This window comes from Hoplias malabaricus, chromosome 2 (assembly GCF_029633855.1).
Source record: "Hoplias malabaricus isolate fHopMal1 chromosome 2, fHopMal1.hap1, whole genome shotgun sequence".
NCBI lineage: Eukaryota > Metazoa > Chordata > Actinopteri > Characiformes > Erythrinidae > Hoplias > Hoplias malabaricus.
This window is the reverse complement of record NC_089801.1, coordinates 73,063,479-73,185,379: the sequence shown is the minus strand read 5'-3', so window position 1 is coordinate 73,185,379 and position 121,901 is coordinate 73,063,479. Positions and strand designations below refer to the sequence as shown.

At 41.9% G+C, this 121,901-nt stretch overlaps 7 protein-coding genes across 11 annotated transcripts; 2 read left to right on the top strand and 5 right to left on the bottom strand.

Annotated features, from left to right (window-relative positions):
* Positions 1-2,694: 2,694 nt before the first annotated feature.
* cryaa (crystallin, alpha A) lies at positions 2,695-6,431 on the bottom strand. The gene is made up of 3 exons (XM_066662093.1): positions 6,240-6,431; positions 5,665-5,787; positions 2,695-2,901 (listed from the first exon to the last, which is right to left on the bottom strand). Exons 1-3 carry the CDS (start codon positions 6,429-6,431, stop codon positions 2,695-2,697), a joined length of 522 nt encoding a protein of 173 aa, XP_066518190.1.
* A 4,095-nt stretch (positions 6,432-10,526) lies between these two features.
* cbsa (cystathionine beta-synthase a) lies at positions 10,527-23,889 on the bottom strand. Its single transcript, XM_066661437.1, has 15 exons — positions 23,745-23,889; positions 20,526-20,803; positions 19,069-19,175; positions 18,845-18,979; positions 18,429-18,508; positions 18,148-18,352; positions 17,937-18,028; positions 16,943-17,068; positions 16,506-16,590; positions 14,943-15,048; positions 14,783-14,860; positions 14,443-14,577; positions 13,318-13,426; positions 12,124-12,208; positions 10,527-10,732 (listed from the first exon to the last, which is right to left on the bottom strand). Exons 2-15 carry the CDS (start codon positions 20,795-20,797, stop codon positions 10,602-10,604), a joined length of 1,746 nt encoding a protein of 581 aa, XP_066517534.1. The 5' UTR covers positions 20,798-20,803; positions 23,745-23,889; the 3' UTR covers positions 10,527-10,601.
* A 2,628-nt stretch (positions 23,890-26,517) lies between these two features.
* Positions 26,518-35,940, bottom strand: LOC136685116 (splicing factor U2AF 35 kDa subunit-like). Its single transcript, XM_066659297.1, has 8 exons — positions 35,868-35,940; positions 34,375-34,462; positions 32,171-32,237; positions 30,263-30,312; positions 29,315-29,413; positions 28,192-28,325; positions 26,920-27,012; positions 26,518-26,788 (listed from the first exon to the last, which is right to left on the bottom strand). The coding sequence occupies exons 1-8, from the start codon at positions 35,909-35,911 to the stop codon at positions 26,677-26,679; spliced, it is 687 nt and encodes a 228-aa protein (XP_066515394.1). The 5' UTR covers positions 35,912-35,940; the 3' UTR covers positions 26,518-26,676.
* A 521-nt stretch (positions 35,941-36,461) lies between these two features.
* On the top strand, positions 36,462-43,791 carry gemin8 (gem (nuclear organelle) associated protein 8). Of its 2 annotated transcripts, XM_066661311.1 has the most exons (5): positions 36,462-36,633; positions 39,592-39,832; positions 41,141-41,290; positions 41,394-41,473; positions 42,965-43,791. In XM_066661311.1, exons 1-5 carry the CDS (start codon positions 36,631-36,633, stop codon positions 43,094-43,096), a joined length of 606 nt encoding a protein of 201 aa, XP_066517408.1. In that variant the 5' UTR covers positions 36,462-36,630; the 3' UTR covers positions 43,097-43,791. The 2 variants fall into 2 exon arrangements, with proteins under 2 accessions (XP_066517408.1, XP_066517407.1); XM_066661310.1 differs by lacking the exon at positions 41,394-41,473 and having other exon boundaries at positions 42,965-43,785.
* Positions 43,792-46,068: 2,277 nt separating this feature from the next.
* Positions 46,069-105,739, top strand: gpm6ba (glycoprotein M6Ba). Of its 3 annotated transcripts, none has more exons than XM_066661434.1 (7): positions 46,069-46,225; positions 94,478-94,664; positions 95,805-95,961; positions 97,151-97,319; positions 97,822-97,895; positions 99,631-99,696; positions 101,629-105,739. In XM_066661434.1, the coding sequence occupies exons 1-7, from the start codon at positions 46,222-46,224 to the stop codon at positions 101,779-101,781; spliced, it is 810 nt and encodes a 269-aa protein (XP_066517531.1). In that variant the 5' UTR covers positions 46,069-46,221; the 3' UTR covers positions 101,782-105,739. The 3 variants fall into 3 exon arrangements, with proteins under 3 accessions (XP_066517531.1, XP_066517530.1, XP_066517532.1); XM_066661433.1 differs by lacking the exon at positions 46,069-46,225 and adding an exon at positions 66,677-66,830; XM_066661435.1 differs by lacking the exons at positions 46,069-46,225; positions 101,629-105,739 and adding exons at positions 66,681-66,830; positions 100,266-101,453.
* A 4,536-nt stretch (positions 105,740-110,275) lies between these two features.
* LOC136687657 (ras-related protein Rab-9A-like) lies at positions 110,276-116,333 on the bottom strand. Of its 2 annotated transcripts, none has more exons than XM_066662171.1 (3): positions 116,203-116,333; positions 115,523-115,686; positions 110,276-113,383 (listed from the first exon to the last, which is right to left on the bottom strand). In XM_066662171.1, the coding sequence occupies exon 3, from the start codon at positions 113,350-113,352 to the stop codon at positions 112,747-112,749; it is 606 nt and encodes a 201-aa protein (XP_066518268.1). In that variant the 5' UTR covers positions 113,353-113,383; positions 115,523-115,686; positions 116,203-116,333; the 3' UTR covers positions 110,276-112,746. The 2 variants fall into 2 exon arrangements, with proteins under 2 accessions (XP_066518268.1, XP_066518269.1); XM_066662172.1 differs by lacking the exon at positions 116,203-116,333 and adding an exon at positions 115,818-115,843.
* A 1,735-nt stretch (positions 116,334-118,068) lies between these two features.
* LOC136687494 (transcription elongation factor A N-terminal and central domain-containing protein) lies at positions 118,069-119,610 on the bottom strand. Its single transcript, XM_066661942.1, has one exon. It carries the CDS (start codon positions 119,378-119,380, stop codon positions 118,256-118,258), a length of 1,125 nt encoding a protein of 374 aa, XP_066518039.1. The 5' UTR covers positions 119,381-119,610; the 3' UTR covers positions 118,069-118,255.
* Positions 119,611-121,901: the final 2,291 nt, after the last annotated feature.

The window sequence follows — 121,901 nt, the reverse complement described above, 5'->3', positions numbered from 1 at the left end:
AACGTGGACCAATAGAAATGCTTAAATTACTCGGAATGAATCCTTTTTGTAAAGTTTTTTGGAGATACATGCTTTTCATTGGACAGTGAAGATATATTTATGATTCAAAAATGACATCCTTTACTTTTTACAATACGAGACTTTCCTAAATTCACTAATTTAACGTAAAACCTTTCTATGAGGAACTTAGACATTTCATCCACTTTGAAGGTGACATAAATGTCACCATTGATGGGCTGCATGACATTTATGTACCTTTTCTCTTTCAGTTTAGTGGCATCATAAGCTTCTTAAGCAGTTGTACATCAGCGGACATTTTAACCCACATCAGCTGACCTTCAAAGATCTCTTCATGCTTTTTAGTGTAAATCCCCCTTTTGTTGATTTGGTCATTCATTTCGCTTCAGGCCAACAACCCATGTCTTTTAGAGTCTAGAACACCACTGCAAGCCTTCTCCGCTTCCTGGCATTGTTCAGTGACATTACATATAACTTAGGTGCAAGTTAAATGGATGTACATTGGTTGTTGTTGTCTATTCTTATTTTAGATGACTTTCAATCATTTAAGCATAAATAGTAAAACCTTTCGTAATTTTAGTCAAACATTTTTAAGGAGAACAACTTTTGAACTGTGTTGCCTCCCACATGCAGCCCCTAGGGTGTTAAACTTTTTCATTTTTCCCTCGTTTGATCTTTTATGGATGTGTATTTGTTTAACACTTTCTCCTTCTGGTCACTGAATGTGGTGGTTCTCTGTGGGCTAATTTCACAGTGAGCTATTGAGGGACAGGGTACATAATGTTTCATTGTTTAACGTGCATGACTTCCTGATCTTTTCAAACACACATCTCAGGCAGGTGTTATGGATATTTTAAAGCATCAACCGAACTGCACTGGGAACATGTTCATTTGACAATCTTTACATTCATTCATTATCTGTAAGTGCATATCCAGTTCTGGGTCGTGCTGGAATCATTGGGTGCAAGGCGGCAACACACCCTGGAGGGGGCGCCAGTCCTTCACAGGGCAATTCAGACAGTCACCCGGAGGAAACCCACGCAGACACAGGGAGAACACACCACACTCCTCACAGACAGTCACCCGGAGGAAACCCACGCAGACACAGGGAGAACACACCACACTCCTCACAGACAGTCACCCGGAGAAAACCCACGCAGACACAGAGAGAACACACCACACTCCTCTCAGACAGTCACCCGGAGGAAACCCACGCAGACACAGGGAGAACACACCACACTCCTCACAGACAGTCACCCGGAGAAAACCCACGCAGACACGGGGAGAACACACCACACTCCTCACAGACAGTCACCCGGAGGAAACCCACGCAGACACAGGGAGAACACACCACACTCCTCACAGACAGTCACCCGGAGAAAACCCACGCAGACACAGGGAGAACACACCACACTCCTCACAGACAGTCACCCGGAGGAAACCCACGCAGACACAGGGAGAACACACCACACTCTTCACAGACAGTCACCCGGAGGAAACCCACACGGACACAGGGAGAACACACCACACTCCTCACAGACAGTCACCCGGAGGAAACCCACGCAGACACAGGGAGAACACACCACACTCTTCACAGACAGTCACCCGGAGGAAACCCACGCAGACACAGGGAGAACACACCACACTCTTCACAGACAGTCACCCGGAGGAAACCCACGCAGACACAGGGAGAACACACCACACTCCTCACAGACAGTCACCCGAAGGAAACCCACACGGACACAGGGAGAACACACCACACTCTTCACAGACAGTCACCCGAAGGAAACCCTCACGGACACAGGGAGAACACACCACACTCTTCACAGTCACCTGGAGGAAACCCACGTGATGTTGATGTTGAGAAACTCATATGTGCTGTAGAAGGATTAGTGTATGGTTATAGCAGTATAAAAAAGACGAGAGTTTTTGCCTCTTGGTTAATGATACAACTTTATTGTGATCACTTTTTTTTAGTAGTCCCCTCAGGAAAGGGGCTGTTATGAGTAGAACTAGAGGCTACAGTACAGGGAGAAGTCAGCGGGACATAAGAGATAGAGCGAGAAGAGAGCGGACACAGGTGAGGAAGATTAGCCGGGGTGGCTGGATGGTCCCAGTGTTGGTTGGAGCTTCTTATGGATCAAAATAAGGAGAATAAAACTCCTAGTCTTAACCAAAGCCTCTAACCTCTTTTGGCTTATTCTCTCAGAGCAGGGGAGCATTCCTCTCTGGCCAATAATCACAATAAGGCCTTTAAGCAATGATATGATCTGAAAAGACTGAGGACTAGGCCTAAGAAGATTTGAATATATGATTCTTGAGAGTTGAGATTATTTGGATTCAAACGTTTTTTTAAACTGGTCACCTCAAAAATGTTTCCAGATCCCAACCATTCCTCTTCTTCTGTTCCTCACATTAGTATAATAATCAAAATAATGTTGACAATCATAGGTTTGTTTTAAAGCTAAGATCTAGAAGAGTGAATTAGGCTAGATGTACATCGACAGCTTTAGGGGCAGAGTGAGGGGAAGGCTAGGTTTAGCGATAGCTGAGGGGGGGTTGGGTCTTGTTTAGCTAAAAAGCTAACCTCCTGGAGAGGTACCCCCTTGCTTAAAGCCAAGACCCCCAGCTAAGCCCCCACTTGCTTCCCCTTTTCCATTTGCCATTCGAGTTGGTCTAAGAGGAGGGGGCAGAGTTGGTCTTGTCGTCACGAGTGACGGGAATGTTGCGGTCTCCGCGGCCACTCTCTGAGCCCCCTGTCTTGGGCCCGCAGACGGTCAGCAGGCCTTCGGCGGACAGGGTGCAGGTGATTGCTGACTGGTCCACGTTGGAGGGCAGGCGGTAGCGGCGGTGGAACTCACGGGCGATGTAGCCGTGGTCGTCCTGTGGAAAGGAGAACAGACGGTGTTTTGAACGTTATATGGACATTTAAAAGTCACAAATGTGAAATACCACAAGGTTAGCGTTCAGGCATTAACCTTACATCTCAACAGACGACATGGAAAACTGAATTTTCCTCACTTTTCTTGAAATAGTGGTGAACGTCTCTAGGCCAAATGTTAAAGCTACTAAGGCTTTCGGAGTTTGCTGTTTCTTTAGCGTCACTAAGACACATACGAATAAAATAACAACACCAGATTAGCCTCACCCATGAATGCTAAAGTATGCCAATTTCGACTGCTTTTTAAAGAAAGTACTTCAGTCTTATTGGTCCAAATATCTCATAATGAGACCCACTTTTACCACTTTTGGTGTTTGACTGATGGAAAATTCAGCGTTAACAAGGGTCCATGAGCCTCATAAATTACGTTCCAACTTAAAACATTGTAGGATTGATTATAAATTTCACACACACCCCACATGTAGTCCAAAATAGTTTATGGTTATGATACTATCCCAGACAGCAAGCATATACCGGTCCACTGGCATAAAAAGGCTGGCACACCACTGACTGTAGACCACTGCTGGTCCTCCATCGGACCCCTCAGATTACTGTCCTGTACAGGATACAACTCATTTTTAATCTCCTCAAACTGATTTTACATTCACAGAGACCTTTATTCTGGAAAACACACTAATACTTTACCTTCAGTGGTTGTTGTAGAAAGCTGCCCTTCACTATGAGGTCACTATGAAGTGTCCATGAAAACTCAATCAATTAATGCTTTTTTTGTAAAGAGAAACAAAACCTATTATTAATACCAGTTTAATAACTATCAAAAGACACAGTCTTTGATTCACTTTCCAGAGTAAAATCCATTTATCTTAAAGGTATTCATTCATTAAGTTATCAGACAATCTTAGAAAAATCCAGACTGGACGATGGAGGCCAACTGGCAAGATTTAGGTAATTATCTGAGAAGCAGCACACATCTGCAATGGAGTGGGTCACTCTTGGAGACAGATTTAGGTTAAAGGCAGTTAAGCCTGTAAAGATTATTCACAAGAGTGCACAGAGTCCCATAGGGACGACCGCCCGTGACGCAGTGATTACGTCAATTGAGTAAAAACATTCCAATAGATTTTCCCTCATCTGCATTCTCCCTGAAGACTACAGCATGTGCATAACCCAGTGGTGGGGGGATGAGAAAGCAATTTAGAGAAGGGTTGAAGTAGAAAAGAGACCGGGGTTTGAGCAGCAGGGAAGAGTTAGCTGTGGAGGGAACGCATACATCGGAACCAAAAGTTCTGGATTTGTAAGAACGGGTCAGAATTCATGCTCTAGAGAAGACCTTGAAAAATCAAATGGCCATGTACATTAATGTATACAACCATAGGATATACAACCAGGATAGTAATAAATAGAGTACATTTCTGGAAAGGATTAACCCCATGTGCGGAAACATTGCTATAAATAGATGTGGCATTCTGTCAAGTCTTGACACAAAATCCACTCCAACTCATACCAAATACACGGAATGGTGCTCCAATCAAGTTCCACTGTTCCGCAGCCCAATGCTGGTGCACTATTATATACAGCCAATGTACCCAGTGTACATACAATACATCCCTCATCACAAAGAGAGTCTACAGACGTTTGGACATGTAGCGTGTCTTAGAATCATATCAAAAGGCAGAAACGTCCATCACAGCAGCTCTTTAGTTTAGTTTCATTACGTCAACACGTTATCTGACCCCTCGCACGACCAAGGTTCAGGCTACGCTACACATCAGCAGGAACTCGCACGATGTTAAATGAGTGCAGTGAAGCACTATGAGGGTGATTTCAGATCCAGAGCCATGACATACTGTCATGACAATGTCATCTTTCACTCTGTCTGATTCGATTCATTTTGACTGAGCAAAAAGCCCTGAAGAATGTGGAGCTATTGGTCATGGTGAAGACTGTGATTTCGGGAGACTCATCCGCCCTTGGGAGGTTGTATGTAGACGTCTGCACGTCTCGTAAAAAGCTGGTCCTCTGACCTGAGTGAATTATGGACCAGGCTGCAGCATTTGTTATGTCACTCGGCCCCTGTAGGCTTTTCTGTCAAGCTGATAGTCGCCTGTCTTTCCAAAGGCTGCACACAACCAACTATATAAGTCCACAAACCCACTACTTTTTGGACTCCACTTGTCCATAACCTGTCTGAGAGCCATATCTGATATAAGGACTGTTATATAAGTAAGTGATTGATATACTCTAAGTATATGATCAGATTATTAGTCGTGTGACATTATTTCAAAACAAGACAGTTGCACAATACATTGTGTGGCAATTTAAAGACAAAGGGGCCATGCGAAACAATGGAAGAAAACATCTTCTTACGTTAACTCTGCTTCTCCTGTGAAGTGGCCATTTTGGAGATACAAGGTTGTATTCCAACAGTGAAAATGTTGTGTCAATTATCATGTAATTACCTGCTATATATTTAGACACCAGGCCTCTCCAGTTTGAAATGGTCTCGTCCATGAACATTCTCTTATTGTTCAACCTTCACTGTGATAAATAAAAGCTCTGATGCACCATTGATGAAGAGGCTAATAAATGCATATGCAGTGACACGAGCTGCCTGGCTTCTCCTGTCTGTTATAAAAGGATGCGCATGTTCCTGAATCCAGTGTCTAGCTGTGTGTACTGCCTTGAGCGGAGGCTTGTCTTATCAATGTGTAAAATTAGGCTTAATGAAAGCATTAGATGCTCACCTGTCTCTCTCCATGCTTGCCCTGGATCTCCACATAATCTTCTGCCACCTTTACGTTGAGATCCTCAGGGGAGAAGTGCTTCACATCCAGGTAAACTGTGAACTTGTCTCTGTCAGATCTCACCTACAGAAGAACCAAAGGAAGCTATGGGTTGATGACGATCAGATGCAGAGATGCAATGACTTTGGTATAAACATCTAACTGCTCCAATGAGACACAAGGACTTTTTTTGGTCAGGCCAAATGCTAGGAAAAATACTTGTATTCCCCTTTGTTGGGTTTATAGAGAAGGATTATTGGATGTCATGGGATGCTTCAGTGGTACATGATGCTAATGCTACACTATGATTCTGCTTTGTACTAATATCGTCACTGTTCTACACTGTTCCTCACATTCCAGTGCAATTTGTGTTGGGTGTCAAGCTTCATTTTCTGGTCTGAATACAAAATTCATTGAATATTTCACATGTGGCATCAAAACCTTGCAAAGGTTTGAGTATTCCAAGTATGGTCAACTTTGGAAAACCACTACAACCAACCAGGTCCCCAGTTGTTCAAAACTACCCAGCTGCTTACCTCAGAGATGCCCGAGTTGGAGGACTCCAGGAAGTTGCGGAAGAGTGAGTATCGGTAGTAAGGGCTGATGGTGGAGGTGGTGGAGGGGAAGAGGTCATAGTCGAACAGGCCCTCCCCGAAGAACTGGTCAAAAAGTCGGGAAGGGTAGCCCAGGGCACGTCGGAACCAGGGGTGTTGGATGGCAATATCCATAACGACTTGGCTTGGCTTGACTTGGACTGGCGTTGCTTGGCAGTTCTTGGCACTTCTTGGGCTTTGTTTCTGCTCAGGACACCCTGGGTGTAGTCTTGGAACAGGGGTTTGTTTGAGGAGAACAAGAGCTGTGGAAGGAGGTGTGAGGAGGCCGTGGAAGGCTGTGTGTGTGTACGGGAAATCCTCGAACGGTAAGTGCTACCTTCTGTCGTGGCCGCCCCCAGCCTTTATATAGGTGAGTGGCAGAAAGAGGGGCTTACAAGGGGATCTCTCTGGAATGGCATTAGCTCATGGTGGGAACGCCAGCGTCAGCAGAATCACTGACCTGCGGACGACAGTCTGGCCCTGGACGCCTCCAGGCAGTGGCACGGATGACAGCCACCACAGATGCCGGAAAGTCAGAGGCTGCCAAAACAAACCAGACCTTAGGTTTGGAGGAGAGGAAGGGGGCATTTTAGACTGATCTGGCAACCTGCTATATCTTGGGGTACCATGGCTATCTGCACTTACGGGTCACTTCCAGTGTGTAACGTGTCCTTTGGCATAATAAAGACTAACGTAATTTAAATTTCAAATAATTATGGACTAAATGGATCAGACAATACGTAAGCCAACACAATCACAAGGGGCTGCTGATGATAAAGAGCAGGGATTAGGAGGAGAATGGTACTGAAAGTCATATTGTCATATAGAAGGGCCCCCCACCATCAGTGAGCTTTGTGTATGTATTCATTGCTACATAATAGACAGGTATGCCACACACGTCCAGACTTGAACATACGCACCTCAAAGCAATGTAGCAAAACACGGACAACAGAGATGACGCTTCGCGGCGGTCACGTGACCGTGATATGGTTTTCATTTTAGATTTTTAAGAACATTGTCCACACATGAATCATAATGCATTAATGACAGGATTCTATTCCATCAATCATCCTGCTTCAGCTCGACCTTAAAAGGAACATGAGGTGGGAGTTTTTGCTCCTGGGGCTTCCCGTAGTGTAATTAATAATTACAGCACTGTACTGAGACCAGAGCCAAGGGGGATGGGTGTTTTGGGTGGATGTGTCCTTCCCTTCCCTCTTCCAAAAGTTACATAGTGCACTTTCTGCAGCACTGGGCCTGGAGGAGCAATAACAGAGGCTCTGTACTCGTGTTACTGGTCAGTGAAGCCTCACAATTGATTTAGAAGCTGTAATTCCAAGGTAAAAATACTACCTAACGTTCCTTTAAGTTTCCTAAAGAACTACCTTTTTCAAAAAAGTGCTTGGGGCTACAGCATTTTGGAACAAAGCAATGTACACACACACTATGCTTTAACCAGATCATCCCTTAGAATTACACAATAAATTGCATTTATATTCAACTTGTATTTTATATTGAGGTTTTTTTATTATTAATTTTGAAATCAAGAAATTGGGGCGGCACGGTGGCGCAGCAGGTAGGTGTCGCAATCACACAGCTCCAGGGACCTGGAGGTTGTGGGATCGATTCCCGCTCTGAGTGAAGTTGGTGTGTTCTCCCTGTGTCCGCGTGGGTTTCCTCCGGGTGCTCCGGTTTTCTCCCACAGTCCAAAAACACACGTTGGTAGGTGGATTGGCGACTCCAAAGTGTCCGTAGGTGTGAGTGAATGTGTGGGTGTGTTGCCCTGTGAAGAACTGGCGCCCCCTCCAGGGTGTATTCCCGCCTTGCGCCCAATGATTCCAGGAAGGCTCTGGACCCACCGTGACCCTGAACTGGGTAAGGGTTACAGATAATGAATGAATGAAATCAAGAAATTGGCAACTTCCTGTAACAACTTGACCAATGTGAGACTTTGTTTGTCGGGCCCTCCACCAAAACATTGCATCACAGCACAATCTGCTTACTGTACTCAGATCTTACACATATCCTACGTGTGTGTGTGTGTTTGTGTCCTGGGTGACTCTCTAGCTATTGATCCATACGGTCTGCCCAGGACTCTTCCATCACTCTGATCCCACAATTGATGACTTCCACCCTGGGCCATGTGGGGCAGCATTAAAGTAATCCCCAGGGGCTTTTGCCTGACCCGCTGGAGAGGCTTAACGGAAAAGCACCAGCGAGGCCCTTTTTCCAGCCCAGAGAGCCCAGGGCCATGGCAAACAGAAGACAGTTGAGGGTGGGGCACATGGGTCGAGAGGACCCAGACCTGGCTCTGCTGGTTTGGGGTGTTTTCCACAGGGGTGCTCTGGGGCCAGGCGCTATGGGCGGTTAAGCCCTGGACGTGTTTTAGCTCACTCAGCAGCTTTCTGATTGGTTGTGGCTTTTCTCAATGGGCTGCCAGAGTAGAAAAATGAACCACAACAAGAGAGAGGGAGTTGATAAGGAGAAGCTGCATGTTAACGCTCTGACGGCGGGAGGCAGGAAGGCTTGTCCAACTGTAACAGGCGTTAGAGCATGTTCCATTTTATTTCTGAACAGTGTTAATGAGGAATTGTCCACCTTTGCTGCAGTCACAGCCTCTGTGCTCCTGGAAAGGCTTTAGAACACTATTTGTTTGGCATTGAGTCTTGGATTTTGAACAAAAATATACACATAACGACACTAATCTGCAAAATGTAGAAGAAATGCATTAAATGCAAAGAAATGAAAGGCAAACAAATCCCTTTATTTACTCTTTATTTTTATTTATTGGCTCTGTACAAGGGTTTTCCTTACAATTGCCACATAATAAAGTACTTATTGCGCTGCCCCTGTCCTCCACAGAAATGAGTGTAAACCACAGCAGAAGTGAGAGTCTACAGTCATTTCCTTAAAAGGAAAAGAAATGTGGGCAATAACTATTCAGCAAAACTGTGCCATTCCAGAGCAATTAAAAAAGGAAGATTTAGAGCTTGATAAATGTATAAAACTTTACCTGCGTCTTATAAATTTAACAGATATTTAATGTAACATTAGAACAAAAGTAAACAGCAGCAGACAGAGACTTAAGATTCCTGGCCAAATGACTGTGCATCAGCTGAGATTAAATTTGCAGCCTCACAATGACGGAGCAGACTCTTTTCCAACCCTGAATTGCGAGGAATTCCCAGGTAATTACAGCTTTCAGGGATCTGAATAAAGCCAGAAGTGTTTGACCTGAACTCTCCAGGACCAGGATTAAGGCCCCTGGGCTGAAACATATCATTCATTGCTGTTCAAAGAAAAACATTTTTGTTTGCTACATGTTTAAAATACAGCTGCTGTGCTTCACACTGTGAAAAATATCATGATAAAACCGACCAATAGAAATGCTCCAGAATTACATGGAATCAACGACTGGAGCTTGGTCCCCCCCTCCACCGTTCTCCTATAAAGATACTATTTTGGTGATACATATTTGTTTTCTTCAAACAGCTATGATATTGTGACTCGTATTTACTTTAAATAACCAATAAACCACTAGCAGTAGTTTAAAAAAAAGTTCGCCTTTGATCAGGGAAATGTAGCTTCAGCTTCTTTAAGCTGGACACTCCTCTGATAGATAGAACGTTTATAGCTTATACATCCTTATATTTCAAAGCAATGCATTACAAAATACCTGCACTGCAGCATGTTGTAGATGTCTGATGTGATACTTTAAGGCACATGACCCATAACTCAGAGAGGAACCAGTGTGGTGCATTATCATACACCCCCCCACACACATTCTATATATTTTTATATTCTTCTTAATCTTACTGAATTAACCAGGGAAACACTGCCTTTAAACAATGGCAATCAAGTAAAGATCTACCTAAATATTGTATGTTCAGTTAAATCTATTGCCTTTGTAAACAGTGCTAAGTTGCATAGTTAGCATGCTAAGTATCGCACATTCGTGTGCTAGCTAACAATGCTACCAGTCCATGTCTAACGTAGCAAATGCAGCAGTGTATTTAAAAAAATGAAATATGTACATCTCCTAGATTTGTTCTTTGAATATAAACAAGAGCTCAATCACTGATAAGAACTGCTGCTCTTATGAAGAAACTAATGCTAAAGCTGCCCTCTTGTGGAGAATTTTCCACCTTTTCCATACGAACGAGTGACTGAATAAGAAAGGAGTTTCATGAAGTACTTTACATTTAAAATTCTGCTTTTTGGGGGTTTGGGGGGGGGGGGGGGGGGCATGATAAAGCACCACACCAGATATAGTGGAAAGAGATAAGTATTAAGACAGAGGGCTAATCACAGCTCATCGGTGCATTCAGACACTGATCTTTCTCGTTTCTCGCGGGCAGTGACAAAGTTGAGCAGGTCGATGGCTGTCACTACTCCAAACACCATCTGCTTCAGACTACTGGACCCATTCGTCAAATCTGTGAAGGAACAGATCACAAACACGGTCAAAGAGAAAAGTCCATAGTTCAGGTGCAAATCAATAAACTTTCAATGTATGTTAATTCAGTGGTAAGTATTCCTAAAAAGGACAAGTAATTTTATCCTGAATACTGTTGTTATAAAGATATTAAGTTTGTTTTTTGTAAAGAACTATTCTGAGTATCTGCTGGTTATATGAAGGAAGGCAGACAGTGAGCTCTATTAAAAACTAGGTTTGACCTGTACCTCGAGGAAAACCTTTAGTTATTCGTTGGAATAAGGGGTGTTTGTTTAAAAGGGTAAGAAGCCTTCCTCACTTATGCAATACTGACGTATGAGCAGAGCGACTTGCACAACAACCTGGCAGCCCAACAGAAGCAGCAGCAGATTCCGAAAAAGAAAGGTTTTGGAAAGTCCATGAGAAACAGTAGGCTTTTGTAGAACTTCAAAGCCAAATCGACATGAAGTCCAGCCAGTGTTACACTTAGAGGACAGACATATCCCAACTTAAACAAACATGATTTTTTGGGGAAAAGTCTTTAGCAAGAAATAAACACTTTATTTTTATCCAGGTTATTTACTCCTGTTAGATTACGATATTTATTTTACTCGGTAAAACACCCAGAGACAAATCATGATTTTGCTCTGACGTGCAATCAGAGCTCCAGATGAGTGTGTGTGAAGAGTCATTTGCATATTACAGTCTTCAGAAATACACTATACAGTGGAACCTCGAGTTACGAAGTGTTCCGAATACGTATAAATCGAGTAACGAGATGCGAGCAAAATTCCTGATCCAGTTACGAATGTTTGCCCGAGTTACGAAGAGCTGAATCCAATTTCCATTATTTTAAAAATGGGGAAAATTCATGCCAATTACAAGCAGTTCCAGTTAAGAACTCGGTTCTGGAACAAATTAAATTCGTAACTCGAGGTCCCACTGTATGACCAAGTGTTCAACATTGTGTGTAAACCAGAATAGGGAGACTTTACCATTCAGGAATATCTTTAGATTGTATTCGGCCACGTAAACATTAGTGAGTTCAGCTGCTGATGTTAAGATCATTTGCTTTGGAGTGGTGTTGGTGTCCCAACATCCCCAAGAAGTGTATGAAGGACCATCACACCAAAGAACACAGTTCCACTGCTCTATAGCCTACAGTCTTCATAAACCACTAGCTGGCACTGGGCATGGTGACTTCAGGCTCATTTGTAGGGAGTCCAGCACTTCCCACAGAAAAGTGTTTATTAATACTGGATTAAATAAACTGAGTGCACATTAGAATAAAAAGTGTGTCAGACTTGTGTGGACATGGTAAAAATTCAATATATGATTCCATAACTACTGACACTGAGGTGCCCTTGTATTGGTGTTTGAATGAAGACTCACATTGGATCTGCTCATGCACTACCAGGGCAAAGTGATCCGTCTCCAGTATCCGAGAGAGCTTCCCCAGGTTATCCGTCAAGCGAATCTGTGGGAAAGAATTTGTTGGCTATCATTTCAAACCTTGATGCCTTGATTTTCCACAGTACATTTGTAAGTAAACAAGCAATTCTTAAAAAGCAAGGTGCCAAAATGGAAATTTCTGAAAGAGCTCAAAGATAAGTCCAAGATAACGGGGCAGTTATTACTCCTGACCAAGTGTGTGCAGCTGTTCAACAACTGCCACGCTGAAAAACAAGCTGTGTTTATTTCATCACTATCCACTGAAAAGGTGTGTTGTTTTTGGCTGCAATCATTCAATGTACAGTGGGACATCTGTGCACAAATGGCCCAAAGATCCCAAAATATCCAGAAAATGGACTAAATTTGTCCACTTTAAACAGGCACTTTGGAAAGGACCATCCGCTCACTCCGTTATCTGTAGCTCATTTCACTGGCGCTGTTCCAACAATATGGGCATGTAAGGACACCAACGAAAGGTGTTCAAGAGCCTCTGTAACATGGAGGTAAACACTTCGCCTGTTTTAGTTGGTGTTAGTTAACGTTAGCTTGACTCGCTAAGCTCGGTGGCTCAGATTATACTCGGCTACGTAGCTGCATTACGGAGGTTTATAGTGTTATAGTGAATTCGAGTTTGACTTCGATCACATTTACAAGAATAACGGTACCTCTACATTTGAGTTTAGCTTATTGCTAGGCTATTGTCATGAATAATGTTGGTTATTTAGCTAGATACTGTCATAACAGTCGGTCATAACGGTGTTTTACCGCGGCGTTGTTCAGCTGTTGTCCACCAGTGACGTCACAGTTGCGTTCAAGATTTTCCGCAGCGAGCTCGGGTTTTCCGTCAATTTAATAAAATTGTCAGTTTTAAAGCACATTAAGCAGCTATTTTCATTTTAATTCATACTTCATAATTCATATCTGTCAGTAACTACAATAATGTGGAATATTAATGGAGGTCCATTAAGTGGTGCTTAGCCTTTAATTTGGTTTATTAATGGTTTATCTGGAACAGCACAAAAAATGCTTAGTGATGTTTTATATTTTAGACTGCAATGGTGCCTGCCAGCCACAGCTGTGTGTGTGTGTGTGTGTGCGTGTGTGTGTGTGTGTGAGTGAGAGAGAGAGACCAACCTGTTTGAACTGCTTATAGAGCACTTTGCTGACAGGGTCAGAGGGCCTGACTTTTCCAGCTAACACCGAAGCCAACATGTTGCCCAGGGTCACCATCCCCAGGATTACCCTAAACACAGAGTAGACAAAACCACAGGAATGAATGGGTACTCAGTTGTACCTGTGTTTGATCCATAAACTGCAGATTTCTTGTTAAGTGGGTTTAACAATTCATAAACTACTGGATTATTTTTTCCAATGGGGAACTGGGGTAATTTCATTTTACCACATGACCCCAGTAGTATTTATGATGGATTCACACTGGATAAAAAAAATCTTGGTGTAAATAGAGATTAGCATGGCTACCTTATTCACTCACTGCTGTCGCACCATTTTCAGCGCTGCAGTGACATGACAGTGGAGTGTTTGTACGCATGTTTTTCACACCACGGATCAGACACAGCAGTGCTACTGGAGTTCTAAGAGACTCACTACTTTTCTGAGAACAGCCCCAACAACAAAATCCATAATGGGTGAGATGATGAGAAGCTAATCCTTCACACAATTGTTATAACTACAATTATAAAACGTTTAATGATGTTGTGGATTTCAGTGTTGACTCGTTGCGCCATGAATTTGAAGAACTCCTTTGATTTGTGCCATACGTTACATCACTTAATGCTTCCCCTAACATCTCCGTTCTTGAGAAAGAACTCTCCCACATGTCAATTCACATGGGATTAATATAAACTGGGGTTATTTTTACTGGTCATTTTAGAGGAGGTAAAGGGCTCTAGAACTTTCCTGAAAGGAAAACAAGCGATGAAGAAATACCACACGTCTAAAACCACTGAGATACTCTGGTAATAAATATATTATTCCATTCCCTCTGGTAAAACTAATCCCAGCTTTAAAATAAAAGGACTTCATTTTATGAAACTAAGTGTGTGTGTATATATATATATATATATATATATATATATATATATATATATATGGTATAGCCCTACGTATAGATTTCTGAAGGTCTAGGTTTTTAGCAGCAAAACAAATGTGTGTGTAAAATCAGTATTCAACTAATTTTGGTGTTAAATAACTAGTGGAATTTTAAGAGTTCAGGACACTATCACAGAGTGTGACACCCACCCAGACTCATCAACGACTGGAGCTTGGTCAAATCCCTTTTCTTTCAGGATTTTGATGGTTTTCTGGCAAGTCACCGTAGGCAAAACAGTTAGAGGAGCCGAGAGGTTCAAACTCTGCAACCGAAGATTCCACCACCTTAAAGAAATAAAATGATTAAAATTAATTGAGAGTGTAAGTGGACAGAGAACATTTTCAGGAGACCAAAGTAATTGGACAGTGAAGTCCCAGATGAAGTCCACTTTTATATCACTGGTGCAGTATGTTAGAGGAAGAGGATGTTGTAAAAACACTACTGTCCATTTACTTACAGACCACCGCATTCAAAGAAATCAGCCCTCACCATGGCTTGGTGACCATGATGTCTTCTTCTGTGAGGAAGCCTTTCTGGAACATCCACTTATCACTCAGGAATTTGGACCTGGAATCAAAATAAATAATTAAAAATAATCAGACAATCTTCCACACTTGATCACGGTGTCTAAATCCCAGCTAAAACTCACATGTAGTTGCGGATAGAGTCTGGGAGGATGACCACACAGCGCTGGCCTTCCTTTAGCTCCTTGGCCATCTTCACAGCCGCTGCCATAGCAGTTCCTGAGCTACCGCCTAAAAACAACAAGGTTGAGTGTGTTACGAGTTTACATGATGCTAGTCTTCAGCCTATGGTCAGACTCTGGTGCATTTTGTTGATAAACATGTCACATCTGACTACGATGCAAAACATCCAAACAAACTATTGACTTCTAGTGGCTCATCTTCTATAGTTTATATAGAAGATGAGAAAACTGTTTATAGTTTTCTGTACTGCACTTTAATTAAACAACATTCAATTATTCATTCATTATCTGTAACCGCTTATCCAGTTCAGGGTCGCGGTGGGTCCAGAGCCTACCGGGGAACATTAGGCGCAAGGCAGGAATACACCCTGGAGGGGGCGCCAGTCCTTCACAGGGCAACACAGACACATACATTCACTCACACTTGAGTCGCCAATCCACCTACCAACATGTGTTTATGGAGCGTGGGAGGAAACCGGAGCACCCGGAGGAAACCCACGCAGACACAGGGAGAACACACCACACTCCTCACAGACAGTCACCCGGAGGAAAACCACGCAGACACAGGGAGAACACACCACACTCCTCACAGACAGTCACCCGGAGGAAAACCACGCAGACACAGGGAAAACACACCACACTCCTCACAGACAGTCACCCGGAGGAAAACCACGCAGACACAGGGAGAACACACCACACTCCTCACAGACAGTCACCCGGAGGAAAACCACGCAGACACAGGGAGAACACACCACACTCCTCACAGACAGTCACCCGGAGGAAAACCACGCAGACACAGGGAGAACACACCACACTCCTCACAGACAGTCACCCGGAGGAAAACTACGCAGACACAGGGAGAACACACCACACTCCTCACAGACAGTCACCCGGAGGAAACCCACGCAGACACAGGGAGAACACACCACACTCCTCACAGACAGTCACCCGGAGCGGGTATCGAACCCACAACCTCCAGGCCCCTAGAGCTGTGTAACTGCGACACTACCTGCTACACTGCCGCCCAACTAAACAACAACAAAACTATTTTGTCCAAATCATAGCCTGAGTAAGTTAAATTACAATAAATGCAAATGAAAACAGTGGCACTTAGAAGACTAATATTAATTCTTAAATTCACTGTAAAATTTAATTTGACCTTACACTACAGGACACAAGACTTAGTTTAGTGCAGAAGAATTGCTTTGGATTTGCATTGCATACCATTTTATAGATGCTTCTTTTGAAGTTTAGTGTGTTTTAGTGTATTATACAGTGCTGGAGTTCAGTTTTTCTTTCTTTTATCTTCCATCACTGTGTACTTTATCAGTGCAGCTCTGTTGTATCTGTGCGTGTTGTATAGTGTGCCTAGTGCTTCACATTTTTTGTATTGTGTTCTAATCCTGTGTTTGCATATTTGCACTTCATGTAGGCTTTGTAGTGTAATGCTTGAGTAACGTTAAATCACACTGTTTTAAAAGGAACAAATAGCAGTGTGTAACATACCGCACAGCAGCCCCTCATCTCTGATGAGCAGACGAGACATAGAAAAGGATTCCTCATCATTGGACTTGTACCAACGGTCCACAACCTGTACAGGACACACACACGAGAATCTTAGCTTTGATTTCAGACATCTCAAAGATATAACAACATTTCTAAGAACATTTATACCACGTAAACTTAAGGATACCAGTCAAATAACTTCTTAACACAACCTTATTTGTACTTGCACTGACATCTAGTGGTGACTCAAAGCACAACACATTTAAACCTGGGGCTCATTAACAGAAACCAAGACAAAACACTGGATCATCACCGGATTTATCGTCTACTCAGGCTTTAGCAGGAACTTCGGTGTTTAAAAAGGTGTTGGCTGAAGTCTCCTTTGGAGTGTATTTAGTTTGTTTCATGGGGTGAAATGTGGTTATACATTTACTCACAGATCTGTCCAGTACAGTAGGGATGAAATCGTAGCCGATGCCTTCCACCTCATACTGCGTCTTATCCGTCTGATTCAACTCCTCCGGCTCAGCAAGGATTGAGCCCTCTGGATCCACACCGATAATCTGACACAAAGCACACGATTTATTAGAATTTTTAGTTGATTAAAAGGATTTTGTTTACATTCTGAAGGTGAAATTGATATACACACATACACAGAGGGTGGGTCATTTATATGGATACACCTTAATAAAATGAGAATGGTTGGTAATATTAACTTCCTGTTTGTGGCACATTAGTATATGGGAGGGGGGAAACTTTTCAAGATGGTGGTGACCATGGCAGCCATTTTGAAGTCGGCCATTTTGGATCCAACTTTTGTTTTTTCCAATGGGAAGAGGGTCATGTGACACAAACTTATTGGGAATTTCACAAGAAAAACAATGGTGTGTAGTTGGTATGTAGTTTCAGGTGCTGCACATCTTGATGGTATAGTGTGGTATTTGGGGTACAAAGATAGTGAGGCGGTTCTTCATCAATGGAAACCTCATCTGAAGGCAATTGTCTATGCTGTGAAGATACGAGATGTGCAGCACCTGAAACTACGGATACTGGAAGCCTGTGCTAGCATTTCTCCTATGGTGTTTCTATCAGTGTGTGAAGAGTGGGAGAAGAGGGTTGCATTGACAATCCAACACAATGAGCAGCACTTTGAACACATTTTATAAGTGGTCAGAAACTTGTAAATAACTCATGAAAGAATAAAGTTACGTTAAAACCAAGCACACCATTGTTTTTCTTGTGAAATTCCCCATGAGTCTGATGTGCCACCCTCTTCCCATTGAAAAAACAAAAGCTGGATCCAAAATGGCCGACTTCAAAATGGCCACCATGGTCACCACCCATCTTGAAAAGTCCCCCCCCCCCATATACTAATGTGCCATATTTGCGCATATATATATATATATATATATTCCGAGTTGAGTCACTCACCTTAATGTTGGGGCATTTCTCTTTCAGTTTGCGGGCAATGCCTGTGATAGTGCCCCCTGTGCCAGCTCCTGCCACCAGCATGTCCACCTTTCCTGTAAAATGAATATTAATTACTTTTACAATGTTTTGTTCTAGGAAATGCAACACACATTTGATGATAGACCAAAAGACAGGGAGACAGACAGACAGACGGAGTGGAGAAACTCCTGACCATCGCACTGCTCCAGTATCTCCTCTGCAGTTGTGTCGTAGTGAGCCAGGGGGTTGCTGGGATTGCGGTACTGATCCAAGATGTGAGAGTTGGGGATTTCGTTTTTCAGGCGCCAGGCTACACCCACATGTGACTCAGGAGAATCGAAACGGGCACTGGTGGGGGTCCGGACAATCTCTGCCCCCAGAGCTCTTAAGACATCCACCTGGAAACAAACCGCTTTAGATTTTTAATGTTTTGGTGTTGTGTTTAAATTGTGGATCAGGTTTTAATGCTTTTACCTTTTCCAAACTCATCTTCTCGGGCATGACGATGATGCAGCGGTAGCCTTTCACTGCAGCAGCCAGAGCAAGACCAATACCTGACATACAGAGGTGAATATTACATCAACACAAACAGTAACACTTTGCATCACTGCAATATACACATGTCCTATGGTGTGTACACAGAGCGAGCATGTTGCTAATAAAGGTATTTACAGTTTTATAGAACAGCATTTCACTCTGGGGCAGCCACACCTGATCCTAAAGCCACCATGCAAGTGTCAGTAAATAAAGTTATAAATCTCTCCAGCTTCAGAGCAATGGAACTGTGTTCTCTGTCGAGAGGGAGCATAATCATCATCCGTTAACTTTAGTACAAAAATGCGCACGTGCACACACAAAAATAATAATTAAAAATATATATATGTATTTACCAGTGTTTCCAGAGGTAGGTTCTATAATAGTGTCTCCAGGTTTGAGGATCCCATCTCTTTCTGCATCCTCCACCATCCGCAAACTGATTCTGTCTTTAACACTGCCCCCAGCATTGAAGAACTCACACTTAGCCACTACACACACAAGCACAGTTTTACTGTATATTCAAATAACTCAAATGTTTGATAGTTTGTGTGACTGGTAGTTTTGACTGCATACTCACACAGCTCACACTTGAGTCCGAACGTCTTGGTGATTTTGTTGATTCGAACCAGTGGCGTGTCCCCGATTTGTTGGAGAATGTTTGGCAAGATTTTTGTGGCATTTGTCCTTTAGAGAGAAACGATGTATGAAACATGGCTGACCGGTCCATCAGCAGGTGTACAGTAGCTTTACTTAAACTAATCTAGTATCAGCTGCAACATGCAGAAAAACAAGTTCTTACAGAAAGCCATAAAAAGTAGTGCATGTCTGGATCTAGTTCCACCGTTATTAAGCCAACATGTTGGAACAGGCTTGCAGAACAATGCAGAACTTTTTTTTCGCCCCCAATACAGATGCTCAACTATGCACAGTCACACAGCCTGTAATAGAAAAGCACTGACAAATAGATTTAGACGTCATGGAGAAGCCAGCGGCCTGATGTTACCATGCTCATGCTTTGTACTTTGGAGAGGAAGAACTCATCTATTCATTGTCTGTAACCCTTATCCAGTTCAGGGTTGCGGTAGGTCCAGAGCCCACCTGGAATCATTGAGCGCAAGGCGGGAATACACCCTGGAGAGGGCGCCAGTCCTTCACAGGGCAACACACACTCACACCTCTGGACACTTGAGTCGCCAATCCACCTACCAACGTGTGTTTTTGGATCGTGGGAGGAAACCGGAGCACCCGGAGGAAACCCATGCAGACACAGGGAGAACACACCGCACTCCTCACAGGCAGTCACCCGGAGGAAACCCACACAGACACAGGGAGAACACACCACACTCCTCACAGGCAGTCACCCGGAGGAAACCCACACAGACACAGGGAGAACACACCACACTCCTCACAGGCAGTCACCCGGAGGAAACCCACACAGACACAGGGAGAACACACCACACTCCTCACAGGCAGTCACCCGGAGGAAACCCACACAGACACAGGGAGAACACACCACACTCCTCACAGGCAGTCACCCGGAGGAAACCCACACAGACACAGGGAGAACACACCACACTCCTCACAGGCAGTCACCCGGAGGAAACCCACACAGACACAGGGAGAACACACCACACTCCTCACAGTCACCCGGAGGAAACCCACGCAGACACAGGGAGAACACACCACACTCCTCACAGACAGTCACCCGGAGGAAACCCACACAGACACAGAGAGAACACACCACACTCCTCACAGGCAGTCACCCAGAGGAAACCCACACAGACACAGGGAGAACACACCACACTCCTCACAGACAGTCACCCGGAGGAAACCCACGCAGACACAGAGAGAACACACCACACTCTTCACAGACAGTCACCCGGAGCAGGAATCGAACCCACAACCTCCAGGTCCCTGGAGCTGTGTGACTGCGACACTACCTCCTGCAACACCGTGCCACCCTATAAGTAGAACTACTTTTATTTTGCAATAATGTATTGACTGGTTAAATACAGGGCATGAACATCCTCTAACCTGAGTGGGTGTGTATGGGGTGAATCCGTGTGTGCGGCTCCAAGGCTCCATGTACACTTGCTGCTCAGATCAGGACGGATCCACGTCCTCTCGATGGCTCCCTTCTCCCTGTTCAACGGGATGGCTCCGTCCACTTTGTCAGTGAAACTCGCTTTGTCTTTGTCACAGCTCTCTGCTCTGTTTATCTGGAAGGATCCGTCACTGACCTTTTTGCCAGCGAAGGGGCAGAGGTCAGAGGGTCTGTTCTCTTTTGGGGATGGCACTGAAGGCATGATTCACTGGAAAGAGGAAAAGAGTGAGGACATTTTACCATTAAGATCACACTGGAAAAGACCCATCTAACTGAATATGAAAAAAATCTATTTTGATTTGAGGAATAATGAAAAGATATGAAAGTTATATTGTTGGCTCTTTCTCTTATTTTGTATAACACAAGAAAAAGTAATGAGTGAATATGATTTCTATGATACTCAAGGTTTCAGGAAAAAAAGGGGAATGCTAAAGTACCACGTATCCTGAGGACGTAACCTGGCAGTGTTCTACCATTCGAAAATTAATCAGTCACCAATTCCTGGTATCCTCCTCACGTCTGGATGCCAGCATTGGCTGGAATGCATACAGCATGTCCAGATGGAAATGACATCTGCCTAACATTGTTAGAACTACATAGCAGCTGTTCAAACTTAACCTTCCTCAGGCTACTCTGAAAACACAAGTCTCGCCTGGCTGCTTTAATGTGAAAATACGAGGGGCCAACCCTGGTCCAGTGCACAGTTGTTTCTTTAGTGATTACACAGAGGTTTAGAATTGTTTTACTATGGTAAAGCACACTATAGATTTATATGCCATTTTCTTAAAGAGCTGTGACAAATGCTGATCAATAAAGATGTGATTATTATAGAGGCACATGTAATAAACAGGGAAGCCCAATGATATCATAAAGCCACCAGTATCATAGATTACTTTAAGCGTAAAGTGCTAATCGCTGTTCATTGTCCTCAATGATTTAGGTTTGTAGACAAAGCTATTCCAGACGCTAATTAGTCACACCTGAAATAAGCAGACGTTTAGTCTTAAGATCAAAGCAGCACTCGTCCTCCTGGTCAAACAGGGACAGTGAGTGCTCTTCCTTTTTAAATGTTTTCACGAGTTTCATGTGCACACACATCCAAGTCAATACTATTTAACACAGTACTTGTGTAGGCACCAAGTCAGAAACGTAACTCAATACACACTGAAACCGTCCAGCTCTGGAACATTATGCAATTCAAGTCCACTGGCACTTGCACCCTATTTAGTGCCCTAAAGTATCTGCGCCAGCCGTGGCATATGAGGGAGGAGCCGTGAAGGCCTTTAAAAGGTTTAAATGTGTAGAGGGACACATGCGTCAAGGCTGACCTTGGACAAGACCCAAAACAAGTGTACTGTAACATGTGCCATCACGCCGTAGGATTGCGTAGGTCCTGTTAGAGCAAGCCATGAGGCCTGGGCAAATTTACTGGACAACTAAAATGCTAGAGAAACTACAGAGCGCAACCCCGTCTGCAAACTTCCACAAGCACTGGAAAAGCAAAGAGCTGTCACAATAACCATCAGATATTTTGTCTAGGTTTTTCCTCAGTGTCTAGATTTAAATGTATCCAAATACTTAAATGTTTATGGATTATTTTTAATGTATATTTTGAATTATACAAAAATCAGACACATTATTAAGTACACAATTTATTTCTTTTAATTTTCTTAATTGCTTATTTTTCCATGACCATTCTTTCTATACAGTGTATCATTCCACACCTGTACAGCGCTTAAATAATCGCTGTATTTGGGCAAATAAGGTTAAAAAGGCCAGAGAAAAAAACGTTTAAATTCACTACACCTTTTTTAACTTGCTTAATTTTACCAAAAACAGTGCACTTCCTTTTGAAGGTGGGAGTAGCTTTTTTATTTCTTTATTTAAAAAAAATCCGTACAGGGTCTTTTAAAATATACAACGAATTTGTTTATTTCAATAAAGATAAACTCCACCAACTGAAATGACTAGGAGGACAGTACACTAACAAGGTTGGCAGCTAGCACACAAGCTAACAATCTGGATTTACTTCAGTTTTGTGTTCTCTCTTTGTGATAGGTAATAGTAGGGTGACCAGACGTTCTCTTTTACCCGGACATGTCCTCATTTTTAGACTTTAAAAAATGTCCGGGCGGAATTTCACAAACATCCGGGATTTTGTTTTTTCTAGAGCTTACATAGAACTTCGAGAAACGTTTCGTTCACAAACTAGTCCCGCCCTCCCATACTCCGATTGGTTCGCTTGAGTGAGAAGGGGGCGTGGTGAAGTAGCCTAAAATCTTCTGATAGGACGGTCTGACTGTAGAGCTACCGTTATTGGTCGATAACCTTGTCTGTAAATCAGTAGTCGTCCACCGCCCCCCACCACTCAGGCTTAGTGGTCCTCACAGGGACATTTATTATATTCGCCTGTATGTACGTACGTATATTTACAGTTGAAATTTATACTGATAAATAAAAGCATGAATAAAACACAAACTTTTAACATAAAGACCGCCTCCTCAATTACAACAGACTCTAGGACCCAGGTGAAAAAGAGCAATGTAAGTCCATGCGCTTCCCAATGGGGAGAAAAAGAGGAATTCCTCCTGTTGAAACTTTCTGTTCCAAAATAAAAACACCTACGTTTGTATCAAAAAGAGTCCTGAACGTTGAGACTGAGATAAATAAAGACAGACTGGGTGTAATATGATGGCAACCGCTTTCTGAGCGCAGACACGTGTTTAACAGCGCGTTTATTTCAATGTAAATCACCGCTTACTCTCAGAGATGATGTAACTCCACGGAGCTATACTCATGCAGCTCTCCGAATAGAAGGCTATAGTACTCTCAATGCTATTTAATTTACACGTTGATATGCATGTTATATTGTATTTTTACTCAGTGTCTCAGATTATATCGATAACGTGTAATATATTTAAATTACATATAAAAACCGTATTTCATTCAACCTAACACAAAATGCTTTTGTTGCAAACACCAAGAAAAATGCAGAGATAAAATAGTTTAGTCCAAGAACTGAATTTAAAACTTTTACAGCTGTAAATTGTTTGTTTATTTATTTATTTTTTTTCCTCGTCTGAAAAACACAGCTCCTCAGTCTTTCTTTAAACGAATCCCTATTAAATTAAAAAAAAAAACGGACTCACCTTTGTGTGTGGACGACGGTTCCGATGTTTAATCAGAGTGAACTTGCCGAACTCTCTTCGGGTCTGAGCGGAGTGAACGGAGTGCGCAGAGTCCCGACTTTAAAGAAGAAGGTCGCCATTCGGGACGAGGCCGCGCTTGAGTGCGCACTGTGATTGGCTGGAGCCGGGGCGTTTATTTACATATTGCGGCCCGCCCGCACGTGCAACCAAGGTAACGCCAGAGCCGGTGTTCCCCAGGTCATAGGCTGTGGGTAAACCTGATTAATCAAAATATAGTAGAGTTTCGGTTATCAAGACGCAAAATACAAAAGTTGGGTTCCCATCTCGTAGGCAGTTCAGTTAAAAATAAAAAAAGCCAAAACATTTATTTGGAATTATCTTAAATTATTTTGTTTACACACTCACAGTGCTCTACTTACCATTGTTACTCCACATACTTTTAGCACCCTTTACCCTGCTCTTCAAGTCAAGACCCCACACAGTACCAGGAGGATTGTAGACATTGAGCACAAATTGTGCAGCAACCAATGAGCTGCAGGTTCTGACTGCAAGGTGGACCAATGAGGTTGTTGCGTCTAATAGTGTGGACACTGAGTGGACGGTGTTTAAAACTCCAGCAACACTGCTGTGTCTGAACCACTCCTACCAACACAACACACCACCACGTCAGTGTCACGACAGCACTGAGAGTGATTCGCCACCCAAAAGGTGGATGTGAGCCCTGAACAGGGTGAAAGCGCGTTGAAGTATCCAGAGCAACAGAGACTACACTATAACCTGTTATTGTAGAAGTGCTGATAAAAGGGACAATAAGTGTAGAAACAAGGATCTTATTTTATTTGTATGGCTCATCGGTGTATAGCATTATATTAAATGAGGTGTAACTACGCACACAAATATTCAAATATTCAGTATTCAAATATTAGTATACAGGAGCTAGTCATAAAATAAGAATATCATTAAAAGATTGATTTATCTCCATTCAAAAAGTTACATATATTAAACTCATTCATTACACACAGATCGATGTATTTCAAGTGTTTATTTCTTTTAATTTGATGATTATAACTGACAACTAATGAAAACCCCATATTCAGTATCTCAGAAAATTAGAATATTACTTAAGACCAATAAAAAAAAAGGATTTTTAGAAACGCTGGCCAAGTGAAAAGTACGAACATGTACAGCACTCAGTATTGGGGCTCCTTTTGCCTGAATTGCTGCAGCAATGCTGCGTGGCATGGAGTCGATCAGTCTGTGGCACTGTTCAGGTGTTATATGAGAGCCCAGGTTGCTCTGATAGTGGCCATGAGCTTCTGCACTGTTGGGTCTGGTGTATAGCACCTTCCTCTTTGTAATACGCCATAGATTTTCTATGGGGTTAAGGTCAGGCGAGTTTGCTGGCCAATTAAGAACAGGGAGACCATGGTCCTTAAACCACGTACTGGTGGCTTTAGCACTGTGTGCAGGTGCCAAGTCCTGTTGGAAAACGAAATCCACATCTTCATGAAGTTAGTCAGCAGGAGGAAGCATGAAGTGCTCTAAAACTTCCTGGTAGACGGCCGCGTTGACCTTGGACCTCAGAAAACACATTGGACCAACACCAGTAGATGACATGGCACCCCAAACCCTCACTGACTGTGGAAACTTTACATTGGACCTCAAGCAACATGGAGTCTGTGCCTCTCCTCTCTTCCTCCAGACTCTGGGACCTTTATTTCCAAAGGAAATGCAACATTTACTTTCATCAGCGAATATAACTGTGGACCACTCAGCAGCAGTGCAGTCCTTTTTGTCTTTAGCACAGGTGAGACTCTTCTGACACTGTCTTTTGTTCAAGAGTGGCTTCACACAAGGAATGCGACGCTGAAACCCATGCCTTACATACGTCTGTGTGGTGGTGGTTCTTGAAGCACTGATTCCAGCTGCAGTCCAGACTTTGTGAATCTTCTTCACATTTTGAATGGGTTTTGTTTCACAGTCCTCACCAGGGTGCGGTTATCACTTGTACATTTTTTCTACCACATCTTTTCCTTCCTTTCGACTCTCTATTAATGAGCTTAGACACAGAGCTCAGTGAACAGCAGTCTCTTTATCAATGACCTTTTGTGTCTTGCCCTGCTTGTGTAAGGTGTCAGTGGTCTTCTATTGGACAGCAGTCTTCCCCATGATCGTGGAGCCTACAGAACTAGACTGAGAGAACGTTTAAAGGCCTTTGCAGGTGTTTTGAGTTAATTCACTGATTAGAGTGTGGCACCAGGTGTCTTCAATATTCAACCTTTTCACAATATTCTAATTTTCTGAGAATCTGAATTTGGGGTTTTCATTAGTTGTCAGTTATTATCCCTTAAATTAAAAGAAACAAACACCTGAAGTATATCAGTCTGTGTGTAATGAATGAGTATAATATACAAGTTTCACATTTTTAATGAGATTAGCGAACTAAATCAACTTTTCTAAATCACCTGTATCTGCCTATATTTTGATAGACACAAAAATATGAATTGAGAAGGAATTAAATGTGTTGCATGTTTGTTCCCTCATTGAAAAAGACAGGACTGCATGGGAAACTCATTCCAAAGCCAAATCAAATATCTTCAAATCTGTTGTTGTGTTTTATTGCAGCTTATAACAAGTTATAAGACTGACTAGTTACAGTCTAAAGAAACCCTCAGCCTCATTATACTCATTGACCCTCAGCCACAAACTTAAAACACAAATCCTTTGAAATACAGACACAGAGGGATTAATAACAATGTACTTTTATTGCGAAACCAAGCTTCCAAGAAAATCAACAGAAAAGAATTGAGAGGAAAAAAAAGGTGAGTGACAGAACAAAGTCCAGAGTCTTGAACAAATGTTGGGCATTTAGCATGTGGAAGGAGGGCTGAGACACTGAGGAATAAAGAGCAAAAATGGCTCAGGTTTTGGTTCAAAACCGTCCAGAACATTCACGCTCTTTCGATCTCCTTCTCTCCCGATCACGACGGCCACGGTCTTGTGAACGAGAGCGGCGATCACGAGACCTCGAACAGGAGCGGTGTCTGAAAGGACAACAAAGAAGATGCAAAGTTTAAGAACGCAGAACCTCAGTATCAGGATACAAAAGATATTTTTAAAATGCCTTAATTTATCAAAGTAATTGATCATGAGATAAATGATGACACTTTCATACATTTTCCTTCGTCGTCCGTACAGTTCCCTCCTCAGCTCTCGAGAGATGGGCTTTAGATGCATGAAGTTACAGAAGCCACCTCTAGTGCACTCCCTGTGGTGAGAAAACATACAGGGGTTGGACAATGAAAGTGAAACACGTGGTTTTAGACTACAATAATTTATCAGTATGGTGTAGGGCCTCCTTTTGCGGCCAATACAGCATCAATTCGTCCTGGGAATGACATATACAAGTCCTGCACAGTGGTCAGAGGGATTGTAAGCCATTCTTCTTGCAGGATAGTGGCCAGGTCACTACGTGATGCTGGTGGAGGAAAACGTTTCCTGACTCTCTCCTCCCAAACACCCCAAAGTGGCTCAATAATATTTAGATCTGGTGACTGTGCAGGCCATGGGAGATGTTCAACTTCACTTTCATGTTCATCAAACCAATCTTTCACCAGTCTTGCTGTGTGTATTGGTGCATTGTCGTCCTGATACACGGCACCGCCTTCAGGACACAATGTTTGAACCATTGGATGCACATGGTCTTACTGGTGCAATGTGCAGTTAATGAAGATTGGCCACCAGGCTGCTCCCTGAAACCTCCCACACTACAATGACAGGTGTTTCAGTTTCATTGTCTAACCCCTGTACTTGTGTGATGATTACAGGGCGAGTGCAGATTAATGAACATTTCCTTGAGCTGTAGTCCATGAGAAGCACTGCAGTCACATATTACAACAGTAACAGTACTAAAGGATACCTGTTCATGATCATCCCACTTTCCAAACACAAACTGCTCCAATCCATCATTTATTATATATTGCTTTATTGGCTTGTGTAGGACTAGTTTTATAGAATTGAGAGTAATTTAACAAATGACACAAAATGCAGTTTACAGGGCTGGTACCTAAATATAGGCTGTGAGAAAAACAACCCGCCCAGCATCTGGGCCCACTGTTATACATTAAACTTAACCTGCCTCAATGTACCTTTCCTGGCAGCATGGAGGTTAAGGGATAAGTAAACATCAGACACAGTGGAAAATTCTGAAGGAAAAGATAGGCCCATAATCGCTTAAAGGTTGCAAAAGTGATCAATTAAATCTTTACGGCGTCAGTTTCCATGCCACGATACCACAGATATATAAATCACGATGTTTAATAACTGTACTGAACATGCATTTTATGTCTATAACTTGGAGTGGTATAATCCTACACAGATGATGCTTTAAAATGCCGTATACTGCAATAGAAAGGGTGATTGAAGGGGAGAGAAACATAAGACTGACCCCATTTCATACTGCCTGCAGCAGGCTTCTCTGAAGTCAGTCACCGGAGACAGCTCAGCATGGATGGGCTGACTGTTGAACCAGCGGTTATTTAGATCCATGACAGCCTTCTCTGCATCCTCCTCACGCCGAAACTGTTTCAACATCAACACAGTGTCGTTGAAATAGGAAATGTGCATCTTTTACAGCAATTGTTACACCAGTTACAACATGTTTGGTGTCTGAAGTTATGATTTAAGTTCAAGCAGCACAGCTGAGGGGCTATGTTAGACACTATAAAGGGTAGCAATAATGTAACTTATCATTCACAACATATAAATTATTTTGTTGCTGTACTAGCGGCACGGTGGAGCAGCAGGTATGAGTCGCAGTCACACAGCTCCAGGGACCTGGGGGTTGTGGGTTCGAGTCTCACTCCGGGTGACTGTCTGTGAGGAGTGTGGCGTGTTCTCCCTGTGTCTGCGTGGGTTTCCTCCGGGTGACTGCCTGTGAGGAGTGTGGTGTGTTCTCTCTGTGTCTGCATGGGTTTCCTCTGGGTGACTGTCTGTGAGGAGTGTGGTGTGTTCTCTCTGTGTCTGCGTGGGTTTACTCCGGGTGACTGTCTGTGAGGAGTGTGGCGTGTTCTCCCTGTGTCTGCGTGGGTTTCCTCCTACGCTCCAAAAACACACGTTGGTAGGTGGATTGGAGACTCAAAAGTGTTCGTAGGTGTGTGTGTGTGAGTGAGTGAATGTGAGAGTGTGTGTGTTGCCCTGTGAAGGACTGGCGCCCCCTCCAGGGTGTGTTCCCCCCTTGCGCCCAATGATTCCAGGTAGGCTCTGGACCCACCGCGACCCTGAACTGGATAAGGGTTACAGATAATGAATGAATGTTGCTGTACTCATTTGTTAATTTGGTGCTCTGTATTAACCACTGTGGTTTATATGATGATACATATAAATAATGGAGTTGAAAACCCTAGCTGTAAACACTTAGTGCTAGAAAATCTGTTGCCATAAATTATCATCAATTTGAATTTCCACACAAATTCTGCAGGTAGACGGCATGATTCCGGCTGTACAGTAGAGCTCTACACAAGCTACTCATCAGGTTTGCAAGATCTGTGGTGCAACTGTTACAAACTTGCCTTCACGTAAACATTTCCAACCAGGTGATCACCCAGGTTGTCACACACATTCATCTCCTCCACCTCTCCATACTTCTCTTCCATTTCAGTGAAGACTTCCTAACCACATAAAGCCTCAGTGTTACTAGGAAGGTTTCCCCACAACTATCTACGCAACGACAGCATCTAAAGAACACTCGGTAATTCACAAGGAAAAATATAAGAGATAGACATCTTTTTCTGGACCATCAACACTTGGAACTTTGTTTTTCTTAGGCAAACTGAACTTTTGGTAGGTTAAACAGGAATTGTGTTAAGTACAGTGATCCCTCGTTTTTCACGGTGGATGCATTCCAAGACCACCGCGACAAACGAATTTCCGCGAAGTAGAGGAAAGATATTTATGTATTTAACGAGTATTTGGACTTTTAAAACCCTCCCTGTTACTGTTAACAACCCACCCTCTGCATTAAACAGTCATTCTATAATGTTTTTCAGCTGGAACTACATGTGATATCCCACCAGTTTCTTTAATAGAGTCATTCCTAAGCTGTGATTTAGCGTCAGTAAATTTCACTCGGATGTGGACATGATCACCACATGTACTGTACGTAAGAAATACTTGTAAATGATATATTTAGTCACCTACAGGCCCAGTCTAATACATGTAAATAATAAAAAAGCTCCCTTGAAAAAACCCGCAAAGTAGTGAATCCGTGAAAGATGAACCGCGAAGTAGCGAGGGATTACTGTAATCCATTTTTCTACTCTTCAAAACAATGAGATGTTTTTGTTACAAGGTGATTAATAGGAATCGGCCAGGATCTACTTAAATTGGTTGTGGCACAGCACAAACATAAATGTCCATGAACTCAAGGAACACCTGGTGTCTTTTTCCTAGACCAGCAGTGAGTCTCAAACGGTGATGTTCATTAAATGCAGCGTAGAATGCCAGTACATTAAACTTGCCTCAAAAAATTCATCATAATGTTCCTGCATTTCTACATCGCTGACAGCACCTATGAACAGAAAACGTGGGAAAAGGGTAAACATCCAAAAAAAATAATAACCATAGTGAATGGCAAACTATTTATGATGTTTTTTTGTATCTTTACCAATATTATCACAGCAGGTTGCACAGAATTTAACCACCACCAGAAGATTATTAAAACAAATCTCAAACAGCTAAGGAAAAGCTGGCTATAGGAATAACCACTCTAAAGCAAACCAAGTGACCAACACATCCAGCAGCTGCTTTTAACAGACGTGTATGTTGAGGAAACCCAATAAAAATAATGGCCTCCAAATACAATAGTGTACAATACTGCTCGTGTGGTTTAGAAATGTGATCAAACAAAAACACAAGACATTAGCCCAGTAAGTCTACGTCTAGAATCAAAGAAAGTCAAATCAGTTGGAATTAAAAGAAGTCCCTTAGAGACGATGCCACTGAAAGGCTCTGATGTAACACTACTGTGGAATATTGTGACATGATTTTTTTTATTTCCTGAGTTGTGAAGGCTTTCTGATTCCTTATGTTTGGGTCAATGTTGCAGGGGTCCTGAAAGCAAGTGTAGGGGCAACTTACAGCATCAGCAGACTGGGCAGAGTTTTGAGGGTTATGGTATATGTTCAAGAGGGCAATGGTCTGAAATACAAAATGTACATTTTTGTAAAATAAACTCTACGAATGGCACAAAAGCTTAGTATCACTGCAGTATAAACAGTTAAGCTAAACTAGGATAAGAAGTTGGGCTTGGAACAAATGATAAAAATAAACCATATGCCCAGTTCGACTCCAAAAAGTTTAATCAACTGTCAGCTTATTATTTAAAAGTAAATTAAAAAAAGAAAAGAAGAAAAACCTAAACAGAAAAAACAAAACAAAAACTTGTCAACATTTATTAACACACTGAGGTGAAAAACAAATGCAGTCAACACTACAATGTCTTAATCGTGAGTAGTAGCTGAACACATTCATATCAACCAGCTTCTAATACTTACCTTGGCTCTAAGCAAGACTCAGTCAGTAGCCCACACAAGGCTTGTGAGATACTGATCTGTCCTTGATTGTGATTAACAATTAAAAACCCAAAGCACACACAAAAAATGAAACCAAAAATGACACTGAATGTCAGAAATCAGCACGGCAAGGATGTCTCTCTACCCCCGGTCCTCCAGCTGTGCTGGTATTCATATTTTCTATTCATGCTTTGTGTGGATGGAGTGACGTTGTTTAAAAAATGCTGTTTGTGAGAATGTTTTTCTTCTTCCCGCCCCCAATATTCTAACGCATTCTGTAGCAGATCGAGGCAGAACATGTAATTATCTTACAGAAATGTTCATACTTTTTTTAACCATGACCCCATGCTTCCAAGCACTGAACATATTAAAGTGCAAATGATTATAAATTTAAATATCAATGTATTGTACTAACTACAACAAATTGTTTGTGAGGGGCCACATATAAAGCAGTCAGAGGTCCCCAGTTTGAAGTTCATCAGAGACTGCCACTCTACTCTCTCTATTTTTTGAAAGTGGCTACAACCCTTGGCCATTTGAGGCATGGTATTCCACAGGAAAGGCTGGAGGTATGAAACTACACTGCAGTGCCTCCTGTTGATTATTATAATCAATCACAAACAACCTTCACAAATTACTGCTATTATCAGCAGGGGCCAAAACATAAATAGGTGCTTTTAACTGAAATCAAGATTAAGATTTCATGCATTAACTTTGCGAGTCGTGCAAAAGCGAGATCAACCAGATGCATCTGCTTCTCATTAACCACACAGCTGCCGATGGACCATAGTTCTGGGCTGAAATAAACATGAAGAAACTCCAGACTGGCAGTACATATAAGATAAAGAGACTTACAGCGAGAAGCATCTGCCGTCTGAGCACTGTTCTGAGGGGTCCTGTAAATGTTCTGAATCAAGATGGTCTGAAAACAGAAATAAATAAAATAAAACAATCAGTTTAGATCAAGTTATAACAAGACTAACAGAAATTCAAAATCAAGGTTTCCCCTGGATGGTGCTGGCATCTCCATAAATAAAATCAGTTGGAAATCAAACTGAGACCTTGTTTACGCATGCAGATAAACATCCAGATGCAGGGGCATGTGCACCCAAGATGCATCTGAAACATATTCACACAAACAACTTCAGGAGGTGGTCTGAGACACATTCTAGCCAGATGTCAAGTAGTGTAAATGCAGCCATCACCCCAAGCCATACCTGATGACCCAGACCTGCCGTTAACATCCCAATGAACACGACATAAGACTGAGAGGAGGCTTTTCACGGAGTTGGTGCCTGGATGAAACTAAGAGCTGATTTGTGCATTACATGCCACATAATATCATAGTGAGTAACCAGAGACCCTAAATACATGCACTTAAATTCTTATCAGGAAATAATACACATATTATTCATTCATTCATTCATTCATTATCTGTAACCTTTATCCAATTCAGGGTCGCGGTGGGTCCAGAGCCTACCTGGAATCATTTGGCGCAAGGCGGGAATACACCATGGAAGGGGCACCAGTCCTTCACAGGGCAACACACACTCACACATTCACTCACACACTCACACCTACGGACACTTTTGAGTCGCCAATCCACCTACCAACGTGTGTTTTTGGACTGTGGGAGGAAACCGAGCACCTGGAGGAACAATGCACATATTAGTCTCATGAAATAACCTCATGTAAACAGGGTCAGAGCTTTTGTTTATTCTGGAGTTACCCTACACAATGTCACTGTTTGGCAATCTCTGTGAGAAGCAAAACATTTATCACAAGACATTCTGCTTCTTCATTTTTTTTGTTGTGGTCTGAAAAACAGTGTTTCCTCCAAAAATGCATCTCACCTTCTTTAGAACACTTGGCATGTAAAGGAGTTGGGCCAATCAGAAGTAACTAAACACTGTGTAAAGAACAGTTTAGTGTACAGTAATCCCTCACATCTTTCGCAGGTTTCACGGGTTTTTTCAAGGGGGCTTATGGCCGCTATATCACGGATATTGAGGGAAAATCTAGGAAAACCGTGAAAGATGAATAGCCAAAATATTTCATTAAATCCATTAAAATCTCATAAAATTCTTAGTTTTTGCTGTTATTAGCTTGTTGTCAGCAAAGAAGAATGCACAAATCTTTATGATTTTGTTTTACTTTTTAGTTCATTTATTATTCTATATGTTATTGATCTGAATAATGGAGTAGACCCTGTGCGTCCTCTTGGTAGCAGACGACATGCATTTTACTGCACAGTAACTTCTTGCTGACACAGTGTGCAGTAAGACGACATGTGATTGGGGCAATTGGAGAGATTCAATTGTGATTGGTGCATAGATTAATGTTTTCATCTGCCCCTTTTTGCCTCTCTCTCTTGATAATGAACACCCAAAATGTTTCATGAAATCCTATAAAATATTAATAATAAACACTTTCCTAGCCTTGAAAAAACAAAACTAGTGTTATTTCATTAACAACAAACAAAAATAAATTCAGCACCATCGGATGCGATGCCGTAGTGTAAACACGGGTGTAAGCTACCCACGCACATATCCTTTGTCAAGAGAATGCCAGCCACCCGCCTCAGTGGCGAAGTGCGTTGTAAGAGGGGCTGTGATTGATGCAAAAGTTAGTGATGACGAATCACAGACTTCCATTTTGTATTCTGGCCTGTGATTGGTATTTTGAAATGTATGTATGTTAACAGTAACAGGGAGGGATTTAAAAATCCAAAAACTCGTTAAATACATAACTTTCCTTTACTTTGCGGAAATTCGTTTTCCGTGGGTGGTCTTGGAACGCATCTCCTGCGAAAAATGAGGGATCACTGTACAACAATAAGTGTTCAAGCCTCTAGTCAAGAGAAGGACATGGGCTCTAACAATCAAAGTCTTGGGATTCATTTTGCTGAAAGAAAAATAGTGGGATAAGGGTGAAGAGTGCAAGTTGTTTTCCCCCTAGTTGTGTTTACATATAATACATATGATGCATTGTGTTGTTTACAGGCATCACTGACTGACTGATGCCTGATGAGCATGAAGTTCAGCAAAGGAAACACATACCTGACTGAAGGTTGGTTTGTTGTGTAGTCTGGAGCAGCGGTCTCCATGGCGACATGCTCCAATTTTAAAATAGAAGGAGCAGTTAACCCTGGGTGAGGACAAGACACAAACAAGACACAGACAAGCATTATTTTTGCTCTTTGCTCATAAAAAAATATCTGGTATTATAAAGAGAAAAAAATTGGCAAGATATTTTATATTCATTCATTCATTCATTATCTGTAACCCTTATCCAATTCAGGGTCGCAGTGTGTCCAGAGCCTACCTGGAATCAATGGGCACAAGGTGGGAATACACCCTGGAGGGGGCGCCAGTCCTTCACAGGGCAAAAGATATTTTATAGTGCTTCAGTAATAATCTGTAGCATATTTGTCTTTGTTTAATAGTCACATGGTACTGTCAAATAGTGATTAAAATAAAGAAGTAGAGGAGTTGGTGTGTTCTCCTTGTGTCCACGTGGGTTTCCTCCGGGTGCTCCGGTTTCCTCCCACAGTCCAAAAACACATGTTGGTAGGTGGACTGGCGACTCAAAATTGTCCGTAGGTGTGAATGTGTGTGGCCCTGTGAAGGACTGGCGCCCCCTCCAGGGTGTATTCCCGCCTTGCACCCAATGATTCCAGGTAGGCTCTGGACCCACCGCGACCCTGAACAGGATAAGGGTTACAGATAATGAATAAAAGAATGAATGAATAAAGAAGTATATGCATTAAAGCAAAACGTGAACATTAAGGCATCATACAGTTATGAGCAGATGAGCAACACTCAGTGGTAAAAAAAAAACAACGCATTAATAACATATAAAAATGCCACTTAAATATTTAGAATAAAATAAGGCATGGAGCACACTTGAGGGCTCTTTGTATGTTTTCATAGCATTTCCTTTAGGGAGATACTTTACTAGAATAACTATCTTCATTAGACAGACCGCTGCTGAACTGATGTTGACGTTTTAAAACAGAAACTGAGCAGCAAATATCTTTTAACCTTAGTTTTTCTGAATGCGATCCACGTGATTCTACAGATCTTTTTCTGAAGGGAAATAAATGTACTGAGTAAGTGGACCACGTAAGGTTTTGCTTCCTTTACAATGTGCTGAAGCTTAGAAGATGAGGCTGTAATGAGACACGATGTACATTAATGCAATGTTGATCATTAGTGTGTGAGGCAGTAATGAACATTTAGCTGGAGCTGTGAGAGCAGGAAATCAAGAAAAATAAATAAATAAAACACACCGGCGAGCTACAGTTACCGTTACAAAAAGAAAAAAAGAAGATAATTAAGCAGGTAGCTTGCTGTTTAAAGTCTGTGTGTTAAAGATGAACAGCAGCCTATTCCTCGGGCTGAGCGCTGCACTGCACTTTATATAAGTGGTAAAGTTCTGGTGTGTGGGTTCTGGTCTGAACTCTACAACGCACCCGGTCCGCTCCCGCAGCACTCACACGTTCCCCCAGAGTCAGTGAAAACCGGGACCCGGTTCTGAGAGTTTTACTTACTTATCTTTCTCTGTGCCGAAAATCGACGCCAGATACTCCGCCATTTTCCGCCTATCAATGCGCCTGCGCACTTCATCACCAAGAAACCGAATACACATCTAAAAGACCCGCGTTCGACTAAAGTCCCCTAAAATCTACAGGTGAATTTAGTTTCAGCTTTTACACGTCATCATACTTTAGGTAAATAAACAAGTAGCATTTAATAAATTAAATAAAAATTTAATAAAAACAAGACCAATATAATAATACTAACAATAAGAAGAAGAAAATGAAGATTAAGAAGAAAAACAATAACAACAACAACAACAATAATAATAATAATAATAAATTGAATGTGAATTCTATTTTCTGATAAAATTATTTGCAGCATTTTTTGTGTTTAGTTAGTAGTAATATATTATTATAAAAATTATATTTTTTTATCGTTGTTGTGTTTTTGTTATTATTATTATTATCATTATTATTATTATCATTATTATTATTATTATTATTATTATTATTATTAGTAGTAGTAGTAGTAGTAGTAGTAGTAGTTTAAGCACAAACATGAACATATTACAGCGCAGCGCCTTTTTATTTGTCGGTTAAATTACCCACAATCCCCCGCACAAGGGACACTCTCGTGGTACTGAAGCTATGACCGTTTCTTCTTTATTTTTAACAGAAAACTCTCCGTTTTCACATGTTACACCACACAGTGGAAGTAAGATAACTCCTCATCTGTCTTATCCAAGCCTCACCTTGTAAAGACCACGTTGTGGCCATGGTAAGGGTCATGTTCTCTTTCGTAAGTGAGAATTGTTTAGTTCACTACATCGATTGAGGACAGCCTTAACCTCTTCAGAAGAGGAGAACCGGAGGGGAATTTATACCACTCTAATAACTTAAGACTAAAGTCTGGGCAGTGACTTCATGAGAAACAAATGCTCTGAATATCCCCGCTTAAAATAGTCAAACGAGCTCGAATTTGATGAAGGATGTGCTTGAAATTGTGCTTGAAATTGAAGATATTATTTAAAACCCATTTTCAGTGCTTAGGAAAATAATGAGCTGTTACGGTGTTGTTCCGCGTTCAACGTCAAGTGCAGGTTTATTCGAATTATGTACCTTGTTCCTCATAGATGCTTCCTTGGTGGTGAGCTGTATGTGGTCAATTATAATGTAAAATGCAGGTTCATGAAAAAAAATCAGTGGGTTTCCCATCTGTGAGGAGTGTGGTGTGTTCTCCCTGTGTCTGTGTGGGTTTCCTTCGGGTGACTGTCTGTGAGGAGTGTGGTGTGTTCTCTCTGTATCTGTGTGTGTTTCCTCCGGGTGACTGTCTGTGAGGAGTGTGGTGTGTTCTCCCTGTGTCTGTGTGTGTTTCCTCCGGGTGACTGTCTGTGAGGAGTGTGGTGTGTTCTCCCTGTGTCTGTGTGGGTTTCCTCCAGGTGACTGTCTGTGAGGAGTGTGGTGTGTTCTCCCTGTGTCTGTGTGTGTTTCCTCCGGGTGAATGTCTGTGAGGAATGTGGTGTGTTCTCCCTGTGTCTGTGTGGGTTTCCTCCAGGTGACTGTCTGTGAGGAGTGTGGTGTGTTCTCCCTGTGTCTGCGTGGGTTTCCTCCGGGTGACTGTCTGTGAGGAGTGTGGTGTGTTCTCCCTGTGTCTGCGTGAGTTTCCTCCGGGTGACTGCCTGTGAGGAGTGTGGTGTGTTCTCCCTGTGTCTGTGTGTGTTTCCTCCGGGTGACTCTCTGTGAGGAGTGTGGTGTGTTCTCCCTGTGTCTGTGTGTGTTTCCTCCGGGTGACTGTCTGTGAGGAGTGTGGTGTGTTCTCTCTGTATCTGTGTGTGTTTCCTCCGGGTGACTGTCTGTGAGGAGTGTGGTGTGTTCTCCCTGTGTCTGTGTGGGTTTCCTTCGGGTGACTGTCTGTGAGGAGTGTGGTGTGTTCTCTCTGTATCTGTGTGTGTTTCCTCCGGGTGACTGTCTGTGAGGAGTGTGGTGTGTTCTCCCTGTGTCTGTGTGTGTTTCCTCCGGGTGACTGTCTGTGAGGAGTGTGGTGTGTTCTCCCTGTGTCTGTGTGGGTTTCCTCCAGGTGACTGTCTGTGAGGAGTGTGGTGTGTTCTCCCTGTGTCTGTGTGTGTTTCCTCCGGGTGAATGTCTGTGAGGAATGTGGTGTGTTCTCCCTGTGTCTGTGTGGGTTTCCTCCAGGTGACTGTCTGTGAGGAGTGTGGTGTGTTCTCCCTGTGTCTGCGTGGGTTTCCTCCGGGTGACTGTCTGTGAGGAGTGTGGTGTGTTCTCCCTGTGTCTGCGTGAGTTTCCTCCGGGTGACTGCCTGTGAGGAGTGTGGTGTGTTCTCCCTGTGTCTGTGTGTGTTTCCTCCGGGTGACTCTCTGTGAGGAGTGTGGTGTGTTCTCCCTGTGTCTGTGTGTGTTTCCTCCGGGTGACTGTCTGTGAGGAGTGTGGTGTGTTCTCTCTGTATCTGTGTGTGTTTCCTCCGGGTGACTGTCTGTGAGGAGTGTGGTGTGTTCTCCCTGTGTCTGTGTGGGTTTCCTTCGGGTGACTGTCTGTGAGGAGTGTGGTGTGTTCTCTCTGTATCTGTGTGTGTTTCCTCCGGGTGACTGTCTGTGAGGAGTGTGGTGTGTTCTCCCTGTGTCTGTGTGTGTTTCCTCCGGGTGACTGTCTGTGAGGAGTGTGGTGTGTTCTCCCTGTGTCTGTGTGGGTTTCCTCCAGGTGACTGTCTGTGAGGAGTGTGGTGTGTTCTCCCTGTGTCTGTGTGTGTTTCCTCCGGGTGAATGTCTGTGAGGAATGTGGTGTGTTCTCCCTGTGTCTGTGTGGGTTTCCTCCAGGTGACTGTCTGTGAGGAGTGTGGTGTGTTCTCCCTGTGTCTGCGTGGGTTTCCTCCGGGTGACTGTCTGTGAGGAGTGTGGTGTGTTCTCCCTGTGTCTGCGTGAGTTTCCTCCGGGTGACTGCCTGTGAGGAGTGTGGTGTGTTCTCCCTGTGTCTGTGTGTGTTTCCTCCGGGTGACTCTCTGTGAGGAGTGTGGTGTGTTCTCCCTGTGTCTGTGTGTGTTTCCTCCGGGTGACTCTCTGTGAGGAGTGTCTGTGTAGGCTCCAGACACAAAACTGGATAACCCAAGAAATGCGAAACAACATCCCAATCTTGTTTTTGGTTGTTTTTTCTGTGATTTTTTTCCCTGCTTTATCTGACAAGAGCTGAGACTTTAAAAATGTCCCGCCCCCTCATCTGTGTTTCTGCAATTACTGCACCCTACCCCAACTTTGTGTCCTCTTACCCCAGCTTGAAAGCACTGGCCTGCAGGTCCGTGAGACAGGCTGTCTGAATCTTCCTGTGTGAGACTGTTTTTGGAACAATGCAGTTGGGAGTAAAAATGACTGACTGCTCCTTTTTAACAGTGCTGTATATGATTGTGGAGAAAAATGACTGATGTTTAAACTTGGCAATAAGGCTAACACACCTCTCCCTTCAGTGCTCCCTCAGAGGCACCATTCTGTGTTGTTTCTCAGTCTAAGCCACTTTTTTCCTGTTTTTTTTTTATTTTTATTTTTTTACTTTTTCTAGGATGCAAACACACTGGAGAGCTAGCGAAGGAGGAATCATTTTCTGAATTAAAAAAAAAGACTGAAATCACAAAATTATATACAGAATCTTTATGTTTACTTGCCTTTAATCTGTCAGTTTGTCCCAGTGTATATCTGGATGACCTCTCAAATGTACTTATCTTCCATCACAGGCCAGTCAATGGGACATGGATGCATGGTATGCCCACCCTGTCTATGCTCGTTACTGGCAGCATTACCAGCAGGCTATGAGCTGGCAACAGAGACACCGCAGAGCATACAGCAAAGCCTTGCAAGCTGCTTATGGACCTGCGTTATACCCTGTGTTCCCCGCTGCCCTGCCTCGCTACTCTGACTGGCACAGTGACGAGAGCGAGGGTAGAGCAAAGAGACAGGGCAGAAGGGAAGTGGAAGGTAGGGCCGCAGTATCATAAACATTTCTCATCACATCTGTAAAGTGTAAAATTTAACAAATGAATAAGCTGTACATTCCTCAAACTGTTTTGTCATATTTTGCTATGTACTAAAAAATGTAGCATGTGAAGTGTTTGTGGTTATCAACTATGAGTAACTGCAGTGTGTCTACAGACATAATTACAGTACATAGATGTTTATGCCTGACACTGTTAAAAAAAACTTATGGTGTTATATAAAATTTCTTTTTTTTTGTGGCTTCTTTATTGACACGGTGGTGCAGCAGGTAGTGTCTCTGTCACTGCTCCAGAGACCTGGAGGTTGTGGGTTCGAGTCCCGCTCCGGGTGACTGTCTGAGGAGTGTGGTGTGTTCTCCCTGTGTCTGCATGGGTTTCCTCTGGGTGACTGTCTGAGGAGTGTGGTGTGTTCTCCCTGTGTCTGCGTGGGTTTCCTCCGGGTGACTGTCTGAGGAGTGTGGTGTGTTCTCCCTGTGTCTGTGTGGGTTTCCTCCGGGTGACTGTCTGTGAGGAGTGTGGTGTGTTCTCCGTGTCTGCGTGGGTTTCCTCCGGGTGACTGTCTGTGAGGAGTGTGGTGTGTTCTCTCTGTGTCTGCGTGGGTTTCCTCAGGGTGACTATCTGTGAGGAGTGTGGTGTGTTCTCCCTGTGTCTGCGTGGGTTTCCTCCGGGTGCTCCCGTTTCCTCCCACAGTCCAAAAACATACGTTGGTAGGTGGATTGGAGACTCAAAAATGTCCGTAGGTGTGAATGGGTGTGTCTGTGTTGCCCTGTGAAGGACTGGCGCCCCCTCCAGGGTGTGTTCCCGCCTTGCGCCCAATGATTCCAGGTAGTCTCTGGACCCACAGCCGCCCTGAACTGGATAAGGGTTACAGATAATGAATGAACTGTCTAGGCTAGATAGGGGGATTGGCCTAGGTGTTGTTCCAGATTACAGACAGAAATACCATGACTTTGTTACTGAACTTTTACAAAAACACTTTTAATAGATTCTTTTAAATTACAAACAGGGAATATGTCTTGAATTATGATTTTCAACTGCCTGTATTTATCTCAGTAAAGCTTAAGCTTCAAGCTCAATGTTCTTTTAATTAATCTAAATGTTAATAGATTTTAAAAAATAAAAATATATTATAATGCAATTTAATAATACGCTCAACTCAAATTCTGAACAGCAGCCACAAGAGGATTATATAAAACTTGTGTGTACCACTTTGAGAGAACATTGTTTGATAGAGCACATTGTTTTTAAGAAAAAAAGCCTGACAGGATTTTCCATAACCGACTTGTTGCAGCTCTGCAGGACGATGAGCGAGAGAGCGAGGACGAGGAGGAGACACAGAGTTCAGACGAAAGTGAGATTGAATGCAACGTCAGCAGCATGGACATCTCCGCTGAGCTACGGCAGTTCTTCGCTCAGACAGAGCAACACAGGGAGGAGCTGAGTGAGTGTCTGTGCATGTGACAGCAGCAGGTTACAGTTTTGTAGTTCTGTGGAAAATATTCCTGCTATTTACTAACCCTTTCCTGACTGGCTATTTATTTTAGTTGTCCCATTTTTCCAATGCACTCCTCTTTTTCTGGCTCCAAAAATGCAACTGGAACTCTGGACACACAGCAGCCAAAAGGTATTCTGCTCAAATAAAGAGTACTGACCTTTGTTTTCCACCCCAGCAAGAAAACAGTGGCTCATATCGGCCGGCTTAAGGTCATTGTTCCAAGGCACATCAAATCTAGCACAAAAAGTCTTCCTCAATTTGTTTTGCACAGATGAGCCCTTTATGCTAGAGTCCATTAGATAGGAGGCAGAAATGGGGAAGCTCATTATCCTCATGAGTGTCCCCACTGTCACACTGAGCAACTCGCTGTGCTGCTGCCTGCACAGTTCAGATTCTCCTGGACGTCAGAGTCATGCACATTGACCAGCAGCCTGCTTATCTTACTGCTTCACAGTCCATTGTTTCCTGTGCTAGACTATTTCTCCATTGTTTTCAACTCTTCTGTGCCGTTGAATACTGCACTGCCATAGTGTGTTGATTAGGTTAAAGTAAGTTAAGGTCTTTGCAAATAATAGTAGAAATAGAATACAGGGGGTCCTCGACTTACGTCGTTGATCCGTTCCTACGTCGCGTCGTAAACCGATTTTCGGTGTAAGTCGGAACATACGTACATACTGTATGTAAATAACACACTGTACGCACTTATCCTATCCTAACACCTATCCTCCTCGGTCCCGAGCCGCGTAACCGTGTATTCTTCCGCCGCGCACACCAAACACGAAGTTCATGTTACGACGTTTACGACGCAAAAACCACGTATGTCGAAACAAGGCCTTATACAGTAAATGGGAGATGTGTCGTAACCACGAAACATCGTAACTCGGGACTGACGTAACCCGAGGACCTCCTGTAGTCTGTGTCTGATGCCTATTGGCCTTCGTTAATGGCTTTTTAAAATTGAGGTCAAGATAAGAGCTACGAAAATTAGAAAACAAATAAATATATAACAAAGAAACTTCACAAATCTTTTTTTAGCTCAGTGTTTTCCCACTCCATTATTAGATTTTAAAAAAATGTTTTTATTTTATTTTCAAGATAATTGTTATAAAGATTTCCAAAAGTTTTATTATGCTTCTCATGTTACAGATATAGGTTCTAATGTTGAGAGTCTAGTCCAAGGACAGTTATTGGTATGGTGTACTTGCCCTGGAAATTGAACGCTGGTCTGTTGCATTTAAGTGAGTGGTGTTATCTACTATGCTTTAAAAGAAAAGCCACCTCCATCACTTGAATGTGTTCTTAACAGGTGTTTTGATTGAATGTTAAATAAATAAATAATAGTCTCTAATTTTCCAATGGTAGCTGCTATATTCAGGCCAAAAGTGATAATTATTTCCGCGAACTGGGCTTTATTTCAGTTTTAATAGTATCCAGTCAATCTAAATTGCTTTGATAAAGTGAATCAGATGTGTTCAGTAGAGGTTTGAAAATCATTTTTAACTGGTCGATGTAACTGCTGTCAATAGGATTTTCCCATTGTAATTGGAAATATATTTGGTCAAATTCTGAACCTGCAAATGTTTCTTAAACGCTTATCACTTTACAATTTTCTCTTTACAGAGAAACAACAGCAGATGGAGGCAGAGCGGCAGGAAGCGTATGTGTTGGCTGACCAGGATCTACGCCGGGTTTCGTGGCGCAGCACTCAGCCCCCAACTGAGCGGCCGGGCGAGAGGAGGAGCGCGGAGATGAAGAAGCTTTACGGCAAAGATGCTGCCAAGATCCAAGGCATGGAGACGGCCATGCAGCTCATGTTTGACCGCAACTGCGATCGCAAGCAGCCGAAGTACTGGCCTGTTATTCCTTTAAACCTTTAGTGGAGACTCAAGCTGCTGTTGGAAATTCCTGATTATTTTCTGCAGCTGTTGTAGCGCACAGTTGATTCAGCAGACAATAAATTCCCGTACGGATTTCAGAAGCTCATTCGTTTAATTTCTGTCATAACTGAGGTGTGAATGATGAAATGTACAGTGTATTTCTAGGCCGAAGGAAAAGGGGCTTTAGTTAGTTCATCCTCCCACTGGTCACTAATGGAATGTGTCTGTCCTGCTACGTTTCTAATTTCACACTTTGCTGTTCATCACTGAAATATTTCCACCTTCAAACTCTATGAATGATGCAGATGCTGCATGCATCACAGCACAACTCTTTTTCCACTGCGGCCCATTCTCACTAACTAGGTCAGCGCCTCCCCCACATTCTCAGCCCAATGCTATTCGTCTGCATCCTCTATCCTCCTCATTTCCTCTGCTCTGAGGAGAGTTTGGAAGTCCTCACACTTTCTAGTGCATTTTTAAAAAATACATATTTTTGTATTGATTATTGTGTTCAGGTTTGTTTACGATTGTTTTCCAACTATTGGGTTTGAAATAAAAAAAAATGTCTTTATAAGGAACTTTAATTGTAAAGTGCCATAGTCATTTGGTGTCATACATAATTTCCTAAGAGGGTTTTATCTATCTATCTATCTATCTATCTATCTATCTATCTATCTATCTATCTATCTATCTATCTATCTATCTATCTATCTATCTATCTATCTATCTATCTATCTATCTATCTATTTATTTATTTATTTATTTATCGAATGGTGTGGGGGGGAGTGATGCCATAGAAGAACAGTTTTCTTTCTTTAACCCTTTCATAGATTGTCACTTCAGTGTTTCAATAATGAAGAATCAATGTAAAGTTTAGATTCCACATAGTTTAAATTTGAATGCCAAATAAGTGTCCAACCTGAGCACCAAGGAACATTTGTTATTAAGTGAATTTTTACAAAATTCTACAGGATTTGTGAGGGTATATCCATCCATCCATCCATTATCTGTAACCCTTATCCAGTTCAGGGTGGGTCCTACCTGGAATCATTGGGCGCACGGTGGTAATATACCCTGGAAGGGGCGCCAGTCCTTCACAGGGCAACACGCTCGCACTTGCACATTCGCTCACACACTCACACCTACGGACACTTTTGAGTCTCCAGTCCACCTACCAACGTGTGTTTTTGGAGTGTGGGAGGAAACCCACGCAGACACAGGGAGAACACACCACACTCCTCACAGACAGTCACCCGGAGGAAACCCACGCAGACACAGAGAGAACACACCACACTCCTCACAGACAGTCACCCGGAGGAAACCCACGCAGACACAGGGAGAACACACCACACTCCTCACAGACAGTCACCCGGAGGAAACCCACGCAGACACAGGGAGAACACACCACACTCCTCACAGACAGTCCCCTGGAGTGGTACTCGACCCCACAACCTTCAGGTGTGAGGGTATAAGTAAAGTAATTTTGCTTGTTTTGGTTTAAAAGGTTCAAGTCTAAAGGAACTTGTCAAAGCTTAAGGTAATGGTGATAGAAACCTAATAACTAATAACTTAATAACTGTCTTAGGTTTGACTTTTTGACACTCAGTTTATCAGCACTGGGTGCACCTTAAAGGATTCTCATTCCATTAGAGAGGTTCAAGAATGTATTTTGTAATATTCATTCATTCATTCATTATCTGTAACCCTTATCCAGTTCAGGGTCTCGGTGGGTCCAGAGCCTACCTGGAATCATTGGGCGCAAGGCGGGAATACACCCTGGAGGGGGCACCAGTCCTTCACAGGTGTTGGGTTTTGGGCACAGCTAATTAGGAAAAAGGATATAGATTTTAGAGCACGAGCCATTGCTGTTATAATGCTTTGATTATTTTTTTGATTGTGCTGGCTGTTATATTTCTTTCTTTCTCATGAAACCTTACCAGACAAACAGTAAGCCACCTCGCCTATTTTTTCTGGAATATCCAGCCATTACATTATGGTTTACCTCTTGATAATTAACAGAAAGCATACACCCGTTCAAACGCATGAAAAAGTTGCTAAAGAAAAATCAGACCATAAATGTGGGCGAATAGAAGTTGGCCATCGGCTCCACAAGCAGCAGCTCCTGGCTCTTGTTAGCTCTTCTGTGTGTTTCCCCACTCGGGGGGACCTTTGGCATTGTACCAAACGGCCCAAACTTGAATAGAGTTCCCAGCCTGCCCGGATTCTGGTTGTCATGGCTACTTTTCTCCCAGCATCCGGCAATTTATATTCCTTCGGCCTTCTTCGGGCAGTCATTCTTACTCAGTACAATTTCAGCGCTCAAGTTTGCACTGCTCTCGGCTAGAGGGGTTGTGTGGTGTTTAATTTATACTGAGTGTCCAATCGACTGTTCTGTCGAGGCCATTTCTACATTCTGTTCAAATTCTGTGAATGATTTTTACGAGGAATACATCAAGGTTTTGCAAAGAATTTGTTCCAGTGCATTCAAACCACCAGCCAATGGCATTTCATACATAGAAACATATTACTTTTCATATAAAAAAAGCACAAATACTGCTGCTAGGACCTCAGTAGGTTTTGGACATGGGCACTATATCAAAACTGATCTGTCAAGCTTCCTGTGCTTATTCATATTCTGTGCAATATTAACTTCTTAATCTGTGAGGGTCCACACAGTGTAGTTACCAAATAATGCCTTAAGATTAATAACTGAATGGTAAGCCTGGTATTTTACGAGGTGAACCCTTGAAAACCTCTTAAAAATGACCCTTTTATACAAGACTCCCTCCTCCTCAAAACCACCACCACCCCTTTGTGCAGACTTTATATAAAGGGGCCCCGTAAGGGTCCCCAAAGCAGTGACGTCATTGAAGTGACCCGAAATGGGACAGTGGGTGCACACACACAACACTTTTGTTTAGTTTTGCAGGACCAGCTGGCCCCCTTACCATTCACTTGACTAAAGCAAAGGCAGCTCACACTCCTCAAAACTCAATAAAAATGGGTAAGTTTTTTTTTATTTTGCAGATTTAATCCAATGTTCCTTCCTTTAAATCTTTTAAATAACATGGCTCCTCATAACCCAGGATTTATGGAGAGGAAAAAAGCAGAATTAAAATGCAGTGTGTTTTTTGGCTTGACTGCATTGCTGAAGTTTGTTGCTGTAGGCTACATTCCTTCCACTGAAGTCTTTTGGTTAGAGTGGATAATTCGGCAAAATCATCTGATAGGATTAAAGTTCAGTGTGAATGGATTGCCTGTTGCGTTTGTATGGTCTGTTCATCTTGTGTAGCATATTAGCCAAGCTTTTTCCCCCAGTGGTTTTGTCAACATGATTCAAAAGCTGTGTCACTGTCACAGGGTTGGTAACTATCAAGTTTATACCGTCATTTATATCAAAAATTTCATGTCTTTTTCTGATGTATGATGAAAACCTTGCACTTACTGTGGTAAAAGAAATGGTTTAATGCTAAGTAAATAATTGTAAAATTTTGTCAGTTCCGCTTTAGTTCCTCTATATTCCACTAAGTGTGGCACGGCAGCGCAGCAAGTAGTGTCGCTGTTGCACCGGTCCTGGAGGGTGTGGGTTCGAACCCCACTCCGGGTGACTGTCTGTGAGGAGTGTGGTGTGTTCTCTCTGTGTCTGTATGGGTTTCCTCCGGGTGACTGTCTGTGAGGAGTGTGGTGTGTTCTCCCTGTGTCTGCGTGGGTTTCCTCTGGGTGCTCCGGTTTCTTCCCACGCTCCAAAAACACACGTTGGTAGGTGGATTGGAAACTCCAAAGTGTCTGTAGGTGTGAGTGTGTGAGTGAATGTGTGTGTGTCGCCCTTTGAAGGACTGGCGCCCCCTCCAGGGTGTATTCCCGCCTTGTGCCCAGTGATTCCGGGTAGGCTCTGGACTCACCTCGACCCTGAACTGAACAAAGCGGTTACAGACAATGAATGCATATTCCACTCGGATGTGTTTATATTTCTGCATCCTTCCTTAACAATAAGGAATAATTAGGCAAAAATGATCTGATGATATTAGACCAGTTTGATGTTTGAACTAAGGGTGAAATTGGTTATTGTCTTTTTTGTTTTTTGATCATACTTTTACTTTAATGTGCAAATTACATAACTGTGCTATCATACGAATAAGTCTATGATTATGTGCATTTGTGTGAAATAGATTAAATTCATGTGAAAGAATTCCTAGCCTCGTTTTCCTTCCCTGTGTTTTTGGAATGATCGTTTTCCCATCACTCTTCCTTTGCCAGAACTCCATAACCACTGAGCCTTGATGGCTTTTGGCCACACACATACATGACCCTAACTTTTCTTTATTGAGGATGGATCTCATGTGGTCAGTCTCAGTTCAGACATGCTGACATGGTGTCTATAACATTTTAGCTCCAGTGCAAATTAAGAAGAATAAGTCCAACTGGGCTAACAGGAAGAGAGTCTGAGATGCTGCTATACACTTCCAACAATTTAGCAAAGGTGGAGGTGACGTTCCTTCAGTCTATCCCACAATACCCATTTAGGCTGAGCATCAAGAATTAGGATCCTGCCCAAATTGGATTAAGGTCTGGAATCTCCATGGAGATCTAGGTCTGCTCCTTGTTTGAGTGTTAAGACTGTCCTTATACAGGGTTTTATCTAAGGTGGATTAGCCCTATGGGCTTGCTTTTCTTTATCACGGTAGCTGACTTTATCTCGCTTATCACAAGCTGTGATAAATCTGGTAAAGCTTCTTTCTAATGCAAAGACCTGAGAATCTGCAGCATCTTCTTGTTTGTTTTCTTATAGCTAGATCCATGCGCCCAATAATGACGTATCATATTCCCCTCTTCATAATACGACAAATGAGATACAATATGTAGTCATACGTTTGTAAATAGTGTGTAAACTTACACTATAAACACATTTGCTGCAGTAACAGTTTTTGGGAACTCTGGGAACACTTCCCTGAAGATATGATGACCGTAGTGATTTGGGGTTAGTTCTGGATCACAAACGGCGCTCCAGCGCTTCACAACAGGATGGTGGTTCATCACCCCAGAGAACACAGATCCACTGTTCCATGTCCCAGTGCTGGAGGGCTTTATACCCTTGCAGCCCAATGCCACTCCTGTGTCACTATTCCACTTCTTTTCAGGTTTTTTATTTTTTATGGAGATGATTCAAGAGATGCCTGCACAATTGAATGCCTTTGTTAATTACACTTTAAATGATCTAATAAGCAGAATGTATTAGTTATAAGAGAGAGGGCAGCAAAGATAGTGTATCTGGCCGAACACATCCAGTCAAGTGCTCACTGCCTTAAAAGAACATAGTCTGGCTACATACCAACAAAGCTTACTAGTTTACTACTCACTAGTAGCATACAACCTCTACATTTGCCCTGAATATATAAACACAGTCATTTACCGTAACTTATATTCTAGAACTTGACTATATTTATATCTGTAGAAACGTTTTTGAAGACTGTACTTTGTACAGATCGCTAGTCACTGTTTGTTAGCTACATTAGCCTCATAGCTTCAGTGCAAAACTGGTGGGTGGGGCTTATGTGTACAAACGTAATGTTGTACTTAACATGGTTTTGGTTTATTGGAAGCATTTGGGGTAAAGAGACAAAATTGAAGTAAGATTTTTCATTTTATCCGTTTTAAATGTATTAGTACCACATATTACATTTGTGTCTCTTTTTCTTTCCTGTGGAAAAGGTGACTAGAGTTGTGTAGGAGTTTGTTTGCGCTTGTGCTGTGTTAGATGTAACAGAGTAATTTATTACTGACATTTAAATGCCTGAAATGTCAAGACTAATTTTTTTGTTGACTACTGATGTTTTAAGAAAGCTCTTCTTACAGACCATTTATAAGACAGCAGCTGGGCAGGGTTTCTTATTCTGGTCAGGATTCAAAGTAAAATTTTCAGTGGATGTGTAGTCCATATTTAGAGTTACCTTTTAGAGGTGAGGAAAACAAATAAAAGAGACAAATGTTTTAATAAACTAAATAAATAAAGTAAATTAATTGTTAAATTTTATTATTATCTTTTTTAAGTGTAAGTATTGTGCAAAGGAAGTATATATATACAGGGTGGGCCATTTATATGGATACACCTTAAAAAAATGGGAATGGTTGGTGATATTAACTTCCTGTTTGTGGCACATTAGTATATGGGAGGGGGGAATCTTTTCAAGATGGGTGGTGACCATGGTGGCCATTTTGAAGTCTGACATTTTGGATACAACTTTTGTTTTTTCAATGGGAAGAGGGTCATGTGACACATCAAACTTATTGGGAATTTCACAAGAAAAACAATGGTGTGCTTAGTTTCAGGTGCTGCACATCTCGTATCTTCACAGCATAGACAATTGCCTTCAGATGACCCCAAATATAAAAGTCTAAGGGGGTCAGATCGGGAGACCTTGTTGGGGGGGCATTCAACTGGCCCACGACGACCAATCCACTTTCCAGGAAACTGTTCATCTAGGAACGCTCGGACCTGACATCCATAATGTGGTAGTGCACCATCTTACTGAAAAACTCAGGGAACGTGCCAGCTTCCGTGGATAAAGAGGAAAACACATCATCATGTAGCAATTTCACATATCCAGTGGCCTTGAGGTTTCCATGATGAAGAATGGCCCCACTGTCTTTGTACCCCATATACCACACCATACCATTAAGATGTGCAGCACCTGAAACTACAGATACTGGAAGCCTGTGCTAGCATTTCTCCTGCGGTGTTGCTATCAGTGTGTGACGAGTGGGAGAAGAGGGTTGCATTGACAATCCAACACAATGGGCAGCACTTTGAACACATTTTATAAGTGGTCAGAAACTTGTAAATAACTCATGAAAAAATAAAGTTACGTTAAAACCACCTTTGTTTTTCTTGTGAAATTCCAAATAAGTTTTAATGTGTCACATGACCCTCTTTGAAAAACCAAAAGTTGGTTTCAAAATGACTGACTTCAAAATGGCCACCATGGTCACCACCCATCAAACAGGAAGTTAATATCACCAATCATTCCCATTTTATTAAGGTGTATCCATATAAATGACCCACCCTGTGTATTGTAATTTTTTTTTTTTAGGAATATTGCGTTGAACAAAGATATCAAAAGCTTATTGTCCACTTGTAAGAAAAAACTAATGTCTTAAATTATGACTTCTTTAATTGTGATGATATAGTAAGTCAAAGTGATGAGTCACAGCAAGTTGCAAGTTAAATCATTAGTAGCATCTGTGTCAAAAAATACTGGATACATTAATGTAAGATTTTTTCTCCATGTAAACTTCCAAATCAAGACTGTTATGTTGGAAGGTACAATAAGCACTTATGAAAATTTGAGTTTCCCCAAACAGTAACAGTCATTGCTAGTTTAAGAGGCAAGAGAGACTAGGCACTTATTTAGCTTCCTTTACCTCCTCTAGCTGCATCTGTTACTTAGCAACAGCAAGCCCACCTGCCCCCACCTAATCTTCCTTACACACTGCCTTCACCTCACCTCCCTCCCTGGCATTAAACACAGATTGAATCACGAAGGCCTAAAGAATGTGGCTCAGATGTGATTTTGAATGTTACCTTCTGTGTGCTGACTGCCAAAACACCCGGCGTTACCACAGGAACTCTTAAACATTCAAATGGTGTGCCTCTGTAAAACAGAAGCCTCTCATACATTTGTTTTTCAGAGGTGCAGGGTTGTGGACATATAGCTGACCACTAGAGGGTTCTGAAAAGCATTATTGCTAAAGGTGGCATGACTCCCGGTCATTCTTATCCACAACTGGTTTCTACTGCATCAGCTGTAAAATAAATCTTTTGCTAGCAATTCATCCTCAAAATGTTAAACATGACAGTTATGCAGAGGGTGATGAGAAACGTCACTAATGATGTGGGCCCTAGCTCACAATTATTATTTTATGTGGTCATTCAGTCCTTTGTTGCTATTTGGGACACAGCACATTTGATGCTGTTCATGTGCTGTTGTGGAGATAATGTGTATGTTTTTACTTTGCTGGAAGAAACTTTTTCAACTTTATACCCAAGGTTATGGTTCTCAGTTTGACACAAATCAGCCTTGAACTCCTTGAACAACTGAAACCTACCTAAATGTCAATAAAGGCTTTTTTTCCAAGAAGCATACTTTATATGAAGGCTGATTTTCATTCATTTATTTATTCATTCATTGTGTGCAACTGCTTATCCAGTTCAGGATTGTGGTGGGTCTGGAGCAGGGCGACACACACTCACACATTCACTCACACCTACGGACACTTGAGTAGCCAATCCACCTACCAACACTCCTCACAGACCGTCACCCGGAGGAAAGCCACACAGACACAGGGAGAACACACCACACTCCTCACAGACCGTCACCCGGAGGAAAGCCACACAGACACAGGGAGAACACACCACACTCCTCACAGACAGTCACCTGCAGGAAACTGTGTCTGCGTGGGTTTCCTCCGAGTGACTGTCTGTGAGGAGTGTGGTGTGTTCTCCCTGTGTCTGCGTGGGTTTCCTCCTGGTGCCTGTCTGTGAGGAGTGTGGTGTGTTATCTTTCTGTGTCTGCATGGGTTTCCTCCAGGTGATTGTCTGTGGTGAGTGTGAGTGTGTGAGTGAATGTGTGTGGCCCTGTGAAGGAATACCGCCCCCTCCAGGGTATGTTCCTGCCTTGGGCCCAGTGATTCCAGGTAGGCTCTGGACCCACCGCGACCCTGAACTGGATAAGCGGTTACAGATAATGAATGAATGAATGAATGAAAAAAAATGTTTTCATTACTAAATATAAATTAGAACTACTTATTCTTTTAAAAAATAAGATATTAATGGAGAAATCCTGTCCTTCAGCATAAAAGAGTGAATACTAATAGTGTGGACCATTACTACAGAGTGAGTGAAACCTTTCTCCAACTGAGCTGTAAACTATGGGGTGAGACGTTCAGATAATGCTTAGTTTGTTTGCTAATTGCTGTCTTTGGGCCTTTGTTTAAACTGAGTAATTACTGCCTATGTACCACTTAGAGTTTTCAGAGAAAATGTATAGTTCTTTAAACACATTCCCTACAAAATGCTTAGGACTAATATAAACAGATTATACACTTTTACTCATGTGCACTAGTCCACGAGTCCAAAGAATTTCACTTCTTATAAATTCTGCTACTTTAAAATGCACCCTTTGAGGATGCAGACGTCCAATTATTCACCCACAATCTTTATAATCTCCACAGAAATAGAAATGAACTGAAAACGAGAAGCTCTGGCACAGCTGTATACCAGCTTAAGGTCCCTATTCCCAATGGCAAGTATGTTCTCTAGAACAATGGAGCTCCACGCAGTATTACTGGGATGAGTTAAAATGGTGTTTGTGGTCCAGAAGTAATCCTCCAACATCAGTACCTGACCTCGCTAAATGTTCTCGTGCCTGAAATCCTCACAACAACGTTCTAACATGAGGCATAGATCTATTCCAGAAGATTAGAAGCTGTATAGCAAAAGGGAACTCCCTATGAATACCTTTCATTTTAGAAGAAATGATGGACATACTTTTTATGTGTTGAGGCAAAGCAGTCATTAAAACAGATGATTGAGGAGGACGTTGCTGGTCATTCGATCTGTTTTGGATGTTAATTGCTCAGACAGAAGGGCTGATTTTTTAAAATTGGTGATGCAAATGTGACATGCTGCCTTTCCTCTTCAGCAACAATGCATGGAATTCCTATGTGCAGCTGCAAAAGGTGCATATTCCTAAAATAAAGGCCTAATTTATGTATCACTAATAACGCAGGACAGTGCTTTGTTGGTGGATGTTTGAAACCATGTCCAGCATGTGACTCTAGTATTAGAATATTTAAACGTTTGGACACGCCCACTCCTATGATGTCATAACAAGCTCTCCACCCCCTGCAAATCTGGGCCAAGGGATTATAGGCTAACGGGGAGGGATTTAAAACTGACAACAAAGATAATTTAGACAGAGGGCACAAGGGAGAGAGAACGAGTCACAGCCTCCTTCACATTTCACAGCACTTTTGTACACGTCTTTTTAAAGAGGCAGATAGAGTGCACCTTGTTGTGGGAATGTGATGTCAACTATGTCTATTGACCCTGTTGAAGTACTTTCTGCTGCTCCTAGGAACTTCAGGGGTGGGTTACAGTGAAGCACTGTTCTGGGCGACGGCATTAGAATGAGTTATCTAGTTCAGTTGCTTAAAATTAGAGCCTCCTTTACCATTGCCATTCCTATAAATACTACCTTGCACTCTCCAAAATGAAGTGTTTAAAAAGAAGGCAGTTGGACAAATGGTTTAAAGAATTCCCACATAATGGTAAGGTTCCTTAAACTCTAAGCAAAGAAGCATTATGGAACATTTATTTGTGGCGTATGAATGGGCAGACTACCGTTCTTACACACAAATGTTGCTCTGTCCTCTGTACTTCACAAATAATCCTTGGATTTCTTACTAATAAGCGAAAAAAGACGGGTGTATTCATTATGGCACAAAATGGTGTTTGTGAGAGCCACTGATTGGGGTGTAGGGAGCTGGAGAGAGTTTGGCCCCCTGGCGTGTTGCCCATGTTCCAGCTCACCCATCCTTTCTTTGTGTGTTTGTCACCCCCTGTTCTCTCAAGGCTTGGGCCCCCCCCTTCAAATGATGCGGCTTACTAAACAAAAACAAAAGCGTCTGGGGATCCCATGAGCAGCTGAGTGTGTGTGTGTGTTTGTGACAGAAAGAGCGCAAGTGAGAGAAAAGCAGAGTGTGTGGAACCAAACTCAGGGAAAGCAGCTTTGTACTTGCCCATTTCAAAACCTCTCGTACTTACTAAGCCTATGATTACATCTAGTTTTCCACCACAGAACACGGTACTTTTAAGCATACTTCATGCTAACGAAACATTTCCAGGCGACAAGAATTCCATTTTGAATCATTAGCTGTGGTGTGATTCTAGCTTTCAGCCTGCCTCCACATAGTCAGAGTATAGTAGTGTTAGTGCTTCAGTGTTAGCATGAAACGAATCAAGTCGCAATGAGAATTTTTTTAGTCATAGATTTTCCAACGTTCTCAGGGCACCATTTCTAGGATGCTCACAATTTACTCATTCATTCAGTCATTCATTGTCTGTAAGCGCTGCTCCGGAGTCCTTCACAGGGCGACACACACTCACACACTCACACTCACACGCTTATGCCTATGAAAACTTTTGAGTCGCCAATCCATCTACCAACCTGTGTTTTTGGAGCGTGGGAGGAAACCCATGCAGGCACAGGGAGAACACACCACACTCCTCAAAGACAGTCACCCGGAGGAAACCCACGCAGACACAGAGAGAACACACCACACTCCTCACAGACAGTCACCCGGAGGAAACCCATGCAGACACAAAGAGAACACACCACACTCCTCACAGACAGTCACCTGGAGGAAACCCACGCAGGCACAGGGAGAACACACCACACTCCTCACAGACAGTCACCCAGAGGAAACCCACACAGACACAAAGAGAACACACCACACTGCTCACAGACAGTCACCTGGAGAAAACCCATGCAGACACAGGGAGAACACACCACACTCCTCACAGACAGTCACCTGAAGGAAACCCACGCAGATACAAAGAGAACACACCACACTCCTCACAGACAATCACTCGGAGGAAACCCACGCAGACACAGGGAGAACACACCAACTCCACACAGACAGTCACACGGAGGAAACCCACGGAGACACAGGGAGAACACACCACGCTCGTCACAGACAGTCACCCGGAGGAAACCCACGCAGACACAGGGAGAACACACCAACTCCACACAGACAGTCACACGGAGGAAACCCACGCAGACACAGGGAGAACACACCACACTCCTCACAGACAGTCACCCGGTGGAAACCCATGCAGACACAAAGAGAACACACCACACTCCTCACAGACAGTCACCTGGAGGAAACCCACGCAGATACAAAGAAAACACACCACACTCCTCACAGACAGTCACCCGGAGGAAACCCATGCAGACACAAAGAGAACACACCACACTCCTCACAGACAGTCACCTGGAGGAAACCCACGCAGATACAAAGAAAACACACCACACTCCTCACAGACAGTCACCCGGAGGAAACCCATGCAGACACAAAGTGAACACACCACACTGCTCACAGACAGTCACCTGGAGGAAACCCATGCAGACACAAAGAGAACACACCACACTCCTCACAGAAAGTCACCTGGAGGAAGCCCACGCAGGCACAGGGAGAACACACCACACTCCTCACAGACAGTCACCTGGAGGAAACCCACGCAGACACAAAGAAAACACACCACACTCCTCACAGACAGTCACCCGGAGGAAACCCATGCAGACACAAAGAGAACACACCACACTGCTCACAGACAGTCACCTGGAGGAAACCCATGCAGACACAAAGAGAACACACCACACTCCTCACAGAAAGTCACCTGGAGGAAACCCACGCAGGCACAGGGAGAACACACCACACTCTTCACAGACAGTCACCTGGAGGAAACCCACGCAGACACAGGGAGAACACACCACACTCCTCACCGACAGTCACCTGAAGGAAACCCACGCAGATTCAAAGAGAACACACCACACTCCTCACAGACAGTCACCCGGAGGAAACCCACGCAGACACAGGGATAACACACCAACTCCACACAGACAGTCACACGGAGGAAACCCACGCAGACACAGAGAGAACACACCACACTCCTCACAGACAGTCACCCGGAGGAAACCCATGCAGACACAAAGAGAACACACCACACTCCTCACAGACAGTCACCTGGAGGAAACCCACGCAGACACAGGGAGAACACACCACACTCCTCACCGACAGTCACCTGAAGGAAACCCACGCAGATTCAAAGAGAACACACCACACTCCTCACAGACAGTCACCCGGAGGAAACCCACGCAGACACAGGGATAACACACCAACTCCACACAGACAGTCACACGGAGGAAACCCACGCAGACACAGAGAGAACACACCACACTCCTCACAGACAGTCACCTGGAGGAAACCCACGCAGACACAAAGAAAACACACCACACTCCTCACAGACAGTCACCCGGAGGAAACCCATGCAGACACAAAGAGAACACACCACACTGCTCACAGACAGTCACCTGGAGGAAACCCATGCAGACATAAAGAGAACACACCACACTCCTCACAGAAAGTCACCTGGAGGAAACCCACGCAGGCACAGGGAGAACACACCACACTCTTCACAGACAGTCACCTGGAGGAAACCCACGCAGACACAGGGAGAACACACCACACTCCTCACCGACAGTCACCTGAAGGAAACCCACGCAGATTCAAAGAGAACACACCACACTCCTCACAGACAGTCACCCGGAGGAAACCCACGCAGACACAGGGATAACACACCAACTCCACACAGACAGTCACACGGAGGAAACCCACGCAGACACAGAGAGAACACACCACACTCCTCACAGACAGTCACCCGGAGGAAACCCATGCAGACACAAAGAGAACACACCACACTCCTCACAGACAGTCACCTGGAGGAAACCCACGCAGACACAGGGAGAACACACCACACTCCTCACAGACAGTCACCCGGAGGAAACCCATGCAGACACAAAGAGAACACACCACACTGCTCACAGACAGTCACCTGGAGGAAACCCATGCAGACACAAAGAGAACACACCACACTCCTCACAGAAAGTCACCTGGAGGAAACCCACGCAGGCACAGGGAGAACACACCACACTCTTCACAGACAGTCACCTGGAGGAAACCCACGCAGACACAGGGAGAACACACCACACTCCTCACCGACAGTCACCTGAAGGAAACCCACGCAGACACAGGGAGAACACACCACACTCCTCACAGACAGTCACCTGGAGGAAACCCACGCAGACACAGGGAGAACACACCACACTCCTCACAGACAGTCACCCGGAGGAAACCCATGCAGACACAAAGAGAACACACCACACTGCTCACAGACAGTCACCTGGAGGAAACCCATGCAGACACAAAGAGAACACACCACACTCCTCACAGAAAGTCACCTGGAGGAAACCCACGCAGGCACAGGGAGAACACACCACACTCTTCACAGACAGTCACCTGGAGGAAACCCACGCAGACACAGGGAGAACACACCACACTCCTCACCGACAGTCACCTGAAGGAAACCCACGCAGACACAGGGAGAACACACCACACTCCTCACAGACAGTCACCCGGAGGAAACCCATGCAGACACAAAGAGAACACACCACACTGCTCACAGACAGTCACCTGGAGGAAACCCATGCAGACACAAAGAGAACACACCACACTCCTCACAGAAAGTCACCTGGAGGAAACCCACGCAGGCACAGGGAGAACACACCACACTCTTCACAGACAGTCACCTGGAGGAAACCCACGCAGACACAGGGAGAACACACCACACTCCTCACCGACAGTCACCTGAAGGAAACCCACGCAGATACAAAGAGAACACACCACGCTCCTCACAGACAGTCACCCGGAAGAAACCCACATAGACACAGGGAGAACACACCACACTCCTCACAGACAGTCACCCAGAAGAAACCCACATAGACACAGGGAGAACACACCACACTCCTCACAGACAGTCACCCGGAGTGGGACTTGAACCCACAACGACAAGATCTTGGAAGAGTGTGACTGCGACTCTACCTGCTGTGCCACCGTGCCACCCGCTGCCAAATTAAGCTAGCGTTCTGACAGGATTTTCTTGAAACTACACTGTTTTCATTTTAAATGCTGACATTTTAACACAGGGATCCAGCAAAGCCTACATGTTGTCTAATGTGAAGTAAACGTAAAGGAAATGTAATTATCTGTTTAAAATATTGGGCAAAAATTAAGTGGTCTATGACTCAGATTTAAACTAAAGTTTTTTCATGATAATTTATTCCAGTATTTGGTAGGTGTGCATCCCAAAATATTAGCCCTCAGGCCCTGTTAAAGCTCACTTCACGTCACTAGGTCTATGCAACCAATGGCTTTTAGTTACTGATTCCCAAAGGATGATAAATCCTGCATTGAATATTGGGTATTGGGATTATGTAAATCCAACAACAGATAGAGCTCCTGTTGAGGGATCACCACAGTGATAAAGTGACTGATAGCTGAGTGGGGGGTGGGGTATAAGAGGGCATGTGATATCTTAAGTGGGTCACTGTGGCAGACCATTGCTCGTTTGTATTGTCAGAGCAAAGGGTAGATCCAGAATTCAGGATTTTATTATACCCCTCCATCTCTATAATACTTTTAAAATCTTCTCAGATTATGTCGAGTTTGGACGGTTTGGACATGATGTAGTTTCACTTGTGCGAAGCATAACTGTTTCTTTTTTGAGAGAAATGCATTCAAAACTCCAGGATTAACCTGTAGCATATTCTCTTCATTTATATGTCTCTGGATTTTAGCATGAGAATGAGTAGTTACTAATACAGGGCATATTACATAAAGACAGAACTTACTATAATATTACACTTTGCTTATTATATTATAATGCAATGCAATGAAAATGGTGTTTGTGTTCTGAAAAGGGGTGGCACGGTGGAGCAGCAGGTAGTGTCTCTGTCACAGCTCCAGGGTTCCTGGAAGATGTGAGTTCAATTCCCACTCCGGGTGACTGTCTGTGAAGAGTGTGGTGTGTTCTCCCTGTGTCTGCGTGGGTTTCTTCCGGGTGACTGTCTGTGAAGAGTGTGGTGTGTTCTCCCTGTGTCTGCGTGGGTTTCCTCCGGGTGACTGTCTGTGAGGAGTGTGGTGTGTTCTCCCTGTGTCTGCGTGGGTTTCCTCCGGGTGACTGTCTGTGAGGAGTGTGGTGTGTTCTCCCTGTGTCTGCGTGGGTTTCCTCCGGGTGACTGTCTGTGAAGAGTGTGGTGTGTTCTCCCAGTGTCTGCGTGGGTTTCCTCCGGGTGACTGTCTGTGAGGAGTGTGGTGTGTTCTCTCTGTGTCTGCGTGGGTTTCCTCCGGGTGACTGTCTGTGAGGAGTGTGGTGTGTTCTCTGTGTCTGCGTGGGTTTCCTCCGGGTGACTGTCTGTAAGGAGTGTGGTGTGTTCTCTCTGTGTCTGCGTGGGTTTCCTCCGGGTGACTGTCTGTGAGGAGTGTGGTGTGTTCTCTCTGTGTCTGCGTGGGTTTCCTCCGGGTGCTCCGGTTTCCTCCTACGCTCCAAAAACACACATTGGTAGGTGGATTGGTGACTCAAAAGTGTCCGCAGGTGTGAGTGAATGTGTGAATGAGTGTTGCCCTGTGAAGGACTGGCGCCCCCTCCTGGGTGTGTTCCTGCCCTGCGCCCAATGATTCTGTGTAGGCTCCGAACCCACCGCGACCCTGCATTGGATAAGCGGTTTCAGACAATGAATGAATATTCTGAAGACTCCTTTTTTATGTGAGCTGAGAAAGTGTAATCTACACTGCCCACACACTTGACAACACTTATTAATCTCAACAGGGTTTAATGCATATTTACACATAGACATGGCCAGCCGTAACCATAGCAATCTCTGTGCTCCACGAAAACCAACTAAAACCAAGTTCAGAGGGCAGCATTGGTGTCACAACATTTAAGACATGGTTGTTCCCATGACAATGACCTCCCATGACCTGTCTAATGCAGCGTTCCCATAGCAACAGGGTCATAAGTTCTAGCCCATAACATGTAAGTCAATAACTAATATGTAAAGTGTGTAAGTAAGCTGTTGCCTTCATATGTTAATCCAGTGCCAGAAACATTCAACACAGTCCATGTAAACTCCATTTTTAAACCTTTTTTTAATTCCCTATGCCGCATTTGTATAATACAGTCACTTGCCCAGAACATTAATTCGGTGGAGGCACCTACGCATTGTAAGTGTGTGACAAGTTTTTTGCACAAGGAAATACATATTCTATTCCATGTTAATAAACCTTTAAGGGCACAGGAAAAATGAATTAGGTGAAAAACTACATTACAGGCCTTTAAACAGTATCACAGATACTTGGTTCAATATTTACTTGATTAAATCCTGTTCAGCCTCTGACACAATTAAATGAGACCCTGTCTGGCTGGATCAGTTGATTTTAAAATGTGCTCTACACATTTTACACTGTCATGCCATCCATGTTAGTCATTGTTCATTCCTTTCTGGAGGTTATTTCCTTTTGTGGCTCCAGACACATGCTGTCCAAACAACACCATGACCCATGGGTCTAGCTCCAAGTTCCTAAAAAACAAATGCTACAAATGCTCATATCATAAATTAGTGGTCAGATGTGTAGGATTTGTAACATTAGCCTAGCCATGTAAGCCAGAGGTTCTTGAAGCTTTCACACGTGACTTGCCAGTTTTAGTGATTCCTGCTTGGGCTTTTAAATGGGGCAGTCCTGGGAACCGACTGTGGACTTTAATAGCTGTTCTGTTGTTCTTTATAGGGACTTCAAAAGAGGACCTTGCTGTGCTCTGTATCCCATTTTTTTTCCACATTAACTCAGTTTGGAGCACATGAAAGCCACATAATGGCCTTGTTACTGGGGGAGATGTGTCCGTTGTGTCTGTCTGTTCCACATTAACTAAACACAGCCATCAGTATGTCTGAAAATGCTGACTGCTTCCTCAACAAACATCCAGAGTCTTGGACAACATCGTTAGAGAGCAAACATGTTTATTGACAAAGGTTAGATTGTTCATTATAACGTAGCAAGGCTTTATTGGCTATATTTATTTGTGTTCTCCCTGTGTCTGCGGAGGAAACCCACGCAGACACAGGGAGAACACACCACACTCCTCACAGACAGTCACCCGGAGGAAACCCACGCAGACACAGGGAGAACACACCACACTCCTCACAGACAGTCACCCCGAGGAAACCCACACAGACACAGGGAGAACACACCACACTCCTCACAGACAGTCACCCGGAGGAAACCCACACAGACACAGAGAGAACACACCACACTCCTCACAGACAGTCACCCAGAGGAAACCCACGCAGACACAGAGAGAACAGACCACACTCTTCACAGACAGTCACCCGGAGGAAACCCACGCAGACACAGGAAGAACACACCACACTCCTCACAGACAGTCACCCGGAGGAAACCTACGCAGATACAGGGAGAACACACCACACTCCTCACAGACAGTCACCCGGAGGAAACCCACACAGACACAGAGAGAACACACCACACTCCTCACAGACAGTCACCCGGAGGAAACCCACACAGACACAGAGAGAACACACCACACTCCTCACAGACAGTCACCCAGAGGAAACCCACGCAGACACAGAGAGAACAGACCACACTCCTCACAGACAGTCACCCGGAGGAAACCCACGCAGACACAGGGAGAACACACCACACTCCTCACAGACAGTCACCCGGAGGAAACCCATGCAGACACAGGGAGAAGACACCACACTCCTCACAGACAGTCACCCGGAGGAAACCCACGCAGACACAGGGAGAACACACCACACTCCTCACAGACAGTCACCCGTCTAATGCAAAAAGGTGAGAGACAGGGAATATGGGCTTTTCCCTCAGAGGACCTGTATTTTTTAAGGCAACTTCATGAGGCATTATAAAAGATTCATAAGTTAACTATAAATAGCATATTACGAAGACTTGGAGAATTTATAAAGCACTATCCGTGTGTTCTGTTTTCTATTTCTGTGTATAGATGATGGTGCCAAAAACATGCAGTACCTGACAATGACTTAACATGGTTCATCATTGTTTCATCCTGCTTTGCTTATTCGAGCAGTCCCTAATTGTTGCACATCCTGTCACATGTATATAGCTGTTCAAACTGTGCTAATGTTTTAAATGAATTAATGTCTATGCCTATGAAGTAATGTCTATGTAATGTCTATTGCATTTATGACTTGTCTGACATCAAAATCAAATATCATCTGTTGAAAGTCGAGGACAAGGTATGGATTTACTGGACAGTAAATAATTTATTATGAGTTATAACTTATTCATGTAACATGTTCCACACATGCTGAGCATTATGAATGAAATCATACCTTCACCCGTTCATATGTTGCTTTGACAGGGCACTTAAAGCTATTTGTAGGGTATCCTCAACAGGGCCAAACGAATCCATTACAGAGTTCAATAACTGATTATCAGTTGATTTACCAGCTGCTGACACTGTTTTTTTAATGACTATTAGACCCTGGGGTCCCATAGAGTCTTCATCCATTCAAAACCATTAGCCACTTTTATGGTCAGCCATTTTGTAAGCATTATGAGGGTGGTTTGACATTAAGTTCAGCTCATCCCTCACCCACCTACTTGCCTCATTAATCATTTGCCGCCATTGTATGGGCCTTAGCTAGCCCTACTGTTCATGCTAAATTACAACAAACTGTGTATTAGTACAGCATACACACATCTGCTAAAACATTATAATAACCTACCTAATATTGTGACAGTCCCCTTGTGCACCACTGAGATAGCTCTGACCCGTCAAAGCATGGCATCCATAAGATGTCTGAAGGTGTCTGCCACCAAGATGTTAGCTGTATGTCTTTTAGTAAGTGGGTGAGGCTGCATTATATCGGAGATGTTTTTCAGACACACTCCTCTACTGCTTGTTTGGATTGAGATCTGGGGAATTTGGAGGCACACTGAACACAAGAACATGAAGAACTTTCATGTTCTTCAACAAATTTTACAGTGTGCATTACACTGCTGCCACTGCCCCATTGCCATAAAAAAGTGGAAAAATCTTTACGTAGGTGGTACATGTCAAAGTATCGTTCGCGAGAACACCAGAACCCAAGTTTTCCCAGCAGAACATTGCCCATCACATCATGGTGCCATCACTTTCCCAGGTAAGACAGCACATATGCACCCAGTTTCCACAAGATGTACAAGAACATGGGATTTCCATTGCTCAGTGTTAAATCTGCATAAATGTATATACTGAACTGGCAACATTTAAATATCGATAATAGTTAAGGGCAGGATAGCATACAAATTAATGAACAAAAACTGTGATGTTACACTGTATCCTACACTGTAAAAAATTGCTGTAAATTTACAAGTAAGTATGCTACAGTATTTTATTGTAAATCACAGTATTTACAGTAAATGATTGTATTATTCAGTTACAGTAATATGCTGTAAATTTGAAATACAGTAGTGTTCCTGTAAAAATACGGTAAATGGCTGGGAACTCTGCTGCAGTATTTTACTGTAAATCACAGTATTTACAGTAAATTATTGTATTATTCAATTACAGTAATATGCTGTAAATTTGAAATACAGTAGTGTTCCTGTAAAAATACGGTAAATGCCTGGGAACTCTGCTGGCAGTATTTTACTGTAAATCACAGTATTTACAGTAAATTATTGTATTATTCAATTACAGTAATATGCTGTAAATTTGAAATACAGTAGTGTTCCTGTAAAAATACGGTAAATGCCTGGGAACTCTGCTGGCAGTATTTTACTGTAAAATTTACAATTACAGTGTGACTGCATGCAATGTAAACAAGCCAAAGAGAGAGTCAGCTTCAGACTTCTCCTAAAACAAGTGAGTGTTATAGAAATGCAGTCTACCAGATCTGCAGAGCAGTGCAGCAATCAGAACTAGAGTCAGAATGATGCTCTGGTGCTTACAGTCGGTGTAGACAGTGTTATTGATTATAACACGGGTGTTGTGTTTTTCATCTTGCTGCTTGCTCTTTCTTACAGTTACATGGTGTTAATCAGAAAGCCACAGAATATTCAGGGGGTTTTTATGTGTGTGGTGGGGAGATTCCCAGTGGGGGAGATGGGGAAGGCCCTGTTATTACAGTTACTTCATAGTTCTTTCTTTACTGAAGCAGCAGAGAACCACTCCGCATATGTGTACAGATTTAAGGCAAGGCAAGTTTATTTATAGAGCACCTTTCGAACACAATGACAATTCAAAGTGCTTTACAGAGCGATACAGAAAAATTACAGTAGAATTTAAAAAGTAAAAGAAAATAAAAACAATAAGAAAGTATAGAATAGAATATTTAAAAATGATTAAAAGCTATTCAGTAAAATTTAAAACAATAAAAAACAGAGTAATAAAAAAGGACAGTTATTAAAATGAGTAAATCTACATTTTTAATTCGATCTAAGTGCAGCGCTGCTCAAATGCACAGGAGAACAGGAAGTAGGAGAACAGGTGTAAATAAGTCAATTATTTTAATATAAATATGACAAGGCAGTATACATAGTGAAGAGCTGTATTTCTGCATGTGCTCTAAGAATGGCAAATCACAGGTTTTCATGCTTGAGTGGCATCTTAGAGTGTGTGTGTGTGTGTGTGTACATGCAAACAAACAGCTGAGGCCTTTTTTTAATGAGAGCAGAAACTGTGCCAGTCACCGCTGTAACCTCAGCTACTAGACAAGGGTTTAATCTGCGATTGCGACCCACAATATCAGAGATTATTCTGGTGTGTCACAGCACAACCATCCGCGAGGTCCTCAGCAGGGGCCTGCTTTGTCCGATTACGTCCAGTATGTCTCATTGGCTCCTCATTTCAGTAGTGCTGCCTTCCTAATGTTCTCTAAATGTGGTTGGCCAGAACACTCTCATATAATGTCATAGCCATCACAAACAGGAAGGGGCAGTACCTTTACGGCATCTGATTTATTAAAGTAGGCTGATACTTAGTGAAAAGTACTGGTGTCTGCTCTACAACTCAACTTTGTTCTGCTAGGTGTTGGCGACATGAAGTGGAGTTTATATCAAGATAAAATTGTAAATAAAAAATGACAATATCATGATATATAAAATGACTGCACAATAATTATTGTCATATAAGTTTAAATCAAAAATCCCCTCCAGATGGTGTGTCCAAAACAAATGCATCGTATTGCATCTGCTCAAATAAATTCTGTGATTCGTGCCTAGAGTACACCTCCCCTTACTATTATCTTCTTATATCAAAGTCTGCCGAGTCCAATCTATCATCCAAACTTGTAAAACTGCAAAAGTAGAAACATTTCTTCCATCAGAAGGCAAAAATACATATTTTATAACATTTATTTCAGTCCAAAGCCTCTTATCCTAGCTATAAAACAAAACAGTTGAAACCAGGCACCCTCTCTGGTTATTAAACATACTAATAAACATACTCAGACGATTGTAATTATTATGTTATTATGTATAAAATTGTCCAAGTTGTTTCATTGCTCTCTTAACTATATTCACTCCCTTTTAATACTTACCCATAACAGAAAATGCAGCTGTAACTGTGTGTATGAAAGGGCCTGTGGTAAAAGATGATGAGGATTTATTACAGTGCTTTAAGAAAGGCTTAAGTCCACTGCCCTTCTCTCTCTACATTACATCTGACCCAAGAACGGCATAACGATGAATTAGTGATGACCTGAGATCAGTCCTATTTGCCCTAAATGTAAACTTGGCCTGGGAGTCTAATGGTGTGGGAACAGATTCAGGGTCAGCACAGTGTGTATATTCATGAAAGTCCTGCCTACCTCCTGTCTAGACTCTGCCTGAGCCTGGTGAAGTATGGGCACACGTACTCTCTCTGACTCCATCAGGCACCTTAAATGGTAATGATGATGTTAAGGGATTCAGTGAGGCCTCTTTTATTTATTTATTTTGTCCCGGACAGTTGTGCTTTGGCGTACGCCTGCGTACGGCTTGATGCATCTGAGGCAGCATAAGGCCACGTGCATGAGATTTAATACTATTTAAGAGGATTCAAGGCAGATGGCATCCTTTTGTTTGAAATGTGGGGTTTATTATTACAGAACAGAGGTGCACTGAAGTGCGGACAGAAACGCTGTCCACGTTTGTTTTGCTGATGGCAGGTGTCTCTGGAAATATTTGGATATCAGGCATGCTTAAACTCTCACTAACACATTTCCTCTCCAAGAATTTCTCTCGAGTGGTTTAGTCATGAAGAGTCACTTCTAGTTTCCCTCCCAGATGATTTTGTATAACCGTCCTGATGCAAAATACCTTAGTATATTTCTTCCTGTTTGGAGTGAGCCTAAAGGGCTTTGAAAGGAATTTGTTGGCTCTTTCAATCTTGCAATGCACTTTTCAAAAATTCCACTTGTGAGTACAACTACTTTATCTGTTAGCTTTGTTTATTTATATGAGGTTTTTAATGTTATTAAATGTGACAGTAGCCTATGTTGATTTGACATATTTTTGCATGTTAGACCCCAGGAACACATTACGCAATCTTAGTAAAAACAAGGTTATTTGATGATATCTATCTATTAATTTTAACCTAATGGCTGGTTTCTCTGACTTCTCATGGTTCTGTTTACAACTACTGCCATAAAGCAACCAAAATACTTGAAGAAGAGCTCTGTAAAGAGTGCATCTTTTAGATGGGAGTGTGATGAGGGAGCGTGAGGGAGTGAGAGCGCGAGAGAGAGCCTGAGAGAGAGAGTGAGAGAGAGAGAGAGAGAGAGAGAGAGAGAGAGAGACGCGTATCCACCGAGCAGTACAAAGTATCTTTGGTAAGGAATTCCAAATGGATGGAATGAAACCAGCCATGGAGTCGACGGCCGAGGAGAACCAGGACGAGAGGGAAGAAAGCAAAGGTATCTTCCTTCTCTCGCTTATTTAACGGCTGCGCTCCATTTTCGTCGACGCTCTTTGTAACGGTCCTTCAGCGCGCGACTGCTTCGATTCCCGCCTCACAAAACACCGCGCGCGTCCTTCGACAACGACACACTCTCTTCATTTTGGCGCGTTTTATCGACTGGACATTCGACGTATTCCTCCTGTCAGATGTTCAGTTACCTTTTAAAACACAGCCGAGTGGTTTATTTGGTGTATGGAAAAAAAACGTTGTCACTATAAGTGGAGTAGATTTGTCACATCGATATTCGTGTAGCCAAAGATACTGATTTCATATTTTTCGTAATAAAATGAATCTATTTACACGAACTGAGTCGGTTCCATGCCTTAAATAGATTGAACCCGAGAAAAAGAGCCCCTTTTGGAGCTACGTGTTGGTTGAGGCTTGGCTGTGTTGTCGCATTTTACTGGAGGTGGTGTTTACATTGTGAAGTGGGGCTCCTGCTAAATCGCCTCTGCTGTCATCGCCCCATTGTCATGTCAAGGCTGGATTAAAAAGGGTGAATCTGTGATTTACACAGGCTATGTGTTGTACTTTCCTAATTAGTGTCATCTACAGTGACATAAAAGGCGTCGAGCTGGACACATCTATAACAACATGGATAATGGATAATTGTTATTCTCTCTCTCTCTCTCTCTCTCTCTCTCTCTCTCTCTCTCTGTGTGTGTGTGTGTGTGTGTGTAGGTGTTTATGTAGGGTGCGGGTATTGTGTTAGTGATTTTGAAATGAAACATCATTACAGATAACACATTTTTAACCAGGACCATTTTTACGAAGGTTATTATTATTATTATTTATTTATTTATTTATTATTGTCTGTGTTTATTTAAATGGACGCACTGAATCCATCACAACGTTATGATTTCAAGAGCACCAGAGTGACCCTGCCCCCCCTATTCACCTCCAGCCTTTATGACTTCTACTTAAGCAGTTTAGTTCAATATGGAACATTTTAGTTCTTCTTCTGTTATTCTCCATCGTGTGCAGGAACCGATATGAAACAATTGTGAAGGATTGTCTTGAGTGGACAGATGAACGATGGAATGTGGGTTACTCCTCAGCCTCACCCTTCAGTCAATGCTATCATTTACAGCGGTGGCCCCCTGCATTGCACTGCAAACAGTATTGATTTAATTTTTTAGTGTAGAAAAATGCCCACGTGGATGTACTTGTTGTTCTCTGTCCTTTATTTGATTGTGCTGTTTTGTGAGACAACAAACTTGGCACAAAAGAGCCAACCAAATCTCTGACCTGGCAAAGACTCAATCCAGTTACAATCAAAGCTCATATTTCACCACAATTCAGTATGGGTTTCATTAGGTTTGCTCTGACACTGAAAAACAAGGCGAATAACCTGTTTTTATAGCGTTAAAATTTATGGAAAGCAAATGGTGTGGTAGCTCAGCGAAACGTAATCATTGCAATCTTCTTGAAGTTATTTGAACTTTAAGAAAATTATCTTTCATTTTGGAGGAACCATTTGCATTTATTTTGGCTTAAAATAGCAAACACTGCACGGAACATTATTATTATAAATAAATTATAGCCTATTCCCATGTTTAAAAAATAATCCTCATTTTAATATTTTAACATGGCTACTGATTGAAATGTAGCTCAAAAATATATCTCGTTACTCTGCTCGTTAAGAAATGCCACCCTTTTGTGATTATTATATGGTTCCTCCTATAGTTAATTATACTATCAGCAGGATTAGTTTTAAACGAGCTTCATGACACATACAGCAGATTGGCTTGTGGTATACATTGATTACGTTGGAGTTAGTAGCGTCTAAAAGATGATACCATGTTTTCAATGACAGGGTTTATTTTCAAATACTGGACCACTGGGTCAGTTCTCGCTTAATTGATTCACTTACGCGAGCAATTATTTGAACCAGGTGCTTAAAAGCTTTGCATAAGACGACTCTGGCAAGTGAGTGCCTCATGTTAGCTGCCTGGCTAACAAGGTGTTAGCTGCACTTTTTTGGGGACAGGAGCTGATCTGAGATCAGATGTTTTGGTGGCTTTGGTAGGAATTCTGGGAAGGATGTTGACTGACTGTGATGGGCAAATTTGTTAATTTTAAGCTGGTATTGTGTCACTTTAAGTGAAATGGTGTCGTCTAAGCTGAGCTTTACACTCTTAACGTTTTGGCCGCTCTGGTCAACTGATGTGTTTTGTTCATTTTCTGATTGGGAGCTTATTTCTGCTAATATTGGTATAAAATTAATAGTAATCCGTTAGTATTTAGTGTTTACTATGGCATTTACATTCATAATAGTGTTTTCCTGATGGGTTATTCGAGTGTCATTAGTTTAAAAAACACCAACCACTGAAGAGCAAAAAGTGATTGAAAGGCTCGCCTGTAAGTACGGTACTTTTTGAGGCAAGAACAATCGAGCCATTGTGTACTGGTTGCCATGGATACAGATGATTGAGAGTTTGAACAAAACCTTAGCAGAGGCATCAGAATATGACAATATTCTGTGTCCCCTGACTGTTATATAAAATGGATGAGGTTTATACAGTAGGCGAATGTATAATCCCAGACATAAGATTGATATTTGCTCTGATTGCTTGCTAATCTGGAATTTAGATCTCACATTGGACTGGCAGCATAGATCTACACACGAATCAACAGATTAGGTTCCTAACCTGTTTAGGCCTCGTACATTATGATGCATGTTGTAACAATCAAGAAGCAGAATGTAGAAGATATGGAAGATTAGTTGTTGGTCTTGCGTGAAAAGGCTTGGCTGATCTGAGAGCAGAACTCGCATATGATCAGCCTATAGTGTGAGAGCATGAGGGTGGCATGAGAAAGTGGGATGGGCTCATTCTCCTATGTCTTTTTTTTTCTCTGTAGCTCTCCCTCCATAGGTCACTTATTCCGCTTTCTATCACCCAATATCCTTCTCATTGCGTCGAAGCCCAGCCAGGCTTTCCTGGTGTTGTTGTGTTTTTTGCTTTTATTGAGATTCAAAGCATCTCCAGCTTTTTATTGTCTTGGAAACCTCAAGGCTGTCACACTCCTTTCTGTCTTTCTCCCGACTGTTCTTCTCTCCCACTCATGAAAAAAAAAATGAGGGAGGGGAGCATGCTCTCCCTTCTCTTACATAACTCACGTTCACTCGTTTCCTTGCTAGAGTAGGTCCTGAGATGAGAGGGATTACATCATCGTTGTGATGGATGGAAAGAGGGGAGAGAAGGTGGAGACACAGCACAGGGTGATAGGAGCGATTCACTGTTAAATTCATTGCACCTATTACATCATTGCTTACAGATTAGGATCAAAGGGGTGATGCTATAAAGGAGGATGTGAGTGATGGGAAAGGTGACAGGGACTACATCTTTGGTCCTGGCTGTATACGGTGAAGTCTGGTGTAAGTGGTAAACCTCCTGATCTCATGCGGATTCAGTTATACTTTTTTTAGGGGGTGATCAAGGTCTTGAATTTCACTTTAGTTTGATGTATGATTTGGCTGCACCAAATGTGTCCACGTGTGAGTGTGTGAGTGAATGTGTGAGTGTGTGTTGCCCTGCAACGTACAGGCACTCCCCACCTTGTGTTCCCGCCTTGATCCCAGTGATTCCAGGTAGACTCTGGACCCACCGTGACCCTGAACTGGATAAGCGCTTACAATGAGTGAATGAATTATGAGGATTATTTCAGGCCGAATAGAACTGGGTCATTTTGATATAACACGCTTAATTACAGTAGATTCAAACATGAAACTGTTCCACCTTGTGTCCCTCAAACATACGAAATGTGAATAGAGAGTGGTATGAACTTTGACCCCTAAAACAATGCCCTTTTAAATTAATATTAAATAATACATTTTTACACCTGCAGCCAAAAGAACTGAAGGTAGGACGATGCTTGTACCCGGTGCTACTTTACGATGTCCGACCACTGCGCCAAAAGTCACCAAGCCATCACAAGTAGTGCAGAACTATCATCTGGCTGTCATTCAACAAAGCCATTATACTGAATTACTTTGCAGAAGGTCATCTTGCCAGGTCCATGACATCTTCCCTGCTCTGACTGAGAAAAAATAAATAAATAATATACTCTGTCTGTACTGGTAGCAGGCTCCTGCTTCACAGGGCTCATGGGCCAAATAATTATTTAGAAATGCGTCCATAGTGTTATCTGAAGTGGCCAACAACTTATTTGTAATGTTTGCTGAAAATATTTTAAGACTTCTGAGATACATTTGTTCTAAATATAAGACTGTAAAAATTCCTGGAAACCATTAGCATCGTTCTGTACTTGTAGAACTCCTATCTGACAAAGATATTGATAAATATAATTTTTTTCCTGTTATATTAAAAAAATATATAGTTTGAATAACCCAGTCTCATTGCATGTCAACATGTGTTGAGCTGCTAGTGAGCAATAAGAGCTGAAAGTGAAGAGGAGAGGACTCCCTGTTGTTAAAAAGCTTCACAAACCTCTCCTCAGACATTACAGCACAAATGTGGTTCTTATGTAAAACTTTACATAGCTTTCACCATTAATAGAGTATTTAAACAAAAAGAGTTGCATAAAATAACATTTGCTTGCTAACCTTCAGAGCCAAGATCCCAGTTTGTTTTTGAACAGCTTGTTTCCTATTAGGCCAGAATTGCATTTTATGACTAGTGTTAATGTATTATTTAACTGACAACATAAATATAACAGTTTAAACTACCAGCAACGTGGTAACAGTTTTGTCACAATTCTAGATATTTGTATTTTCTAATTAATACATTCACAGGGCGTCACGGTGGAGCAGAAGGTGGTGTCTCTGTCACAGCTCCAGGGTCCTGGAGGTTGTGAGTTCAAGTCCCGCTCCGGGTGACTGTCTGTGAGGAGTGTGGTGTGTTCTCCCTGTGTCTGCGTGGGTTTCCTTCGGGTGACTGTCTGTGAGGAGTGTGGTGTGTTCTCCCTGTGTCTGCGTGGGTTTCCTCCGGGTGACTGTCTGTGAGGAGTGTGGTGTGTTCTCCCTGTGTCTGCGTGGGTTTCCTTCGGGTGACTGTCTGTCAGGAGTGTGGTGTGTTCTCCCTTTGTCTGCATGGGTTTCCTCCGGGTGATTGTTTGTGAGGAGTGTGGTGTGTTCTCCCTGTGTCTGCGTGGGTTTCCTCCGGGAGACTGTCTGTGAGGAGTGTGGTGTGTTCTCCCTGTGTCTGCGTGGGTTTCCTCTGGGTGACTGTCTGTGAGGAGTTGGTGTGTTCTCTCTTTGTCTGCATGGGTTTCCTCCGGGTGACTGTCTGTGAGGAGTGTGGTGTGTTCTCCCTGTGTCTGCGTGGGTTTCCTCCGGGTGACTGTCTGTGAGGAGTGTGGTGTGTTCTCCCTGTGTCTGCGTGGGTTTCCTCTGGGTGACTGTCTGTGAGGAGTTGGTGTGTTCTCCCTGTGTCTGCGTGGGTTTCCTCCGGTTGCTCTATTTTTATTTTTATTCTTAGTTGAGCTGATGATTTTTGTCAGCATAATTATCGACCCTGTTGATTTCTGCACTTGCTGAAGTTTTTAACCGCACAGACTCTCTCAGTAAGTGATAAGCTCCAATGCTAGCTGTCCATGTGGCGCCTGTTCTAAGTGCTTTTGTTGCTTTTACTGTATTAAATTTACACTTACCAATATGCTCTGTCTGCACACCAAGCTTTTCATTACCCCATATCAGCTTGTGTGATCTCTCTCTCTCTCTCCTTCTTTCCCCTCTATGCATCTGTCTACCTATCTCTCTCTCTCTATCTCTGTCTGCCCACTCTCACACAATTGCGCACTCCATCATTCTATCAGTCTTTTTTCTTTGCCTCTAAAATGTAACTCTTCACAAACAAAACATGTTTTCACCAAGCTTTTGCTGTCTGTCTTTTGAGATCTTGCTTTCTCCCTCTGTCTGAAGGTGTGTGGGATTTTTCAAGCATGTGAGAGTGATCACTCAGACAGGGAAGAGAGAGAGAGAGAGAGAGAGAGAGAGAGAGAGGCCTCATGTGCCTCTAATTTGGAACAGTTCGCTCAGGGCACGCTGACAGCCTCCATCTGCCACTGCAAACTCATGTGTGTATTTAGTTGTGCCTATGCATGTGCGTGTGTTTGTGTGTTGGTATGAATAGCACTAGCGGGCAGGTTGGCACAGCATGCCCAGTTCCTGTATAATGCCAGTCTTCTCCTCATGGATTTTTTCCATCCCTTCCACTCATGGATCCTCTCCATTGTGCCCACTGGTGTACAATCTGCCGTCCTCGCTTTTCTGCTGCCCCTCAGTGTATCTTCATTAGTAAGAAAGAAATAAAGAGTTTGTGTTTATAGGCCTCAACCTGCTGCTTTCCTATTTGCATCTGTGGTATTTGTTTTTGGTAATCACAGGCTTGATTTGCATGGGTGTGTAAGGGGGTCACTGTGCCCAAAATAATTCTAACATTGCCATATCTCCCCTCCCGTACAATTAATTACAGCAATTCATATTATTGCTTTTGCTGTTACGATGGATATTAAGCCTCCATCCACACGGATACAGATCTTTTTAAAAAGGTTGTTGACTCCATTTTGGCCTCCTGTCCACAGGAAAACGACACTTTTGGGTCTCTCAGAATGGAGGTTTTCTAAAACGCTCTGCAAGGTGGAGATGTTTGGAATTGCCATTGTCAGTGCCCTTGTATGGACAGAGAAAACTTGAAATTCTCTCTATGGTGAATTCTAAAGTCATAAAACTACGGTATAGTTACGGAACTACGGAATGTATAAAGGTATACATTCAAACATCACTAGATGTGTTGACTCCCACATATCGATAAATATAAATAATGTTGTATTATAAATATATACTGCACTATTAGGGGTAGTGGGTAGTGTCATAGTCACACAGCTCCAGTGACCTGTGAGGAGTTTGTTGTGTTCTCCCTGTGTCCATGTGGGTTTCCTCCCACTGTCCAAAAACACACGTTGGAGACTCAAAAGTGTCTGTAGGTGTGAGTGTGTGTGTCGCCCTGTGAAGGACTGGGGCCCCCTCCAGGGTGTATTCCTGCCTTGCGCCCAATGATTCCGGGTAGGTTCCGGACCCACCGCGACCCTGAATTGGATAAGCGGTTACAGATAATGAATGAATGAGTGATGTACTATTAAGGCCAAAATTCAGTCATTTCCTGACGTGCATAGTGCACTAAATAGGAAGTATGGAGTGACTGGGGATTTAGCCTCTGTGTTTCTCTCATGCTACTTAGTGTTTTGATATCTCTCTTAAAGAGGTACTATCGCCTCTTACTGGACTGGCATGATAATGCAACTGTTTTCATATTCATTTGGACGGGAAAATCTCAGTTTTTAAAAATATCCAGATCCGTGTGGACGGGGGATATTACTTCTATATATACATTAAAATACATTTTCTTGCTTTTACCCTTTGTCTTTTGTGTTTGCACATCCCCTGGTCTCTTTAAATAGCTCAATTTAATGTAAAAAAAAAAACCCTTGCAGGCTGTATTTTACACTACCTCCTTTTATCTCAGGTGGAGGCAGTCAGACAAGATGTGTTTGTTGCTTTGATTTTAAACTAAAACTATTAAGTCAGTGTTGCTAACAAGTAATTGGATCTCACTTACTGGAATTAGCATTTGTTATGCCGGGATCTGACTACACAGGGCAACACATACACACACACTCACACTTACGGACACTTTTTGAGTCGCCAATCCACCAACCAAGGTGTGTTTTTTTGGACTGTGGGAGGAAACCCACAGGAAACCGGAGCACCCGGAGGAAACCCACGCAGACACAGGGAGAACACACCAACTCCTCACAGACAGTCACCTGGAGCGGGAATCGAACCCACAACCTCCAGGCTCCTGGAGCTGTGTGACTGCGACACTACCTGCTGCGCCACCATGTCTAGAAACTAAATTCGTGTAAATTCGTGATTCTGGAATGAAACTGCGTGCATAAATTATAACACAATTTCCTTAAACGTTGTCAAGATGATAATTAACCTCAGTAGTGGAGGTTTATGTGAATAAATTCTTATAATGACATGCAGTTAAAATGGAAAAACACATTTCTGGTTTCAAAATGGCTGCCGTTGTGTTCGAAACCACACAATCATATCTCTTTGATATTAGCATGGTGATTCAAAATGCATCTTGTGCATCTAGCTACTCGTTAGCTACATTAGCATCACCACTGAACAGGGCTTCAGCTCCAACTTCATGTTGTGGCTGAGTAACTATGTTTAGGGTGTGTTCAGATTGTCTTAATGTAATTTTTCCAACCCAAATATTCCTTTAAACTGAAGCCAACTTCATTTCAGAAGACGGAGAAGCCATGCTACAAAGCTAGGGTTTGGTACTTTATTAAATCTCTTTTCTCTTGTGAAAATGAATAGCTCATAATTGTTGTCAGTGAAAACAAATCTGTCTCCTCCTGTTGGTAATAAAGTTTCGGACTAAAAGCCGGTGCTCTCGTGGACTTGTTCTCTGGCGCGCTGCACTTGTGCGATTACACCTCGCTGTTGTGGAGGAGAAACTCTGTTGCAGTTGAGTTTGTGCTAAGCCAAGAAAGACCTAAAAATGGCAGCACCTCCCACTCGCAGCCGAACAGACATTCTGTTTAATGCTTCAGTGAGTGGCTCTGCTTCAGAATTTATATGACTTTTAATGACTGTGGGGAGGTGATGTTTCATGCTGAAGCACTGGTAAAGACAGAATAACTAGTTTAAACGAATGGGTCACAAAACAATCATATTTACATTTACTCATTATTACAAGGCATTTTATTTTAACTATAATTTTTACGTTTTCAGTAGAAAGTTTTTCCCCAATTCAGAGTTTTTCACTAATATTAGTTCGATTTCTGTAAACACATGACAATACATTTTTTTACTGTAAATTTTGTTGCCAGTTCAAATTTAAACGTAAACATTGAACGTTAGCTGGAATTGCTAACATCTAGAAATGGCTGATTATCAGCTCAAATGACTTTTGCACACGTTTATCTTGGTGGATGCTTATTAGCTATATTTGTGAGCTGGAAAATTGTTTAAATTTGTGCACTTCATGGATTGCTGTGGCCTTTTAAGCTTGCCACTGGTACGTCAGATCATCAAGACCAGACCATTTTATTAGAACCCTATGCACATGGCACGGAACAAGTGTTCTCCTATTCACTGGTGGTTGCTCAGGGAAACCAGATGAGGAAAAAAAGCAATATCACACCAAGGCAGCATTTATTTGATTTAAAACAAGGTGTCTATTAAAGTTAAATCTGATGCAGTCATATTATGTCAAAGTCTTACTTTTAGTATTATGTCTTTAGATGATTTGAAGCCTCCTCCTCCTCACACGGCTGGACTGGAATCTCACTTTGAATTCACATTACAAATTAAGAACATATTTTAGCATGGTAGTAATTGTGTGGGTTCATTTTTAAAACATGTAAACAGTTTTGCAGCAGACGAAAAACAAGCCTGTGTCATTATAAGGCATAATTAAAGTGGCTGGCATTAAGCTCTGTCTTATGTAACATGCAGGGCTTGAATGCTTGCCATGGCTCAGGCCAGCACTAATGTGAAGAGGTTCCATCTTGGAACAGATCTTCATGTATCTCCAGTTAAACTTGCTCCCAGTCAGCCATTTTAGTTTGTCATGACTGAAGTTGTTTTTCCAGTGGTTGATACAAACATGAGGAAGACAGTCGTGCTTTCTATAAATAGGCCTATGAATGAATACACTACTGTGCAAATGGTGGAATCATCTGAATTCTTATTATTTTTTTATGCACAGTAATAATTATTGTCTATTATAATAAATAGTCTATTTTTTTGTACATATTTCCAACTGAAACATATATTTTAGTCATTATTTAAACACATTTTTGAAGACTTTATAATTATAATAAGTATCTTTCACTAAATATGCCACAAATGCGTTTTGTTCTCTGTTATTTGACTAAAGAATACGATTAATAAAAACAATCTGTGCATGTGAAGAACCTGTGTGCAGTTTAGTGGTGCAGCAGGCACTGTCAGTGTCACACAGCTCCAGGGTCCTGTGTTTGTGGCTTCAAGCCCCGCTCCGGGTGACTATCTGGAGTTTTGTGTGTTCTCTGTTTTTTTGTTTTCCTCCTATGGTTCAAATACAAAGGGCAGTAGGTGGATTGGAGACTCGAATGTGTCCATAGGTGTGAGTGTGTGTTTCCCTGTGAGGTATGAACTAGAAAAGCATTTTTAACACAGTCCTAGTGTCCTACTAATTACTTGAAAGCTGTATAAATGCTGTTGTGTGAGTTGAGAATGTATTTATGTATTGGAGCCCTGTAAGTATTGTCTGAGCTAGTAGTTTTAAGCACTAAGTAGATTGAGTGTGTGTGTGTGGGTGTGTGTGGGTGTGTGTGAACAGGAGAGAATGTGTAGTGGCCTGTGTAGCTGTTTGAGTGTCTGTATTGATGGATGTAGACAGAAAAGCTAGGGGCTTCACAGCCATATTGGGTTAAAACCACAGGACTGATTGATCAATCTGCTTGGTGATGTTGAGAGGGGAGTTGACTTCAAAAGCTGTTCACATAATTATAGCCACTTAGTTCCACTAAATACACTGTGGTTCAGAGGACACCACTTGCTTTTATAAAACCTGCATAGCTATATTCACCCGGAGGAAACCCACGCAGACACAGAGAGAACACACCACACTCCTCACAGACAGTCACCCGGAGGAAACTCGCGCAGACACAGAGAGAACGCACCACACTCCTCACAGACAGTCACCCGGAGGAAACCCACGCAGACACAGGGAGAACACACCACACTCCTCACAGACAGTCACCCGGAGGAAACCCACGCAGACACAGGGAGAACACACCACACTCCTCACAGACAGTCACCCGGAGGAAACCTACACAGACACAGGGAGAACACACCACACTCCTCACAGACAGTCACCCGGAGGAAACCCACGCAGACACAGGGAGAACACACCACACTCCTCACAGACAGTCACCCAGAGCAGGAATCAAACACACAACCTCCAGGTCCCTGGAGCTGTGACAGAGACATTACCTGCTGTACCACCATGCCGCCCCACAATTATTATTATTATTAGTAGTAGTAGTAGTATTAGTAGTAGTGGTAGTATTAGTAGTATGTATGTATTCTATTACAAATGACCCATCTGTTGATGCAGTTTGTCTGTCACCCTTTGACCTACTTATGCCTGTGGTCTCTGAAACTGATGCATTTGCCCAGTTCTGGGTGGACTTTAATACCTGGCTTTACTCAAGATCAGATATTACAGCACCTGAGGGTTAAGGAGTTACCTGTGCAATGTGTTTTATACAACCTGTAGAACAATAACAGAACATGACTGTAACCTACATTGATCTTCACTTTACATTATTGTTATAGGTTGCTCTAGATGTTTGCTCTTGCACTGATATTAAATATTTATCTTACATAAATATACAATATTGGGCGTCATGGTGGAGCAGCAGGTGGTGTCTCTGTCACAGCTTCAGGGTCCTGGAGGTTCTGGGTTCGAGTCCCGCTCCGGGTGACTGTCTGTGAGTATAATGACTTTTTCCTCAAAATCATCTTCAGAAGAACATCAGAAAGTCCAGTGAAGCTCAGGAGGTTCGGGGTTTGAACAGGAGACATCACAGGGTGCATTTTTCCTGAGGTCTGTGCAGTAGTGGGGATGCTGAATAAAGTAGTGCCATCCTTTGGATGAGATGTAAAACCAAGTTCATTAAAGTTCCCTGGAAGTTTAATCTAAATGAGTATGGGTGTGACTCCTGTCCTGGATAAATCTGCCACTGTGGCCCCTGCTGGCCTCTTGATCATTCGTATCTTCCAAAACTGGCTCGATCATTCCCTCTTGTCTCCTCTTTACCTAATGTGTAGTAATGTGTCTTGAGATTGCTGGTACAATGGTACAAGGTGGATGCTGCACGTTGGTATTGGTTGAGGCAACTCTCTCAAAAATAAAAGGAAAGTGTAAGTATACATCAATGCTGTTGGTTTCGATTAGATTATAGTGCCCTAACCATCAGGGAAGGATGTGAGAAAATGAGACTGAGCCATGTCTGAAACAAGCGACCTTTATTTACTGCTCTTACAAGGGGGCCTTGTAAGAAGAGCAGTTTGGGAGTTCAGTGCGTTCCTCAAGCGCACTTCAGCTGTGGATTTGGGGGAATACCATCTCTAACCCTGGGGCTGCCCCAATAAACCACAGAAAGGGCAGCTGCCGAGCATGCTGGGAGCTCCCCTATGTGCCTACTACTTTCCGTTAATTGCCAGGCAATGCTAGCATGCTTGGTAAGTCATATTAATGCATCATCAGATCTAGTATGATCAGATTCCTGATTCTTTCACGATCACGAGACAAATTACATTAAATGAATGTATTTTTCAAAGATATAGATAATCTGATTTGAGATCAGTCTTTGATGTGTTCTTTAATTAGTAGCAAACTGTAGATAGGCAACGTTTTTGATGGCAAATCGCACAAACTCACAGACCCACGAGGCATAAGGAGGACGAGGCATGGCTGTGTTCCAACAGTTCGAGCAGATCGGCCGTGACTCCACTGCATTCGACAGTGTGTCAGTGTTTTTCTCGCTTGAGAGAGTATTCTTTCCCAGGAAGAAAATTGCCCTACAAATTAATATGCACAACTCCTAAAAAGGAATGGCCCTTAGCAGAAATATGAACGCCAGGCCTTTTAAATATTCACCACCGCTTGAATAAAGATGTCTGTTTTTATGCTCGGTTGTTCACTGCACAAAGGAAGGTTGATTCATTAGCACTAAAGTGAGCCGGTGCATCAGTGACATGACAGAAACAAAAGCCCTACAGCTCGTCCTGAATGCCGATTGGGCCTAGTTTTAGATTAACGTTGAGTAGGAAATCTTCCCGATTTGTTAGTTATTAGGGCCCTTAAGAAGTTTTGACAAAGCTGTTGATATTTTAAACAGTTGTGTACACTAAAAGATGTCTTGGGGGCGATACAGCTTCTGTTGTTTGAAGTAAACTGACTGCGGCACAAACAGAGACATTTATTTACTGATGACACCAGCAAAGTAAGAAGAGCCCAAAGAAATGGTCCCAGGGCACTTTGTTGAACACTGTCATAAAACAACGGAAACTGCAACTTAAAGCTAATGTTACATGCTTTTACTTATCTTTCTACAATACATTGTCGTTTAACTGATTTACAGCTCCGGGGTCTTGGGGTCCTGGGTTCAGTCCTCGCATGATCTGGTTATACCTATGTCAATCCAAAAACATATGTAGAGGTGGACTGGCGAAATTGTCCACTGGTGTGAGTGACCGGGTGAGGGTTTGATGTCCTGCGATAGACAGCAGCCAAGCCCTGTTTGTGTTCCTTCACTGAACACAATGCTCCAGACCCAGTGCGACTCTTTTCAACCCTCTGGGGTCGAAGAATGCGCCGGCGCTTCAAATACGACCATTCGCGATGTTTCTATTAATATGTTAGCGATAGCACAGCGCAGAAATACAGTTCAAACACTCTGTGAATGTGCAGAGACTGCTCTTTCGATCGCGTGTTATCACCACTGTACGCCATACTGCACATCCCGAGTTACCAGCCTATGAATGAGCTTGAGACACGCCTCCTCTGCCTCTCGCCACTGGTGGATTCACTTGTTTTTAAGACTCTGATAAAACTATTTCAATCGCCAAAATTATTCATCCACACGAGGAAAGGGATGTTTTCACGAGAAATATAAAGATTTTCAGGGTTAGAGACATATTGTCTCTTCATAAAATGCTCGAGGTCACACGGGCCTCTCTTAACGAGAGAGCTGAGATTGTTCTGAACGTTTTGATATAAAACATATGGCTAATATTATTATAATAGAAGTGCTTTTAAAGACGAATATCAGAACATTGAGAAAATGTCCTTAGACCCCAAAGGGTTCATTTCCATTGTCTTATGATTTTGCTTGTATTAGATTATGACTAAAACATGGCATTAAGTCCCTTGTGGATCAGGTTAGTCAGTTAATCAACTTCAAGTCAAGAGGTTGAATAATTATGCAAATACTCTTAAGTTGCAGCCTTAATTCTGTACCTTAGTTTATTAATCAGTTCTAATTGTTAGAATAGAAATTAAATAATAATAAAATAAACAGGTCCTAGTGCTCTATGGTCTTAAAAAACAAAAAACCTAGCAATAATGTTCTAATAATTCATTCATTCATTCATTATCTGTAACCACTTATCCAGTTCAGGGTCGCGGTGGGTCCAGAGCCTACCTGGAATCATTGGGCGCAAGGCGGGAATACACCCTGGAGGGGGCGCCAGTCCTACACAGGGCAACACACACACACACACATTGACTCACACACTCACACCTATGGACACTTTTGAGTCTCCAATCCACCTACCAACGTATGTTTTTGGACTGTGGGAGGAAACCGGAGCACCCGGAGGAAACCCATGCAGACACAGGGAGAACACACCACACCCCTCAAAGACAGTCACCTGGAGGAAACCCATGCAGACACAGGGGGAACACACCATGCTCCTCATAGACAGTCACCCGGAGGAAACCCACGCGGACACAGAGAGAACACACCACACCCCTCACAGACAGTCACCCGGAGGAAACCCACGCAGACACAGGGAGAACACACCACGCTCCTCTATTTTGTCATCAACAAACACAGCAGTGTTTAGACGAATCCGTTAATTATCAAATTAATACGCAAGAGGTTAATGATTATACAAATATAGAAGCATCTCTATTTCTATTCTTTTGGCTCCTAGTGCTATGTGCTCATGAATAAAACACAGCAGTAAGTCCCTACAATGTATGAACTACATCTACGTGAAGGAGGGCGAGCCTGTGGAAGGTTGTGATCCCCTGCTCTCTGTGTGGCCTCAAATTTAAAGGGCATCATGAGCTTCCTGGTACAGCAACCTGTGACCCTCTGCAGTTATTCGCCATAATCACTGTTATAGTCCAACTCTCTCTCTCACTGTCTTACACACACACACACACACACACACACACACACACACCCCTGGGGTAGCGTATGTGTGGGAAGTGTGTGGAAACTGTGGCAACGCTGAAGATAGTCAGCTGCGGGTGCGCTTAACTGGGTCGTGGGTAACACGCTTCCATGACAACCGCTTTTCACTAGCCCCCCCAGGCCACAAAATGCTTTTTGCTCTCTCTCACTCTCTTTCTCTTTCTCATGCTCTCTCCCCAGTGCTTTTTTCCCTTACTCTCCACTCACCCTTTCATTTTCCTCAGCCCAAACTTTCTGGCAGTGCCGTTGCTATATCGTTCTGAAAAGAGACTCAGAGGGAACAGATTTTTCAGCTTTACTGAGGAACTTCACAGACAAAAGCCAAGCTGAAACACGCTGAAACACTTTTTAGAAGCACACTGAGGCTTGTATTTCACAGGGAAGAGAGAAAGTACTTTGCGTCGTCTTCAAACTGTTCAGAGGACTTTTAGAAATGTTATATCCAGATAAGCATAAACTCGACATAAATTACATCAACAGTGGAAAGGCAGCTGGTGCTACATTTACAGAACTTGACGTTGTTGTCAGGTTTGTTTAGGATTGGGACAGGTCTAGGAATGGAAAAATGATGAGGCCCACGAGTTCATCCATCCATCCAGAATGCTTACATTCTTCTTCCTGAGCTGAGTAACTGACCAGTAATTTGTGACATTCCCAGTTACAGTATGAATGTGATCTGTGTTTATTTCTGAAGAAATAAAAAGTGGAAATTATCAGCGAAGTCTCAGACTGATTACTTCACTCGTGAAACGTCTTTTAGCTTAGACTCACCCCCACACGAACATATGAAAAACAAACAAAAAAACTTGCTTTGTTCGATTCTCGACACCCATTCACAGTGCAAGTCACACATTCACTCACACACTCACACCTACGGACACTTTTGAGTCTCCAGTCCACCTACCAACGTGTGTTTTTGGACTGTAGGAGGAAACCGGAGCACCTGGAGGAAACCCACGCAGACACAGAGAGAACACACCACACTCCCCACAGACAGTCACCCGGAGGATATATAAATTATAAATGGAATCTAATTAAAAATAAATAAATTATCTTGTTGTAATAGTTTGTTCTGGAAATTAATAAAAGTATTTTTCAGTGTTGTTTTTTTTAATATCGCCAAGAATATTGTTATCGCCAAATGATATCGCCTGAAATATCATGATATTACTTTAGGGCCATATCGCCCACCCCTACTTACAAGCACAGTTAAAAAAGCGCAGTTTTGGTTGCTGTATGTGGGTAGAATGGAGACTGCATTAAAGTGATGGGGGAGGAAACAGGAAACATTCCGAATCATTACCCATCTAGGTCTGCTGTGCTCTTGAGCCTCCTGCCTCCCGTTGCTGCTAGTATGCCAACGTTAACTAGCATAGAATCAGCTGACCTGGGCAGCCCAGCGTAGGCACAGGCTAAACGCTAGATGTTTAGCTGAGCTGAAAGTTTGACCTGGTCTCTCAAACCGTATCTTCATTGCTTTTTTTTAGCCTTTTAGCCCCCAGTAAGGCTAGTGTGTCATTTTAAAAAATGCTTCCGTTTGGTTTACGTGCAGCTATTCATTTCTTTAATGTTCCCACTGTAGGCTGCAGGTTAATGGCAGTGTTGACCTCATCTATATCACTACAGGGCAGTAATATTTCAGCGGTTTGTGTGCCTTCTGTTTGAGGATGGTTCATTTCTCAAGGGCCTTCAGGTGCGACTAGCACTGCACATCTGCCTTCAACTGACACTGCACATGTTTGCAATAGCAAGCTGGAAAGCCCAGTTTGTAAAAACAGACGCGTAAATCGAATTGAGGAGCCTTATTCATAACAGTGTTGACTGTCCGGGCTTGTCAAATTTCACGACTGGGAGAATAAATACCCAGAGGAATAAATATGAGAAAGGGAGAGAGAGATGAGTCGAGCACTCTCTGGCCCCTAAATTCTGCTTTAATGAATAGTCCATTGATTTCCTTTTACGGCTGGAAGCAGCCCTGTCCTCTCCTGTGTCTCCACCCCATTAATGCACTTTCACTGCAGATGAATGAGGAAGAGTGCCGGCATTTTCACTGATGCCTGTTAGGGGACTAAAAAATACACCCTCATCCCGAGTCAACACAATACAAGACATGGTTTTGTCGTGGTTTTTATTCTGTGTCCCTTTCCTCAAATGTGCAGTAGCACAGTGAGCTAGACCATATAACACACACTACATAGAGCCTTTACCCATCGCAGGGCAGTTTTGCTCCCTGTTCTTGCACACTTTTTTGATACGTCAAAGAAGAATGTTAACATTGTGATAACTTCCAAAACCTCTTGCCTCATAAAGATAAGACAAAATGGCACATGTGGTTTTAGTTATACACATATAAGCGTGCAAGTAGATTAGTGCTAGGGTGACTATGACTTTCCTTGGATAGGTCCTATATTTGGGGTCTAAAATGCAGTCTGAACTGCCAGAGATCTCCAGGATTTGGATTGTTCTGCAGGTTCTTACCTCGTCTCAGTCCTTGACCTTAGCCCTAGGCCAGTGCAGCTGAGCTGAGCTCCATATTATCTTGTTTTACAGACATGTGTAGAAAGATGTTTAGATAGTTTAATAGTCTCTCCTTCCTGTGTGAAGGCATATCTTTTTCCCATAAACCTTTCATGTTCTGAAAGCCATCGCATCTGTATCTGTAACACACACCGACACTGGACACATTTCGCCGCTCTCCAAAATAGTATGTTTATAAGAGAAGAAATAAAACCGTTTTAAATTGTAATGTAAGTCAATGTCAGGAAGTACTTTTGGAGGATTTTGGTCCATTGATCATGACATTTTCAGAGCAGCTGCAGTGTTCAGATGACGTAGTGAACTAAAACAGAGATACGTTCTTTCTTTTTGGACAGCGACAATTTGAATGTTACTGCACAGCATTTTAATACAACAACTTTAACATTACTTGAAAGCAGGTGAAGCCTGTGGACTTATTAAAAAGCCAGAAGACCAGACAGCAAGGGGTTTCTCGCTGTATCAAATAAGGGAGTGAATGGCCATACCTCCATTACAAACAGCTAGGGTTGTTGCAATAACCGTAATATGATAATATCGGTCTATTGACGAGCCAACCGCAAAAAAAGGCAAGCAACCGTCACTACCGAGATGTATACATTTTACATTTTTTCCTCATTTTACACTTTAGTGCGTGTGTAATGAATGTTAAATAAATTTGGTTTAAGTTAATAAATAAATAACAAAAGAATTGAGTGTAATCCTTTCCAACTGTTGGCATCTGAACTGAGTGTCAGTCTTCGTTTATAAAATGGACACAATGGCAGAAAACCTTTATTCTGAAAAAAAAAAAAACCTATAGAAAACACAGAAAGGTTGCTGTGAAATGGGGAAATGTGAGTTTGAGATCTCATCTAGCTACCTATCATCCAACTATCGAAGTCCACCTGCCTCCACTAGCACCAAGTCATGAAGCAGCCTCAAAGGATCAGTTCAAGCTGGTTCCAGGCGAATTTAGACTATAGTGCTAAAATCAGGATAAATTAAGCCATTTTGGCCAGTAATACCGCATATTGCTGCCCCATTAAAACACAGCACGGTAAAATCTTTCACTGCAACAGCCCTACAAACAGCACCATTTCATCTTTTAGACGTTAATGCAGAAATGTAAGTAGTATAAATAACTGATTTCCAGCAAAACCCTGTTATAGTACATATGTTATTATATGTTGTGTTGTTATAGTATTATATGTTACAGTACTTGATTTTAAAAACATTTAAAAATGTCACCGTTAAAACGTAATCTTGTTATTTTCGGTCATAAGATTTTCCAGGGTGCCATAGTAAATAAGAAGCTGTTCTTAATGACTTGCCTGGTTTAATAAAGATCACATTTAAAAAGAGTCTGGTGTAAACGAATCATTTGAATGTCAATTCAACACTGTGATTCTGTTTTATTGCGTGGTATGAACAGAAAACAACAGGCTTTCCATGATCAGAAACTGAACAGCTAAACTATCCATATTTATGGTTTATTTGGGTTTGTATTATTGTTTAAACGTTGGGTTAAATGCTAATGTTGTATGGGGAGGAATACTATTATTTGCTCATTAGCGCATTTGTTAGCTGTCTTGTTTTAAAGTGTTGGCTACCTGTTGATGTATTAAAGTTCAATACCATAATTATTTATTATATATAGTTACAGTATTTACACCCCTGCCCTATGCATAATGCCATGTTGCCACCAGTTATTTTAAATCCCCCCCAACTAGCAAAGCTAGCTTTGCTAGTCATGCTAACAGACAGCACTGTTTACTGTTGAATTCTAGGCACATTTTAATATGTATCCACACTCTGTGTAAGCTGTGCTATGTATCTGCCCAATGAGTGTCTAAACCATTTCAAGAAAGTCATAAAGCAAATCTCAAAACAGAGCAAATTGCATTTGGTTTGGTTTCTTCACGTTGACATATTAAAAATTTGCTTTCCTCAAAAGTATCTTGTGCTCTCTGAATTGACCCTACAGCCATTGTTAGCTCTTGGGCCTCTGCTGTAATGTGAGTAGCGAGCCAGCTAGAGTCCATAGCTCTTCGCTGTTTGCCTCATTATTTAATTAGTGTTAATGGGATAGATCTATTATGCAATGTTCTCAGTGCTCTTATGCAACCACTCACCTGTGAGCTTCTTCTCCCCATGGAGCACCCACTGCCTCCCAGGTTTTACTCGTTCATGTCACTCTTTCTTTAGTCTAGTCTCTGATTATTAAATTACTGTGATTTTATTTGACCGAGTTTAATTTCACAGTCACTTTCACTACATAAAGCTTTTTTCACGCATACACCTTAAACGTCTTAAAACTATTTTTTAAAGAAAAAGTATGAAATAGTAAGTAAACAGGACTAGTTTCAGGTTTCAAAGTGAGCCACACTCTCCAGTGCATAGAGTCGATATATAGACACTAAGCAGTAAAAATAGTCAGTGTTGACATCGCTGCTTCTGTGGTATTATTTACATAAAGGGTGGATGTATGTCATTTACATCGTCACAGTAACAAAACCTGACTCTTCAATCCCAAAAGAGGAGGTTGGGCAATGGTACTGAATAATGAATGAACGACAGTTTATGGTAAATAACACCACACTAAAATTATGAATAAAATGAATAAGAAAAAAAAGAGTTGGCTACAAGCCATGAATAATCGTCATAGAAACCAGAAAAGAAAATATTACTGTGACCAAGTGCTCAGATGTTTGTGTGGGATTCTCTGAAGTCTTGTGATCTGTGAAGTACATGAATAGCTTGGGAGCTCTAGGGAGTGCCCCAAGCCCAGTGAAGCTTTAGCCTCTGCTGTTCCCCTACAATCCCGCTACCTTCGACCCAAAACACAGAGCGTCTCATCATTTTCCCAAATGTACAGGATTTCCAGACAAAGGGGGGAATGCCAGCTTCCAGAGCACACTGCCACAATTAGGAAGTGTTAAAGATACAGATTGAAAAGGGGTTGCCATGGAAACACCAGAATGGAACACACAAGAGTGTGCAATTGTAACGCCCTTTTTCCTTTTGCTCTCTCTCTCTCTCTCTCTCTCTCTCTCTCTCTCTCTCTGTGTGTAACTATTTTTAACGTCTATTATATAAGGTTTTAAATGTTCACACAGGACGTATCTCCCCTTTGTCTTTTGTCTCCATCTTGTCCCTTTCACCTGTCCAAATGCTTACTCACCTACGCAAAAACACTCGTCATCTCTCTTCCGTTTATCATTCCGCGCACTCATCCATCCATTTCTCTCCGACAGGCATATCTCTTTAATGAAAAATTCCTAATTTCCCCTGTCATAATCGATGCCAAACTATGGTTCTTGTGAAATGGCTGTTGAATGATTACAGTAATGGCCTGGTTAATGTATGAGATTTATCTCTGTCTGTAAATGGCCAGTTCCAATCTCAGAGAATGACCTTAAAATGCATTAAAGCACCGGATAGTGGAACAGATGCGCATGTATGTTCAGGGAGGCTGTATGCACTGTAAAAATGAATTAGCATTGCTAATGGGATGAGCGGGTCAAAGGGCCCGGAGCTTTGAAGGGCTGACCTTTTATGTCTGTGTTTTCTCCTGAATTTGTTATGCTTCTCTCAGCTTCTGTACTACCGTCAAGGTAAGATGAGAAAAGTGAAGCTTCTGCTATTGTCACAGGCTTTTTTTTTTTTTTTTTTTTTTTTTTCTTTCTTTTGCTTCTTGAATTGACTTTGGGGCGGCATGGTTATGCAGCAGGTAGTGTCGTAGTCACACAGCTCCAGGAATTCCCGCTCCGGGTGACTGTCTGTGAGGAGTGTGGTGTGTTCTCCCTGTGTCTGCGTGGGTTACCTCCGAGTGACTGTGAGGAGTGTGGTGTGTTCTCCCTGTGTCTGCGTGGGTTTCCTCCGGGTGGCTGTCTGTGAGGAATGTGGTGTGTTCTCCCTGTGTCTGCGTGGGTTTCCTCCGTGTGGCTGTCTGTGAGGAGTGTGGTGTGTTCTCTTTCTGTGTCTGCGTGGGTTTCCTCCGGGTGACTGTCTGTGAGGAGTGTGGTGTGTTCTCTTTCTGTGTCTGCGTGGGTTTCCTCTGGGTGACTGTCTGGGAGGAGTGTGGTGTGTTCTCCCTGTGTCTGCGTGGGCTTCCTCCGGGTGACTGTCTATGAGGAGTGTGGTGTGTTCTCCCTGTGTCTGCGTGGGTTTCCTCCGGGTGACACCACAAACCCCAGACTAAACAAAATGATCAATAGTTACTTAAAGCCTTAGTCTATTGCTGTGAAGACATGCTTCATTAACATTAATGTGTTCAGGTACTGATGTTGGATCTAATTGTTTTAGATCTCAGACGCCACTCTAACTCACTCCAAAGTAACTGGAAAGAGCTCCATAGCTTCACAGCACAATGCTGAATAGATTTATTCCCCACTAGCCAAGACTTGGTATTAAACATCCTGAAATTAAGGTGCAGCTTCTCCAGAGCGACCCACTTTCTTGGAATGTTCTATGGTGAACTTACAATTGTGTGTGCAGCTAAACATCTGTCTCAGCAATAAAAGTAGCAGAGAACTTTAATTACAAGTGGTGTCTAGGTACTTAAGAATGTAGAGTACCTAGTAGAAGAAAAAAGCAAGGAAAATCAAGTCCTATCCAAAAGAGTGACGCAACACCACTCTTTCAATATATAACATGAAAGTACCACAAGGCTGAGTTGAAAAGTTTTCAGTGAGACTTTAGGGCTGACAGGGAACAGAATGTGGGGAAACAGAGTGGGGTTTTCAGGGAGAGGTCAGTAATTTGCAGGTAATTCTGTTGTATCATTACCGATAATAAATTCCACAGCAATGGCCCTCTGTTTTAGTAGTTAGTCTTAAAAAAGACATATCCTACCTGTTCAGCAAGAAAGAAAAATCTAAACATCCTTTCAGCTCTTGCAGCCTTTCAAAAGCCAAGCCTGAACTCTGCGGTGCTCTCTATTGGCCCTAATTCGACATTTCTTTGGTTTGGCAACAAGGGGAACGAGCAGATGACTGAGCATGCTGACATCTCCATGTTTGCAGTAGTGATTCCAACAATGAGAAATGTGCTCAGGTAACAGCAAAAGGTGTCAGATCCTCTTTTAGAGGCTGTGCATGTGATGTAAGTACAAAAAGGCGTATGACTTGGCCGGTGTATCTGACCAAAACACATTGGGTTTTTTTTTTTAGCCAATTACTGACACCAGGGCTTTGTAAAACACATTAGACCTTGCAAATGGTGAGGAAACATCTTCTGAATTTTATTTAAAATATAGTTTTTATTACAATTGTGAATGTCACCTTTGACGTTTTATTGAAGAATCATGTGCCCAAGCCCTAGAGGGAGATTTTGTGTTCTTTGGTTCAGCATGGTTCACTCTGAACAGGTTTTGTCGCTGATTAGACGACCATTTTGGTAGCAGTTATGGAGGCAAAGGCAAACAATAAAGATTTAATGAAGGAATCTACACTTAAATAGGCAAGAGACTTTCAAAATACACTCCATTTTGAAACAGTTAACAAGTGGTGAAGGGCAGGAAAACCAAACAAAAGAGTTTGTAGTTGTAAATAATTACTGAAAGTCATTGTCACTGTGTGTGCTGTCATTCAGGAAAATTGTCCATTTCAAAGGTTTGGGCTTGACAAACTTGACAAAAATGTATGTAAAGCGATGAATATGGTATTATCTAAGTTCTTGTTCACTGAAAAAACACAGGCAGCTCTCATTGTACAAGCTGTTAGATCATTCTTTATTTTTTTTATATACAGTGGAACGTCTACTAACGAAGTTTCCAAGATACGAACCGGACATTTGAATATTTTTTTGCCTCCACCAATGAACCACGACTCTAGAAACGAACCCGAGCCTCCGCCGAGCCGGCGGCTGGAAATGGCCACTGACCCCAATAGACGAGTCTCCCAGCGCGACCAGACTGGAGTGAGCTTTTAAGATTAGCAAATTGTAGCTTTAGCAATTTAGCATTAGTGTAAATAGCAGACATCGAAATTCGTGCTAAGTTAAGCCGTATCTACGCTTCGTCTCCCCACATTCACCGCCTACTCTCCGTTATTCCACCCACCCCCCACCTCCCGTCATACAGCCAGTGCCTGTGTTACTCCTCCAGCCAGTCGTCATGTCTTCAAGGTAGCGATATGTAACCACTTAAAACTTTATTATTTCTTTTTTATTACTGTTACCACTGTATTTCTCTTATATTTTTAGTAACGCTACATGTATTTTTTACTAATTTGAGAGTTTTGTAAACATATATCAGCGCAAAAAGGCTGACTTTCGGGGTGGGGGTTGGTTTTCCATTATTTTAAATGGGGAAAATTGAGTCGAGAAACGAACTTTTCCACTTACGAACCGGGTCACGGAAAGGATCAAGTTCGTAAGTAGAGTTTCCTCTGTAGTTTGAATTTACCGGCCTCTGATCTTCGGATTGTTTTGAGATTCAATAACGAACCAACCAAGAGAAATAATCAAAAAATATCTTGCCATTGAAAGTACTCTTCCTTTCACTCATGTTCAAAGTTAACCTTCTTCACTGACTATAATTAATGGAACAGGTGTTTTTGCTTCTCTTTTGAAGTTACAATTTTGATGATAAATAAAATAGCAAAAAGCATTTAAAACAGAATTTCTAAAAATATCAATGGTGTACATATAATTGCAATCAATCCCAATCACGTGACTCGGTCTTTACACAAACGCTAAAAGGACACAACCACTGACTGAACAGTGTCCAGAGTTCTCCACAGTCCCAGAGTCCCACCAAACCTTTTAGTGCTAAGCTTATTGAAGCCTTCTTCATGGAGGGTTTGGTGACTCTGGAATATTTCTGAAGCTAGTGCATGAATATCAATGCTATTAAACTGAAACTTTGCACAATTAGCATACTGAGGAGGTCATGTAACACTGAGCTGATGATTATGCAGTTAATTACACAGTCGTGCTCGGAAGTAACAGGGGCTGTAGATCATAAAATATTCATAATTAACAATCTGTCGGTGTGAGAATATGATTCACACAAACAATTTCTTTTGACTTTAGATATTTTACAGTGCCCTGAGTGTGGGCCCAGTGCTGCATGGGTTCGGTTTGTGAATTCCTCTTTGTATATGGCCAGAGGATTTGATTTGACATGAATCTGTCACAATGAGGTGTCAAGACACTGGTTACATGAGTTTCACCTCTGGAGGTGTCAGAAAACTTCACCACAGCAAGATAATTATACACACTTGGAAATTCCTAACATGTTTTGATAGACCATGTGGAGAAAATCTTGATGTGACCATGAAAGTGATATGGATACTAGACCTAGGCATAAGCCAATAAATAGCATTAAAAATATGATGTTTACCAACTGTTTAGGCTTAAAATTCTTTGTTGTTGGTAAGTGACAGAACACTGATGATACTCTGACTTGTGTCTGTCAGTGACAGATGCTGTAAATAATGTATACTGAAATATTGAAGGACACGGTGGAGTAGCAGATGGTGTCTCTGTCACAGCTGCAGGGTCCTGGAGGTTGTGGGTTCGAGTCCCGCTCCGGGTGACTGTCTGTGAGGAGTGTGGTGTGTTCTCTCTGTGTCTGCGTGGGTTTCCTCCGGGTGACTGTCTGTGAGGAGTGTGGTGTGTTCTCCCTGTGTCTGCGTGGGTTTCCTCCGGGTGACTGTCTGTGAGGAGTGTGGTGTGTTCTCTCTGTGTCCGTGTGGGTTTCCTCCAGGTGACTGTCTGTGAGGAGTGTGATGTCTTCTCTCTGTGTCTGCGTGGGTTTCCTCCGGGTGACTGTCTGTGAGGAGTGTGGTGTGTTCTCTCTGTGTCTGCGTGGGTTTCCTCCGGGTGACTGTCTGTGAGGAGTGTGATGTGTTCTCTCTGTGTCTGCGTGGGTTTCCTCCGGGTGACTGTCTGTGAGGAGTGTGATGTGTTCTCTCTGTGTCTGCATGGGTTTCCTCCGGGTGACTGTCTGTGAGGAGTGTGGTGTGTTCTCTCTGTGTCTGCGTGGGTTTCCTCCGGGTGACTGCCTGTGAGGAGTGTGGTGTGTTCTCCCTGTGTCTGTGTGGGTCTCCTCCGGGTGACTGTCTGTGAGGAGTGTGGTGTGTTCTCTCTGTGTCTGCGTGGGTTTCCTCCAGGTGACTGTCTGTGAGGAGTGTGGTGTGTTCTCCCTGTGTTTGGTGGGTTTCCTCCGGGTGACTGTCTGTGAGGAGTGTGGTGTGTTCTCTCTGTGTCTGTGTGGGTTTCCTAAGGGTGACTGTCTGTGAGGAGTGTGGTGTGTTCTCTCTGTGTCTGCGTGGGTTTCCTCCGGGTGACTGTCTGTGAGGAGTGTGATGTGTTCTCTCTGTGTCTGCATGGGTTTCCTCCGGGTGACTGTCTGTGAGGAGTGTGGTGTGTTCTCTCTGTGTCTGCGTGGGTTTCCTCCAGGTGACTGCCTGTGAGGAGTGTGGTGTGTTCTCCCTGTGTCTGTGTGGGTCTCCTCCGGGTGACTGTCTGTGAGGAGTGTGGTGTGTTCTCTCTGTGTCTGCGTGGGTTTCCTCTGGGTGACTGCCTGTGAGGAGTGTGGTGTGTTCTCCCTGTGTTTGGTGGGTTTCCTCCGGGTGACTGTCTGTGAGGAGTGTGGTGTGTTCTCCCTGTGTTTGGTGGGTTTCCTCCGGGTGACTGTCTGTGAGGAGTGTGGTGTGTTCTCTCTGTGTCTGTGTGGGTTTCCTAAGGGTGACTGTCTGTGAGGAGTGTGGTGTGTTCTCCCTGTGTCTGTAGGTGTGAGTGAATGTGTGAGTGTGTGTGTTGTCCTGTGAAGGACTGTCGCCCCCTCCAGCGTGTATTCCTGCCTTGCGCCCAATGATTCCAGGTATGCTCTGGACCCACCACGAACATGATAAGGGTTACAGACAATGAATTAATGAATGTTTAAAAATCATTTTTTTATGATTGAAACATATTATATTGCGAGATATATTGATACTGAATGATTGTCCAGCCCTACCCCCGTCTGTTGGGCTGTAGAGCAGTGGAACTGTGTTCTTAGAGATGATAGAACCCTGTGCCAAGTCATGAGTTGGAGTGACTTTTTTTTTTTTATCCAAAAACAACAACAGAGCCTCACTAGGTCCTCACTAATGATGTTGTAACTCAATTTGTGATCAAATTCTCATGGAAATGTTTTAACATCCTGTCTGCATCTGTTACTGCTTGTATGCTCATTCAGTCCATGAATCACCAAATTCAATGATAACGATGATGAAAATGGCTTTTATTGGTAGATAAAATTCATTTATACCCATAAAACTGTTCATTATGTGCCAACACTTTATGAGCAGTTGTCATGTCTGTGGTACATTTCTTGTGGGTCCATAACAGAAGAATCCAGATACAAATGCCACAAGCACAATTAGCTTTAGATTCCTAGTTACAGATGATGCATTGATACATTTGGCTCAATATCAGTGGAGTAGCCAATTATTTAAATACTTAAGTTCTCCCAAAATGAGAGCATATAAAAGAGTTGTATTTTTTTATGCTGTTGAACAAACCCTAAGTGTGAGACCCTGTAATTTGCTCTCGGTCATTGCTTTTGTTTAAATCCAGAATCATTCAGAAGTCCAGAGAAGCCATGAGTTAATTAATTGTTTTTGTTGTTGTGATCTTGCAACAGTTTTGTGATGTATTTGCTGTGTCTTTCTGTTGTGTGGCAATACAACTTTACAATCTCCCAGTAACAAAGAAGATCTGGAAACCCTGCCATGTGCAAACACAATGCAGTTTTTGTTGCTAAATGGGGCTGGTGTATTTCCCTCTGACACTGATACTCAAAGGCCCAATAAGTCATATTTGCCACCAGAGTTTTATGAAAGTGACTGATTGCTACGTTTAGACAGTTTTTTTTAAAATCAGATGGCTTTGTAACCCCTGAATGAACCAGTTTATTCTTCATGGAGCAGGTCCCTAAATGGGCGCCATATTTAGAATACGTTTAGTAGAGAATCGTATATATTTATGCCATTAAGTGACAGTATAATCACTCTTTCACTGGTGAAAATGACTGTTAATGTTAATGTACTCTAAAAGCTTTCTTCTCTGCTGCAGGTTGTTTGGACTGCTGTATTAAGTGTTTGGGCGGAGTGCCGTACGCCTCACTGGTGGCCACCATCCTGTGTTTCTCGGGCGTGGCACTGTTCTGTGGCTGTGGACATGTGGCGCTGACAGGCACCGTCACCATGCTGGAGAACCACTTCTCCCGCATCACATCCGACCACGCTACCCTTATCGACGTGTAGGTGTTTGAGGTTTTGTCACTACATGGGAAGAAAATGGGGGAAATTATGTGTGTAGCTTAGAGTGGCAACTGTTTGTTACCTAGTGGTTGATAATAAATGGCAGGTGAGGATGTCGCATGCTGTGATTAAGTACAGATTATGCTGTATACCTTTTACAGTGATCCCTCGTTTTTCGCGGGGGATGCGTTCCAAGACCACCTGTGAAAAACGAATTTCCGCGAAGTAGAGGAAAGATATTTTTTTATGTATTTAACGAGTGTTTAGACGTTTAAAACCCTCCTTGTTACTGTTAACAACCCACCCTTTACATTAAACAGTCATTCTATAATGTTTTTCAGCTGGAACTACATGTGATATCCCACCAGTTTCTTTAATAGAGTCATTCCTAAGCTGTGATTTAGCGTCAGTAAATTTCACTCAGATGTGGACACGAACAACACATGTACTGTACGTAAGAAATACTTGTAAATGATATATTGTGTCACCTACAGGCCCAGTCTAACACATGTAAATAATAATAAAAAATACTTTTAATTTACACACCATTAGAAAATGATATTTTTAGGCACCTAGTCTATTCATCTTTCAAAGTTTTCCTAGATTTTCCCTCAATATCCGCGATATAGCGACCATAGCCCCCCTTGAAAAAACCCGCGAAGTAGCCAATCCGCGAAAGATGAACCGCGAAGTAGCGAGGGATTACTGTACAGTCAAATTTACCATTAAAGAAAGCCTAGGTATTATTTTTACCTTAAAACTACAGTGCCTCTGTCATTGCTACTCCGGGCTCAGCACTGCAGAAACTGTACTATGTATTTAATCTTTGGAGCAGGGTAGAAAATACGCTGATTAGCCACAATATTAAAAAGATATTGTTTCTACCATTTTTACCCATTTTTTCATCTCCACTGACCATATGCGTTGGTAAATGTTGCAGTTCCACAGTTAGAGTGTGTAGTCCATCTGTTGCTTTACATACATTTTTAGCGCTCTTTCACCCTGTTCTTCTGTGGTCAGGTCCAAGTTTTACCTGTTGGGTTTGTGTTGAGACTCAGACCAGTACACAGCTCTGTGCTTTGGCCTCAGTTTCACACTTGCTCTAAATAAATATTTTTTTTGTCTTCTTGTCTGTACAGCGTTCAGATTCTGCAGTACATCATCTACGGCATCGCCTCTTTCTTCTTCCTCTATGGTATCATCTTGCTGGCTGAGGGCTTCTACACGACCAGCGCTGTCAAAGAGATGCACAGCGAGTTCAAGACCACCGTGTGTGGCCGCTGCATTAGTGCTATGGTGAGAGTGGCATCAGAAGTATGATTTTGGGTTGAAGTAATGCAAATGCCGCCACCCCCCTCTGAAAACCATAACTGTTGGCTCTGTAGACGCACACACTCAACCTAACATAGATACAGCAAAACAGCCTACACCTCTGACCTCAAAATCATTTGAAACACTATATTTAAGAAGCCATTCTGTACGTTGATTACTGTTATTCATATTTCTTTTACCAAAAACATAATGAATTTATTACATATTATGTTGTTTTACTACATTTATTAAAGCAACACAATTATTTTCTCAAATAAATATAGTATTACATTGATTAATGAATAATAATATAATATGTAGTATGTGTTATGATATATATTTGAGACATTTCCAAATGTGTATGCACCTAATTCACCACCTTCAGACTTGTGCGATCAATATGCACTGAAGCATTTTTACACTCGTAACACACACACACTACATACTGTACACATGCGGGCCAAACCCAGCCCCGAAGGACTGTTCTGGCACAGTTAGTAGTATGTAGCCTAATTCCTTTAATTGCTACAGATGTCCAGTAACATCAGTCTTTAAAGCCCTGCAGGCATATGTGTATATGAGTGTGTGTGTGTGTGTGTGGTTGTGTAAGTTCACATGTGCCACTGTTGTAATCCCATGGATAAGGCCCTAGACTTAAATAGGCCATCATATTAGGTCATATTCCAAATAAGCATTAAGACAGTGGTGGCTGATGACAACCCTATAGACTACAGTTTGTTATAGTTTGCAAATCTGTCCATTAACATTAATTTAATGCAAAGATTTTTAAGTTTAATTGCTTTTAAATGTCTTTCCATTTCAAACACTCCAAATTCTCTTTTAGTGGCTGCATAATTGTTGAAAAAACCAGGCTAAAGTGCTCTCTAGGGTGGCAAAAATTAGTCAAAGTGCCCTACTAGCTGCCCCTTCATATGGCAAATAAATAACTAAGTGCCCTCTTTGGTGCTGTTTCTTGTAATAAATAATGACGATGTGCCCTCTAGGACAAGAAAAGTCAATAACGTGTCTTAGGAAGTGCCCTTTTATCATTACATGTTGTGCCCCTGCCCTTCAAACAGTCTGAGTTCACCACTGGATGGTTAAACAATTAAAAAATATAACTGCAGCCTTGTGTTTATATCCAGGCAACTTATTTCCCCTGGTCTTTCCTCAGTTTGTGTTCCTGACCTACATTCTGGGCTTGGCTTGGCTGGGAATCTTCGGCTTCTCCGCAGTGCCTGTCTTCCTCTTCTACAACATGTGGACTACATGCGCCGCCATGAAATCTCCCATCGCCAATCTCACCTCTGTGGACAACATCTGTGTGGATGTGAGGCAGTACGGTGAGTGTGTATCAAAAGCAAAATAATACAGGACAATGAATTAGTGAAAGAGATAGAGCCATAGTGCCATGTCATAAATAAAACAATTTAAAGCTTTGGATCATTGGTAGGTAAGAGACATAAATAGGAGAATAAGGAAACAAATATATGGTAAACGTTCGCTTCAAATTCAAGTTCTTCAAGTTGATATAAATGTGCCCACAAGGCCCCACTATCTGACTGAACGTACAGTGTTGATTTATACTTTAAAAAGGTTTGAATACTAATTCAAATCCCAAATTCAGACCAAGAGCCATCTGTTTGAGTCCAAACTATTGCACCCACTAAAACTCAAACAGATTCTGACTAAAACTCAAAGCCCATTTCCACCTTCTAATAAACGTAATGAGCTCTTTATGTAGAAATGTGCTCTGTTTGGATTTGCTGCGCAGAAGGAGAGTCAGTAGAGTAAGAAGAGTTAATTTTTTCCTTTCTTGTTTGGTGTTTTGGTTTCTGATGTCAGGAGTCATCCCTTGGAATGCTGACCCTGGTAAAGCGTGTGGGCAAACCTTGGCAGACATCTGTAACACCAGTGAGGTAAATTCCAACCAATGTTACTTATCCTGACTGTATGATGTTTTGACTTGAAATTTGACTCTGTAATAAAGGAATGTGTAATAAAGGAAAACATAAGACAAGAAATCTTGCTATTTTATAACCTTGTTATGTAATGACTAATTTTTTACCTTTCATTTTTGCTGTAACAAAAGAGATAAAGGCTGTAATTTTTTTTCACCAATATACAAAACTACATTGCATTATCTATTTGTTGTAACAATTCGGGGTGTGTAAGAGTGGTCAAGGAGTGAGGGAAGAAGGTAAGTGCAGGAGACTTTATTAACAATAACCAAAAGGAAACTAGACTGAGAGAAGCTAAACACAAGGACTAGGAGGCTAATCAAGAACCAAACAGAAAGAAAGGGCTAACACTAAATGCTAAACAAAGCTAAACACTAAACAAGGCTAAATGCTAAACGCTAAACAAGGCTAAATGCTAAACAAATCTAAATGCTAAACAAGGCTAAACGCTAAACAAAGCTAAACACTAAACACGGCTAAGCATTAAACAAGGACCATACAGAACAAAGGGGCTAAACACAGTGCAAGGTTAAACACAGAAAGCTAAATGAGAAGACTAAACACAAGGCTTTAAACATAGAACCAGTTTATAACACAGTAAGACAGAAACATGATGCACAGACAACAACCATATGTACAACCACATCAACAATGACCCACAACCAGGAAACGCTGACAAGGACTATATCAAAGACAACACAAACAAGAAACACCTGGGCACAAATTAACACATGACCTGGGAACAAGCAGGAAGCAGACACAAGACAGGGAGGAACAGTCACATGACCAGGGGAGCACAAACAAGAAACAATACAGAACAGAACACAAAACTATGCATGTTACATTTGTGGTATCACAACCATGAACACATTTATAAATAACCTCCCCCTCCATGGATACAGAAATGTAAAAAGAGGCTGTGCTAAAATGAAATAATGTTTTGGAACATTAAACTACACAATATACAAATGGACTTAAGTGGACAAAATATAATACAAGACCCGTAATGAGCTATTATTTAACAGGAACACTTACGATTGTAAACAACAAACACTTTTTTATAAAATTCACATATATTCCTTACCATTTGCTACATCTCCAGTCTGTTTGCGCACTGGAAACAGGTCTAATGTGTTTAACGTGGCCCAGTGTTGGTAAATTATTTAAAAAAAAAACAAAAAAAAAACAAGCGGCTCGGTCAGACATGCTAGGCTTTCTCTATCTCTCTCTCTCTCTGCTCATGGCAGAGAAAAGGCAAAGAGCTCCAAATGTCAAAAAACATGAAAAGAGATGAGGATATTGCTTTATTTCTTCTCCGTAGGTGGGTAATATTGACTTACAGGAACCCACTCTAAATTCAGGAGTCCTCTAAATGCATGAAAGCAAACACAGATCATAAGTGCTACAAAACTAAACAACTTGACAAACGAGTTTCTATGGTGACAGTGACATGTGAATAAAAACGTACAGATGAGTTAAACTTCAGCCACGTACAAACAGCAGTCATTTTTCTCCTCAAACTCATTCCACCTTAAACGATGAGGAGCTTCTAAATGTAAACACACCAGAAACAACAGCAGTTCCCCACAATTAAAAAACGTTGCCTGTAAGGGTTTTATATTAAATGTTGTTGCATATTGTGCATTGTACAGCTCTAACATGACTTTCTTTCTGTACTTTCCTGCTTTTACAGTTCTATTTGTCCTACCACCTCTACATTGTTGCCTGTGCTGGAGCTGGAGCCACTGTGATTGCACTGGTAAGACACTCATGATTTAACTGAATTATTCCGTTTAAACTATTTTACTGTGGTCTATATTTCAGAGCCTTAAAAAAGATCAGTTTCAGTGTTGTTTCATAACCATCCCTGTGTATGTTAATGATTTAATGCCACAGTTACATACTGTTCCGTGTGCTTGAGTCCCATTTACACATGACTGGGGTTAAAAGCAATAGTTTGATGAAGAAGACACTTTTATACAGTATTTAACTTGCGTTCAGTCAAAAGATGTTTGGTGCCTGAAATATGGCACTTATTTTTCACTGAAATTATGAGTATGTAGTAATGTCATTTTTTTATATCAGCCTCAGTTCTATAAAATAATACAAGACTAAGCTACTTTCTCTTTGATATAAAACCCTATAAAAGCTTTTAACAGTTGCTAGCCGCATTAACCTCGCGGCCTCAGTGTAAAACTAAAGAAGCGCATTTGAACACCAAACTGCTGTTGGGGTAAAGGAAAACTGTATAAATTAGATGTTTCCTCAAACTATCGCTTTAAGATTCATGTCACCCACTCGATTTCTTCTCTGCTCTTTTCCTCCCAGCTCATCTACATGATGGCCACCACATATAACTATGCCGTGCTGAAGTTTAAAAGCCATGACCACACCCACACTACTAAGTTTTAATCCAGAGCTTTTGAGAGGGCTACTGCAAAGTGTGGACAAGTGCTCGGACAATGGGGGAGAGGGAGAGAGGGGGGGGGGGGTAGAAATGAGATGAGGGATAGAGAGAGAGAAGGAGTTTAAATAAAGAAAGAGTACAACTGACACCATGGTCCATACAGTAGTCGACTGAGGATTACATTGATCATCGGGATGATGTAGAGCAGTACATTTTTTCTTCTTTGTCATAATCAAAAGTTGTTTTTGGTCTCTAGAGGAAAAAGCCCATTTAAATCATTGACCCCATGTTTTTACTATGAATGTCTTTGTTAATCCTCATCTCTGTTCATTTTGTTTGTTCAGGATGATCACTTTTTATGTCTTAGAACTCTGCCAGCAAAGTAGGTCCCGTAAGACCTCTGTATTAACTTGTAACTCAGCGGCAGTTCACTAGATGGCGTCTGTGTTTTAGATTTTAATGAATAGGTATAAGGCAAGTGCTAGCAAGCCCAGGATCAGTATTCAGGGACATGTTCTGTCCATTGGATTGACACAGTACATGCCCTGAGGCACCAGTAGTCAAGGTGATGGTCAGGTAAGAATGGCAGGTCAAGTGTTTGCAGTACATCAAGGTGTATGGGAGGGCAGTTGGAATCTTTTTTCATTGGCTTTTGATTACACTTTTAATTCTCACGTTTTGTCAATTGTTCCTGTGAAGGGCATGAATTGTACTTTACACTGATCCTGAGAATATTTAGAGTCTTGCAGAATGAACTGAGAGTAGTAAACACCTGTCATTATTAGCACCTTTGTTTTGGGGTTCAACGCTGACTTCTGCCTTTGCCTGACTTTTGTTTGTTTATAATGTTCAAATGTAGTTTTGCTTTCAGACCAATAGAAGCACTTTTTCTAAGTCATAATGATGGAAGAAAATAAACATTTAATATGTAGAAAAAACAAACTCTCTGACTTCTCATTTATTGTTAGAGTGGCCAGGTTATCATCTTTTCTTTAGGGTTAGCATTTGTTGGTTAGCTTCCCATTCGTCAACTGTTGTTTGCTAACCCATTTTAAACAATGACACACTGGTTGCAGAATCAAGCTTCATGTTTAACTGCATACTTTCATTAACCCTCATTGTGTTGTATAGCTTTCTTTAAGGTTGTTTCACTAATTTTAGCCTAAAAGAAGATAACTAACTGATTGTAGCTAGCTTTGGCAAACTAACCCACTTACTGCTAATCCCTTCCCTACCTCTTTCTCTGTTTCTCTTCTCTCTTTCTTCCCATCCACCTCTTCACAGATCCACTATCTCATGATCCTGTCCGCTAACTGGGCATATCTGAAGGGGGCATGCCAGCAGACCCACGCCTATCAGGACATCAAGACCAAGGATGACGCGGAGCTCCAAGACGTTCAGTCACGCTCCAAGGAGGGCCTCAATTCTTACTCATAAACAAGGCCAAGTTACCCAACACACTGCAGAAAATTATATGTTTCCAAGAGAACACATCATAAATGTTGCCAATATATCTAGTATTTCGTTTTATAGCATTGTTGTAAATTTAATAAAAATACGATTTGACCATTTTGTTTATTAAAAAAATCATAACTGAAACATGTAAATTGTCATAACTTTAACATGGACTTTCAATACTTACAGAACTGTCAAATATTTCTAATTGTAAAATAATATAAAACCCTAACTAATAATAAATACCTAAAACACTTTGTAAAATGACAGTGACATCTGAAATGTCCAAGTTATTTAAAAATAGCTTAAATGAAATAAGAAATAACTTACGTTTTAGGTTAAAATATTAAAGTTAAATTAGGTAAGGTAATAGGTAAAATAATCACATAACAATGATCTCATAAAAGAAATATTATTTATATTGCTTACGTTTAAGATATTTTCTCTTGCCAACATATAATTTTTCCAGTGCAGATCTACTCTCAGATCAACTTAAACCCCCCACACACACACATACAAACACACACACAAACAATACAATGCTAACTAACATGGCCTAGCAGTGCACTACATCAACAGTGCGTTATAACAATGCAGTTGCAAGCCGTTATAACCATGGCGTGACATTGGTTATTGGTTTTTAATGTAAAAGTCATAAGAAATGACCGATTCATTTTTGCAGGTTGTGCAGTTTAATGATGATATAGATGTGTTATAATCGATGTTGGTAAGGTTGTATAAAAATGCATGTGTAATTATTTCAGTGCTTGTTGCTAATGTCTTTAAAAAAGGAGAAAAAAAAAGCGTGCAGAAAGTTTTGAGCCGTGGTTTTAACTGGGATGTCTCTGGCTTCATGACGCACTGCTGAAGTAAAGCACTTCCTCACAGCTGTTACTGTCTGCACTAACACGATACAGACATTTTGCAGGAACTTCCTTTTTTGGTGTTTTATACATATATAAATATATATAAATGTGTGAAAGTGTACGAATGTTGTTGGTTTTTTTTAATACTTAACGTATGCCAGGTTTAATATGGTATTTCTCTGGTCTCTTTCTCAGTTACCACAACTTTTCTCTTTTTCCTGAACTATATTTCTTTTGTATCGCTAACCTTTTCTCTGTTCCTTTCTTTCCTGTTTTTTTTTTATATTGGTACTTGATACATTGCACGTTTCTGAAAAGGAAAATACCATACGTGTTCACATTCGAATTTTCTCTGTTGCTTGGAGAAGTGTAAATTTCTTAATTATAATAAGTTTAATAAGAAAAGTGAACCGCAAGTAGTTTTACAAGACAAAACTAAACTAAAAAATAGTGCTTTGGACGTTGTGTTATCGGAACTTACAGATCAGTTGCAAATATAACACGTGTCAAAAAGAATAACTGAAAATAATTAGTCATGCTTTTGAAATCTGATTGGCTGAGCCACATTAAAAACATTTGCAAAAAAAACATAATTGTGTAACTGCAATTAACGAAATAATATTTTGGACGAATGTTGGCGAATGTTACGATTGTATTCGGTCAGATCTGAAAAGTAATCACGCAGCATACAGCTGTACTGAAATAATACCACTGTTGCAGAAAGTGAGTAAATAAAAAAAAGTAAATGTACATTTTTATTCACGTGAAACTGACTTAGGCTTTTTTTAATCAAATAAATTAAAAGCACTATTTCTTTGAGAAAATATATTAGTTTAAAGACAATGGCAAAATAGTAATGATCACTGATTAAACAGGTGGATACTTTACAATAAATATCCTTCATACAAATAATCCAATTGAAAACAAGGAATATAATAATGCAGTAGTTTTTTCTGCTGACCTAATTACTCAGAACTGTGTGGACTATCGCATTCTTAATGGAAATAAAGGACTTAGGGACACAAGTTTATAGGCACACAGACCATTAAAATAGTCTTTTTTACTTCTCAACCGCAGGAGCACAGGTTCATTTCAAAATTAATTCAGAAAATAATAGAGAATGTGCCCAAAATATGTACTGGTGAAGAAAAAAACAATTTGCAATTAACTTATTATAATATTAAATTATTTAATATTATTGGTTCATAAACATTTTGCTTTTTTCCTACACAAATGGTATTTATTTAATCTGCAAAAAAAAAAAACTGATAGACCCAAGCATGTATAAGTAAACATCATTCAGCGTCTGCAGTCTCTGATCTAGCTGACTCTATCTTTTGATGACAAGGGGAGGTGAGATGTGATATATATGGTTAATGTTCTTGTTTGCCCACTAGTCTGCTGTGAGGTAATCAACTCAGCTGACATTTTAGGCACTGATTAAACATTCCATCAGAATGTTACAAGCAAAATAGAATTTTGTCTTTGAAAGGGAGAAAAAGTAATTAAATCTTTTTGCATCACAGTGGTGCAGCAGGTCGTGTCTCTGTTACAGCTCCAGGGTCCTGGAGGTTGTGGGTTCCAGTCCCGCTCCGGGTGACGGTCTGTGAGGAGTGTGGTGTGTTCTCCCTGTGTCTGCGTGGGTTTCCTCCGGGTGACGGTCTGTGAGGAGTGTGGTGTGTTCTCCCTGTGTCTGCGTGGGTTTCCTCCGGGTGCTCCGGTTTCCTCCCACGCTCCAAAAACACATGTTGGTAGGTGGATTGGAGACTCAAAAGTGTCCGTAGGTGTGAATGTGTGAGTGTGTGTGTGTCACCCTGTGAAGGACTGGCGCCCCCTCCAGGGTGTGTTCCTGCCTTGCACTCTATGATTCCGGATAGGCTCCGGACCCACCGTGACCCTGAACTGGATAAGCGGTTACAGACAATGACTGATTGATATAACAGGTTAAAAAATAAGTAAACTTTAGATTTCTGGTTGACATTGATCTATTTTAGTTTGTGTGAAAATAATATAAATGTTAGAATCCAGTAAATGGCTATTTAAAAATATAACAAATCGTTTAAATTACTGAATCTGCCACATTTTAATAAGAATATATATATTTGACCTTTTTTTTATTATTATTAATTTCATTTGATTCTGGTGGGAATTTATTGCTATCTTCTTGTGGAACCTTCTCATGGCTGGCTTGATATTTACCAAGAGTTTTTTGTGAGTGGATCAGTGATTTTCTTCAATAATGTGGATATGTGTCCATCCCGAAACTGCCACGTAAATATGACATATGACAGGAATTCCAGGATTTTTTAAGTATTACGACTGAGCCTTGTTTTCACAGTTATATATATATATATATATATATTTTGTTAGTGTTTTTTCTCTCTTGCTCACTATGGATTTTCATCATTTTTCTCTTGTTCTTCGCACTCTTTAAAAAGCGTTTAAACACTAGTTATTTCGGACGTCTCAGATCTCTTAAGCATGTTAGTATTGTCCATACACACAGTGGTATATACTACCGAATATAATGTTTTTACTTGCTGTATGTTCTGTTCTGTTAAAGGGACGTGACTGCAGGGATGTGCCCACTACTTCTCTTTTTTTTGTTTGTTTTTTTGCCCTTTTTGTATAAGAAGATGTGTGCCTGAATGTTCTATCGTTCCCTTGTTATTGCATGAAGGAGAGATAATATTCTTTTTTTTCTTTTCTTGGTTCCATAGGTGATGTGTAGTCCACTGTTCTGACAAACTATGGTAGACAGTGTCCCCCTCCCCCATCCCCGACCTTTTTTCCCCCAGCTCCCGGCCCAGCCTACCCTTTTAAAAAAAATGTATCCATTGTACGTTGATGGAAATTGTAGTCCTAGATGTTTCATAGTCTGTTTTATTTGAAAAGTCAAATGTTTTATGAATCCTGTATAGTGATGATTTTTGTAACCTTCTCTAGTAAAACAATATTTTCTATGATCGACATGGTCTGTCCCTGGGTTTATTCCATAATCTGTTTGGAAAAGGCTTCAGTGATTGTTTCATATTGTATGTTGAACAAATAGATCAGCAATTTTACATTAAAAACAGATGTTTCTAATCAAACGATGCTTTCTCTGAACTTTGTTAATTAGCTAATGTAGCTAATAATTAGTGGGAGCATACCAGAGGTGTTATTAGAGAGGAAACAGAGATAACACAGCTATAAAAATGAATGTGAACATGGTGCCTACTTAGTGTTGAGGTCCCACTCTTCAGTGAAAAGAGCCATGAAGCTCGTTGAATCACCATGGAGATGTGCACAGCAACCAGAACAGTTTCAGCAAAAAGCTACAAACTATTTGTGTGATATTTGTCAGGTTCAGTTCATTTAATTATCTTATAGAAATATTCCTTTGCACTTTAGTATTTGCTTTATAGGTCTCTCTCAATACAAGGAAATAAACTCTTTTCTCCTATGAGAGGAAATTACAGCCTGGTGACATTATCTGAATGGTCGCTGATGGCCTCTATTTACTCTTGTATTACACTATAGACTTCCTTAGGAAGTCTCTGGCACTGATAAACTGCTATATGATAAAGCATAGACTTCAGTGCTAGTATTGTTTTTAGCTTCACCTTCAACATGCTGTGGTCCATTTTTATAGAGTGTATTATGACATACAGTGTCAGAAACCTATCTCAGATTACTCAACAACTTAATGTGGTTTGTGATGAGTGTGTGATTTAATAATGCAGTGTGTACGGTGCACATTGTTGGAGTATAAGCTTCCATTAGCGACATTAGCATTGCAGTTCCAGAGGCGGACGCACTTCCTGAAACACAGTGACTTTACACAAAAACAAAACAGACACTAGCATAACAGACAGAACACTTAAATAATACTTATACAAAACACTTAAGAAAGACTTTGACAGAAGGACAATACATGGAGTGAACTAAACTGAGATACAGATACAGACAAACCTGGACAGACAGAGAACTAGAAACCGACTGAAACTTGACAGACAGCTGAACAGAGAACTGAACATGGACAGAGCTAAACAGACAACCTAGACAGAAAGCTAAAGCAGACTAAATTTAAACACAGAAATAAACAGAGTAAACTTGGACACAGGGCTAAACAGAGAAAAGAAACAAACAGACATGAGACAAGAGAGATACAAAGACTGACTTGGTGGGCATGAGAAACAGAATAGAATAGAATAGCTTTTATTGTCGCTGAGAAAACAATGTTCAAGAACAGTGTTAAAAAAATGCAGTTTTAGCATCCTCTCTCAGGCAGCAGTTAAAAGATAAGACAGACAGAAAGAAAGACGAGCACAAAACAAAGGTGGAATGTCCAACAAACAGGAAGTGACACAAAGGAACTTAAATACACAACACAGACAAGGGACACCTGGAGCAGACAATGAGGGGGCAGGATTACAAATGAGACACAACGAGGAGGAGGAACAAAGGCAGGACTAGGGTGGAGATATGAACAACAAGCAATAGCACATGGCGGGGAAAACAGACACGACAGGACAAGGGCATGACAGAAACAAGGTTTGGAGTTATACCTAGCCTCAAAGGGGGAATCCTCCTCTGGTTGACCCCAGAGTAAGAGAAAGACCAGTTTGTACACAAATGGTTTATAAACAGACCAGTGTGAATATAGAAAATAGAGTTATAATTTCCCTACAGTGGTCTATGACTCCATGTTATGAACGAGTTAACAGCTGTGTTCATTAAAAAAAAAGCAGGTGTAGAGAAGTGAACAGTTGTAATCCAGTCAATATGCGACATGAAGTTGAGACACTCAGAAGACTCCACGAGGGATGAGCTGGAATCTGCAAATTGTGAAGCATGTTCCGTTGGTGCGGTCTCCTGCTCAGAGGGCAGGCGGGTGAGGACACACCACTCAGACAATACTTCAAAGATAGTTAAGTCTGATATTTGATTCCTTATGAGTGATTACTAAAAGAAAAATGAAAGTGTGGGTTTAGCTCTGACAGACCTCACTAAAACAATACACCTGAATACGGAGGGCTAGAAAAGAAGTACAGGCATGGCACACTCTGCTCCACTGCCAACATACCTGCATCAGAGCAATGAGACAACAGCACTGACATCTCAGGTCACAATTCTCTATGTCCATGAAGCACAGGATCTAACTGTTAAAGCATTGAAAAATATTTGACTTAAAAACTGAGACTGTCCTGAACAAGGAGTGGATGTTCATTCCAAAGCTTGTGGGCTCTATATGCAAAGGCTCTTTCCCCTGCTGTGGATTTAAGAATTCTACAAACAGCTTTATAGCTTTATATATCAACAAGAGGACTTTGCAATCTATTCTGGATTTGACTGGCAGCCAATGTACTCAATGTTGGTTTATGTATGAAGTGTATTTAACAATGTGACCAAAGCGCTGTACAAAAATGAACACATTTGTAATGGTACAAATAAGACAAAACAAATATGAGATATGAAGTTCATGTAAGAACTGTAGCTGTGGTTTTCTTGACCAACTCAAGCTTATTCAGGCCTTTACTGGAACATGCAGAGAGCAGAGTGTTGCAATGATCAAACCTAGATTAGCAGAAGGGCATGAACTAATTCGTCAGCATCTGTAGTCTACTATAGTAGTGTAGTAATAATAGATATATATTCATCAAGGGACAGAGCAGAGTCAGTTGGGACACCAAAGGGTTTCACAGAGTGCTCTGATCAAACTGAAAAACTATTCAACTTAAGTTACACAGTTTAGCACTTTTTGGACCAAGAAGGAGAACCTCTGATGTGTTTGAGCTGAATATAATGAAGTTAATTGACATACAGTTTCAATGTATTTTAAACATGTTCTGGCTGGTTTACTACTTTTGGATTAAGCAATTACTTTTATGTATTTCCTATAATGTTCTATCGATATAATCATACGAAATACGTTGGGTAGATGAAGCTAAACCACACGTGCAGATGTAAAACTAGGGGCTGAACAGGAAGTGTGTAGACTAGGGTCCTCCATGACAGAAAATGGATTTTGGATGCCATCTGCTGGAAAATAGACATTTAGGTCACCATTTCTAAGAAACTTTATTGCTCATCATCTTTGCATTCTGAGTATGAGTCCATAGGGTGATAAGATATAAATCACCTGGAATCTGCATTGAATTTCCATGATCAGTGAAAAGTTGGTTTAGCTTTTTTCAGAGCAAATCAATTTAAAAATGAAATTGCTTTCTGTTAAAAACATTAGGTTGTCTAGTTATTACAGAGCTATACCATTCACTGAATGATCACTGGATTAGGAACACCTACCTTGTTCCTACACCCTCCATTTTATCAACTCCACCGACCATACAGGAGCACTTTGTAGCCTTCACAGAGTGGACACAGTGTTAAAACTCAAGCAGCACTGCTGTGACTCATCCAAATTTTATCAGTACACACCACCACCACGTCAGTGTTCCTGCAGCACTCCTACTGTATGTTCAGTAGAGCTGAGAGAATGGACAATGAATGCAGATACAAAGTGTGTGTTCCTTATCTGGTCTTTAGTATTAATAATAATATAAATGAATCCATAAATGTTTCTGATGAACTAGAACATTGTTGGCCCTCCATGTGTGAAATGCGGTGACTGTGTTGAGCTGCTAGTGAGCAATAAGAGTAAAATAGGAGGCTTGTGCAGATATCTTTGTTGTTATTGTCCCATTAGAATACTCATGATGAGATAAGATTGACAGCACTAGAGTTACAGATTTAAGCTTAATATTTTAACACAGCTATTTTATGAGTTTTCTTTGCTCAACCGACAGTTCAATTCAGAACAATAGAATCCAATCAGTTTTCATCAGTGTGTGTATAAACCAGAGTTCCAAACAAGCTGGACACTCTGCACAATGTAAACAAATAACAAAATGCAATTATGTGAAAATCATGTTTAAACCATCTATCTATATATATATATATATATATATAAGTTATCATTTGAAATATTTTCATATACAATTATATTTCCAATTTAATATAGGGTTTATTGATGATTTGCACAGCATCCCAACTTTTCTGCAAGCACCTGAAAGTATGGATACTGGAAGCCTGTGCTAGTATTTCTCCTGCGGTGTTGCTATCAGTGTGTGACGAGTGGGAGAAGAGGGTTGCATTGACAATCCAACACAATGGGCAGCACATTGAACACATTTTATAAGTGGTCAGAAACTTGTAAATAACTCATGAAAGAATAAAGTTACGTTAAAAGCATACCATTGTTTTTCTTGTGAAATTCCCAATAAGTCTGAAGTGTCACATGACCCTCTTCTCATTGATAAAACAAAAGTTGGATCCAAAATGGCAGACTTCAAAATGGCCACCATGGTCACCATCCATCTTGAAAAGTTTCCCCCCTCTCATATACTAATGTGCCACAAACAGGAAGTTAATATCACCAACCATTCCCATTTTATTAAGACGTATCCATATAAATGGCCCACCCTGTATTTTGTTATACCTTTTTGTTGACTGTTTAAAATTCTGTAAATATTTTTTGTTATTTGCAAGTCCTTTCTTTCAAAAGAAAAAAAAAAATGCCAGTCTACAGAAAGACAGCAACAACAGCAATGTATTTAGCAACAGGTCACAGATTTATTACAAGATTCCCCAAAAACTGTACAGCATCCAAACAAATAAGTGGCAAAATGCTTCTTCACATCAGCCTTTAGTGGTCTTTTTAGTTTTAATGGAGACTTCAGCACAGATCAATAAAACGCATAAAGCAGTTTATTACTATAGCTCTCCATAACTTTAATTAGTTACCTTTTAGCAGGGTTTAATCACATCAAAGAGCATATACTAGAGCAGAAAACCATGGCTAAGGATAGGACTAAAAGATCTGTCCTACTGGGTCATTATTAATAGGCAATGAGATGATTTCACCACAACTGAATTTCTAATATTTAATGCAACATTAATTTAGATTCCGAATTAAATAAATATGAAATGGCCACAGCATTAACACTATGTACAGAAGAGGGACTTTTGACTGGTTTATGCTGATTAAGAGCAAACAGATCTGAAATGTATTTAACATTCACTCATTCATGTTCTGTAACAGATTTATCCCGTTCAGGGACACGTTGGGTCCAAAGCCTACACGGAATTATTGGGAGCAATGGCAAGGGCACAGACTGGACAAGAAACCCACACAGACACAGGGAGAACACAGCAAACTCCTCATTGACAATGACCCGAGGCAGGGCTTGAACCCACAACCTCAGAACCATGTGGCTGTGTGTCAGGGGCACTACCTGTTGCCAAATATTAAATGATGCCATATATTTAAATTATGTTATTTTACAATTATTTAAACTGTTATCTGTCCCATCCCTATTGGTATTACTGCTTATGTAAGTGCTGTGGCCAGTGAAATGGCCATTCGTTGTATTCGTTGTACTCCGACTAATATTTAATGTTGGGAACGATATCACAAACCAGCCATGGTCCAATTCATCAGTCCAAATAAGTCTCAGAAACAGAAAATATACAAATACATTTAAAGAACTCTACCAATTTCTTAGCACAGAAAAAATGCTCAGATAAGCAATAAATAAAGTTTATATTTAGAGAGTGTTGTAAAAACAGACTGCTGTTTTAATACTAAGCCCAAGAGTAATTTAGTAATTGATTCTGTTCCATATTCTTGTATCTAAAGTAACCATAAAAACATTTAGGCTAAAAATATTGCCCTTTTATTATGAAACAGCAAAGACAGGCACCAGAGACCTAACAGAAAGAAAAAAAAAATTACATTATTTTGAGATGGAAAATAAAAAAAGAAAACAAAAGCGCATCTAAGTCTAGAAAAAAAAAAAAAAAATCACACCGAATTTAAATGGGAACTCCAAAGTTGCATCAGTTTCCGGTAAATTAAAATTAAATGTTGTCTGACATCTAAGAAACTGGTTTTATGGAAGTTGTGAGATAAGGTTTTGACCCAAAACACATCCATGGAAGAGAAATACATTTACATACAAATTTAGCTTACGATCATTGTACCATACTGTATTAATATTATACATAAGTCAAAAGGCACTTGTAAGTTGACTGTTTTTTTTATGAGTGGAACAAAAAATAATGATAGAAATGCTGACGATTCCGTGACCCCCTGGTGCCTTTCACCTCTGCTGTTAAAAAACTGCAATTTCTAAACAATGCACAGTTTAACATCAAAACACTCTGAATGTTTTTGTTTACATCTCAACTGTTAAAATACAGTGGAATTTCCCTTTAAGGGTGTATATGAATTACCTACTGTGTATATGAGGCAGGAAGAATGAACTGCACAGGACCGAAAGGACATCACAGAAAATGTGCTACTCGATTTCAGACCTTTTGATGCTTCACTGTAATTAATGCAGGAATATTTATTTATTTACTAAGACTAGTCACAGTGAGAAGGAAGATGGAATGCATATAAAGTGTGTTTCAGTAGTGTTTCTATGTTAAAGCTGCCCAACTGAAGATTTGATCATCAGAAGTGAAAAGGCACAAATAAGCAACACATTTCCCTGAGGAGCCTGTACAGCACTAATACATACATTCACTAGCTGGAGATTAATTCTAGCCGCCATCCACAATAACAACTGCTTTAGACAATGATTCATTGATCTAATCTAATGATTTTCAGACATACAAGTCCCTTTAATTCGGATTATTATTTTATCATATAATTCATCTTCCAAATTAATCAAGATTATTTTCTAAATAACAATTAATCAAATTATTCATAGTTTGAGTTTATACTTTTGAGCTCAAACCTTTGCCATTATACATTTTGCTCCCAGTAAGAATTTGCCTATGATTTAGAAATGTTTTAGCAAGGCTTGATGCTTACTACCTTCACCTGCCGCACGAAATCTTCATTAAGCAGCATAAAAAAAAAATAAAAATAATAATAATAATTCACTAACTCTCTGGGCATGTTAAAGGTCCACCTATCTGTTCTGAACAAATTAGTTCACATATAATAAGTAAACATGAGGAAATGATCAGTGAATGTAGCTGTACCTAAGAACGATACCAGCCGGGCTTTATTCTTTGCCCGTACAGGAAATCAACAGCAGCGGGTGCTTGAGCGTGGTTTTCTGCCCAAATCCACCACATCTGAAGGAAGCAGATGCTCTGGACGATCTTCCAGTGCTAGCACACGTCTCACTACTTCTTCAAAGGCTTCTGCAACGTTTGTAGCATCTTTGGCGCTGGTCTCAAAGTAGGGGTGTCCACCGTTCTCACGACACCAGTTTTGTGCTTCCTCAGTTGCCACCTGCCGCTCGGTCACGTCAATTTTATTCCCAAGAATGACGAAAGGAAAGTTCTCAGGTTCTTTAACATCAGCATAATAAGCAAACTCTTTCATCCAGAGGCTGAGGTTGAGGAAACTTTGACTGTCATCCAGACTAAATGTTAACAAACAACAGTCAGATCCTCGATAAAAAGGTGTGCGCAAACTGCGAAACCGCTCCTGGCCCGCAGTGTCCCAAATCTGCAGAGTGACCAGCCGCCCATCTACCTCGAGTTCCTTGTTCAGAAATTCAACACCAATGGTGTGGAAGAGGTGCGTGTCAAACTTGTTGGAGACGTAGCGGTTCATGAGAGAGGACTTGCCCACCCCACCGTCCCCTAGCAGGATCACCTTCAGCAGAGACGACTTGGAGGACATGGTGAAGACTGCCACTCAGACGACGCAAAAGCTGAAACAAACAGATTCATATTTAATGTCTAAACGTTATATTTAATTTGCACAGAATCCTGAGTCACACCCATGTCACCTACAGACCTTCTGCTACAGCATTGGATTCCTGTTTCAGATCAGATAGTTATTTCTTTGCTGTAATACTTCTGGCTTAAATAATTATTTAACTATAGCACAAGGAAAACACTAGGGTTGTATCAACAGGATCAGGACTGTGAACCCGGAGTAAACCCACGCAGACACAGGGAGAACACACCACACAGACAGTCACCCGGAGGAAACCCACGCAGACACAGGGAGAACACACCACACTCCTCACAGACAGTCACCCGGAGGAAACCCACACAGACACGGGGAGAACACACCACACTCCTCACAGACAGTCACCCGGAGGAAACCCACGCAGACACAGGGAGAACACACCACACTCCTCACAGACAGTCACCCGGAGGAAACCCACGCAGACACAGGGAGAACACACCACACTCCTCACAGACAGTCACCCGGAGGAAACCCACACAGACACAGGGAGAACACACCACACTCCACACAGACAGTCACCCGGAGGAAACCCACGCAGACACAGGGAGAACACACCACACTCCACACAGACAGTCACTCGGAGGAAACCCACACAGACACAGGGAGAACACACCACACTCCTCACAGACAGTCACCCGGAGGAAACCCACGCAGACACAGGGAGAACACACCACACTCCTCACAGACAGTCACCTGGAGGAAACCCACACGGACACAGGGAGAACACACCACACTCCTCACAGACAGTCACCTGGAGGAAACCCACACGGACACAGGGAGAACACACCACACTCCTCACAGACAGTCACCTGGAGGAAACCCACACGGACACAGGGAGAACACACCACACTCCTCACAGACAGTCACCCGGAGGAAACCCACGCGGACACAGGGAGAACACACCACACTCCTCACAGACAGTCACCTGGAGGAAACCCACACGGACACAGGGAGAACACACCACACTCCACACAGACAGTCACATGGAGGAAACCCACGCAGACACAGGGAGAACACACCACACTCCTCACAGACAGTCGCCCGGAGTGGGACTCGAACCCACAACCCTGGAGCTGTGTGACTGCGACACCTACCTGCTGCACCACCGTGCCGCCCCTTAAAAAAATACAACTCAATACAAAGATTAAAATAAAAAGAGAAACAATTTTACATTAAAACACTTTAAATTGCCATCATTTTGAACATTTCTGGAATTCCTCTTGACCGTGTCCCTTATTGTGTGTAATTACAATTCTGTGGCCACAATTTGGGAAAACTTGTACGGTGAGCTGATTGAGAAGACTACGTTAGAGCAGAGAAAATTCAGAGATTTTCTGAGTGATTCTCCAAGAAAAGGACGAAAATACTGCTGTAGAACAGACTCAGCTCCGTGAGTTTACATCTGACAGAGGTTCATTCATTGCCCAAGGCTGGGATCATGTGAGGGAAACAATTCCTACCAAAACACTTGTGCCCTCTCAGTATAATGCATCTAAATGGTCGCAAACAACTTTTCAAACGTCAAAAATATATAATAATTCGGGTCTACGTTCTACAAATGACCAACAAGAAGTTCTGGTGCTTATGAAATTCAACACACCTCAAATAGATCGGTCCTAATTTACTAAAAAGAAACCAAAATGAGTTTTTGGGGCTTTTTATTGTCCTACAATATGCCGTCTTCCAACACACAACACCAAAATAACTAGCAACATTCAGAGACTGAAGCTAAACACGTCCGAAAAACCTTCAAAACCACGTTTGAGCCGAAAAAGGTCACATTTATATGTACATTTTGTGGTACATATTAATATTTAGCTGACTTCTAATTTATCTAACCCAGTTAAAGCAGTTAAAAGCTAGTTTCTCATTCAAATTCCCATTCCACCTTAAATGCTGTAGCAGTACCATTGTGGCGCGTCTACCCCTGGAACTAAACCGTTGCATCGTTTAAGGTGGAACGTGGAATTCTAGTAAGAAGCCAATCGCTAATCTTACAACTTTTTTGCCACGTTTTATGAAACATAACCACCCCAAGTAAAACGTTTTACAAACAACAACGTGTTCCCTTTTTAAATTTAAAAATCAATCTTACCGTTAAAACTGTACTTTAGCGACGAGAGGCGTCCCTTCAACGCCAACTCACATCTTCCTCTTGTGGGGATTTCTCCAAGCCCTGGCGCCCTCGGCTACTCACAGCATGCTCATATGACCAAAATGCACACTACATGAAGATTATGGACCTCTCGGGCATTTAATCTGTTGAAGATATTGAACAAAGATTAGTTACCCAACTTAAAAGCAGCCGGTCAGCTGATCAGTAAAGTTGGGCAGTCAGTCTTTACAAGTATTTGGCAACCAAACATACACAGTAGCTGATCATTAATCACCTTTCATTGACCTGCAATTGGCAACACCTCCACTGCAAAGAAAAGTGCATGTCTAATCACTCAGTCCGCTCCAAAGGGACCAAGAAAGCGTTAAACTACACTATGGTAACAGTAAAGCCTTGGCAAGTTACAGAATGGAAGTAGGAACTAAAGAAATGGTGTTAAAAGAACAATATTACACATACTTTTTGTGCAGGCACGTCCCAAATGTGCAAGATATTAATCATTTGACTGTACTATGAAGTACCCAAATATATAAACAATGAAGTTAGTTCCTCCTAAGTTTCTGTGCCAGGTCAAATAATGAACCTACCAAATATAAAAAAAACAATAATAATAATAATAATAATTTTTAAAAAAGCTTCTCAGGCTTTAAAGTATTTACCTCATTCCCACTATTAAATTGTCTCTTGAAAATATATAGGTGATGTACTGCTCTAACACCACCCTATGTCTCATAAAGAGGCAAACAAACAGACCCAATGAGATCGGACAACCACTGATGTGTGAATTTCTTTGGACTGAGGCATTATGGGAAATCGCCCCTGGACTGCATCTTGGACAGATTACTCGATCACATGCTTGCTGCATGCGGCACACTTTGCATCACATGTCTCCAAAAAAGCCTCACTGCTCCACATAGTTCCCCCACAGGCACATGGTCTATGTGCTCGAGACCAGTCATTTTGTGTTTCTCCTATAATTGAACATAGGTACAGTCTCTGTATTATTTAAATTTGTGTTAGCATGATGGTACAAATCATATCCATGATTAATTTTATATCATTATTTTGAGTGAGTTTAAGATGTATATGTTCAACTCTTATTGGCTGTGTTTTAAAGCAATGAGCGGGGATAACCTTCCGAAGGCAGAATAAGTGAATATATGAACAAAAAAAAGGTTTTGATTACGAAAAGAATCATTTCAGTAGGGGCTGTTTTTGCGGCTCTTTTTCATGGATAGTAAATACTGGGAACTAAATACTGCACTTTGAAACTTTGACACATACTACATCAATATATATGAACATATAGATTTAGATTTTCCATCACATGGGCCCTCTAACCTTAAACCTGATAAAAAAAAAACAGCTGGACTGAATCACTTTTTCAGCACAGCATTAATTATTTAATTGATTTTTCAGGACGGGGCGGCACGGTGGCGCAGCAGGTAGTGTTGCAGTCACACAGCTCCAGGGACCTGGAGGTTGTGGGTTCGATTCCTGCTCCGAGTGACTGTCTTTGAGGAGTTGGTGTGTTCTCCCAGTGTCCGTGTGGGTTTCCTCCCACAGTCCAAAAACACACATGGGCAGGTGGATTGTAGGTGTGAGTGAATGTGTGTGTGTGTGTCTGTGTTGCCCTGTGAAGGACTGGCGCCCCCTCCAGGGTGTATTCCCGCCTTATGCCCAGTGATTCCAGGTAGGCTCTGGACCCATGCCGACCCTGAATTGGATAAGGGTTACAGATAATGAATGAATAAATAAATGACTTTTCAGGACAGAATTAAATAGGGAACATGTATTTTTGTCTTGGTTTTCAAAGAAACAAAATACTGTTATTAAATATATTTATTGAACATTGAAATATATCACCTATAAATAAATCTGTGGGTTTCCTCCGGGTGACTGTCTGTGAGGAGTGTGGTGTGTTCTCCCTGTGTCTGCGTGGGTTTCCTCCTGGTGACTGTCTGTGAGGAGTGTGGTGTGTTTTCCCTGTGTCTCCGTGGGTTTCCTCCAGGTGACTGTCTGTCTGTGAGGAGTGGGGTGTATTGTCCCCGTGTCTGCGTGGGTTTCCTCCAGGTGACTGTCTGTCTGTGAGGAGTGTGGTGTGTTCTCTCTGTGTCTGCGTGGGTTTCCTCCGGGTGACTGTCTGTGAGGAGTGTGGTGTGTTCTCCCTGTGTCCGCGTGGGTTTCCTCCGGGTGACTGTCTGTGAGGAGTGTGGTGTGTTCTTCCTGTGTCTGTGTGAAATTCCACTCTGGATCCCATCTATGGCTGGGAACTAGAAAAAGTAGCAGTTTCATTATAACCATAATTATTTTGTATTAATTATTTGTTCTTTTCAATTATTCTGCCAAACATAGAAAGTTCCCAAATATTTGGTGCATTCCTACTGATCAGTGCTGGACCGGCCACCCCTGGTGAAGAGGAAACCCAAGTTTAACGTAAATGTGACAGCACCCTCAGATGCTAAATTCTAGCCACAATGAGGGTGTACTGATGATTTAGAATACATACAAACATTGACTATCATTGCAAAGGAACTATTTTATTGAACTGTAATGTCCCATGAACATTATCCCATGAAAGTTAGCTATAGAAATGGACAAAAGTCATTTGAATAGTGTGAAAACAGTAGAAGCAACCAAGCTGAAATTTTGAGATTTGGGATATTGAATTCTGACATTAAGACATCAGTCTCTGGTCTTGGTTGTCCTTATTCAAAGACACACCCAGCTGCTGTGGTACCACTGCTCCCCACAGCCAACACAGGTCATGAAGGTCATTGCATCCTCATCAGCATTGCCACTCCTCACCCAGGAGGGCAGGAAAAGTGTCCCTCTGGGAACCTGGGTCACTCTGCAGTTCATGCCCTGGCAGCGCTGGCAGCGCACCTTCGTGGTGGTAGTTCCTTCCAGTCTCTGGGGTAGCTGGTGTTCACTTATGGCTGCAACTGTGTAGCCCTCCCTCAACTTCCGGAGCTCCTCGCCAGCCATCTCCTCCGTAGACATCTGAGCAAACACCTCAGGAGCCAGGGCTCCGGTCAGCAATCCCAATCGGAGGTGAGGGTTCTTTGAGTTTTTCAGGTTGGCCACCTTACTTCTAATGCAGGTTTTGTACTTGGCCTGGTTCTGGAAATGGAGCGCATGAATGTGCCTTTCAATGGCTTCAGCTACGGTGGAGGGGTGGCATGTGTCTTTAAGATCTGTTTTCTGTGCTGGATTTAGAGCCTGCAGTAGAAGCTCCACACACTTGCTTCTCAAGGCTGTAGACTCTGTTGAACTACAAGGGTGAGGTGGAAGTACTGAACGTTCTTCACTGTGGTTCTCTGGTGGTGAGGCAACAGGCTTGCTGTCTGCTGATTTCACTGTAGTCATTTCCTTTGACACAGTTGCCTTTTCTGAAGACAACTGGTTTGAATAAGGACCAGAGCTCTGCTCGACATATTGCTCAAGTGTCTGACACAAAACATCTTCACTCTCATTTACTTTTCCGTCCATTTGCTGTTGGTCACTAGAAACAATTCCAGCTATTCCAGTTTTACACATGGCTGGGGGTTCGTGTTCATTTGTTTGACTGTCCTTGACAGTTTTGCGTGTATGTGTTGAACTATACAGATGCTTCCATTTTGAAAGCAGTCCCTTTGCTGCTGTTCGAACATTAGATACGGGACATGACTTTAAAATCTGAAAAACAGTCCTGGCAATATCAGTGGTTTGCAGCTGTTCCAAGGAGACAAAACTGCTGTTCAGGTCTGCAAGTAGAGATCGTACATCTTCGTAACTGCCTTCTTTGTGTAGTTTGTCGATTTGTTGCACGTAACGTGCGATTTCTTTGGTATCCATTGTCCTCACGTTAGAGTTCTTCAGCTTCTGAGTATGTTGTTTATCGTTAAAAACGGTGTCAATTGACCGTTTGTTTCAAATTGGCGAACAAACTGAACAATATAAACGACCAAATCCAACACTAAGCAATCGCTATTCTTGGTTAAGAAAACCTTACACACACGACTTTTTACTTTTTGTGTGTAATAACGCATTTCGTCGTCCTTCTACGCGATTTTTGGTTAACCCTCGCCGCCATGTTTGTTGTGCTTTTTCCACAGATAGTATTTCGTAATGGCGCTGGAGGGCGTAGTTGCTCTAAACTTTACTCAGCTGTACCTACTGAAAAAAAAAACCATTTCTTTATTTTTAATGCAAAACGGCAGCTTGGAACAATAAAATGAATGATGTTCAGTTATACCAAACAAGATAACAACAAATAAATAAATAAATAATAATAATAAAATAAAATACACCGAACCACTCACATCCTTGTTTCTACATTCAATGCCTATTTAATCAGTTCTACTGACCTTATAAAGGCACTTTTTAAACTCTACAATCAGAGACTGGAGTACATGAGTTGCTCTGCATATTTTGACCAATCTTACACCACGTTCAGACTTCCACAAGACCACAATAGAGCAGGTAATATTTGGATGGCTGCTCATTTTATTGCAGTGACCTGATACGTGATAAAAAAGGAGTTAACGTAATTACATACTTACATTCACATTTTCACACATTTTTAGATGTTTTATAAATCTATAATGCCACAGTTTATGAGATACTTTAAAAAACACCAAAAACAAATGCATGTTAAATAAGCCACAAAGCACACAAATGATTATGACATATTTAGACAATAAAAACATTTTGCCATGTTTTAGATATCGGCACTATACACACATTCCTGTAAACATTAAAGAGAAATTAAAGAGCATTTAAATATAAATAATATGCAAATCATTTATACCAGTTAAATAACTTTTAATGATTATTTTGATGGATTAATTGATTTTAATTAAAGTTAACACATATTTGTGATTGGGCGGCACAGTGGAGCAGCAGGTAGTGTCTCTGTAACAGCTCCAGGAACCTGGAGGTTGTGGGTTCGATTCCCGCTCCGGGTGAGTGTCTGTGATGAGTGTGGTGTGTTCTCCCTGTGTCTGCGTGGGTTTCCTCCGGGTGACTGTCTGTGAGGAGTTTGGTGTGTTCTCCCTGTGTCTGCGTAGGTTTCCTCCGGGTGACTGTCTGTGAGGAGTGTGGTGTGTTCTCCCTGTGTCTGTGTGGGTTTTCTCCGGGTGACTGTCTGTGAGGGGTGTGGTGTGTTCTCCCCATGTCTGCTTGGGTTTCCTCCGGGTGCTCCGGTTTCCTCCCACAGTCCCAAAAACACACATTCGTAGGTGGATTGGCGACTGGCGCCCCCGCCAGTGTTTGTTCCCGCCTTGCGCCCAATGATTCCAAGTAGGCTCTGGACCCACCGTGACCCTGAACTGGATAAGGGTTACAGATAATGGATGAAAATTTGTGATTATTTGTAAAGGAAGGTATTCTGTTTTCACTCTGTTCCATTTTATTTCAAGAATGTGTCTTGCTGGTGACACCTGGTCTGTGTTAATGTGGCTTACACCTCTCAAGGTTAGTGCTTTAGTGACTATAAAAGAACAAAACACAGCCTCTACTTCAGTTCCTGTGTTGATAGACACTGAATGTACTCCAGAAATTCCCCTACATTTACAGCTCACTCCCTCCAGCTCTTCTGCATCCAAAACCCATTTTAAATTTATGAAGAAGTGTCTGTGACTCTGAAGCACAGTGTTTTGAGTAAGTATGCGCACATGTTAAAAAAAACTACATGTTAAAAAAACTAATTGGAATTACCCTGTAAGGAATTTGACCTGATGTTAATTCCCCCTCCTACTCAAGTGTTGTTTTGGTAACTACTTGTTTGTGCCAATGTGAGTCATCATTTCCTTGAGGTAAAACTATTTAAGCTGTAATTCTGCCAAACAATTTTTGACAGTTTTATTTATATTGAAATCAAGGGGTTTTATAAATATAGGTTAGCTCATGCTCAACTAAGTGTATTTGAATATTGTCCCTGATTTATTTTACACGAATCTAGAGCCGTGTGTGTTAACCCTGGTCCTGGAGGTATCTTGCTCTGCAGATTCAACTGATTCAAATAATCAATAATAACAAGGCCTTTCAAAGTTGCAGATAAAGCAGACAAACACAGCTCTAGGGGATCTTTAATACAGAGATACTCTTCTAATAGGTATTACAATAAGCTAATTCTGAACAAATGTCTGCGCAGTTGTGCTGGTTTCACCTATGTCTTGTGATATCCCTTAGTCCCATTGCCAAAGCATTATGTCCATTCTCCACATTGGAGAGTGAATGAACTGAGCATACTTTATTAGCCCAAATGTCATGTGGTTCTGTGTGATTTCCTGCTCATATAAAGACAGAGAACCTCAGTGGGTTTGTTAATATCCAGTAGTACTTATATGACGAGGACAAGCTTTTGAGGTAATCA

Coding starts and splice junctions, on each gene's coding strand:
- cryaa (XM_066662093.1), bottom strand. CDS start 6,431: ATGGATATTGCCATCCAACACCCCTGGTTCCGACGTGCCCTGGGCTAC. Junction 5,788..6,239: donor CCAACTCGGGCATCTCTGAG/GTAAGCAGCTGG, acceptor GTTCTTCTGTAG/GTGAGATCTGACAGAGACAA. Junction 2,902..5,664: donor GCAAGCATGGAGAGAGACAG/GTGAGCATCTAA, acceptor TCCTTTCCACAG/GACGACCACGGCTACATCGC.
- cbsa (XM_066661437.1), bottom strand. CDS start 20,797: ATGCCTTCAGTGCCATCCCCAAAAGAGAACAGACCCTCTGACCTCTGC. Junction 14,578..14,782: donor ATCATGGTCACCAAGCCATG/GTGAGGGCTGAT, acceptor TATTTCTTTAAG/GTGGTGGAATCTTCGGTTGC. Junction 10,733..12,123: donor AGTGCATGAGCAGATCCAAT/GTGAGTCTTCAT, acceptor GTTCCTTCACAG/ATTTGACGAATGGGTCCAGT.
- LOC136685116 (XM_066659297.1), bottom strand. CDS start 35,911: ATGGCGGAGTATCTGGCGTCGATTTTCGGCACAGAGAAAGATAA. Junction 30,313..32,170: donor GACGGCAGATGCTTCTCGCT/GTAAGTCTCTTT, acceptor TTCTGTTCATAG/GTGCTGTCAGCGATGTAGAA. Junction 28,326..29,314: donor TTGGAAATGTTTACGTGAAG/GCAAGTTTGTAA, acceptor ATGTTGAAACAG/TTTCGGCGTGAGGAGGATGC.
- gemin8 (XM_066661310.1), top strand. Junction 39,833..41,140: donor GGGCAGAAGGGAAGTGGAAG/GTAGGGCCGCAG, acceptor GACTTGTTGCAG/CTCTGCAGGACGATGAGCGA. Junction 41,291..42,964: donor GCAACACAGGGAGGAGCTGA/GTGAGTGTCTGT, acceptor TTCTCTTTACAG/AGAAACAACAGCAGATGGAG.
- gpm6ba (XM_066661433.1), top strand. CDS start 66,761: ATGGATGGAATGAAACCAGCCATGGAGTCGACGGCCGAGGAGAACCAG. Junction 66,831..94,477: donor CGAGAGGGAAGAAAGCAAAG/GTATCTTCCTTC, acceptor TCTCTGCTGCAG/GTTGTTTGGACTGCTGTATT. Junction 97,320..97,821: donor TGTGGATGTGAGGCAGTACG/GTGAGTGTGTAT, acceptor TTCTGATGTCAG/GAGTCATCCCTTGGAATGCT.
- LOC136687657 (XM_066662171.1), bottom strand. CDS start 113,352: ATGTCCTCCAAGTCGTCTCTGCTGAAGGTGATCCTGCTAGGGGACGGT.
- LOC136687494 (XM_066661942.1), bottom strand. CDS start 119,380: ATGGATACCAAAGAAATCGCACGTTACGTGCAACAAATCGACAAACTA.